Below are 144179 nucleotides of genomic sequence, written 5' to 3'. Positions count from 1 at the left end.
AATATAAATGTTGCTGAAATACAGGATTTCCGATAGGAAGAAATGTCCCTAGACCAAATGTGCTTCGCTTTTCGATCCACATTAAACCCAGTATATAGGTATCCAGGGTACTTCTATTGGCAACAGGACTTAGGAAGCTGTTGACCCACTGCCCACTTTGTCTTTGAGGTGATTAAGACCTGGCAATGGTCTAATTAAAAGCCATAGTTTGAACTCCTCAGAGTGTGTTTGTAAAGAAAATCCCTGCTCTGATTAGATGTAACATCCACAGTGAATATCTATGAGAGGGGACTATGTATCCTGATGGAGGCATCTTATCAGTATGCAAATTGAACAGCTCACTTTGCTCATTACATTAAATGAGCCGCGACTGAATGAGTTTGTCTCAATTATCAATTTCAAAGTTGTGCTGGGCGCTCGTATCACAGAGTGGTATTTTAGTTTCATATTAGAGTCTGGGTATACGATTTAAGGCTAAGTAGGGCTTGTCACACTTTAAATTTTGGAAGCCTGGGGTACAGACCACACACACACACGCACACACACACACACACACACACACACACACTCACACACACACACACACACAGACACACACCGTAGACTATATATTGGCCACCCTGTGGGGTGTCAGCTAGAAAAGATGACTTAGCCAGGAAATTATATCATTAAAGACTTAAGCAAAGAAATGTACGAGGACACAAAAGGCCAACCTTCACGTTGCTCGGTGTGCTGCTGTATAATCTGTTGGTGGGGGGTATGAATAAGCTCACTGCAAGGACAGCAAAGGTGTTGGGAAAGGGTAACTGTGACAAGGACCAATGCACTAATGTATCATTAGAATGTCGTGCTATTTTCTTCTCTATTTCATTTGATTACATTGGAAAGTGAAAAACTATTCTATATTCCACTATGTACTAAACAAAATATTCAAAAATAATTATATTTCTAAACATATTGTAGTCATTTGTCTAAATTATTAGACTTTACTGTGTTTAATGGTACGCGATTTTAAAGAACAAACAGAACAGTGGCGAGGTGTTCAGTTTAGTGTATGTAACATATATGGTACTCCAGCTTCTTTGGGAATGTGCTAATTACATGTCATTTGGGGCATGATGCACAGTTTCTTATTGACCAACTGACATTTTGCATCCATACTACTGATCACATCCTCATTAAATTACAGTTTCCTTCATATAAACAAGTCAAATTCATGTCATTGACATTTAAAATACCTTTTTTTTAGATAGCTGGCCAAAAGCGTGCTATGAAAATATTTTAAATACAGAAAAAACAATACAAACAGGTTAAAAAACAATGCTCACTTGCTAAACACCAGCATGTATAATATTCAGTCAATATGACCAAGCCTATTTCTACAAGTTTGCCAGCATGTTGCCATATTGAAAGGGCTGCGACATATGGAGAGATGGAGGGACAGCTATAGGGCGAGGAAGCTGGTAGCTTAGGAGGACTCGCATGGGACCAGAACATGGATTCAGGTTCCTGTTGAGAGCTTGGGATCAATACCTTTCTGCACTTTGTCAGAATGATTCTCTGAAAAATGTTATGTTAATCTCATGGAAAAGAAACAATGGACTGCTCCCATTAGTGGACGAGGGAGGCTGGGTCTGTGTCACTAAACACTGACACCAGAACAGTATGCAGTTTTGCATGTATTAAGTTTGTATGAGCAATACGGTCATACAGCACTCACCTCTTTTACACTGTCGTTGACAACATATTTAATTCATGCTTAATCAAACATCAATCATGAATTGTTTTTGCGTCTTGAATAATTCTGCAATGAATTTCAAGCAAATCTCATGGACCTTTTTTTAAATCTCTTCAGGAAAAGCTTCTGTTTCATAGTTCTTGCGTCAATACTGCCCCCATGTGATATGAAGCTGAATGTTACCCAGGTTACCACCTTGCTTACTGGAGTCATGCCATGCTCACTTTATGATTACTGCATTCACAAACACATCAGCACCAATCAGACAACAATCCAAAGCCACAGCAATGGAACTTTAACGATTCAAAATTAATTTAGTAATTTATTATAGCCTTTATTCTAGCCTGATTGAAAATGTTGAAAAGCCCTTTTTCCTTGTCTTTATCAGAGACCTCTTTATGAACCTCACAGACACAGTTTTGGGGGCTTTCCCGGAGCAGAGTGAGAGACAGCTGAATGCATCCCAAAAACTCAGTTGCGTCGTATTTAAGTTGATGTCTGTCTTTCTCCTTGGGTGATGTGACAGGCAGGTCTGGTGCACCATATGAAATATGAAACAGGATGGGGACACCGTTGACAGCCATGTCACAAAGCATCAGTGAGGATGACAGGACCCAAGACCCTGGTCTGCTACACTGACATCTCGGCGGCTAATCGGAAGGTACAGGCCCTCACAGCAGCCGGACCAAAAGATGGAGAGAAGGTCAATAATTTAACAGTCGCAATATGTTGAGCCTAGTCCAACGTTAAGGTCTCCTTCCATCCTTCTCCGGCATTCTCTGTCACTTTGACATTCACGCTCGCACATCTTTGCGAGCAAAGATTCATCACCTGCCGTGCAATTAAACTAAAGAGCAATTCACAGCTTTAGAGGAAGCGTATGAGACAGCAGCGAAGGGAATGCAGGTGTGTTCTTCTTCAGACTATTTTCCTTTCCTCGCCTCGTCTTACCCTTTCTATGAGGCATTAAAGAATGTACCACCTTTACTTTGCTCATGGGTCACGTTGGCATGACAATCCAGAATAGCTGAATATCCCGGCAGGCATCACCTTTGCTGTCTCTCCACTGGTGGCTGGCACTCCAGTGTCACTGCTGACAACGGGGACTCAGCAGGTGGGCTGGGGATGTAGAGACAGGGAGAAAGCGAGGGCGATGGTGGGGAGACGGGCAGATAGAGGCAGGAAGTTAGGATGGAGAGTTTGCTTAAGGCCCCCCTGGGCCCTAACACTGCCTTAATGATGGATGCCCTCAGGTAAAACCGCAAAAGGCTGCTGAGTGATGGCAAAGAGTCATCCCAGTGGAGGAGAAGTACACAATGCAGGAGGAACATTCACAGGCATCACAGGTCTTGTTCAGGTCACTGATTGATTAATAGCTTTTAAAAAACCTGATTATTCAATAATTTAGCCATTTCTTTGTCATCATAGCCTATATCAATGGACAGTTTACTAGCCACACCCCACAAGTAGCGGTTTTCCAATCATAACTTGAAGCGGTGGTGTATGTGGCTCTGACTTTTAAGCTTTTACAAAACCAAAACCATGAGAAAATATAAGGAATAGGTACATCAGTGTGTATGTACTCTGGTGTAAGCTGTGCAACGACAAAGAACATGTCATTTGCAAACTACATTACATTTGTGGAGAAACATTAAAGTCTCTTTGAAACAGCTCCTCAATACAAACAAATTCACATTCGCATTACATGAGCTTTAGTTTATTGAATCTGCTAGCGACAGTTGTCTTTTCAACTGACGAAATCCGTAGTTGCTGGCTAGAAATGAGGAGCTGCTTTTGTTTACTTGCTTGTGAAATCAAGTCCCACAGTTTCTAGAAATTTGTTTTTCATAAATACACTACATGTAGTGTAATTATTTTCTCATTGACCAGCTCCTGTCTCCTGTCTGATCCTCATGCCTTGCTGTCTGCTTCTGGTCTGGCCAGCTCGCCAGTCCAGCCTGACGCTGACAATAACGCTGCTTTAACGCTCTTTATCCAACCCTCGGTTTTTCTCTATGTCTTTCTCGCTTCTCACTCTCCGCCGGTTGAAGACATGGTGACGGCCAGCGAGCTGGTTCTGTACTGTGAGTCCTCACAGAGACAGCAATAGTACTCTGCACCACACACTCCGGAACATTAGGTATGCACCGAGTCAAGCGTATCCCGCCATGTGCATATTTATGTATACAATATCAGACAACAGGCCGAGGTAGGAAAGGTAGTTAGGGTACTGTTAACTAAACAGGCAGGGCTTAGCAAACAGTTTATGTGACAATTCACTGTCAGTCTGACTGTTCTGGTAATTATCAGGGTTTATGCTGTATCATATTTTTTTACGTGTCCTTCCGTGTTCAACGTTTTCGACAGGATTTTAGATGGTTAAAAGATGGCAGCATAACAGTTGTCCATGGAAGGGCTTCAAGATACTGAAGTTTGAGAGACGCAACTTTTGAACAGTGATTGTTAAACCGAATCATCAGAAAGTTCTCTGTGCCTGATCTGAGCAGACATGCAGATGGACAGATTTCCTGCATATGGGTGATTCATCTATTTTGCCCTTTTAATTTGACAAATGAGGTCAGTGATAATGTTGCTAATACAATTGTTGATTGCACAACAAGCCCTTTAAATTTAATCAAGTTTTTATTTTTAAGCTTTCTTTGTGTGAATTTGCATCGATGGCAGCTGTTTTTTCCCCACTTAGGAGGCAGTGACGAGTCATCACCACATACGGGGTTGTCACGTACACACCCCGATAGAAAAGTAAACTACAAAAACATAGTTTTCCACCCAAGTGATGCTGCAGTCAGTTTAAAGAGAAACTTTAATGCAGCACATTTTTCGTAAACAAGACTCTGTCTAAACCTAGTATACGGCTGGACCGTGTTTATGATCAATGTGCTATATTGAGGCCATATTATGACAGAAACACAGCTGCAGTATTTAATGTTCACCTGCAACTTACTGCAGTGGTACCAGTAATTTGTCTTAAATTACACTGAAGTGGAATATCATATGACATGGTAAAGATATATCTTAATCAAATAATTGAGAACTGCTTCGATTTAATAAATTCGACAATATCATAATGCTGTTTTCAATTATAAATGGTTTGGGATTAGTCTATCAATGTCCTATTTCCAATGCACAGCAGTGTAAGGTTATTTGTGCTACTTTGTTTACCAGACCAGACCTAGCACCCCATGATGACATTTATGAACAGACAAGACAACTTTATTGGGTGTTTATTCATGGACAAACTGAAACATACTCTATGCATTTACTAATTTAAAGTGTACATTTTAATTTCTTCTCTGCTTTGAAAGCCTACAGCTGTCTGCGCGGAGGTCATCCACGATCACTCTGCCTCGACCACACACTGTGCTTCTATCATAACATATGCAGACTGTGTCAACACTCTACGCAAATAGGATTGAAACACATGTACAGGAAAATAAAAATGTATACAGAAAAACGTTACAAATTACAATACTCTAGAGCACCACCTAAATTTATTGAGAAAGTGAATCAGTACTAGCTGAAAAACTGTCATGCTTATCGTAAATTGAGGCTTATAAGGCGCACCCTATTATTAGCCCCATCTGCTAAAAACAAAACAAAAGTTGTATTTGATCTTAAACAAGCCGCGGTGGTTTATAAGCCGCTACTGCTACGCTGCTGCCACTGAGTCGCCAGCTCATGCTAGATAGCTCACGAGTACTAGATATTAGCACATTAGCTAACACTTTCTAGCTAGCACTCGCTAGCTAACGCTTGCCAGCTAGCATGTCTCTGCAACTGCTGCTTAATTTAGAATCAGAGGAATCCACAAATTAGCCGCACCAATTTTTAAGCCGGACTTGTCAAAGTTGAGGAAAAAAGTAAGGGCTTATAACTCACATTTCTCGCTATTTATTTTTGTATGGCACCTGCTTTGCTGTGATCAAGACCAAACTTTAGACTTGAAATGCAGTTTTTTTTTCTATGCATCAGCAAGATTGTCATGAACTAAAAATCAATGCCAAAAGATAAGCGTTACATTCTAATCTGATTTTAACATTGTACATGATTGTTTTTACAGCTTGGAGTTTGCGTGAATAGCAACAAAGGGGTCCTCATCTCTGTTGCTGATCTTGAAGTGGGCGCGTCCATCACCTCCAACTTGGATCTTCTTCCCTGTGCACCCGCTTCCCTTTTTCTCACCAGAAATGACATCACAGTAGGTGCCACCGGGCATGCCTGTGTTCAGGGTCACATCCAGGTTCCTGAAGGTGAAGACAAGGTACATTTTGTTTTTTAAAACCATCACAATGAAACTGAGAGGATCTTCCCACATTAATTAGCTGTGTTTTCTATTCAAACAGGATGCAAACAGGAAGTGGAAGCCAATAGGACATGACTTAGGAAGAGAGGCAGTTTTATATGATGGGAAATCAAAACAAGTTGGGTTATATTATTTGTTGGAGGGTTTTTTTTTCACCTAAAAGCGTGTAGTTGGTTGGCCATTATTGTCATTGAGTAGTGCAAGCGTTAGGATTTTACAGGTAACAGTACATTAAAAGACAATTTCAATGACTGTTGTTACTGATGTTTGATTGTTCATGAGAGTAATAATTCATTTTATATCATCCAATCGTACACATTTTTTTGGCTACAACTGATTCTGATTCTGAAATGGGGAATTAGTATTTGGTCAGTGCTATTTAAGAGTGCTTAGCAAATAATTCTTACCAGTCATCATTGTTGAAGACGATGAAACCACGATCACCACGTCCAAAGGCAACTTGGTTGCTCTGGTTGTCCCACCAGTTGGAATGAGGCTGTCCATTAACCACATTGCGGAAAATAACCATGTTCCTAAAGAAGCGATATGGATAAATCCAATCATAACATATAACGTACATAGTTCCATATGACCAAGCAGAAGTGACTTGTGTTCTGTGTATTCAACAGTTCCCTGTCTAGCTTTCTAAATACTCACTTGATCTGGCGCCATCTGTGCTCACACACCCATCCATCACCACAAGTCTGGTCAGGGTTGATGGGTACAGACTTTGTGGATCCATCACCATGGCTGGGAGGGCCCATCCAGTCATTCTGATCCTATAGAAGAAAGACAGATCAATGAGTTTCACAAAACATATCTACACTATGTATCACATGTAATCATTATTCCTAGACCCTTCTAATCTACCTTTCCATTGACAATGTGGCGGTTCCAGCGGAAGCTAGACATCACCCTGGTTACACCGTAAGGGTGGGCCAGCATGTAGCTGACGGCCATCTTGTGGAGCTTGGAGTCCCAGAAGGTAACGATGGCCGCACCACCAGCACCGTGGCCTCTCTGGTTGTCGTGGTTGTCAACGAAGACGAGAGCATTGCCGTTGGGCATGAAACCCCACCCCTCTCCCCAGTTCCTGCACTCAAGAATACAATGATACTAATGAGGCGTTCACTTTTAAATTACCCACGTTTGGACAAAATATATAACATATTGAATTCCCAAAACTCTAAGATGTACCAGTTCTAAGAATGAAACATTGATTGGTCTCTTAAAATACAATTATTAAGTAAGAAAACTTGTCCAATCCACAAATGTGTAGCTGTTTTATGGTTAATTACATATAATATTTCACTCTGATAAGTGGTTGAGGCAGACCAACAGTGACAAACATACTTGGTGTAAGACAGCTTTTCGCCATTCCACTTTCTGAAGACAGTTCCCAGTTTGGCACCATATTTGAACTCCGTCACTCTTCCCAGATGGAAGTACTCTCTAGACGTGATGGGTTCACCTCCCAAATCAATAACCTATAAGGAAATTAAATAATTATCCACATCGTCCAGACTATTCAAGATAGATGTGGTCAAGATGAACTGCATCAGTGATTTGTGGATTGACAAAATGTAATTCAACAATGTTTTGGGACTCAGCAGTAACAAGAAACATTTTTCTGCTGTTAATGTTTTTGTAGTTAGTGAAGACAGAGCACACTTATTTGTTCAGATCACAGGCTGTAGCACATTCTGCTTTATCCTTTTATACTATTACCTGTATTTATGCAGGGGCTTGTCAGCTAGTTATGTATTCTTGGATATGAACATCTGCTCCCAGTGTGCATGTGTTTTTGTTTGTCATCTTGACTTCTGCGCTTATTTTTCCATGGCTCTGTTGACTGCTGGTTTGCACTACCAGTCATACTTTTTGGTCATGGGGGGGGCAGGGTGGGGGGCTCAAGTTATGTGGATTTCAGTAGTCAACTGTTTACTTTAATGCAAATAAGTGGTGCCATGTTTTCCAAGTTAACATACATCTATCCAGTCTTTGATTTTTTATATTTAGATCATAAAAGCATAAAACTATCAAAAATGGAGATGAGCTGAAGCCACTCAACATATTGATATCTGCATCTACAGTATATGTTCTTAATGCTACAGTAAAATGGAAGTTGATGGGGTTGATGGTCCATTTAACTTACCTCCTGGAAGATGAAGGGTCTGGAGCCACCAGAGAACCACTTTTTGTTGAGGTTGTGCAGACGACCGTAGACAGCAGACAGGTCCCCTGGCCACATGTGCTTGCAGGCATCCACTCTGAATCCAGCCACACCCATGTCAATCAGCTTGTTCAGGAAGTCAGCCACTTTGCTTCTGACGTAATCTTTCTCCAAGGCAAGGTCCAACAGACTAACCAGACGACAATCACGCACCTGTAGCAGCAAATAAGCATTTACATTGCAATTTATTTATTCTCTATTGTCGTTTTAAAACTTCTCCAAGTCCAAGAAGTCAATGTAGAGTTTTTCAACAGTATGGATCCTTTAATGGGGCGAAAAAGTGCTGTGAACTATAGCAAGCTGCCAATAAAGCTGTTACATTGTTTCTGAGTGTCACACATTACCTGATTGGCATCGCCATAGTTCTCAATATTGCCACTGCCAGTCCTGCATTTGTTGTCATTGAAGTCAGACTGGGAAAAGGGGACACTGGGGAATTCCTTCTTGCCAGCATTGAACCAGCTTCCACATGAAGAGTGGGTTCCCTCTCCAGCGCCAGAGCCACACATGTGGTTGATGACAGCGTCCACATAGATATTGACCTGGGGGTAGATGAAGATAGGATTGAAGGTGCAACTAAACATACCAATACCTCCCTTCTATCTCTTAACTTTCACTTCATCTCTTAATGCATTGAGTTCATTCTCACCGAACAAACATATATCAAAGCTGTGCTGTTCACTACTGGTTTGTTACAATGTTAGCAATCCAGCAACAAGCCTGACAGTATGTACGAATTAGCACTGGTTAAATGTCTACAATAAAGCGTGAAGACAGAGGCATTCATTTATTAGTGTTGCTCTTTGTTACAGAATGTTTTATATTCTAGAATTCCAGCTGCCTGTTGTTACTGAACAGTTTGATAATGCTGCATAAAGCATCTGTATCGGGTAAGAATTTGTTGTCTTGTACAAGGCTGTAGATTTACGAGGTGCTTTCAAACACACGAGAACATTGTTCCGAATGTCGTTCACTAAATCACTCTTTACCCCAACGTTGTTGCATCTGGTGATCATGTCTCTCAGCTCGTTCTCACTGCCTGATCTGGAGCACAGGTTGTAGCCGACTGGTTGGTATCTCTGCCACCAAGGCCTCCAGGGACTATTCAGCACAATGTGCTCATTTGGAGGGGAAATCTGAGCAACATGGAGAAAACACATGACCGTGATTATCGTCTTTACCACAGGAATTGTCTGCAGAGGAAAGATCACTATAAAGAGTCTTCTAGATATTGTACTATACAGTTATTAAAGAGCCCCAAAAACATTCTAACATCATCAGGGCTATTTTAGGCAGGGGTAATAAAAAACACGAAAGAGGTGCATAATCGAAAATAATGTTTTTTTTTAATTTTTCATAAATCTGTTTTTTGTGAGTCCTTCAACTTTATGGAAATGCAATACTAAATCACTGAATTACCTCTTTAGATTTAAATTAGAGAAGAGACAGCTTAGTTTTCATCTTGCCCACCAATGCTGATATTTTTTTTTTTCAAAAAAAGATTTTTGTAAAGGCAAGTAGAATATTTTCTTTGTAATTAACTTCGAATCACCTGTTACCTGTTGATTTTACTTACCTGATCCATTTGTAGTATACATTGATAATTTGTGTGTTGTTACAGCTTAAGGATTTAGAGTTTAGGACAAAATGAATAATATATATATGCTAACAGTGAGTTGTACTGCCCCGTATACCCATCTGTACACCAAATGTCTTCAATATCAAGCTTGACATCTTATTTCAAAATAGAAACAAAAGGGATTATCCTCCTTCTCTAGATTTAGAGGCTTTCCCGTGTTCAGTCATACATACCTGAACTCCACCAAAGCCATTAGGACCCAAGAAGCGCTCACACTCTTCAGCGATGTCTGCCCAGCGCCACTCAAACAGGTGCACGATGGCGGTCCTGCCATGCTTGATGTGAGGGTTGTGTTGGGTGAGGCAGAGCCCGAACAGAGCCACCAAAATGAACAACTTCATGCTGTCTCTTGATGAAAGCGAAAACCACACTCTCCCACCTGTTGCCACACTGTTAGTTTTGATTTATACTCATTTTGTCCTGTCCTGGACCAATGAGCGACTGCCAGATATCAGCGTGGATGTAAAACAGGTGCTTCTTTCTCAGGGCTTTCTATGTTGTTTTCAGAACTAGTAGAATGAATATACAGGATGGAAACTAAACCAAAAATATTTCCTCACCTTAAACATTATCATAAAAACATCTGTTTTTTTTTTAGTTTAATCTTGCACTGATTTAAACATGTACAAGTAGTGCAGGTTAGACGTATCGTGCTTCACTACTTTTTTTGCGCAGTTCAATAACCAGATGATGTTGCACAAGTTCAAACTTTCCCTGAGTTACACAACTTTGATTTAGAACACAAATCTATTTTGAGCAAAGCATTGTTTACATTTTAACCTCATCAAACATGAGACTGTCTATCTGTCCTTGACATGAACTAGGACATGAAGAACACATGTCCTTCTGTAACTTCACCGTTTTAGTATTCACTTTTTATCAAGGAAAACCAACACAGATATGCTACACATGTTTGCAAATGGTAGCAAGTCAAATATATTATGTAAATACACAACCAGCACTGACAAAACACAAGCATTTTCCGACAAGAGGGTTCACTTGTGGCCTTGGCCTAGTTATTGTATGTGGGGAAAGGGTCCTACTGCTCCTGAGCTCAGGAGGGATCTGAGCAGACATGCAGATGGACAGATTTCCTGCATATTGGTGATTCATCTATGTTGCCCTTTTAATTTGATAAATGAGGTCAGTGATAATGTTGCTAATACAATTGTTGACTGCACAACAAGCCTTTTAAATTTAATCAAGTTTTTATTTTTAAGCTTTCTTTGTGTGAATTTGCATCGATGGCAGCTGTTTTTTCTTCACTTAGGAGGCAGTGACGAGTCATCACCACATACGGGGTTGTCACGTACACACCCCAATAGAAAACTACAAAAACATAGTTTTCCACCCAAGTGATACTGCAGTCAGTTTAAAGATAAACTTTAATGCAGCACATTTTTCGTAAACAAGACTGTCTAAACCTAGTATATGGCTGGACCGTGTTTATGATCAATGTGCTATATTGAGGCCAAATTGTGACAGAAACACAGCTTCAGTATTTAATGTTCATCTGCAACTTACTGCAGTGGTGCCAGTAATTTGTCTTAAATTACACTGAAGTGGAATATCATATGACATGGTAAAGATATATCTTAATCAAATAATTGAGAACTGCTTCAATTTAATACATTCGACAATATAATAATTCTGTTTTCAATTATAAATGGTTTGGGATTAGTCTATCAATGTCCCATTTCCAATGCACAGTGTAAGATTTTGTGCTACTTTGTTTACCAGACCAGACTTGGCACCCCATAATGACATTTATGAACAGACAAGACAACTTTATTGGGTGTTTATTCATGGACAAACTGAAACATACTCTATGCATTTACTAATTTAAAATGTACATTTTAATTTCTTCTCTGCTTTGAAAGCCTACAGCTGTCTGCTCTGAGGTCATCCACGATCACTCTCTGCCTCGACCACACACTGTGCTTCTATAACATATGCATCCGACTGTCAATACCCTTTGCAAATAGATTGAAACATTTCAAAAGACATGTACAGGAAAATAAAAATCTACACAGACAATAGCAGTGTCAACACAAATTACAATACTCTAGAGCACCACCTAAATGTATTGAGAAAGTGAGTCAGATTATTGATTGTCAGGCAAAGACAGTACTGGCTGAAAAACTGTCATGCTTATCGTAAATTGAGGGTTATAAGGCGCACCCTATTATTAGCCCCATCTGCTAAAAACAAAACAAAAGTTGTATTTGATCTTAAACAAGCCGCTACTGCTACTACTGAGTCGCCAGGTCATGCTAAATAGCTCATGAGTACTAGATATTAGCTAACACTCACTAGCTAACGCTTGCCAGCTAGCATGTCTCTGCAACTGCTGCTTAATTTAGAATCTGAGAAATCCACAAATTAGCCGCACCGATTTTTAAGCCTCATGTGTCAAAGTGGTGGTGGAAAAAAAAACAAAAACAAAAAAAAAACTAACTGCTTATAACTCACATTTCACGCTTTTTATTTTCATATGGCACCTGCTTTGCTGTGATCAAGACAACTTTAGACTTGAAATGCAGGTTTTCTATCCATCAGTAAGATTGTCATGAACAAAAAACCAATGCCAAAAGATAAGAGTTATGTTTTTAATCTGATTTTAACATTGTACATGATTGTTTTTACAGCTTGGAGTCCGCGTGAATAGCAACAAAGGGGTCCTCATCTCCGTTGCTGATCTTGAAGTGGGCGCGTCCATCACCTCCAACATGGATCTGCGTCCCTGTGCACCCGCTTCCCTCTTTCTCACCAGAAATGACATCACAGTAAGTGCCACCGGGCATGCCAGTGTTCAGGGTCACATCCAGGTTCCTGAAGGTGAAGACAAGGTACATTTTGTTTTTTAAAACTATCACAATGAAACTGAGAGGATCTTCCCACATAATAAGCTGCGTTTTCTATTCAAACTGGATGCAAACAGGAAGTGGAAGCCAATAGGACATGACTTAGGAAGAGAGGCAGTTTTATATGATGGGAAATCAAAACAAGTTGGGTTGTATTATTTGTTGGAGGGTTTTTTTTTCACCTAAACGCTTGTAGTTGGTTGGCCATTATTGTCAATAAGTAGTGAAAGCGTTAGGATTTTACAGGTAACAGTACATTAAAAGACAATTTCAATGACTGTTGTTACTGATGGTTGATTGTTCATGAGAGTAATAATTCATTTTATATCATCCAATCATACACATTTGTTTGGCTACAACTGATTCTGAAGTGGGGAATTAATATTTGGTCAGTGCTATTTAAGAGTGCTTAGCAAATAATTCTTACCAGTCATCATTGTTGAAGACTATGAAACCACGATCACCACGTCCAAAGGCAACTTGGTTGCTCTGGTTGTCCCACCAGTTGGAATGAGGCTGTCCATTAACCACATTGCGGAAAATAACCATGTTCCTAAAGAAGCGATATGGATAAATCCAATCATAACATATAACGTACATAGTTCCATATGACCAAGCAGAAGTGACTTGTGTTCTGTGTATTCAACAGTTCCCTGTCTAGCTTTCTAAATACTCACTTGATCTGGCGCCATCTGTGCTCACACACCCATCCATCACCACAAGTCTGATCAGGGTTGATGGGTACAGACTTTGTGGATCCATTACCATGGCTGGGAGGGCCCATCCAGTCATTCTGATCCTATGGAAGAAAGACAGATCAATGAGTTTCACAAAACATATCTACACTATGTATCACATGTAATAATTATTCCTAGACCCTTCTAATCTACCTTTCCATTGACAATGTGGCGGTCCCAGCGGAAGCTAGACATCACCCTGGTTACACCGTAAGGGTGGGCCAGCATGTAGCCGACGGCCATCTTGTGGAGCTTGGAGTCCCAGAAGGTAACGATGGCCGCACCACCAGCACCGTGGCCTCTCTGGTTGTCGTGGTTGTCAACGAAGACGAGAGCATTGCCGTTGGGCATGAAACCCCACCCCTCTCCCCAGTTCCTGCACTCAAGAATACAATGATACTAATGAGGCGTTCACTTTTAAATTATCCACGTTTGGACAAAATATACAACATATTCAATTCCCAAAACTCCACGATGTACCAGTTCTAAGAATGAAACATTGATTGGTCTCTTGAAATACAATTATTAATACAAGAAAATTGGTCCAATCCATATGTGTAGCCGTTTCATGGTTAATTACATATAATATTTCACTCTGATAAGTGGTTGATGCAGACCAACAGTGACAAACATACTTTGTGTAAAACAGCTTCTCGCCATTCCACTTTCTGAAGACAGTTCCCAGTTTGGCACCATATTTGAACTCCGTCACTCTTCCCAGATGGAAGTACTCGCTAGACGCGATGGCCTCACCTCCCAAATCAATAACCTATAAGGAAATTAAATAATTATCCACATCGTCCAGACTATTCAAGATAGATGTGGTCAAGATGAACTGCATCAGTGATTTGTGGATTGACAAAATGTAATTCAACAATGTTTTGGGACTCAGCAGTAACAAGAAACATTTTTCTGCTGTTAATGTTTTTGTTGTTAGTGAAGACAGAGCACACTTATTTGTTCAGATCACAGGCTGTAGCACATTCTGCTTTATCCTTTTATACTATTACCTGTATTTATGCAGGTGCTTGTCAGCTAGTTATGTATTCTTGGATATGAACATCTGCTCCCAGTGTGCATGTGTTTTTGTTTGTCATCTTGACTTCTGCGCTTATTTTTCCATGACTGTTGACTGCTGGTTTGCACTACCAGTCATACTTTTTGGTCATGTAGGAGGCAAGTTATGTGGATTTCAGTAGTCAACTGTTTAATGCAAACAAGTTATACTGACAGCAATTTGTGTGTGCTGGTACCATGTTTTCCAAGTAAACATACATTTAGCCAGTCTTTGATTTTTATATTTAGATCATAAAAGCATAAAACTATCAAAAATGGAGATGAGCTGAAGCCACTCAACATATTGATATCTGCATCTACAGTATATGTTCTTAATGCTACAGTAAAATGGAAGTTGATGGTCCATTTAACTTACCTCCTGGAAGATGAAGGGTCTGGAGCCACCAGAGAACCACGTAGTGCTGAGGTTGTGCAGACGACCGTAGACAGCAGACAGGTCCCCTGGCCACATGTGCTTGCAGGCATCCACTCTGAAGCCAGCCACACCCATGTCAATCAGCTTGTTCAGGAAGTCAGCCACTTTGCTTCTGACGTAATCTTTCTCCAAGGCAAGGTCCAACAGACTAACCAGACGACAATCACGCACCTGTAGCAGCAAATAAGTGTTTCCATTGCAATTTATTTATTCTTTATTGTTTTAAAACTTCTCCAAGTCCAACAAGTCAAGGTAGAGTTTTTTAATAGTATGGATCCTTTAATGGGGCGAAAGAGTGCTGTGAACTATAGCAAGCTGCCAATAAAGCTGTTACATTGTTTCTGAGTGTCACACATTACCTGATTGGCATCGCTATAGTTCTCAATATTGCCACTGCCAGTCCTGCATTTGTTGTCATTGAAGTCAGACTGGGAAAAGGGGATACTGGGGAACTCCTTCTTGCCAGCATCAAACTGGCTTCCACATGAAGCGTTGTTTCCCTGTCCAAGGCCAGAGCCACACATGTGGTTGATGACAGCGTCCACATAGATATTGACCTGGGGTAGATGAAGATAGGATTGAAGGTGCAACTAAACATACCAATACCTCCCTTCTATCTCTTAACTTTCACTTCATCTCTTAAGGCATTGAGTTCATTCTCACCGAACAAACATATATCAAAGCTGCGCTGTTCACTACTGGTTTGTTACAATGTTAGCAATCCAGCAACAAGCCTGACAGTATGTACGAATTAGCACTTGTTAAATGTCTAAAATAAAGCGTGAAGACAGAGGCATTCATTTATTAGTGTTGCTCTTTGTTACAGAATGTTTTATATTCTAGATTTCCAGCTGCCTGTTGTTACTGAACAGTTTGATAATGCTGCATAAAGCATCTGGTAAGAATTTGTTTTCTTGTACAAGGCTGTAGATGTACGAGGTGCTTTCAAACACACGAGAACATTGTTCCGAATGTCGTTCACTAAATCACTCTTTACCCCAACGTTGTTGCATCTGGTGATCATGTCTCTCAGCTCGTTCTCACTGCCTGATCTGGAGCACAGGTTGTAGCCGACTGGTTGGTATCTCTGCCACCAAGGCCTCCAGGGACTATTCAGCACAATGTGCTCATTTGGAGGGGAAATCTGAGCAACATGGAGAAAACACATGACTGTGATTATCGTCTTTACCACAGGAATTGTCTGCAGAGGAAAGATCACTATAAAGAGTCTTCTAGATATTGTACTATACAGTTATTAAAGAGCCCCAAAAACATTCTAACATCATCAGGGCTATTTTAGGCAGGGGTAATAAAAACACGAAAGAGGTGCATAATCGAAAATAAGGTTTTTTTAATTTTTCATAAATCTGTTTCTTGTGAGTCCTTCAACTTTATGGAAATGCAATACTAAATCACTGAATTACCTCTTTAGATTTAAATTAGAGAAGAGACAGCTTAGTTTTCATCTTGCCCACCGATGGATTTTAGTTTTGAAATTGGAAAACCAACAACGGGAAATGAGCCCTTCCCCGAGTTCTGTTTAGAAATCGGAAAACAAAAAAATGGAAAATGACCCATTTTCCGTTTTGAGAATCGAAAACGGAAAATGAAAAACGACCCTTCATCTGTTCTTTGATGTGCTTAAACATTGACATAGAGAATTAAAATACTGCGTAATTTCTCGTAGGTCTTTGTGTTGTGACCCGAAAGCTATCAGTAGTTGGTGGTGTCTTTAATTTAGAGTCAGACATCCATGAGACGTACATCAACATAACAGCATTGCACGAATATGCAGGTTTTATTTCAGAACACTGAATGAATGGCATGTCTTGTGGAGATATCACCACTGCATTATGTACCCAGTTTGGGACGACACCTGGTTGCAGGTGGTGTGCTGCAACCTTGTCCCATACAAGTTATGTTCCCCCAGAACTAACAGGCATCTTCAATTACGTTGACTATAAACATATTTTCTCCCTGATTACGTCTGTGTTTGACATACGTTGATTATATATCAGCCCTCTGCTGACATGAATGCGACTGTCAAGCTCGTGTGAGCAACTTCCGGGTCACAACACAAAAACCTACGCGAAATTGAGAAAGAAGATTTCCACGTAGTATTTTAATTATCGATGTACATGTGTAAGCACATCAAAAAAAAAACATTTAAAAAAAAATAATCAGATAACGGGTCGGGTCGTTTTCTATTATCAAAACAAACTGGGTAATTTTCCGTTTTCCTATTTCTAAATGGAAATCGGGAAACTAGCCGTTTCCTGATTTTGGTTCTCATTTCCAAACGAAAATCCGTTGGCCGCAAAATACACGGACCAGTCAGACATACCTGAACTCCACCAACGCCATTAGGACCCAAGAAGCGCTCACACTCTTCAGCGATGTCTGCCCAGCGCCACTCAAACAGGTGCACGATGGCGGTCCTGCCATGCTTGATGTGAGGGTTGTGTTGGGCGAGGCAGAGCCCGAACAGAGCCACCAGAATGACCAACTTCATGCTTTCTCTCGATGAAAGCGAAAACCACACTGGCCTGTTGCCACACTCGCCTGTTGCCACACTGTTAGTATTGATTTATACTCATTTTGTCCTGTCCTGGACCAATGAGCGACTGCCAAAAATCAGCGTGGATGTAAAACAGGTGCTTCTTTTTCAGGGCTTTCTATGTTGTTTTCAGAACAAGTAGAATGAATATACAGGATGGAAACTAAACCAAAAATCTTTTCTCACTTTAAACATGATCATAAAAACATCTCAGGTTGCAAACCCATTTTTATTTCAGCTTAAACTTTTCAGTGGTCATGTAAAAAAAAAAACGGTGTCATTGCTTAATCTATTTAGTTGTTTGCACTAATCAGCTGCGAAAATTGAATGCACTGATCATGTTCAGCTGAGATAACTTGGTACGTTACGTTTCTGTAAGGGAGGGGAGGGGCCGTGAGATTAGTGCCGTGTGCACTGTGCAGCGCTGCGGCCAGCTGCAGGCAGCGCTTTGACGAGCCGACAAGAGTCCGCTCGTCCTGCCGTGTCCGACTGCTAACTTGACTGTGAGGAGCTGCAGGATTCCGAAAACAACTTTAACGCTACACCATGTGGGACGGTGAGTGTGTCAGTCTCACCATATTAACTTAAATGTTAGATGTCATTCTGGGAGCATTTATTTCAACAAGTAATTTTAGCTAGTCAGGCTAAACGCTATCACGCCAAGCTACCATTAGCTAATTTTCTGTCGGCTCAATTTATAACATAAATAAGTGTGTTGGCACCTTTTGTGTTTTAAGCTAGAGGTTAGCTAGTAATGTGAGTGTTTGGTTGGGATGTATTGCATTTATAGCAGTAATTTAGCTAGCTTGTCAAGGCACACGGTACTTAAATGGTTATTAGCAGAGTCTGGTTAACGTTTTGCAGTAGTTAATGGAAAGTACCTCCTGAGAGGGTAAAGTATTTACTCTGGTGGCTAAGGAACAAGTTGTATTTAGTCTGGAAATGTAATACTGGAGCATTTGCTGTACTTTACAGGTTTCTTGTCATTCTGGCTGTGTAACTTGTGTTTTCTTTTTACCCCAAAAGATGACATAGCCAACTGTTGCTGAGGACGTTTCCTATAACCCTTGGGGACAATACCACAGACAAGCTAGCCTTTGTAAGTAACTCTTATAATATCATAATTTAGAACTGTCACCATTATTTGAAATTTGTCACCATAGTTTTATAGAAAAATTAACCTTCCCTCAGGGGTCTGATTCTCCTGTAAGTAGACTACATTGGTTAACATGATTGCTAATTATTTGATGAGAAATGTAATTGTGTGTTTTTTTTATTTTAATGATTTGTAAAGGACTCAGACAACGAGGACTCATTGAAATTGGGATCCTCCTTGTTCAGAAAGGTGCTGTCCGCTCAGCTTCCCTCCATCTCAGTCCAGTGTCGTTGAAATCATGGTTGTGATGGACAACATTCAAGACCTGCTACAAGCCATGTGCCTTCTGCTTGGACTTGCATACGCACTTCATCTGAACTACCCATAGTCTGTGAAGCTCACATTACAGTTCATCCAGCAGGTACTTCTCAGGTTGGGCCACAGGGAACTAAAACCAAGGTTACAAACCTTGAAGAACCGGCTTGCAATGTAAATGTACGTCAGGTACAGTACATGCTGCAGTGGCACATGGTTTTAATCCCCTTTTCCCAACAAAAACTTCATAGTTAAAATAATGTTTAATGACTGGTACTTATTTTAATTTGTTATGCAGATTTGTGTTTTGTTTCTATATGTTTAACCCAGTTCCTTCCTGTGTCCAGTCATGTTGAAATTGAGAATGTAAATACCTGCCTGTATGTGAATAGTCATTAACAAGACAGTTACTGTGTAACGCTGCATTCCTTCTCAACAAGTTAATGGTTTTTGTATTACTTCAGTAAAACATGTAAACCGTTACAATGCAATGTTTTGAAAAAATAAATCTCATTGGAACATTTATTCGGGCTAAGAGTATGGGGAACACTCGTCATATCCTTACACCACTTTATTTGAGATAAATATATTAATACATCTTCCATCTCTGCCTTTCTACTGTACCAACAGCACTTCACAGTGCCATGTACCACTGTGAATACTCATTGGTCCTTACTGCTGCATTTATGCTACACTGAAGCAATCTTCATACTATAGGCTTTGCATATTGAGTGCTGAATTTCAAACAGAGTTGAATAAACTGTGTCCACATAATTGAGCATCCAAAAGAATGTTATTGTCTACACATATCTACATGTGTTCATGCATAACCCATATATTGCCAAACACAAAATATTTTCTAATTTGGTGTAATACTTATAATGGTCATTTGCAGATTTTATCACCTTCAAATATGCAGGCCTAGTTAATACGTATACAGTTATTGGGTTTCAATAAGGTCAGAAGAAAAATTGTAAGGCATTTATTAGTAATTTGACAAACTGTATTAGGGTATATTAGCTTATGATAATCCAGTCATGTTAACTGTCCTGAAATACTTGCACAATCCACTAATTGACATTTTAATAGCTATAACACTGGCAGCCTGTTATAAATGCTGCAGTATTGCTGACATATTTTTAGGCCAACCCTAGAGATTGGCATCGCACTGGATCCCTCAACAAAAGGCTGAAGTGATATTTCTCCATTGAGGTTTGAATAATTGCAGAAAATAAGCTCTGTGGCAAATCCAATATTTTTTTTCATCAAGATAATTTTCACAATCAACACCACTGTTGTGAATGCAATCAAAAAGTAAAGAGCCAACGTTCAGCTATAAAATGATTACATCACGGTTAATGAGTGTGAGTATCGACCCACACAATGATGCTGTTGTCTTATATTTTGCAGAACAAAACATTTAAATGTCTTAAGCTTGTGTTCACCACAGACCTTAAAGCCCATTAAAAAAAAACATTGAATTCGAGACAAGGGACGCTGAGGTGAATAATGACTAACTCATTTGTGGGTTTTAGGACTCATTTCAGCAAAAGAAATCTTTAATGGTTATCATGGGATGTTGTTTAATATTAAAATAGCTCTCTCAATGGTTCTTGAGAGAACCGGCTTATATTTTCAAACACCATACATATTGTATATCATTTTGTGTTAATCCCACAACATCTTCCCCTTGGGTAAAAACAATTAAAAATAGCGTATACTGGTATGTAGACATCAATTGTTTATGGTTTAAAATGTATTCATCAACTATTGATACATCGTAGAAATCATAAACTAAAAGTTATGTATACAATATCTGCTGTATTGCATCCCACATTGTTTTTAACCACCCAAAAATGTATGAGCCTATGTCACTGCGGGTGCATTGCATCAAAAGGCCAGCGAATGCCATACTGACTATGTTTGTGTGTGTTGAAGCTTTTGTTAATAAAGCCTGGTGGGCCTCCTCATGCCTCATCCCGCCTGCTTACTATCTGACCCGGCTCCTGCTCCTCCCACACCCCCCTGCAGAGAGTGTGTCAAGCGGACATCTGACCTGCCTTACTGGGTTTCGTTTTGGGTCATTCCTCCCAGTGAGTCTGCAGGTCACAAGCATGTAATAGTGAAGGGGCCTCAACACGCTTGTAGTGGAAACACTCACTAATAACTCATCTCAGTGTAGACTGTTAGTGTAGACACGTGAGGACTAAAGGTATAAAGATCTCATTTTAAAGTGCAGGTTTTTTCCTTAGGTTGTGCTGCCATGTTCACAGGATTGTGCAAACTTTTAAAATGTAATTATTATCTGAGAAGTCAAAGTTAAATCCACATACCGGTAGCTGGATTAAAAGTTCTCCATACAATATTCAGAGCATTAATACAGCATCAAATCAACATTTGCTGCGTAAAGATACAATGCTAAGTGTTGTCTACCTGATCAGAGAAGGACATTTATTTCCCGAGCTTCTGCTTGCTTTGTTGACATAGCCAGGCTGCATGTTGGTGCATGTGAGCGCGCCCCATTGGCTGGCTCATGGTCATCGCTCTGCTCTGCGCTCTAAAGGAGGTCACAGCTGATACGGCCTCATAATCAGATTTCTGTGTGTTTAGGTGAAACTGAGTTCTTTTCAAAACAGGCCTAGACTTTTTCTTTTTTTTTTAACTTGGCACAACCTTGACATGCTTACGAGGTGATATGTGGAGCAGTGGCCTGTTTACATCTCGCGGTTACAGAACTATATTATCATACATGTGTTTTTGGTCACAATGTACTTCTGCAGGACACATCTGGCTCTTTAGCTACTAAATGCTCCACCAAGTAAAAAGCTGCCCGCTGTGGCAGATAACGGCACTACGAGAGCAATGAGAGTGAACCAAAGCAGTAAAGTTGAAGGCGGGACTGAAAAACAATGGACTGAAACTCTACAAAGTTCTGTAAAGCCAAAGGGCGCTACAGAATCAGGTGATCATCAGTGTTCATCACTACTCTGTGTGTTCATCGCTACAAGCAATTTGTTACAGACTTACTTATGACTTACTGGAATGAGGTTTTTAACCTGATGACACATCACACTCTGTGGGAGGAGTTGTCAGAGAGAGTTAGGTCCCAAACTCACTCACATTTTCCCATGGGCCCCAAAAATTCCACTCAGACCAAAGTCCTTTCCTGTATGGACAACATAGGACATACCTCCAGAGGCGATGAAGGCTTTTGGGGACAAAGCTTTCTTTCACAGCTCGAGCTTTGAGACCAGGTGAAGGGAGAGAAGCCGGTCATTTGATTCCCGCCCCTGCTTCTGTGATGGGAAAATGGAAGAGTCATAGCGAAGGGGGGAGGCCAGAGGGTTGACTGGAGACAGGGTGAAGAGAAAGTGAGGAGGAAAGAGAGAGAGATAAAAGGAAAAGGGAAGGAATGGGGGGTTAGCGGGTTAAGAGAGAAGGAATGAGAAAGAATGAGAGGTGCATGTGGGGTGTTAGTGGAAGACAAATGAGGAACAATAAGAGAGGGAAAGAGGGAGAAGGGGAGGTGCTGCGGTATAGTTCAGAGCAAATGAGGAAAAACACAGAGGGAGCGAGTGGAAAAAGATAAAGGCGAGTTTAAACCATTAAGGGAAAAAAGCTAGTTGGGGTAAAGATAAGAAGCTGTGCCCCGTCTTTTTATACCTCGGATCGCTCGAACAGATGGCTCAAGCAAACAGATAGCACACAGCATGCTGGATAAAAGAGTTAAAATGGTCCTACTAGGGTAAATGATTTCACAAGCACAGAGCCACCAGGGTTATTCAACACATGACTCATCAATCACTTGTTTTGGAATCCAATAAATTGGAAAAAGAGGTGCCGAATGAAAGCTCAAACCACATTTATTGTCTGATAAATGTCTGATCTAAAGCATTTGTCGTCTCACTGGGTGCTACAAAAATATACTGCCCTTGACTCTGCATGGCTTTTTAATGATCCCCGTAATGCTCTGAATTGTACGACACAAGTGTTTCTTGCCCCGACGAGAAGTGTGTCACCACATTTATCCCGCTATACGATTTGAAAATATTTTAATAAATGATTCTCATTTTGGGAACTTTTCAGGTTTCCTCAGTTAAACCAGACATTCCAGGGAGGAGAAAAGTCCTATAAAGTGAAATCCACACGCTTTTTCAAAGGAAAGTTTCAGCCCAGTATCCTCCTTTTTTTTTTGCTTTGATATGTTGTGCAGATGTTGGGAAAAGCTTTCCATCTCACTGCAAAGAATAACAGCAGCAGCGGAAGTCCCCCAGGAAAGGTTCACGCTCTGAAACTTGCTAATGCGCGCACACACACACACACACACACACACACACACACACACACACACACACACAAACTCACGCACACACACACACGTATGGGGCTGTGTGTTTGGAGAATCCGACCCTTTCTCACCATCTCTCACACTCGTGCTCCCCTTCCAGTCAGAGAAGACACTCCAGGAGGTAGAGGCAAATGCTTCTAACATGAGACATTGAAGAAAAACACGTAGACAGTATTCCAGCCCTTATCATTTACAGCGTTTCTCAAATGATTCATGTCAGTGAGCACTTTAAACAGTAGTCTGGAATAATCTGGAACGTCATCATGAATGCATTTTTTTTTTTTTCAATTATTTCACACGTTGAAACCGTTTCCTTCGTTAAAATGTTTTTTAAGAGTGAGAAAAGTGGCAAAATCTTTCAGTGAAGAGGCTGGACTCTACACATGTTTGGCATTTCTATGTGATTACTTCCACCTGAAATAACTTTCTACTCTTTTTTTTTTTTTTTACCAATTGGGGGCAGTGGATACAAGCTGTAGAAATTGTATCGTTGGTTTTTAGAGCTTTTCGCTGGGAACAGCTTCCTGCTGCAGCTGAGGCTGAAGACAGCGGTGGTAGTGAACCCGAACACTAAAGTTGCAGGTGGTAAAACCCTAAAGCAATGTAGCTAAACAACACTAAAACCCTCTTGGTGGATATTATATATGGGTTCAAGTGAAGCCAATTGGAAGTGCTTTAAACTTTCATTATATTTAATGGCCAGAAGGGGGCGACTCTGGTTGAAAAAATAAGTCTGAGAGTACTTGAGGAAGTTTGAGGAAATTAATCTACTTCTCTCTTGATTTATTATCTCAGTGAACATTCTAAACACACGTTTATGTTCTCAATTACTGGTTTGATGTTCATTTAGTCAATTATGGTTTAATTTCGAGTAAAATAAACAAAAGCAGGATATGCTTCAGACGCTACGTCTGTGGCGTCCGGTCTGTGTGTTGTCGGTGTTTTCTGAAAGTGACTTAATCTGCAATCATTATATATTGTACATAGCACCAACCAAAACCAAGATAGTGATGACTCAAATGCCAAACTCTTAGCTTGATTGATTGTATTCTCTCAGGGTTCGTATTGACCGTCCAGAAAAGAGTTGAACAGAAACGGAGACTTTTAATTTTAAATAACAATATATACATTTTATACTACAACCTTACACAGTACTTACTAAACATCCAGGTATTTAAATACCACATCCATTCTGTTTCAATTTCAAAGCCCAAGTCCAGATCACCCTGAGGATGACACCATTATTATCATCAAAATGATACTAAAGGCGCTGTCTCAAAGTTTCAGAAACATAAGGTCAAGTCAGATAATGCATGTTCAAATCCAGCCCATGCCATGACGTTACATATACTTACTTTCTCTTCACTGCCAAATATGGCCACAAACTTTAAAATAGACATGATGATGATATTAAACAGCTATTCACAAAAAGCCACATTTCTCCACGACTAGTGCTACGCATGTCCATGCTTTCGAGCGGATTGCAATAGAACTTAATAGAAGGAATGCCATCGTGCTGCTGGTGGCTGGAAAGTTCACCATAAAATTACAGATGGAGTCAATTTTATGATCCCCTTTCACAGTAGTCAGCGGGAAAGGAGAGCTTTGCTTTCATGGTTAGAAGCTGAGCAACAGATTTACAGTGAGGAAAGTTCCCCGAGCTCCCCTGTACTGACTGCTATTGAAATGTTTGTCCTCCTTAGACATTTGTTACCTTTCATGCTACAATAACAGAGAATTGCAGGGTGCAGAGTTTCTGCTGCAAGCCCTTTGGGAACCAGTGAATCCACCTTTGTTTCGTTTTCTGTGATTTCCTTCAATAAGTATTTCACGATCTTCCTCAGAAATGCAATCACCCGGAAAGAAGTTATAATGAAACTACGTGTAAAAGTGGGAAGCTCGGTACCAATCCCATGTATCTGCGAGATAAATCACGTGCGCTAAAGATCTGTAAATCTTGAGAGAGCAGCAGTAATCCCTTTCACTCTCTCCCACACCTGACTGACTGTCAGCCTTTTCCATTATATCACTGCTGGCTTTGAGATATAGAGAGCTTCCTTTGCTTTGCAGTGCTCTGCTCCTCCAGAGCGAGAAGGGAGAAAGATGAGAGGCGGCGTGGTGAGGGGGGGTAGAGCAGTCAAGAATCCTTCAAATAACACAATACCACAGTTGCTTTTATGGCGTCCTGCCCCAAATCATTGGCCAGGACGGCCCAAACATGTCTTCCATTATCACTCCGGTCTCATTCAGCTAGTTATCTCTCGTTTGTTTTGGATTGGTCATTTCAACAGACACCATGGTTCATCAAAGTGAGTGTGAGGCACTACTGCTGTAAGAGTGTCAACTGTTTTGGTGAATGGAAGCATACGGGGTTTAACTGATGAACCAGATGAGGAAGATCATTTCCAAACTGCAGCAATGTGCGGGGCAGATGTATGTCTGTGGCACAGGAGGTAGCATTACAGCACTGGAATCATCTCTTTAAACACTCCTATGCTCTCCCGCGGGAAAAAATAGCAACACGTCTTTAAAGGCAAGAAGGCAGCTCTGTAGGTCTGCAGGGTTATACTTACAGAGGAATAATCACAGGTTGTACAGTTGGCACGGAGAGGGCAGAGGATGGCTTTAAACCTTGACTTGATCTCACACTAATGATCTTTAGTATAAACGTGGCGAGCAACCCGCCGTTTGTTCTCTGCTGACTTTATTTGTTTTCAGTCGTAAACTGTCTAGCTCAAGGTTGCTGATCTGTCCAAGTTCCTGTCTTCAACTGGCTACTTCTCCTGACCCGCTGTGCCAAAACAGTAGTCAAGAACTATCTCTGTGCGAGGCACTGGCACAGACACACGCACACGGGTAGACACACACACACACACACACACACATATGTGCGCAGTGCACTGGGCGCAGATGGGTCAATAGATAGTTATTCTCCTTTTTGACAGAATGAATCAATCTTGTCATGCTGTTATACATGTATTTATGGGATTGTAAAGTGTAAAAAAAAAACAAAATATGGTGGATTAGAATTTGTAGTTTTCATTATTTCGAATCGGGTTAAACTAATGAATTCCAACAACAGAAATCGTAGATTATTGTACCTCCTTTCAGCCCGTGTCTTAGTCACAAAAACTCAGCACACAACTTTAAAAGAATGTTTGCAATCCGTTATTCACGCAGAACACCACAGGAAGCTTTCCAATGTGTAGATACTTGCAACTCCTAATTAATGGTCTATGTGCAGGATCTTGTGTGCTATTAATCATTCATACATTGTGTTTCCTTCAGTCACGTGTGCTCCAAACACATGGCATCCTAGCTAAGAAACAATGGCCTCTTTCTCAGAGGGAGAAATGGAGAGAGACGGAGGGAGAAAAACAGGCTGAAGGACAGACAAGAGAAAGGGGGGGAGTTAGAAAGTACATCTCTTTTCCATATTGTATAACATTTAACCCAATTTTTCATGAGAAAGAAAAGTATGCCTGCAAGTAAGGTACTAAAAATATCATCAAACATCATATTTGATCATTTCTTGTCTGTATTTTCCTCAATCTATCCATGCTATTTCTTAACACCTTTGCTCTGCTTTATTTTCGACATGGATTTGTATATTTCTATGATACAAAAACACACCACCACAGCAAAGTTGGCCAGAGCATTTAGGTATGAGAATGAATGTAGACATAGAGGCCCTGAAGAATATCCAGGAAGTTAATTTTGGAGGACTTCCATGAGGCATTCTAGAAAAATCCCCTTCAGCCAAATCAAATTAAGACCAACAAAGTTGTGATAGTTTGCAGTAGAATGAGATTCACCCTGTCCAAGCTGTCCCTGGATGTCTATTTTCTGTCCATTATCTGCTCATCCCAACACACACTGCAGTCGCAGAGGACCTTTACACGCCATTAACGCCATCCTTTGGGCCTGTGGGTGTCATTCTAGGTTTCCAACACTAGGGGTCTCTCTAAGGACTTGCAAACCACTGCAAACGAACCCACAATTAGAAAACCCCTTTGGTTCCAAATTAAGCTCACCTCATTAAGCAGGGGGAGGGCCAGTGAGTAAGTAGGTGTAGGTGTGCCCGGTGACTCCATGAGTGCAGCCTGGAAGTGGGCAGCAAGTTTATGAACTCTTAATTATAGCTGGAGGAGAGGAGAGAGGCTTGAGGTTTCTCTTTCTCTCTCACACTTTCAATGTCAGTATGAATTCCAGTTTTCTTTGTTGGCATGAAATTGAAAATACGCTGGTAAAGCACATAGTCAAGAAGATTATTAAGTACCATTTTGAACTACTTTCATTTGGTGCCGCTTGCACTCTATTACATTTCAGGGAAATATTGACAGATATATATGTACAAATTATATGTACTTGTGCAATGCTCATTTATATTTTATGCTACTTTATACTTAGTTTTTCTTACTGTACTACATTTGTCTGACAGTTTTAGTTAATTTTCAGATTACAGTTTGTCCTTGTGTTCTCGTCAAGTGAAAACCATGTATCTCAGAATGTGTTTATGATGAACTAAAAGACGGTGTTTTCCTTTTTGTGCTCAGAAAACCATCCGAAGAATTAACGACGTAAAAACTCACAAAGCTGAAAACAGGGAGTTTCTTTAGCTCATAAAACATCGACTTTTTAGAGATACGGGGTTCTCTCAGAACACTGCCACTTTTAAAGTCATTCTGCTGAGGCACCATTTCAACATTTTAGTGCGTAACATAGGCTAACTAGCATTAAGCTTAAACAGCTGAGGCTGACCTGATATTGGCGCTTGATGAGAAGTCAAAGGTATTACTATTTACTCTGAGAGGGAAATGAATGTCTGTCAAATGTCACATCATTCTTTATAATATTTGTCACTCTAAAGCACATCAACCTCATGGTGGTGCCAGAGGAAAACTCAGGGTGCCACCAAGTCATATAGGATACATTTAGACGTCTATAATATAATATCTTGAACAGGCCACATTTGGCCTTTGTATTTTTACTGTTCATACTTTGAGTCCTTGTTGCTGGTAGTCCTTTTACTTCAGTAGTTGTTTTAAATTAAGGACTTCCTCAAGTAAAAGATCAAAATAGTTTTTCCAGAGCAGTCTTTAAAGCAGAGAATAGACCGTGCTGGCCATATAACCTCTTCAACACTCCCAGTGGGTCAAGCCAAAACACAAAATACCATTACAGAAGCATTTTTTTTCAATATTTACAATTGAGGTTGTTTTCAGGTATGTGTTGCACCAAACTTTAAAGACTCTATATCACAAATCAGAATTCAAATTTTCTGAACTTTTGTGCGGCCTGAAGTGCTGAATGATGCAATAAAAGTGGCCTGTCAGTCAGTTGTTTTTGCTTCTTTATTGAGTGTAATCGGGCTTCGGCCAAACGTCTGGAGCCAAACCTAAGTCCAGACCGTTATTAAGTATGTGTAGCTAATATCTGGAGCTTGTTTGACAAATCCACCCAGTATTGGGAAATGTGCGTAACAGCGGTGTCTGTAACATAGCTGCTGTTAGGCATTGATGTGACATCATGTCTTCAATTACACTGATGATCATGGCTTAACGGGGACACATTTGTCAAAGGAATAAGAGCATTCGATGAAGCCTTTGACTTATTTTTCTCCCTGAAAGATAGATCAGATGGTTTCCCCAGAAGGGATAATATACATATTACTTTACATATATATCACTTGTGCCTCTGTCTAATTCCTCTCAAACTTTAAGAAAACCTTCAATCTCACATCTTATTTTAGGCTTCTCTCCTAACTGAACTCTTGTCACTTTTCTAAGAGACTGAACAATGTGGCCACATTTCTCACCCACTTACACCTAAACAGGAACTTTCAAAGTACAGCCTTTAACTTTGCGTGTCTGTGTGTGTTGTGCGCGCACATCTCCATCCATGAGTGTATTTGTGCATGGGTGTGCGTTTGCCTCACAGTTTATGCGTATATGTGATTTTCTATGTTATATTTGTTGCAAGGTATCAATTTGGTGAGCAGGGCTTGACTTGATGGCCAGTAATAAACTTCTATTCCAGTGCTGCCTGTGCAGCGGCCTTCACCACAGGCAACTATGTGGCTGCCCGCCCGTGCCACCACAAGAGGAGCCATACATTTGAGACTTCTATGAGTCACCGTTTACTACAGCGCTCACACACTGAAGTGGTGCATCAAGTTGTGAGGCTTCAAAGTAGCTTTGAGTTTCAGAAGAAATTAGTTTTAAATCTAATTTTATAATATAATATTGCTGAATGATGACATGTCGGACCATCTTGGGATTCACTAAGCACACGCTCGTGTACACTGTGGTATCTTATAAACCACTGTTTCACAAACTTTGCTGCTGGGAGCCCACTTTTAAAAACTAATAAGCCATCTGGACCCAATTCACCATAGTCCTTATCTTTATAGGATTAGAAGAGCAATTGTGTATTGATTTTGTATTGCTCGCTGTTTTACAGCTGTTGAATACTTTATGACTTGTGGGTGAATATTTAAACCTTCAGTAATACAGTTTAATAGAAATTAACATCTATTAATGAATATGAATCCTTACCGTAAAAGTCGGGTTACAAACTGTTACTACCTTCAATTGGTGTTCACGCTAGCACCCTACTGTAGCTAGCTAGCGCTTTCGCTAGTTCCCTGCTAGTTCACCGCTAGCTCCCCGACAACCACCGTAGGTAGTGGGACCAACCCTGGCTCGACGCCCGACTCGGGTAAAAGGAGCAGCAGCAGCAGCAGCGGAGAGCTAGCAGCAGCACTAGCTTGCTACAGCGCGGACACCCACTGAAGGTAGGAGCAGCTTGTAACCTGACTTTTACGGTAATTCATAAATACCAACAGGAACAATTTAATATGAAATGATATTATAGTATGAATTAATTTGTGTAATGAGTTTGCTTGTACTAGCCTAAACTTGCCTTGCACTGCCACAATCATTGAAAGTTAATATTCACCCAAAAAGGGTTTAGGTCAGTTTACACAAAAGGTTACGCTCCACCTCCTTGGAATAAAATATAACCTTCTTTCCTACTCAGATGGAACATCTTCATTATTACAGATGTATCACGTAGCTGTATTGGGGGATTTTTTTAATTCATGGCACTAAAACTAAAACTTGCTAGTTAGAAATACAAAAAACTGGTCCAATAACCCTTAATTCACCCTGTATCTAATTTATTCATTAAGTAGTGTTGTTGTTTCTTCATGTCCCTCCCAATACATGATCATGATACATGAGTACTGTATTCTTAGTCCCCCACAAATCTTCGATGAGAACAGTCATAACTTCTATCGGCATGGATTAATTCCCAGCATTTTTGTAAAGCCGTGTATAGCTGACAGGAAAAATGTAATATGTCGGAAAAAATGCTACCTGATTCATGGTGAAAGCAAAGCTGTCTTTGGAAACAATGACACTCCTATTGGGAGGAATATTTCCACATGTGAGAATGTGTTCTCACTCTGTTTAAATGATTCCAGACATGCTGCTCTCCCTATCAGCTTTACGCATGTGCACGTGGGCAACAAGCAGGCACGATGAGGCCTATAAGCTCAAAAATGCACACATGCTTACACCCCCCCACCTTCTGCAGCTTCCACACATCACACACTTACTACTTGGATATCTTTGCAGTTGGGACTCCACCGAGCTGCACCATGAGGTTTTGCCAGAGCACCACTTGACAGTAACTTGTTATGGCATTATGCATCTGAGACCAAACAAATTACTGGAAATGTAAATCTAGCTGCTCTGCTGACTCTTTCTCGGAGTCTTACCTAAAAGAAGGACATTCACTGGAAAAGGCAATAGATCAACGTCACTCAAACATTTTCAAAATGGTCTTTTATGTTATTGCAGGTCCACCCAGCAGAGTCCTTTCTTTACAGCCAGAAATTGGCATTCTTTGACAGCCAGATGTTGTACCTAGAAAAAAGACTTAAGTGGTGCCAACGCCTCTTATTGAGAGCAGAATTTAAAGAGTTCCACTAGCTGAAGTGTATTAAAATACAGTTATGAATAGGCCGACAACTCTGCTGTTCCCCTTTGCTCTACCAGAGCTTGTGTCATTTTAGTCTTTAGTTTCATTGTTTTTGTTCCATCCCAGCAACCTTTCTCAGCCAAAAAAAAAAGCTTTGTTAACTGTACACTATCTGGCCGTCACGAACCAGTGACAAGCTTGTGAACACAGTCGGCCATGAAGGAGGAATAAAGCCAGACGTTTCCCTCAGGACTTGGTGGAGCTCACCTTTTCAAACCAGGAGAGGAAAAGAGTCACGACGAAGAAACTGCCTGAGGGGAAACTGGGTGAAAGGGCAGGTTTCACTCGTGTTTGTCAAAACAATAAGAAATTTGGTATTGTAGTTTGATCCAACACGGTCAGAAGTTGGAGGAGAATCAGTATCCTTTGGTAGATGTGACACACGGTGCATGAAGGCAATTCCAGGTAAACTACTTCAAAACCTTAGTTAAAGATTGCGTCAAAAGTGTTCCATACACTTCCTGGCCATAACCTTTTTTTAGATTCACCACGGCTTAAAGTTTTTGAGGAAACCATTATCATCACTTAGAAAACTAAAATATGTTTTTTCTAACCACAGAACCTGCCTGAGAAAACACGTTCTCAGTATCTCAGTAATACAGTGATAGTTGTCTATACATCCATTGCTCCATTGCAAACAGAAACCCAATAATAGCTAGTTTGGCATGCTTTTAGCAGAAACAATATCTCAAACATATAAACAAAAACGGGGCTCACATTGAAATCACAGTATACTGTTGACTCAGTATACTTTTTTATTTACATCCTCAAAGACCCCAAATGATGTTCGAAAAACCTAGAGCATCATTATTCCCCATTCACAAAAGCATATTAATATTACGAGCTACAAATCCATAAATAAGAATTCTAAGTATTAAAAGAACTTAAGGAAGAGGGAATCTTTGACGACATTGGACGGTAAAAACATAATGAAAATAAATACTAATGTTGGCCTGTATCTGGATGTGTAAACAGACAATTGTTTGCTCGGCCCACGCCGTATCGGCTTTACAGATGATATGTCAGTGTTTTGTCCACTGCTTGATTCGGCGCCTCAAAGTTAGCTAAAAATCAGTCTTTGTGTTCTAGACCGAGTTGACGAATCAAGTATTGTTGTTGTTAAAGATATTTTGTTACCATTTAATAAGGTTCAGCAACTTTGAATATGTTAAAGAAAAACTCATATGGTTCCTTCAACCCCCATTCTTCCACACCAATGATTGCTTTTGATTGGCTCGTTGCAGAGTCTTGTGGAGGGACGCACAGGCACCGTGGAAACGAGGCTCCATCCAGCTGCTGGTTACTGGAAGCCAAACCACGATGTTGGAAAACACCCAATCTATACACTGTGGGAGGTGATGAACATGGAAAATAGCGAGCTGCTGCTACCGCTTTTACCTTTTCCGCTGTAACTGTTAGTTAAAATTCTGGTAACAATCAAGATGGAGGAAATACATAAAAACTCCTGGCCACAGATATGACTCAGTCCAATGTAGGCTATCTCATCTTTGACCAAGATTTAACGGTACTTTACTCAAGCAAAGCATTGTAACAGTGCCATCAATGACAGATATAGTCAGGGCCTCATTGCAAGTGGAACAAAATTTCCCATTCATATTTTCAGTGTTGGGGGTAATATGAGTGCAGTACTCGTATAATTTACTTCATCTGTTTTTCCATATCTCCACTGCAGCCGCAGTTGTGTCTTTTTGTCTTCCTTGGGAGCGTGCACAAGCGTAATCAAGGAATTATCGTTTTTTATTTTAGCCACATTTTTTGCTTTGAGGTATGGAAATATGATGACGTAGTCTGTTGGACACAAATCTTGTTGTGTTGAACAAAGCAGAATATTTTTGCCTTGACTTAATTTCACCATTATATTTGTTCATCTTTATTAGACATATCCATGTATAACACTCAACATATAAATAAGCAAAGATTAAATAAACAAAAATCAACTGCAAGCAGCAACAGGAAGATTTGGGGAGCGTCTTTTAGCTAGGAATGTTAAAGTATTATTTTAGCAATTTGATCCTTTATCTGCAACATGTTCTTTGCACAGTTAATGATGGACAACAGTTAAAAGATGTGACTAAGCAGAAAAACATGTATTGAAGTGTGTTAAATTTGACAGGAAGAGTCTTGATTTAAATTCTTTAAATGGGTGCTTAAAGGTTTTTATTTAAATTTAGCATACTGTATTTTCAAAATGTTGAGAGTTACCTGGCAAAAATAGCATCACTTACAAACATATAAGTCCCTCAATGTGCAGATATAAAGTGTGATTACAATGATAATCATGCAGTATATTAGGTAAATGAACAAAGCTCCAGTAAAAGTCTACGGCCATGCTAGCAGCTTTGTGAGGCTGTAAAACGGTGCTTAGAACTAAATGCTTATGCCGGTATGCAAACCTCCTTACAATGACAATGCTAACATACGGTTGTTTCAAAGGTTCAATGTTTTCCATCTTTTTCATGTAAGCATGTGGAAATAAAAGTGTATTAGTTCTAAACGTAAAGAATTATATTTTTTTCAGGTACTTGGTCATAAACCAAAGTAATGGAGGAATTGAAATGTTGACTCAAGGTAGCTAAGTGGTGCTTGATGGAAACTTCCAAAGTCATTGCAATTATTCCTGTGTGGAATATTAATCTGTATCTGAAATCCCCCCAATTGTTGTTGAGTTATTTCTGTCTAGACCAAAGTGGTGGACCGGCCCACAGGCAAAGTGACATTGCCAAGTCAGTTTGTCAGTGCCAGCAGGACCTGTAAAAACAGTAAAAACATTATTACAACACAGAGCGCCTTATTAATCATCTCTCAATTGCTTGTATTATAGTTTCAGTCAGAGTCCCCTTTCTCTTGGGTAAACCATTGATGATTTGCAGTATCATACCAATTGCTTGATTTATAGTCCACATTGTGCCAGTTTCGCTGACAATTCAGATGTTAATTTATTAGTTGAAGCTGTTTTTGTATTGTTAGTTGAATTCACTTACGTCATACTTTCCACTTATTAAATAACATAATAAAAAACATGGCTATTCATTCATGAGAATAATAAGCCAATTAGGTTTCAGGCTAAAAAGATACCTAGAACTCACATTATTCCTAGATTGTGTCCAAAACTAGCTTCAAAGACTGCTAAAAAACAACTAATCAACTGAATACGAAAATACAGCTTAGCACATTATTGGATTTAGTAAACGTACTTTTGTGTATTTGTTTGAAACTGTTATCGTAAAAAGGTTGATGGCAGGTCGGAAGAGGAGTCTCCCCAGTGGCTGCTTTTATGACTGGAAACCCCGCCTGCATGCCTACTCATTAAGATGTCAAAAGGAATATACCTGTTGCAGTAAAAACGTAGGCAGCAGGCATTTGCTTCGTCACTAAACTGTGAGCAATGGCTTTTAACTCCAGCATAAACTCCCACTCCTGTTTGAGTATTTGGACAGCCCTTAAAACATAGTAGAAATAATTACCCTCTGCCTGATTGTCAAAACATTCCCACCAACCTTGAGCAACATTACAGGACACTTTCTATTTTATTTGTTACAAGTTTATCTTTAAAGTTCCCTGTGGAGTTTCTGATTACCGGTATTGCTACACTGTAACAAGCCCGCTCAAGTAAAGCTACCGTGTAACGCTACGTGATTTTAAGAGGGAAATAGTGGGACACTTTCCTGCACTAGTAAACTAACATTAGTGTTGCTAATATTACTGAATTATAGTATTTGCTCATTAAATTTAAATTAAATTAATTATACTTCATACAGTTGATGAATGGCATGCGTTTAGTGTAACTTGTAAATAAATTAGAATTGTTTATTTGACACCGTAGCCTTGTATGTGTGTGTGTGCGCAAGTTAGCCAAGGCTCGCTCTGTTTGGAGAAGTTTTGACTCTTCTGTCTTGCTAGCTACCGTGCGGTACCATGTGACACAGGCAACATGACAAAGTATCACTGAAGGTGAACCAGAACATTGTGTGTGAACCAACAAGCCACAACAGGTCAGCAGCACAACATCATGTGTTTTTTTCTGAGCTAATGCTCCATGGCAGGGCAGACTCCAACAGCTGGTATAACGTAGGATACATTGTTGGTAGCTTTACCCTCCTGTTGTGTTTGGGTCTAATCTGACCAATTTACAACTTTAATCATTCAAGAATATTGTGTTTTAAAACGGATTATGATATCCTTAACACTAGGCAATTGAACATATACAATTGTTGAATTGTTGATCACCTCTCTCTCTCTCTCTCTCTCTCTCTCTCTCTCTCTCTCTGTCTCTCTCTCTTTATCCCTCACACACACACGCATGCACGCACGCACGCACACACACGCACACACACACACACACACACACACACACACACACACACAGGAGAGGATTTCAGTTCAATACAGTAATAATAAAGTCAGTCATGGACATTTTATTGTACCACAGTGGTGCAGTGGCTAGCAGTTGTACCTCACAGCAACGGTTCAATCCCAGATCCCGGGCGGTCCTTCAATATGGACTTTGCATGTTCTCCCTGTGGCAGCTTGGGTTCCCTTCGGGTTCTCCAGCTTCCTCCCTCAGTCCAAAGATATGCAACTTAGATTAATTGGAGACTCTAAAAATGGCCGGAGGTGTGAGCATGAATGGTTGTCTGCCTCTGCATGGGATGAACTGGACCTGTTCAGGATGACTCCTGCCTTGGCCCAATGTCAGCTGGGATCGGCTCCAGCGCCCCCCCCCCCCCCCCCCACGACCCTAAATAGGATAAGCGGTTTGGAGAATGGAATGGAATGGATTTGGCATTGAATGCTTAAGCTGCATATTAGCTGAAGCTGAACTTCAGAGAGCATTTTCCACAAAATAAGGACTTTGAAAATTGTCCCCCAACTCTTCACTGGAGTCAGGTGAGGAAGGGATCGCTTATATGAAAGTTTGAAGAGATAAGTTATCTTTAGCTTGCTATATGTCCAACTATCTATGCTAAGAGACCAAAGAGAACCTTTATACCGTTTGTCGATAAAGCATAGTAGTTATTTTGATTGACTAAAATAAATCCACATTCATGCAGATTTTAGTAACACTAGACGTTAGTGAGCTACATTCACAAGTGGTGATTTAACAGATTCTTTTGGATTTACAGTTTACCACCTCAAAGTTTGCCTAATTCCCAGAACCATCGCCCTCTAAAGATTGATCTTCATCTGCACACTCAAAAAAGAGAGAATAGTCTCATTCAAAACAATTGCTATTGTATAAAATTTCAGAGTGAAACTACATTCTTTTTGTGCAGAGCATCAAAGATGACACAGAAAATGATGCTTTACCGCAACAAACAAGAGTAATGAGGAACATTCATGGCCTGTAAAAACAGCAAATACCAAAGTTCTCTAAATCCAATGAGGTTCATGAGTTCAAGGATCTTCAGAGAATAAGCCATGTGTCCTCACCTGCCAAGTTCTCAGCTTTGTCTTTGTCTTTTGCTTTTTCCCCCCATCTTCGCAATATATTTCCTGTATCTTTTAGACCTTATCTCACTTATTTGTTGTCCTAGATTAAAGACCCAAAGTCAGTAACTAAACTGGGTTATTTGACATCCTTAATTCCCCCCTCTCCTTCCCCAAGTATGATAACAGGACATGGCTAAGCGATAGGTTTTGTCTGGGCCTAGCTGTGTTTGTAAGCGTCCATAGTGAATCCCTCGCCTCCATCAGTTTTTACTGCTGACGGCTGAAGACAGGGCTCAAGGAGACTTTGGCTCATGAAATATGAGATGCTTGGGGCATGTTTAGATTATCACAGACCTCTCCACTTAACTCTGTATAACACTCACTCAGTTTTCTGCTGAAAGGAGAGGCATTCATCACACTGACTTGACAAGAAACATGAAAATAGGATGATCTCTCTTCATCTATGTCCCTCCTCTAGTACACTTGAAGGTTGATCGCTGTGATATCTGATATCTACTTGTTGAACTATACAGACCTACCTCTATTTTAGCAAATTGCACATTCATCATGCAGTTTTGTTCCTGTCATATAGATTATTCTATATACATTTAAATTTTTACTTTCAGTTTAATTGCTTATATATTTACAATGTAAGCTCCTGCAGTGTTTAGGAGCCAACAACAATCTAGTGTAGAATCTCTCAATTTGGTATTTGTGATTTGCTTTTGTGGCGTGGAGTGGCATGGATCTAGTGATGTCAGTCATCAATTTTGAGCTCAACTGAAATGTCTTTAGTAAAATGTCTCAACAATTATTGGATGAAATCTGCAACTGGCATTTATGTCTCCATCAGAATGTGTTCTAGTCAGCCTCAGATGTACCTTTGTTTAGTGCTAATTAGCAGGTGTTGAAAACCCTAAGCTAAGATAGTGAACATGGGAAACATTATACCTGCTAAAAATGTGTACGTTAGCATTGTAAGCAACATATCAGGCTGATGTTAGCTACATTTTCTAGACAGCTGTGCTGTGTTGAAGCACACCCTAATACATTTACTAGGATGGCTGAAAACTCTTCAGCTGCTTTTCCAATTCGCAAACCATTTCTTTTGACTTTTAATAAGTACTGCAGCTGCCCTCACAAAGTATGCGCTACTTTGCGCAGTAAGCTTACAATTGGGGCAGACTACTTTGACATATCATTGCGCATTGGACTTTGATCCTTTTGCTCTTATATCTGTTTCAGAAGGAGGCACAACATTTCAATGAGCTGTCAACAGGCTGTCATCTGTCTGTGCTATGTAGTCGATGAGACTTATCTTCTACTGTGCAGGGGATTATGGGTCCGAATAGTCAGGAAAACATGCTAGCCGGATGCAGTAAAACATCCTGGTATTTTTGGCGCAGGCTACAGTATTTGACATATATGTGTTGGGACATACTATAAGTTTTTCAGGCTTACTAATATTCTGGTACTATGGGTATTGGACCACACCTTTTAGTTTTGTTATTCTTTTTTGAGTGTTAAAGACTCATACCATGTCCAGTAGTTTGTATTTATTTGAATTTAAAATTACACTGTAAGAGTCCGTGTTTACTGTAATAGAAAGACTTTAAAGTGTTTAAAAGAGTCCTGTATTGGAGAGTGGAATAATGTCTGATGTCATGTAGCTATTGGGCTGATTGTTTCATGAATTTGCTTATTCTGCAACATGGTTGGATCGACACAGGTGCCAACATGGCTGTCTCCTCTGATGTTGTGTCGGCTGTTTCTTTTCACCTCTGTGTGTCATGTCAGTGAGTAGAACAGCAAGAGATGACTTTGTAAGTTAAGACCGCGTGACCTTAAAACATTTGAAAGTGAAAGCACACCTTCCCACACAAACCCCTACTAACTGAGGCTGTCTGGGTACCACATGCACCTACAACAAGCATGCCCAGACAAACATACATTCCACTCAGTGGTTATGCGGTCTGCAGTGTCTAGTATGCATCCCCCTTTACCCCCACGTCGAACACTGCCTTCTAGCTTTCTAATTCATAGTAACGAGGAGCTCTTGAGGTTACATGGACTTGTGATCTGGTAGAGGACGTTTGAGATCAGAGGATTTGGTTTAACTTTGTTCTTGCTGCAGCTGTTTAGGCACATTGATGAAGGGAATCACTCACTTTGAGGCAGGGGTTGAGGTGCTCACTGGTACTCAGGTAGAGAGAACCTTGCTGACTGCCAAGTGGAAGAAAATGAAATGAGTGGTCATTGAGATGTACATTGAATATAAAAGTCTTTCCTGTACAGATTTTTGTAAGTTTCCTGTACAAATAGCTAAAAAAGGGATTAAAAGAAGATGTATTAATATTGTAGGAGTTCAATCGTGGAACAACGCTAACATGAATGTAAAAATGAATGGTTTTCAAAAGAATTGTTTGTAAAACTATTTTGATGGTAAAAAGCGTGAATGAAATGTATGTATACAATATATGTTTTTTTCTTTTTGAATCATCTGATTGAATTGATAATAATTTAGGGTAGGAATATATCAGCATTATTCTACCTATCCCTTTTCAGTCGTTCTTTTTTGTATATTAGTTTGAAGCTTTATTGTATTGTATGTAATGATTGACTGAATAAAACACATACGAGTACTACACTACATGTTGTTTCATAAACATCACAAATAACAATAATGTATATATATACAGACTATGTCCGTCGTGCATTTGAGGTAACTTTTAGTCCTAAACTCCTGAACTCAAGTGACCGTACATCTGCAGAGAGGTGTGTCAGTCTACGAGCAGCGAGAATACTTTTATTCTGAAACATGAAAGTACTCAAATTAAAAGCTGCCTCCAAAAGAAGAACGCAGCCACTGGGCAACATTTTCAAGACATTTTTGTTTTTATAGCTGCTCTGGGCTGAACCATACAGAGAGAGTAGAGACTTATTATAGAATAATTATACAATGTCATCTCTGAACACATTGGCAGTAAATGCATCAGTTGTAATCATATGCTTCTAACTACAAAGAAGGCAGCTCTAAAGTCAAGTCTTCTTGAAAATTGTACACTGTCCCAGGAGATGATAATCTATAAGGAGCTGCTAGATGCTTGTTGGCCGTCCAAGTCCTGTTTGAAAGCAAAACTGAACTTTATGTTTGGTTGTTCAGATCTCCTCTCTGCCAATGCAGGCAGGCTCGTCAAATGTAACCAAACATGTTGGGCGACAGTCCCGGTAAGGAACATGAACAAGACGTTCTGACCATTTCTGCCAAAACATGTTGAACCAAATGACAAAAAAAGGGCCAACCACCTGACAGAAAAGCAATAAGCAGACGCAGGATGTATTGATGGAAGGTTGTATTCTGTTTTATGATGAGCAAGCACAAGGTCATAAAAATGCAAATACAGCAGTTCAGACAGTCCAACATCACACAATTAGCTACAGAGCTCATTCCATTCCATCTAACATTTTGAACAGCGACCCCATTTAGTTCGCCGTTTCTCTGCTAGCAAAGCTTTAGTCTTGATCAACACTAGCAGTCAATTCTCAAACCATTGATGTTGTACATTTTTGTCTTTAATCACATATTTGTATTGTTATCACTACTCAGGTGCAGAGAGCGCTGTCAGCTATGAAGATGAAAGTTACATCCTCAGTTAGATGAAAGTTGGTGTCAAAGGAACCAAACTCAGTAGCTGCCTCCAACGTGCTCATGAGCAAAGTGCTGTACAGTGTCCAACAGTAGAAAACTGTGTTTGAACAAAGTTGGGACGAATGTGTTTTGAATTTTGATTATGCTCAGCAAATTAAGAAAAACAAATGTTTCAAATGTCCATGGCCTTAATACATCAGACCACAAGTCAGGCACACCCTGGAGTCTGAAATAAATCAAAACCACACTAACACGCACAGCAGCATTTCACCTCATCTTAAAAGGAAGTGCAGACATATCCTTTATTCTGCTTGTTTTAAATACTTACAGTAATCACAATGCATTGTCAAACTATATTTGCCACTCCAACACAATGCTATGTACCTCAGCATACTACATATCTGCTAAGCCCATATATGGTTCTAATTTCTACCTTGTGATAAAGTAAGCAAACACAGACTCTACGAAATGTGGTTTGTGTTCAGTGACAACGGCTGTCATTGCACTGTTAAATCTGTCTTTCATCAGTACATAAGGAACACCAAATCAGGAAGTGGACTCTATGGCTACCACCTGTGCTTCCATTCTTCGTTCCTGCCATCTCATTAATTATTTTCAGGCCTCGGCAGCCCCGCTGTCCCAAAAGGAAGAAGAAAAAAAATAATAAAGGCTCCTCAAGGAAACTCCTAGTCTGGAAACACTTATGTTTGTACATTGAGACTTTCACTATAGCCATTGGCCCATGTAGATGCGTTTCACAGCACCATCCCACCAATTTATTTGCATTTTGTGTAGTACATCTACTGCTTAACTTTTTTCCATACCCATTATTATAAGCTTATTTATTGATGGGAAAGTTGGGCCACAATTCTTTATTTTTTTCATTACATTTTCATTTAGATCTTTGTAAAAGATTGTAAAAGAAACATGCGCTGAAGCACTTATAGGAGAGTATGTATCTAAGATGCTGCACTGTGTCCTGTAATTAGGCTCCGCTGGGATGCTGCTCCGCTTGATGCTGGAGCACAGGGGGCGGGTCCGGAGACGACTGTCCCGACTGGTGATTTGATGAAAGGAGGATTTTCCAGTGTCAGTATCCTGCAGTCGGTTCAGGTTCAGTGTTGCGGCGGTTGTCCAGCCTCCTCTCAGGGAACCGAGTGGGTTTGCGTTTTTTTTTTTTTTTCTCCATGAAAGCCCTTTAGCATCAGTCTAAGAGCTGGGCTTAAGGTGGAGCGGATCTGAAGGGCCCAATCTGGCAGTGAGAGACACCATTAGACTCGCACACATGGCACTCTAGTATAACAACACTTTTGTGGATTGTGGAAAGGACCGAATTTGATCAAAAGTCGCCCGTTTTCTGTACTTCTGCGGGCTTTCATCATGGAGATGCAAAGGTGGACCACCAGGTGGAAAACGAAAGGATGGCTATGGGATTCAACACTAGTCGCTGCGGTCACATTACTTTTAATTCTACAAGCTGCCAATGTCAGAGCAGGTAAGAGGCTGCTTGTTACACCACGTCACAGTCACATTGCCAACTCCAGGGCATCCCGGACAGCTGGAGGGCGTCCAATCGGCTGGCGGCCAGCCCATAGGTGATAGTGGGCTTACGGAGCAGCAAGCGATCCGCCATCGACTTTAATTTAGTAGACTGCCAATCTGCCAGGAAAGTCCGATTTACTGAGTTTATAAACCTTCACAGCTGCACAAAAGCCGTTTCCACCGTACGCAACATATTTGATCATACATGAGTGTGTGTTTTTATATTAGAGTAACTTTATCTCATGATGATGACGGGATTTCGTTGTTTGTTTTTGAGCCCTTGTCACACGACACCTGCGTCCACGTTTCCAGAAACTTTATTAAAAGGGGACCGCTGTATCACCGCAGTTGTCTCGATGCTTTGTGGTGGCTTTAAAGGTATATGAAGCGTAAAGTTGAACTGTACCGGCCACCGACATGGTTTCTATGTGTCCAGATTTTTGTTGCGGTGTTTGTGATGTAGGGTTTATTCTTGGCACAAGCCGACGGAGCTGCTGCTCCCTCGTAGTTCCCTCTGAGTATTTTAGTAATCTTAGTCTGCCATCCAGGTGTGGTCAGGGAGGAGAGGCTGATACTCTGGTGGTAGTAACAAGTCTACCTAAAATTGCAAGTGAGCAATTGTCCTGCTTATTAGAGAAGATACTAGAATGTATGTGCTGCTGTATAATTTCGAAAGATATGTCAAAGAAAGAAACAATATTTGTGTCGTTGTGTTCCTCTTTACCACTTGGCAGTACTACTAGAGACCCTTCAGGTTTTACGCAAGACTTTTACGCACGGTGGTTGGTGTTGTAACTAGTACCCCACATATATGGATTACAAGTTTCCAACATATCAGTGAAGTAAGAGCTTAATCCTTTAATCAAATTCATAAAAGTCATACAATTGGCACATGATGTTGTTTATCTTGTCTAATGAGGTGTCAGCTACCATTTTGAGTGTATTGTTGCATTGTGCAATTTTAAACAGAAAAAAGGTTTTGTGAGGAATATTTAAAAAGTGTATATTATACACTGGGCCCAACACTGGAATGCTGGAAGTGAAATTCAGATTCTGGCCTGAAGGATCACCATCTTTCCACATTATCTGGGCTCCCACTAAATCCAAGAAGGGGCGTTAATGGAAACAAGAAAAAAAATCTGGAGAATTTTCTTTGCTTTAAAAACACATATGTGGGCCACATTAACTTATTTCATATTCCCTTTGTCTGTAAAGCCTGAGAGACATTCATATTGTTGCTTAGCTAGCCAGGAGACATTTATCTGTCAAATTGGATTCATGTCGCTTTGTGGTTTTGACATCAGGTAACTGATTATAAAACCTTTCAAAGTCATAATAGTGGCAGAATAGTTGTTTACAAAGTTAATATTTAAATTGAATTACAAAAAGAGGCTTTTTCAGAATGGTTAGTGAAATGTGTAATGTATTGCATCCTGTCTAATCATTTCCTGTCTTAAGTCCCACCCTGTTTTGAACCATTGTTTTGGCTGTACAATTGCTTATTAAACATAAACATTCAGTCAGCAGAGGGCGCCCCCAAAATGAAAAGATCATGCAAGGAAACACCACGGCGGCATTGCTTGCCCATTGCCCATCTTCCTCCACTCTGACTGATATTTAAACTAACCATAATTGCATGATGTGCTAGCAAACATTTACAGGCTTTCCAATACACTTTAATTGCTGCCTATTGCTGCCAACTCTCAGTAGAACCCAGTGACACAAAAAAGACAGACAAGACATCCCAAGATGCTTCTGCACAACCGCAGAGACACTAAGTCAGAATGTCACGGATCGAGAAGTTAATACCGAGTCTAACCCTAAAACATAACACTGTATGGCTCCGATGAGTACGGGTAATGACTATACAGCTGAAATTGTATTTTTAATGTGTGAGGATCTGCTGGCGAAATCGCTTTAATGATTTTAACAGGTTTCAACATGCATCTCTGCTTTGTCATGTTAGTAGCTTGTTAACATGGCAGATAGTACAGCACAAGCCCCTGACAGCAGACAGGAAGATGTGTCATTAAAAATCTGAGACTGATGATTACCCCTCAGACAAGACTGTGGCTAGTCTGAAGCTGCTTTAGTACCTTTAGCATGAGAGAACCGTCTTCTTTCTCTTGTGGTTTTCATCCTTATCATTAGAATATGGTTGATTCCTTCTTAAGGGTTTGTGCCTTTTCTCAGGATGTCATGAGTGTATTGCATTCTGGCTCCTATAAAGCTCAAAAGCCTTTAAAAAGCTATGCTTATTCATTTGAGGTCTTTAATGGTTTGGGGCTATAGCCTGTTTTTCAGGACTTCTGTGAAGCAACGGTTGTGGAAGGAGAGTGGATGAAGAGTCAGGGATGCGGGATAGTGTGTGTGCGTGTGTGTGTGTGTGTGTGTGTGTGTGTGTGGGGGGGGGGGGGGGGGGTTCCTGGCCAATTCAGCACATCTGGAATATATGAGGCCTTGAGGTATGCAGTAATGCAGAAAGGCATTCTGAAACTCACAAAGAGACCTTTAGTCCAAGCTTTCTTTTTTTTTTTTTTGAAGAACCAGTAGCTCTGTACTTGGGACAATATTCAGAAGAGCCACAGACTATTTTCTTTTTCATGAGGCATTTGGTGTGAGGTTTTCGACTTGGCGTTTGGTACCCATATTTTATTCTGTCTGTGTCCAAGTCAGAAGTCAGCCTGGTATTATTCTTAGGACAAAACGAGCCCTGTGTCTTTTAACTTGCTCTGTGTGCAGTGTCAGTCATAGAGCCTGTTTATCTCCATCTCTTTCAGTTGATACTGCTTTGCTTAATTTTGCACTAGTACAGCTTTATTTAACAATTTAAATTCATGATCTGTGGCATCAGATAATCTAAACCCATATCAGCAAAAATAACTCCAGTCATCACTTAATTAAAAACAGATCTGGGCAACTTCAAATGAGCCAAAACTCAAGACACCATCGCTCAGCATATGCTCGAATCAAGCGAGATGGATTCACCACTCCAGCTGTTATTTTTATGGTCACAGGAGAAGTTGCTACAGGGATGGAGCCTTCTCCATTTAGTCTCATGTATGTTTTAGTTGGGGGGTGTTGGGAGTGGTGCTGGTACCATAATGGGTTCAACATGTGCGCTTATAGCTCCACCCATCTCAGACCCCCTCCACTGAAAGTGAACAGGAACTGCATAATCAGCACTTCCTGGCTTCACGTGCCACAAAAACGGAAAATGTAATTAAGCGTACATTTATATAATAAAATTCCTTTGGCTTTTACTATAGATAGATGTTAAAATATATAATTCAGAGGCCCTAATCGGTGGTCAAACTTGAAGAGTTTGGAGTCTACCTTTTGCATGAAAAGAAAGAACATATGGTTTTTCAATTGATTAGCCTGTCTTTGGTAATCTATGTCACATTCTTTTTGTTTCATCCAGTTTTAAGGCGGATGAGGAGATTTCCTCCAATGTGACTTTCAGTCTTTTGTCTGATCCCTTTAAATTATTTTCCCACCGATTGCTCAAGCCAATATCAAACACATGAATCTGGCATTTTTTTTTTCCAAGGAAGGGAGATTTCCCATTAAGCCCTTATCTGCCATTCCTTAAAGGCCTTATCTTTCCGGAGAGATTTTGGGCTGACTATTCAGACATTGTTTATCATTGCAGGGTCTTTTTAAGACGACACATCCTGCCTCTTGACTCACTTAAAACAACATGACTGTGTTGTTTTTTTCTGCTGTGTCTTTTGTAAAGTTTGGAGGTTTGTTCCTCTGTTACTGTATCTTGTAATATTCCCATTTTTGTTTGGTAAAAACAAAAAAATTCAGGCGGTTTGTGGATTACACTTTTCATTTCGTCCAGTACAAAGTTATGTATTGTGCAATACTATCAATATTGCTTACTATCGCAATAATCTATTAAGCAAATGTGTAACAGTATGTTTGCGACTAACATTAATACATACAAATTAAAAAATCTGCTGTTTTCAAACAATTTTACATGTCCTTTAACTTGCCTCGGATCCCTGTGAGTGTCAAACAACCTCATTCTCCGTTCCTGTACTGACTGACAGCATCTCTGAGCATTTGCTGCAGAGAAAGAGTAGCACTGACATGCTATAATTGACGACGACCAAGTTGTATGTTATGCTCACGTCATATTTTTGGAGTTAGTTTGAATGCAATTCGTTCGCTGACTTATTAATGTGTGATGTACGTATTAGATTGAGGTGCTATACAGCCAGTTGTATTTTCAGCTCTATTTTCATCTTTTCGTATAAAAAGAGCATTGCAATATATTGCGATATGTATCGTATCGCAATATATCATGAAATCTTATATTGTGACATGTGTGTTGTGATACATATTGCATTGTGAGTTGCTTGCCAATAGACAGCCTTAATTCAAAGTGAGATTGCGTTCATGGTTACTAATGTTATAAACATTTACATACATATTTCTATGTCATTAGACTGTCAGTCATTTGTCTTCATGTCTCTTCTCTGCAAGTATTGTGACACTACAGTTTAACATTTTCCATTATCTTCTAGTTGTGGCCCGAGTGGCTGGTGATCAGCAAAAGTTAGACATCGGCTTGCATGGAAAATGTGGGTTTAAAAGACACTTGAGCTAGAACGACAATTGGCTAAGCCGATATATCGATCAGTAAAATTCCCGTACCGAAATGACAAACTATTGTTTGAGGTGTTGTAGAGGCTTAATGTCTGCAGTTTGTCCACCCGACAGCACTGACACGTATATTTGTAAGCTGTAATATGTCCAGCTCTGTTTGCATATTGGTCACATCACCAAAACAAAAAAGTGAGAAATGAATCAAGTAATAACTTACTGTTAGATCAACAATGTCAACTAAAACAAGCCAGATTAAAACACGTTGATAATGAAACCCTTGAAATAACAGCTTCCTCTTTCTGTATATTTTTTAAGACACTTAACCTCAGTTGTGCGTCAAGACTCCTATTTATACCCTAGCCTTGAAAAATACCTTATTAGGCATGGCTCGAGGGACGGGAGAAACAAATATTTACAGATGGGACAGAAAGAGACACAGAGCAACAAGTTCGACAATTACTGAGTAACAGTGTTTATGACTGCACTGCACAGTAGTCTAACCCCTGAGCACCAGGTACATTGATAGAAAACTGTTTAGTAGTGTTGAGAAGCTCGTAAAGCGGCCCCCCTCTGCGCTCTCCTTATTCCAAGGACCCAGTGATCAGCAGCAACGAGTTGCATCATTCCATAGTTAGTTGGCTGTGGGAGTAACAGTAGTGGATGGAGAGGGTGTGTGTGTGTGTGTGTGTGTGTGTGTACTGCTCCTGGCCAACAAGCAAGGGATGTAACGGATGTAAATGTTGATGTTTCATCCAAATACCAGCTCCCATTAGATTTGTTTTGCTGATTCGCTGTGTACGCTTATAATGCGTTCTAGCAGATGTCTATTAAATTAAAATTGTTTAATTGCTATTGTTGCAGTATATGTAGAGAGTGAGCATTTAGCACTCAGTTAAATGTTCATTGTTTGTGCACACGACGCCCTCCGCCTGAATTTCCAGCTGACTGAAAAAGCATCGCATGTACAAGCGGATTCATGTTTAGGAAAGTAATCATTTTCAATCTAAACAACTTCACATGGATACATCATTATATCACACTGTTTAAACAATGTATACTTGCATACATGCAAAAATACAAAGCGGGGATAGGGAACACATGCATTCCCACAAATAGCGTATTGCTATGCAAATGTTGTGAAATGTTTGCTGACAATGTACCATCGGGTAATGTAATCAATTCTTTGTTCTGCCTCCTCAGTTGATCAAGTAGATGTACTGAAGGCTCTCGACTTCCAAAGCTCTCCCGAAGGAGTACGGAAAACGACAGGCTTCTGCACAGTCCGGAGAGGATCCAAACCCGACATCGCTTACAGGGTGGGAAAACAAGCTCAGATCAGCGCTCCAACCAAACAGCTCTTCCCAGGTAACCTCACTCTTTACCTCCCTCTGATTATGTGCGTTTACACTGATGCTCTAAGCAATCCACTTTGCTTGGTGGTTCCGGACAGTAGAGAATGAATCTCCCAAAAAGTAGAACTCCATAATTGGTTAAGATGTAAAGTGTAAGCAGAATTTGAGGATCTTAAGGATAACTTACTCACGTTTCAGGGTTGAGCAAAATACACATCACAACCATATATTTTCTGATATATGAGTTTCTGCATAATACCTTGCAAAAGCAGCTTTGACACAGGGACACTTGCACAATCTCAGTGTAAAACAATCTATCCAGATTTTTAACATGGACTAATTATGCAGCTATGCTATATAATTACAGTTCACTCGGTTAACTATCTTAGTTTAGCATTTTAGTGCGAAGCGAAACCAAACACAAAGTACCACTGAGGATGATGAGAAGTTTTACTGGACTTGTAATCCTGTTAAGTGTTAGACAAATTGATATTTTGAGCGGCGTAGATATATCAATCGAGACGGAAGTCGGGGAAGAAAACAAACAACACTGCCGTCCCTCGAGCTATAAATGTTACGCCTACTCATACAAATAATTGTTTTGGAGGAAAGTGAAACAGATGCTTTTGTTTACTGTCTTAAACCACTTAATGGCAACAGAGAAACATTTTCAACATATTCCAATTGTCCAATAAAATAGCAAATAATTATTTAAAGAGTGAAATGAAACCCAACACCTGTCCTCTAACATGCAGTGCAGACTTTGAGCAATACTTTTATGGAAGATGAGTTGAATGCGTTGATGTTTGAGGGCTCAGCACATGGTGCATAAAATGTCATGTCAACATATGGTTCAGGTATGAGGAGCAACAGCAGATTTTTGTTGTTGAATATTTTGGGGAACCAAAACCTACAATGTATTACAGCAACTCAATGAGAGAAACATTTTTGATGATGTTTTGTCGACTCATCTTGTCGATAAAGTATCTGTCCTGCACTTTGGTAGCTGGCAGACTTCAGCAGGCTGTGTTTGGCTGATTTATGGAAATCTAGCTGGGTTTTCATACTCGGTGTGTATTGCCTGACTCAAAGTCTGCTGCCCAGCTGTTTGTGAGCAATAAAGCCATACTTATTTTATTTGGAAGGAGTCCACTCATATAAAAAAAAAGCCATTTGATTGTGTAACCATTGGTTTGCTACTTTCTTACACTCATTCCTCCTAATAATGTAATCTGAAAATGCAATAATGCACTCTATAGGGCAATACTTGTCATTACTGATAACTGTAGAACACCAATCAGCTAATGCCAGACGTAAATAAGCTATTTGTCAATTTCTAATCCTCCCAGTTGCAGTTGATATGTGAAATGTGCTGCATTTAAGCATAAAAACACAATATAATACAACAATAAAATTCACAGCCAAAGCCTGCTGATTATTTATTTAAGACTGGGGAAAGTGTAAAAAAAAAAAAGTCCCACTTGCTTACTTCGTCAAAACTAACTTGGGTAGAAGGTGTTGTTGAATAAATTCTCTCAATTTGTGCAGTATGTGTTGTGCTTTTAATAATAGAAATTTGAAAACTATAATTAATCTAGAAAGGTGAGACGTTGGAAATGTTATAATAATTGTTTTGGACAATGGTTTTAAAAAATATGGCACTTGTTTGGGTGTTTACTACTCTCGTAAAATTATGGTGGCTACATCGGCACTCTTGAGTCCTTTTATGGGATGCCATGGTCTCTTTTAGCTTCCTTAATAAACACTGCTCAAGGTCCAGTTGTCTAGACATTGGGGTGTAATGGGAGGAGAGAAAGTAAGAAAGCTAATAAACAATTGCCTTTGTAATAACATATGTAGAAGCAAGATGTGTAAATGACAGTAAATGTAGTGTGAAATGGAGTCTGGATTCCATTTATTTGTACTTTGCTTTGTATTCATTGTACACTGAAGAAGAGTGCTATCATCTTCCCATCTCACATCATCAAAAAGATGCATTGTACCCTAAGTGATAAAATCAGTGTTTTTCAAACTGGAAGAAGGAATGGAGGCAGTAAACCTTTTTGGCAACAATCTTAGAAATTATTGTAATAAAAATGTGCAGTTACCCGTATTTTGTTAGTAAGTATCCGTTGGTCTTTAACATACCTAACTACATGCCTGCTGCTTGTTCAACCTTCAGGAGGAGTTTTCCCTGAAGATTTCTCCATCCTGTTTACCATCAAGCCAAAGGCTGGCCTTCAGTCCTTCCTGCTGTCTGTGTACAACCAGCAAGGCATCCAGCAGCTGGGTGTGGAGGTGGGCCGTGCCCCGGTCTTTCTGTATGAGGACCAGCATGGCAAGCCTGCCCCGGAGGAGTACCCCCTCTTCCGCTCCATCAACCTTGCTGACGGCAAGTAAGTGACTGACTGCTTCTCATGGGGGCTTGAACATGTTGCGTCAGATGTGGGGTCCCCTGTATCTTTTGTGTCCCATTTTCAATTGTTGATGTAAAACATTAAGTTGTTGTGAAGCTCGTGTGAGCAGGACAATTTGATGATCATCTTTAGCACCTTATCAATATTTACAGGTTATATTGCATGCTAAATAAAAGTAATCAGCTAAAAAAAAATTTTCAGGCTCTCAGAACATAGTTAACTCGTCTTGTCTGCTTAACAGTTTTTTTTATTCATGGTAAATAAAAAGTCTGGATTTATGGTCATCATACTTTTGTTTAGTCTTTAATGCCATATGGAACAAGTCAGACAGTAATGTCAGAACAAATGGCTTGCAGCAATTTGATGACATGCTTTTCTTTTCCAGATTAGTTGCAGACTTTGTATACGCAGTAATAGGCATGATCTTCATAAATTGCAGAGCTGCCAAATGACGCGGATACAAATCAATGTTAAAGTTGTTATTAATCATTTGCACAAATACTAACAAGGGATTCCGTGCGTGGCTTATTGTCTGATTCTATTGAGAAAAAAAACATTGCAGTGTAAATAAACAAAGTAATTTACAATTTTTCTATAAGACATATAGGTATGTAGCTTGCTGTAGTGTGAAGTTTGTTTTTTTTTTCCTTTTTATACTAACAAAGCTTAAGTTAATTGGGGTTTGAAAGGCTTTTTGGATTCTCTTTGACTTACTGTGTTACCATGTCCAAATGTATTTCCCTGCATACTAAAAGGAAACTGTAAACATTCAAAGGAATAGGTGAACATGTTAGAAAACAGAAGAAGCAGTTGGAAGCAGTGGAAAACTGCTAACACAGCTAAGTCTAAAAAAGAGGAAAAAATTATAGTTTTTAACATGTGCTTTATTGTGTTAGTTTCAGAATTTTAGAGCCATTCGTGTGCAGATTGCGTCACTTGGATGGAGTTTGGCTAGCTGTTTTCAGTTGCTTCCAGTCTTTATGTCAGACAAAGCTAAGCTAATGTGGCTAAAATTAATAGCACACAAATATCAAGAGTTGTATGGATCTTTTCATCTAACTCTCTGAAAAAATGTGCTCCCTGAATGTCACATTTGGGAGCATTCAAGAAGTATTTCTGACCTACCTTCTCCCCTGCTGCACAGATGGCATCGTGTAGCTATCAGCGTGGAAAAGAAAAGTGTCACCATCATTGTGGACTGTAAGAAGAAGGTGACCAGGCCCCTCGGCAGAAGCGACCAGGCCGCTATCAACACAGAAGGCATTACTGTCTTTGGCACCAGAATTCTGGATGAAGAAGTCTTTGAGGTAAGACGGCCATATTGAATCCCTATTCACCCAGATTAAGCTAGCTGTGTTGTGACTATGGTGTGAATGTGTTTAAATTAATGGTTTAACATTTTGGCAAATGCACTTATTTGCTTTTTTGACAAGAGTTATGTGAGAAGATAGACGCCACGCTCACATTTGTGTTTTATGTATCAAGCATGAGCCAGGAGACGCTTGGTTTGGGTTAGCATAATGACTGGAATGTAGCAATGAAGAAATTTCCCATCAAACTTGAACCTGTCATTTTTACATTGCTGTTTGTGCATAGATTAAACATAACAGATGCAACGTGATAATTAATGGGTTTGCAGGAATATTTTTTACTTTGAGTCATGTCACCTCAGTCTTTATGCTAACCCAAGATAATCGCTTCTTGCACCATTTACATACGTAATGCACACACATGAGAGAAGTAAAAATCTACTCATTTAAATGTCTGTAAGAAAGTATATAAGTGTACTTCCCATATTTCTTTAATGCCTCCCTTCGTTGTATCAGTGCACAGGTCTTAAGAACGATTGATGTAGATTGCTATATTATCTTTATTATTTTCTTGCGTAGTTCTTGCTGTCTTGGAAAGATAGTATAACACGATTCATCAATAGTCTGCTTCAATATGTCTCCATCCTCTCTACAGGAGTGTCTTTCGGGAATATAATGCAGTTAGTCACCACTAGATTGAAGTGATTATGTTTTGAGGGAGTTTGGAAAGCTGAAAAAGTGCCAAGATATAATTGAAAGCATATTGGGAATCTAACTCTCAATGAATCTCATTTACCATTGTGAAAAGGGACTATCGAGTGTCTTCTACTTTAAGTACAACACTTTAAGGCCAGATAATTTTATGTGTCTTTCATTTACTTGTTCATTCAGTAAATGATGAATTTGATTGGCCAGAACAACAATATTGGCTTTGTATACTTGGCAAGAGTTATGGTGGCCAATGTCTGTGGAAAGGCTACTTGCACACTGTTGTTCAAAGGCCTTTTTTTCTCTCAACGCTAGTTTGGATTAGTTTAAATAGTCTATGTCATATATGATAGTATGTTCTTTGAACTGCATGTATTTTGTCACTAGATGTGAGAGGATTTTATTTTATTCCCTCAATAACTGTTCCTACCAGGGCGCACCCTTAGAATTAGTGTTTGGTTACTGAGGTGGCGATTGTGAAAATGAAGTCTCGCTACCAGGTTTAGCACAGGTAGTTGGAAGTTGAGTGGAAAATGTGAGCTGAATGCTACCTCTGAACACAATAGCCTCTCTTTGATGTCTGCATGTGGAATGCTTTCTAAGTAGAACAGCTTGCAAAATGTTTGCCTCCAGGTCAAACAGGACTTTCCACAGAGGAGCCACTGATTCCACCCTTTTTCAGTAATAGGGTTTTGGCAAGCATTCACATTATAGGTTAAACGTACAGACACGTTTCGGCCATGATACGAGGTATGGCCTAACATATTTGTACAATTGACATTATTAAATCTATAATGAACACAACCATAGTAAATTGTAACATAAGAGAGCCAGAAAGCCAAAGTGAATAGTGTTGTGGTTGTAATTAAGGTAATTGAGAGTTAGGTGGAGTGGGTAAAAGTAGCCTAGTACTTTCACCAAGCCTTTTATATTTTTAATGGTGATTTAAGACCAGACATTTGACTTTTGTGAAGTGCTCTTTGTTTGCACATTTATATGAAACTAAATGGTCTTGAATCACATTTTTTCACTTTTAAACAACCTGGAGAAGAAGAAATTCTTATTGTTGTTCCAAGGGTTTAATTTCTTTTGCGTGTTCCAAGGTGTTTTTAATCAGTGTATCACACAATAGCTATGTTGTGATGTCCCAGCTCGAAATGCAGCCATATCTTAAATAGTCATCATTTCCACCTCAAGTTTGATAACCTTAGATTGGTTGATTGCGAACTGATTACTTGTAGACACACTGCACAGATAATAGCAAAAATGTGTACTGGCATGGATTTTCTTCTATAGATAAAAGCAGGTTTGTAAAGTAGATGTAATCCATGTGTTTGAGTCAGATTTGTTCCCTGGGATTATACTTTGGCGTCCTTTCTACAGCTGGTATAGTACACTCATAATACCTTGGAGGCTATGGAAACTTTTGGATTACTGCTAGCTGCAATATCAACTATAGATAAATAGAATGTGAAGATGTAAAACGTCCCTGCAATCAGCATCCAGTTATTCCAAGGTCAAATCTTACAGATACATGCAAAATTATGTCTATAGAGCATTATTATTATATATCTTAGATATATAATTCTTGGAATTCCTATCCAACTACGTTGCCGAGATGTTGGGTAATGCAGTTCTGCTGTATAATGTCTACAAGCAGTATATGCAAATAGTAAGGGCGTCATCCATTCATGGGGTGCCCCAAATGAGAAAAGATTTTTTTTAATAACACTATTTTAATGCAGTTTTTCTTAAATATTACAAAAAAAACCCACAGTAAAAAAAAAACTACAAAGTGTAACATCAGTTACTCCCACCCAGAATGCATTAGGGAAAGTTGGAAACACTGTTCAGGTATTTGAAATTAAGCAATGCTGATCACACTTTATTTTGTCATAGGTTATTCCCCAAAGACATAAAGCTAAACATTTCCATGTAAGTAATTGAACACATTGATGGGTGGTGGAATTGGCTACGATTCAAAGGGGCGCCAGCTAAAATTTTGCCTTGGGCATCAATTTTCTCTGATAACGAGATACAACATGTTAGTAATAGTGGAAATGGCTTTCATGATCTCTTGACATGTCTTGACATACCGAGGTCTATACCTAAATGGGTAAAACAAAAGTTAAACATTTGCTGCAGCTTCTCTTCCAACTCTTAGACTGAAGAATTGTGGATTCATAGTTATGAAAAAATGGATTAAAAATGTTTGCGTTTAGCATATGAAACCTGAGCTTCCCAACTTTGGAGTGATTCTTCCGTTTAATTACAGAGGTTGGCTGGGAGCTTTCCCAGTAAAACTGCTTCGAACTGTGAGCACATGGCTACCTTACTGCAGTAGATTGCATAAGCAGGTGTCAAAGTTGGAAGCGCAGGGGGAGAGTGAAAGCTTGAGGAAAATATGATCAGTGTGTGCTTGGACTTGGCTCAGATTGCACAGCTGTTGAAAAGATATTCTTACTGACCAGGTCTCCAAATGTTTTTTTTTCCCCCTTCTTCTGCCTTTCACTCTTTTTAAATAAAAACCACACGGTATTTGACTAAGCTCTCATTTTTATGTAAATCCACTCTTAGACTTTAAAGGATAGGGCGAGATATTTTATTTGTGTGCCTTCTGTCAGTGTGTGTTTATGCGTGCTTTGTTTAATACGTGCATAAAAACGTGTGTGTGTGCATCTGTGAGGAGGCAAACATAGTTTGTTTATGTGTCTGTCATGACTGGAAATTGTTCCAAAATGCTGTCCCTCAAGCAGGACAGTCTTTGGCAATGGAATCTAACAAGGCTCTGATGCGCTGCAAACCTTCAAGTGAATCATTGTTTATGGTTGACTTGGCAGGAGGAGAAATGGTCTGACTCTTTTCATCTGCCTCTGTCACTTGTCACCCTCCAGTACTTGTCACAAAATGTTTTGGTTAGGGTTGTGTCATCGAATACAGTAATTGTTTCATATTTGTATGAGTGTCACTGTTACTTAGAGGTTAGTCGGTCGCTGATATGTGTTTAGATGAAGAAACAGAAGTCTACAAAGTGTCTTTGTCAAAGTGTACCTTTATCTGATCTCAAAGTCCCTTGTTTTGAACCCTCACTAAATGGTCCCAGAACAGCCAGGAAGTAGTGGAGCCAAGGTGCTTCTTGAAAACATTTGCTGATGGAAAAGAGCACAGAGAGAGAGAGAGAGAGAGAGAGAGAGAGAGAGAGAGAGAGAGAGAGAGAGAGAGAGAGAGAGAGAGAGAGAGATTGAGAGAAAAGTGAAGAAAAGGCAGGCAGACAAGCAAGCAGATGGTTCAAACAGTTCAACAGCTTCGTGAGCTACTGGCAGACGAAATGTTTAATATTTGAAGGGTGCAGGACATTTGTATGCCTCCACTGCTTGAAAAGAAACTTTATCCTTGGGCTGACCACAAAGGCTGCATTTGATAAAATGCTGGGAAGGATTAGGAGAGTATTATCCATTTTTCCTCTTCTCTGTTCCTTGGTTAATTGTTGTCCTTGTACAGTGTTGAAATTCCATCTGTCTATTTGTTCTTTCGAGATCTGCTCCCCTCCCATAGCCTGGAAAAGCAGGCTTTTTAGATAAAGTAATGAAAATACAGAAGTAAGTTAAGGCTACAAAAGATACTGCAAGTTTGCACGATATGCATTTTAAAAACAGAAACATCTGCAAAAGACTGTTTACTACAGGATCGGTATTCTGCATGGCCTGTGAGCTGGTGGTGATGGTTCAATGTGACAGGCAGGTTACAGTGCATCAAGGTTTTTTGGATAACTAATATGTAATAATACACCTGTAATGGCATCCTAAGGGTCTAACAACGTTGCAGTCGTGAGGACTATCCGTTCCTTCATTCATGTTGAGAGCCCATACAGTAACCTTTTAAGCTAAAAAATTGGTGCCATGTAAGGGTGCTGTCTCTTAAAGGCATTAATATCCCTCTGCTGTTACTTGCAGGCAAATTGACTGTTGCACCTGGACACAGACAACAATCTTTCAACCACCTAATTAAGTACTTATGTGTTGTTTTGTAGGCGTCAGTGGAAACTACGGGTTATTTTTTTTAATAGTGTAGAGTAGGGTTGCAGAAGAGCTGAATTAAACAGTCACAGTAGAATTAAATTAACCTTTCACTATGTTTATAGTTGTTTTTTTTTTTATTTTGTGGTATTTTCTTGCAAATTATTACACTCAAAATACGAGTGTAGGGAGGGAGAGAGGGCGCCTAGAACCATAACTGTACAAAAGCGTATGGGAACAATTATACTATACACTATGTGTGTGGGGCGTTGGGGGAAGAAGACAAAGGGTAGAAAGAAATGGAAACAATTTAAGAGGCGCTGGAATATTTCCTCTATATTGTCATGTGTTTATTTAAATATTATATCAAAATTTTAAATTTCAATAGCTGTTTATGGTTGTAGGTTTTACCAGCATCAGCCATAAGGTCGGTATCCCATTGACACGCTAATGTTAATAAAGTTTTTCATACAAGTATGGTCTCAATTTGATGGAGTCAAATACAAACTACATTTTTGTTTATGCCTTCAAATTCGTCCCAACAAATGCAAGATGGGAAAACCCCTGTGCCTCCTGTCATCTCAGATCCGGCGCCAGCGGGAGCTATCTGCATCTAATCAAAGTTGTGTCTTGATTGCTGAGGTTGGTCATGTGATTTATGCTCATGGATGAGACCAGACGTAAACTACTCACTAGTAATTGCAATTATCTATCAGCTGGTGCTTTTCTTGAACTTACTTATGTTCCTGGTGGGTGTCGGCTGTGTGTTGGGAGGGATACTCTTCATGGCCAAGTTCACCTGCTCCAGGGAGGAATCAAGTGTGGCCTATACGCGCTTTTACATTTCTTCGCTTCACATCAGATGTGAAATGTGTATGCTTGTGTAAAATCCCAGTTACTCTGATGCCTGTGGGTGAAATTTAGATGGAGGATACCGGGGGATTGAATAATGATTCAAGTCTCTTCTCTTGACTTTCATCTTCGCGTGGTCTCCCCGTGGCAGCATCCACAGACATGCAGCTTAGGTGAATTGGACTCTAAATTGGCCGTAGGTGTGAATGGTTGTCTGTCTCTCTGCCCTGCAATAGACTGGCGACCTGTCCAGGGTGTACCAGTCCAGGGTGAACCCTGCCTTCGCCCCAATGTCAGCTGGGATCAGCTCTTAAATAGGAGAAGCGGTTTGGATAATGGAATGGCGTGTTGCATTTACACCCAGATTGTACGCAGACCCATTAATAGATTGACTGTAGTGTAGCCTAGACTGATGATTTATTCGATGGTGTCTGTGCCAGCTCTGAGCTCCGAGCCAGGGCATTGCTGTAGATCATTCTTGGAATTCTTAGAAGGAACCTCAACAGACGCTTCAGAAGTGTGCAAGACAATCTAGACAGTAACATCAACATAAGCACCAAAATGCAGACAAAGGAGACACAGAGAGTAAAAGGAGAGAGGGGGAAGTGTGAGGGAGAAGCCAGTCGTGGAGTATGAGAGCGATTGAAACACTTTTGAAGTGTGTGTGTGGTCTCTTGACAAGCTCTGCATGACGTTTTAGGCTTTTCTGCAGATTTCCACCACATGTTTGTTTTCCTGTTGTAGTTCATGTCATGTACCTGTGTTTTCTTAGTAAATATACATGAAACAAAGCAATAAGTAAGACCGAACGGACATGAAACGCTGCACACAGACAGACATAGACAGGAGGATCGCAGTGTGTCGATGTCTTTAGCTTTCCTCTCTGACTCTGACTTTGTTTCCATTTGTGTTGAAATATAACACGACATGCAGTGTGTAGTGGCTGAATGACGGCCATACATTTGTGATATTCTGCTTTTCACTGGAGTTTAAGTTGTAGAGGTTCAAAAGGTGCAGTCTGAACTATTGTGAGCGGGTTATGTCCCCTCCCCCCTTTTTTAAATACATAGAGCACAAATTCTTCTTTTAGCAGAAATGCCCTGCTCCACACTCAGTTGCACACAATCACACCTGGAAGCTGCCGAGTACAACCTCAGTTTAATCTGCCACATTTGGGCATTGCATTCTTTGCTCTTTGGTAACACATATTGGCGTTCGGCCACTGCTGCCCACATTTATTCTAAGATGCTGTGGATGTGGAGTGGAAAGGACCATTTAAATTCAATGTATAGTACTTCTCTGTTTGCTTTTAGAATATTTGAAGAAAAAAAAATTACAATTTCTTTTGTCACAGTTCTTCTGGATAACTTCCAAGCTACAAATCTGATACAGACAAGGGTTAAAATGTTGATATCTTGTGTGTGACTGATTAAAACAAGTATGCCATTTTATGTCTTTGTTTTAATATTTTCTTTCCTAATGTGAGTAAAAACATTTTAAAATCCTGTAAACTGTACACATTATATGCCCTTAATTACCTGTATTATGTCTTTTCTCATAATGAATGATAACCAAACATAAGCATTAATGTCACAACAAGTGTCAACAGTCGGCATCAGTCAATGTGTAGAATTAAATATCTTCTGTTTGTTGTTTGTGTTGTTCGATACCTTGTTTGGGATTTACTGATCATGTATGATGCAAGCATGGGGCGGTGAATATCTAATGTGTTCCAGAGGTCTAAGTTTGTACAGATGTATCCTTCTGTAATGTAATGCAATCTGCATGCACAGGCTTCCTCTTTAGGGGCCACCATGACTGTGTCCTTCTTTCACCTTTACACGGTGCATTGATTCTTTCCCCTGCTGTTTGGGTCCTCTTTGTTACTTATTCCGGTTGGATTCTGAAAGAGGTCAACTTAGTTGCCCATATGGTTGACGGGTATAGATAAAATTCTCCACATCCGTGGCATAGCAGTTCCTGGTTTCAGAAATTCCTTACAAGACGGTCATGGAAAAAGAGCCTTTGGCTGATGGAAAGATATCTAATTTCCTTTTCCAAAAGCTCATGAAAAACAGACAGCCTCAGATAAGTAGACCTTAGTTATTTATCTGCTGTGTGAGGGGACTTGCCGTCCCTATTGGCTGAGTGGGGGGACTGTACAATAGTTCTTTTCTAAATGCTTACAGACTCCCTTTAAAGCCTTGATTTTTTTTCCATAAAGTAATATGTAATTAATAGTCAAGCCACCACTTCTTTTGGTATTGCACAACATTTGCTTTGTTGTTTTATTGTCACATTTTATACTCACCACATTAGTGCAAAGCTGACGCAATCAAGCGAGGAGGAATAGGTGTCTACTTTATGGGTATTAACATTTGTGTTTTATTTGTGTCATGAGTTATTTCGAGGTGTTGGGGCCTAAGAAAGTCACGCTACATTTCTGCAGATTTAATGTTAACTGCCTAGCAGTTGGAGCAATTCCAAGGCTTGGATGGGCAGTTGAATCGGCGCAAAAGATTTACAACAAGAGATTAACAATGTCAGAAAACATCTTGTATTTTATCAAATGATGAAAAGCCAAACCCCTTTTAAAAATGCATGTAGAGCAGTAAATTACAATCTTGACGTAGCGACTCCAATCATACCACAGAATTTAAAATCCTGTTACGTAGCTGTGCCTCTAGTGTGACACTCAAGACTACCATTCATAAAAAACAGTGTCCATCCATTCACTTTTGGATTCTGGATGAAGTTTGGCTGAAATACACTCAGAAACTACTGTACTTATTTTTTTTTCTCCTAATTACAATGACAACTCTTTCCGTATTGGCTACAGCTCGTTTTCATGCGTCTCACTGGCTTCTACTCAATAGCAACAGGCCTCAGGCTCCTCTGTATTGCAGTATTTATTTGGTGCCATTTGCCAAACCACACTGGAAACTTAACACAATTTATGGGCATAACATAAACCTATAGTAGAAAGTTTCAAAACACTGAGGATAAAAGAAAACTCTGACACGGGAATTTACACTTGGGCCTGTGACATTTGTTGACATAGCTTCAGTTGCTGAAATGCTTCTTTTCTTCGTCTCTTCCAGGGTGACATCCAGCAGCTGCTGATAGTGGCAGACCCCAAAGCAGCCCATGATTACTGTGAACACTACAGCCCCGACTGTGAAACCCCCAACCACCACGACACCCCCCAGGCTCAACAAGCTGAGGACGAGGTCAGTATCTGGAGAGGAGGGATGGGGGGAGGAGTCGTTGGCCGGAGGGAGGGAAGAGGCAAAAGAGAGGAGGGAGGGAGCGAGGAAAGGCAGGAGGGAATCCCAGAGGGATAAAATATGGGAGCGAGTTAGGACGATAACAGGAGTTGGAAAGAGGCCTCCCACTTTGGTGTTATTAGTACAAGTTGAAGTAAGAGAATTAACAAGGAAGCTTAATGCTTTGAATTGAAGTTCAATTTGAAAGTTCGGATGACTTAAAGTGAAAGACAAATTATGATTCTCTTCACTGTGTGTGTGAGGAAATACAAACTAGAATGTTATTGCAACTGCACAATTTTCTTCTTTTCAAAAGAGAATAGAACTGTCATTCGACACATTCGTGGAAGCAAAGTCTTTGCTTTAAGTCTGCAGGTCGCTGTTTCCCATGGCAACGGTTCACTGACAATTAAGGGTCGTTGTTGCTAGGAGATGTGCTGTCAACTTTGGTGGCGAGCTACTGACTGCCCCCCCCCCCCCCCCACACACACACACACACAGCAACAGGAACAGAAGGAAATATTCAGGATTGGGTTGTAATTTGAGATACTCCACAACACAAGTCCCCAATACTAGATCATATGTAGGATGAGTCAAACCAGTGCATTCTTTCAGCAAATTATGAATTATTATATCAATGTGACAAACATCGAGCTCATCTTCTACAGTTAAAATGTTATTTCTACTGGCCCTAAAATGTGTCGCCTTATCAGACAAATCTCTTAATTAAAACATATTGCTTTGTGTCACGGCCTCCTCTTTCTTTTTCTTTTTCATCTTCAGTTTTTGTTATTCTGCTGGTTCAAACCTTTTTGTCGGCTGACATTTTCCTTTAGTATTCCACTAAATAACTGATGAGCTCACACTGGAAACTTTTCCTTTTTCCCTGCCACGAAGTCTGAGCCCACTTTGGAGTGGCCCCGTGATTTATATCACTAACGAGTTCTGCAGGCTCTGCCCAGACTCCCAGGGAAATTTAAGCTTTTCCTTCCCCAGCTCGACTCCCCAGTACCTGGAAAAATAGACTTTAGAATCCCTGGTTCTAAAAAATCAGGAACCAGTTCATGGTTTGAAAATATTGGCTGTACAGTGGGTACCGTGTCTCGGAAAATATAGCCTTCATCATCAAGTCACTCTTCAACGCCAGGACAAATTCAATTCTAAATAGACAGCAGGGAGCAGTTTTGTGTTATGTTTTTCCTACATTCCTGACCGAAAAACTGAAAAACTGAATCACTGAAAAATATTTCACCGGGAGGACAAATCACTGAACTCCCAACTCATCAGTTTTTAAAATTTTGTTGATGTCGTAACTTTATGAATCATCCCTCAATATTGCTTAAACCAAACCTCTACAATTGGACCACAGCACAGAGCAATAGCGTTGACCTTAGCCTCTGAAGGCGCTGCTTGACCTGAGGCAAACCGCCTTTGCAGTCGTCAGCCACATGTCTGCAGCTGGTTTGAAAGAGGAAGAGGGAGTGATGCAAAAAAAAAAAAGAGGAAGGGGGAGATTCTTTTTATGAGCCCACTTCAGCATTTACGCCTTTCATCCAAGGCTGTGGTGAAGGCCTGAAGCTTCGCCAAGCACTTCGACATCATAAATCTTTTAAAATCCTTCATTCGTTCTCTATATTTCTCTGTGTTTCTCCCTGACCCTCGCCGTCAGTTTAGTTGGTCTGGCCAAGACTTTTCTCTTGTGTGACCTCTCTCTCTCTCTCCCTCTCTCTCTCCCTCTTTCTCTCTCTCTCTCTCTCTCTCTCTCTCTCTCTCTCTCCCTCTCTCTCTCTTTTTCTCTCTCTCTGGGCTGCTGACTGGAAGCCAGACCAACATTGCAGCAGGCCGTGGATCTTGTATTATCTTTATGAGTTCAGCAGCCGCACAGGGACTAATATTTATCCCTGTGCTGATAGAGCAGCGTCTGGGCTGTTAACTTTTTTCTGCCTCTGCTCCTGCCTCTCTCTTTTTTACATCGACTGTTAGCTTATATATCTAAGCTAACTGTCTCCTGGATCCATTTTCATACTTAACGGCCAGATATGAGAATGCACCAATCTGTTACTCTGACCTTTGTGAAGAAAGGGAATAAGGTTATTTCTCTAAATGTTGAACTAATATGTTGAACTGGATTTTAAAGTAAGCCACTTAAGCTGAAAGTCAAATTTAAATATGGAATGCTTTGGAGAACCCCAAAAATATATTCAGAACACATGTTGTTGTCACAGAGGCTGGTTCAGCGGTGGTTTTACGCCCTGCGACTGCATTCTGTACGTTCCCCATAATTCACCTACATGTGGTGAGTCAGGACAGCTCACGGTTTCTGTTTTAAAAGGCCCATTAATGAAACCGCAGGGCCATTGTTGGCATACAGAATGAAGCGGTAGAGGCAGATGGGTTTTTGCTGGCATCACATTAACCTTCTAACATCCTGTTGGAAGCGTGCAAGAATCTTAATTGCTGTTTGCTTGGTTACAGACATGAACCTTTCAATCGCGTCATGTGAACCCGTGGCGTTAGGAGGGAAATGAAAGCAAGGATTGCCGCTGTCATCCATATGCAAAATATAGGATGGATGTGATAATAACTTTATTACATTTGAACATGTTATTTCCTAAATTACGTGACAAAAAAAAAAAAGATTTAAAAAAAATTAGACATTGTGCTGCCTTATTTACATGATTAACCTAATTCATTTATTTTGCCCGCCCCATTTTCCTTACAGTACACTAACTATGAATATGGTGAGTTCTATGACTACAATGAAGAAGCGGTCGCCACTGATGCTCCCCCAACTGAAGGACCCAAGACGGAGGTAACACTTAGTGTGCGGCTTCATCAGCATGTCTTGATACTTGCAAGTTTTCTTTAATTATTAAACTTTTTTTTTAAAATTACTTGTCACTAAATATATTCCACACCTTTCAGATATAGCACAACTAGTGTTACACTTGTTCTGCTGCCCAAATGCATTGAGGATAATCACCCTTAATTTAATATTTTGGGTTATGTAGACAGCATAAATATGTGGATTAACAAGGTCTTGAATATGCCCTGAAATTGACTTTACCCAACTCAGATATGTTGTGCATTTTTCTGTGTGACGTTCGTGCCTGACTTCAGACAAATGTGGGCGGAGATTACTACCCGGGTGAGTATGACTACACCACAGTGGACGGAAGTCAGCCTGAAACCCCAACGGATACCACAAGTCAAGGCCAGGTATTTTTTCACAATCTCATTTTGCTATTAAAATGTAGACATTTTTGTATTCTTGACATTTGTGAAATCACAGTGGAAAGTGTTCCGTGCGTCATTAACTTTTATCATCCATCAGTCCAATTACAATTCACATTCTCAATTACATAATTACAGGTTTAAAATAACATTTCAATAAAACTACTTTAGTATCACAAACAACAAAGTATACTTTTTATTATCGTCTCTGGAGTTTGAAACCAACAAGTCCTTGCTGTCATCAAACTGCTCACGCTACTCCTTGATTCCATGAGAAACCGCCTCAAACAGAGTCTGGATTCAAGCCGAAACAGGAAAACGTTGTCATGTAATGAACCGTGACCAATGGAAAATCAGTAGACAGACGCATCCCCTCTATTTTCGCTATATCCGGAATTTGCCAGATCTTGTTTTAATTTGTGCAAAACCATCAAATAAAACACAACATAATGAGGAACATTTGGGGGTCAAAGTAAAACAATACGACTGTGTGCTCCGCCAGCCAAATGTGTGCCAATTGCATTGTGATGCACCTTGAGGTGGATACGCAGCTCCAGTCAGCTTGAGAATGCGTTAATTTGAACTGGCAGGGCAGAGGGCGAACCACAGAAACTAAACGTATGCTTCCCCACGTTGGAACACTGAGGACTGTGACGCACTGGACAACTCTTAATCCGTGTCATATTGTCTATAGACAAAACACAATACACAGCATACTATTGTTGGATGATTTTAATGTAAGTATTGTGTTGTCGGTGGATGGCTGAAGCCCCTAACCTGACACCTGCATATGCATTTGTGCCTTCTTCTAGGGATTTTTGTATTGCGTGTCTCTGTATTAGTGCTCAAGTCTCACATAGATCTAGCCAAAGATTGTGTTTCGTAAGATGCCCAGTGTTTTAATTCACTTTTTTGATAATGATATACAAGAAATGCACTGTGAAATGAACCAAATCAGAGGTTTTTTTTCGAGTGATTGTAGTTTACAATACAGGTAATTGGACTGGTGAATCAAAAGTTGTGTGTCTGTGAATCCCAAAAACCTTAGAACATTGAAGCACTTTTAAAAATGTATGAACCGCTCATGATTAAGAAAGGTTGGACTCTGATAGGATTCCATGAAGTGAGTTTTGGCAATGTCCTCAAAGGCTAGTTGTTTTACAGCAATTAAAAAGCAACGACAAAAAGATGCTTACAAAATCAAATTTGTATGAAATGAAACATTTTCTCTTTTTGTATTGATACTCATTTTACTTTTTGAAAACACCAAAGTGGAAATAATTTGCAAAAATCTCACATTCTATTTAGAACCAATTGTTAACATCAAATATGAATATATAGAGTTTCAAATATTTTGAGTTTTGGATGCATTATAAACATGGATGTGTGCACAACTAAGTTGAAAATTCTTTTGAGGAGTTTACTTAGTTGGTACTCAATAATTTCAGTGAAGTAAAGTGCTAATTACTAATGCTTTGACTATTAATCATGTTATAATGAATATGTGAATCATTAAAGCTGTTCAAGGGGTTTATTTCACTAACCAAACCTCCATGTTCTCATCAACCCCTCCCCCTTTTTGTGATGCCTTGATTGATCCCAGAACTATGACGGGGAAATTGTGGATGATTACATCACCGGTGTGGAACAGGTCGGGGCGGATCCCACTACTGCTGTGGAAACCGCTGCCCCAGTGGACCCCCAGGAGAAGGTGGACCCTGCCACTGACGTGTATGAGTTTAAGGAATACGACCTGAAGGAATATGACCACAAAGAGATTGTAGAGAAGCCATACGAATATGGTGATTATGGCGATTATGGCCCCACTGATGCCAAGCCTACATCTGAGGACGAGTTTGGTCCGGGTGTTCCAGCGGAGACGGACATCAGAGAGAGCAACGTAAGTGTTTGAGCAGTAAGGAGTGATTTTGGAATGGTGCGACGGGGGAAAGACAGAGGTGGTGTTCAGGAATGTGCAAAGATTGAGAAGCATTTGTTTTGACTGGGTGTTTGCGGTGCCCTTTTTGATTGTTGTTTCGAATGGTATCGGGTTATAACTTGGAGCATTCCGCATGCACGTGCACCACACAAATACACCATCAAGCACAAACACACACCGTGTCTATCTAAGTCTCCCACAGATAAACAGATGTCGACCCAGCTGTCAGCACAGACACACCCTCCATAACCTTTGGCATCCGTGACCTTTTGGTGTTTATCAAAGACATGCTATTCCCTGGTAATCACACCAATGATCTGCTGGGATTGCCCAATGACAAACTAAGTCTTTGCACATGTTTATTCATTAAATTCAAGTGGATCAGTATTCAACGCCACACTGAAATCTTTGCTGAGCTAGTATAATGGCTTGATTCCAGCCCCCTTCCTTCTCTCGAGATCCACATTCTCAGAGGCAGGAAGTGACATGGTCCCTGTCTGTATGTTGGCTTGAGATCAGTCTGCCTTGGGTTAATCTGAACCGCTCTATTAGTGCCTTCCACTCTCAGGACAGGAAAGTCCATGACTTTCTCCAAAAAGAGTTTGTTTCTCTCTTCTGACCAACTGTGCAATCTAGTGGGTTTTTTGACACACTGCTGTAGGTGGTTTGAGAATTCTTCTCATGTGAAGTCATTGTATGGATAGGCTCAGGTATCAACCTCTGCGTTTGTGCACAGTTGGGGTCTTTTTTGCAGTCCCTGGCTTTTCTTTCAAGAAGCTCAATAAATAGGAGTCAGACCAAAGTCTAAATTATAGCTTCTTGATAAAATAATTATTGGGATGTATTTTTTCAACCAGTGGAAGAAAAAAGGAGGAAAAAAAGCATTTTGCCTTGAGAACTACCCAAATTATATGAAGCATGCAGAATACTAGTCAGCATTTAATGAGCTTTTCTTAGCAGTTTTGTTGGTATTTTAAGTAAATTCTATAAAAGAGGAGACATCCAACAGGGCAGGGCATCTGCTGGTGCCGCAGAATTTCTATTTTCAGCTTTCATATCATTGGTGCTCTACCATTACATGTGAATGTGTGGCCTGTTACCTTGTATAAAGCTCACCTGGTCCGTCTCATGTCTGTAGGTGGGTGGAGGTCAAAGTTACCTCGGAGAAAAAGGAGAGAAGGGTGAACCTGCCGTCATTGAACCTGTAAGTATAACTTAATTTTAAATCTGATACTAAAACTCACTTTTATGTCCCACACTAATTAGCTAACACGCAAATGTTGAAAGTCACTCTCAGAAATGAAAAGGGTAAATGTGTGAGAACAAAAGTTCCGGCTTTAAAAATAATAGAATTTTGTCCGGCCTGCGTTAAATATAAAATGTTAACTTTGCTAAATAGCAAAGCGCCAAACTGTTATTTAATCTTATATATATATATATATATATATATATATATATATATATATATATATATATATATATATATGAACAGGTAATTTGTTAGCCTATGTCCACCTAGCTAATAGCTATCTAGCTAGCAGAGTTTCGTAAATTGTCCGTAAAAGTCCTGAATCTTGATTTTCTGCATATTTTCTGGGGAATATATCTCTTATATATCTGGTTTACGTCCACATACATTTGATTCTTTATGTTTTGTTTCAAGGCAGTTTCAAGATTATTTTCCAAAAGCACTTAAAACCAAGACTTTTCTTCTGATGAGATTTAACACATCTCTGGTCAGTCACAGACCAAAAACAACCGCTTTCCGTGCCTTCTTTATAGGACCATCCTATACAATTTACCACGATAGGCTAAACATTGACTAAAATAGCAGCTGCAGTTAACATCTCTCCTCCCCTGCCATCTGTACCACCACAGGCTTCCAACTAAATCTTTGACCACGCACACTATAGAATAGATAGCTTCAAATAGCTAAAGTATTGCTAACGTCTTGAGCTTGCAGCTCAAAGTAAACTCCTCAACCTCAAACCCAAAGCACCCTCTGGCTCTAATTTCCACCCCCCATTCTCCATTGCCTGTGGATTTATAGGCTGCCCAATAATGCTACTGTATCCACTTTTTCCTTTTTCAGGGGATGCTTATAGAAGGACCCCAAGGAGCCCCCGGCCAAGCAGTGAGTATCACGTTATCCCACTCTGCTGTCTGACTTCCACAGATGGAGAACAGCTAAACAGGGAAAAAATGTCTTTATGGAAAGAGCATCAGCCCTGATCGCCAGTGAAGCTTGAGTTGAGAGAGACAGTCAAAATGTGAATTTGTGCATGAATGTGTGTACTCGTGTGTCTCTATGTGAGTGAGTACAAGAGAGAGAGAGAGAGAGAGAGAGAAGGGGGGTTTGGAACTATTTTATTTCTTAGGCTTATTCCTTTCTGAACCAATGTCTGCCTCTGTCTTTGTTGGCCTATGCATAAGAAGTACTGGATAGACCGACTGTGGTGGGAATGCTGGTGAGCAGCAGTTTGGGATATAATGTGCTTTGGTGAATGTGGTTCTGTGTGTGTGTCTCAGGGTCTTCCTGGTACCCCAGGATTGCAGGGTCCTCCAGGTCCCGTAGGAGATCACGGTGAGAGGGTGAGTAGCGACTGGCCCTTACAGCTGATTACTGATGTTTCGGAGAAGGTCCGTCACCCATTCTCTACACGTCATGAACCTTTACATTTAGCTAAACATTTCTTTCTAAAAAAAAAGAAACTGGAATAACAACTTTAACCATAGCCATCCATCTTCCTTGTGGATATGTATACGTCCCTTCATTTCTCATCTTTTTTTATTGGGAAGCTGTGAAGTAAAGTCTCCATGCCATGGGATGAACAATCGGACACAGTTTACTGCAGCAGTAGTGGGGATCAGCAAGGATTAGTGCAGGAAAATTAGATGCTGATAAACTGTCAATATACCAGCAAAGAAAAGGAAGAAACAGCTGTGTCTGTATGCCGCTGGACTTGTGAAAACCTCAAGAACTGTGCTATGAATTGTGTCGAAGCTTCAAGGTTCACAGCATCGTGGGATTCCACTTATTTGTTTGATTGATTGGATGACACAGAATATACGCCTGTCCCCTCCACAAGGCTGGATCTCAGCTTGTTTTTCACAAAATGTGATAATTGGCCCACACCCCTCTTTCATCGCTCATCGCTTAGCAAGTCTATTCTGTCTCTGGAGGTTAACCCTTTAATTGCTCCCAAAAAAATAATATCCCAAGACGCCTCCTCCAGTATGAGCAGCAGACATTGCCTGTACAAAAGGCTTATTGTTCCACAGGGTCAAAGTGATCAGAAAGTATTTTGTTGGTCCAAAAGTCTCTCCCCCTCCCTTCATTTCCTCCCATGAGAAACAGTCTTGCTGACATGGGCATTAAAAGTGACTCGTTTCTGTAGTCTTGTGGTTTTCCGTTGCGCAGTATCCGCCTGGAATCAACTTTTCGTCGACAAATTTTCTCATGATCACCTTCTCCCTCCTTTCCACCCAAACCCCACTTTCCCAGCCGCGTGGGGCCAGCATTAACACTAGCTGCTATGCTTACTATAACAGCAATGGATGGAGAGTATTTACCACCTCAGGGAAAAAGGCAGATGGGAACACATGGCATCAATTTGAAAAGTCTGAGATTGCTGCACTTGACAAGACTGCTAAATAGATCGTGGTCTCTCTTGAAAAATTGGGTCCTGCTTAGCCGTGATCCTTAAAATGAGTTTTTTCTCTTTATTAAATCAACTGCTCTCCAGTATAATTTAACTGTTTATTCGTACTGTAATTATTTAGGATGAGCAACTTTCAAACAATTATTTTGCTTTTATAAGAGATTGCCATAACATTTGGTACAGACTTTCTTGTGCCACGACTACGTTGGTGACCTCCAGACTTTTCCTCTAGCGCCAAAGATGCTATTTCAACTGTCCCAATTGAGATTGTCTTAAGCCTTAGCCTACACTTTTCATTTCTAAAGTTTTAAGTTGTTTACATGCGATGAGCATTATAGCCCCACAGGGCCATGGCTGCGGATTTCTAGCCTTGTTTTAAAGTCGGTGTTCCCCTGCAGACTATATCCCCAGACCAGCTTAAGGAAAACACATTCTTTTAATTTACCCGTGATTGAATCCCCTGTCTTACTCCTCTCGGTAGGATTAGTGAATTATCCATTTGGAATAAACAACAATGCAGCAAAGTACCTTCCCATTGAAACTACTGTTGTAGATAAAGAAGGGATGTGCTGTGAACAGATTAGTTATTCAGTCTCTGCACAATTACTGTGTTTTTTTGAGTATTGATATTTTTTTCTTATTTTCAATTGGCAAGCACCTTCAGGGGATTATAAATAGCAAAATAATCATCTTATCCTATTGCAAAATACATGGCTTACTTATTACCACAGCTAATTAATTGTTCCGAGCAACGTTACTCACCGGTATGTAAGTCAACAAAACAATAGTTGATATTTTAAATTACAACAATACATTTAAATAGCCTTTTTTCATTTAATGAAGATTCCATATACTTTGGTTTGGGTATTGACTTCAATTGCATTACACATTTACAATGAGACACAATATCCTAAAGCTCTCTCCCTCCTCCGTGTCTCCAGGGTCCTCGAGGGCGTTCTGGTATTCCTGGTTCCGACGGTATCCCCGGGCCTCCAGGTACCATTCTGATGCTTCCAGTAAGTCCTGCCATTTTTCACATGCCCACTGGGCTTTCTGTCTTAATACTCTCAAATACTATACACCCTTCATCTTCACCAGCCCGTGAACACACTTCATTTAGTTAGTTTACCTCATAGCATCACCAGTAGGCCAAAGGATTGCAACCTTATTTTCTTTGGGTTACAAATCACTTAGCTTGTAAATGTCAGCTAGTGCAATGGAGTGGAACCAGTGACTGAGCCTTTGAAAGGCCTGGCGACACATTTTTGTGTGTGTGAGGGTGAGCTGCCTGTGCTTGTATGCCAGCATATGTAAGTGTGTGTGGTTGGGCGGGTGGGGCCTGGTGACAGCTTTACAGCCTAGTTTAACAAAAAAAAATGATTTAATTTGAACACATACTTAAGATGGGAGACCATTAGAAGGCTCCCTTTGTTAAAAGAGACATGTCAGATTGTTTTTAACTGTGTTTCTTTTTTTTTGTGGTTGACAGTTCCGTGCTGGCGGTGAGTCACACAAGGGACCTGTGGTCTCAGCCCAGGAAGCTCAGGCGAACGCCATCCTTTCTCAGGCTCGGGTAAGTAAGAGATCAGTGCGTCCTTCTCAATTTAGAGGTAACTCTACGTTGACTGTCTGCGCCTCAATGTACTCTCATTAGCTGCCATTTAACTTCATTCTATTGAAATACTGTGTTCCAAATTATTATTTTTTAAACTTCAGAAAGGTTCAAACTTAAAGAAACATTTCAAACGGCCCACAAAGTGTCTTAAATATTGAAAGAAGTCACACATCCTGTACATTGTTTCATTTTCAAAATATGAACCTGTGTCGGATCATGTAGTACATAAAGCCACACCAGATGTTCACACTCCCCGAGGGGTCCTGGTAAACATAGCACTGTTGAAAAACAGCCTGCATTATGTGGCTGTAAGCAAGGTGTGATCTATAGAACACATGGAGATCATTAAATGTTGTACAAGTACTGAATATTCACACATTCTAAACATTCTATGAAGTGGGAGAGCTGCCAAAACTGGTGAAACAGTATTTAGTAAAACACTTGTCGCCTTTCTATATGTGCCTTTTATACCAGACAGGAACAAGAAAAAACATGGCATGAGTTAGTTAGTTCTTCAAAATGTAAAGAGATGTGAAGAAACAAATTGTTGAACTTGTTGAATTCTCCTTCACCTCCTTCCAAGGAAAATGATACCTTAAACCTGCCACAATGTAAACATGATAACTAATATCTGTGAGTTAACCTCTGGTGTAGAGTAAGGAATTAATCGCTTTCCTTCAAATTAGCTAATTCAGTAATCAGGCTGCAAATTAATATCAGACAACGTAATTGGCAGTTCAAGACTGTGGTCAACCATGAACAGGAAAAAGTAAAGTTTGCATATGCTCTACAGCAGCTATATTGGCATTGTATTAGTGTTTTATTTTCTTTATTCTTTATGGCTTTTTGTGTAAAGCCCGATCAGTTGAATGAATTTTTGAACATTTTGAGATTAAAACATAAAGATAGCAGCAATTTATTTTCAGAGGCTTTTGTCTATTCAAAGTTTCTCCATCAGGCTAAAACCAGACCAAGTGCCTTTGTAAACGATTGGTCACAGCGTATGCCACATGACCACAAAGTTTTTGCTTAGATTGCAGCCTTGGGACCTTTGTTCAATGTCATTTACTCCTCTCCCCATTTCCAGTCGTTGTCTCTATACTGTCAAATAAAGGCAAAATGCCCCCAAAATACTTTAAAACAAGAAGACTAAGAGCAGATGTTCAGGATGCTAATAATCTGACTGCAAAGAGAACCTTACAATATGTGGACATGACTGCACTTCTAATGCAAAACAAACCTCACTCCTTTTGGTAGAATATTGCTTTTTGATACATTCATTTGGCGTAGACAGGTATAAATACAAGTGTGTCGACATTGTTAGTCGAGCCGTGGATTATGAGTTGTTTCTGTCTGATCCACAGCTGGCACAGAAAGGTCCTCCAGGGCCGGCGGGCATGACAGGAAGATCTGGTCCTGTGGTGAGTGTTGACTTTTGAAAACTGTGAACATGCAAACACATGCACGCTATTGATCTACATACGTTCCATTGGCTTCACAGTTGATGAGTAACACATTAGGTGATAAGCTCTTCTTCCTGTCGAGGGTTCGTCGCAATACTCATTTCCTAACATGCGCTCCTTTATGCACAAACACATACTTATTCACATGCCACTCTCTTCGCTATCTGTCTGTGAGCAGCTCTGATTTATTCCATCAACATCTGATATCTAGCTTGAAATATTAAACATTTTGCTTCTACTGGATCATCTATTAAGCATTTCATGAAAACGGACAATAGCCAAAGCCTTTCTTTTGTTTTGGTTGTGTCTTCCACGCGACCAGTTCTTTTATGTCTTCCTCAAGCAACACATTTAATACCAGAGGGATGTTGTTCACATGCAAAGATGCTTTCTTTCTGTTGTACGTCCACATTCCAAGTTTAAAATTTGCATTTGGTTCGAGTTCAATGACGAGATGAATATTTGGCTGCAGTGCAGACATGTTTATTTATTACATTTGTGTGTCTCTGTTATCCATTTTGAATAGGGAGGTCCTGGTTCTGCTGGACTTAAAGGTGACAGCGGCGACTCCGGGCCACAGGTGAGATGAGTATCTTTCTTTCAGTACAAAGGTCTTATTATCGTTTTGTTTAACTCATTGTTTTGTACAGTAAGTTAATTTGTAAGCGTGTATTCACCTACATACTTGTCAATATTGTAGTTTTTTGCATTTATTGTAACATAAATACAGTTTTAAATGTTAATGTTGGATTTAAAACATTCATATGCTTACCACATAGGGACCAAGAGGTCTTCAGGGTTCAAGTGGTCCCCCAGGGAAAGCAGGAAAGAGGGTAAGTTCTTACAAACCAGCATGTTCTTTTTCTTTTTTTCTTCCTCTCCTCTCGAGCAACACTGTGTTGCAACTGAATATTGAGTTTAAATTGCCAAATTTTTAATATTTCAAGCCATCAAGAGTGCAAAGGTCCGTGCTGCAGTGCCCAAGGGGAAGAGCCTGTCAATTTCCAAACATGGCCTTATTTCAAATAAGTCAGCTGCACTCAATAATTGTCTCTGCATGTCATGTAAATTCATAAAGCCATGTTTATTTAACTATAAACTCGTATGAAGCTATGATGGCATTTCCCCAGTCTGTTCCTCAGAACCATTAAAGATAATTAGATATTCTCTAATGGGATTTCTATGTGACCTGACTTGATATTTGTATGTCCTCCAGGGTCGTAATGGAGCCGATGGTGCTCGAGGAATGCCAGGAGAGGGCGGGTCCAAGGTAAAGTGCACACAAGGTTATCCTATATTTCAGTGAGTGTCTGTTGGATGCCTTTTGAAAAGTGATTGATGAAGCTAACAATGTGTTACTGTGCTGTTTTAGGGTGACAGAGGTTTTGACGGCCTTCCTGGTCTTCCAGGAGAAAAAGGGCATAGAGTAAGTATGAGGAGAGAGAATTTATGGTTTGATGAATGAAGGTCAGAGGACAAACCACAGTAAAGACTTCTATCTGTCTCCAAAAATAAGATCCTGCAGTCTCTTATTTCGCGACCCCAAAACAGTCAGCATTGAACACAGTCATTGCTGCTCTGTAACCTGTCCTTACAGAGGAATCAGGGCTGATTGGTAGCTCAAAGGCCACACCTTCCCTCCATCTCATGTACACCCCAGTGTTGACAGATATGCATTTTTAACCAGTGAAACGCATTTGGGCTTTTGACCCACTGATGAGAGGTGGGACCAACTCCAGAACCACTTGGGGTGCATTTAACTAGGCCTGGAGTCGAATGAGGAGTTCTGAGTTTGGTGTTTGTGGAATTTGGATCTGCATAGAGACACTAAAGAGAGAGGACAGAGATCACAGAGGGGTATTTCTAGACAGGCTTTTATGCCTTATCCTATACTGAGTAATTACAGGGCGACCAGAGGTGGTCCAGTCCTTATAGCGTACTATGAAGAGTGGAAACCATATAGCTGTATGCCAATTGTGGTGTACTGTAGATCATAAGCAGTTGTGTTGCCTTTTTTTTTTTGCTCTTGTTTTAACATCTCTTCTCTACGTTTTCAGTAGAAATTAGGATTTTTTTTTTCTCTCTCTTAGCTACAGGGATCCAGCTTGTGGACTCTCTTGTTACCGCCCGCTCTTAGTTGATATTCCTTTTCTCTCCAGGGAGAATACGGTTCCTCAGGTCCTCCAGGATCTCCAGGAGAGGATGGCCCAAGAGTAAGTAGTACATCAATCACCACACAACATACACTTGTTCTTAAAAGTACTCTGCATTCCTTCGTAACACACTCTTTTTCTCTCTGTCCAAAGGGTGAAGATGGCCAGGTTGGACAGAGAGGTGTGGCTGGAGAGAGTGTAAGTGTTGTTACTATCTCATGACACGTTTAGACTGGATTGTTAAACTCAAGCATAGTTCATCAGGACAGAGAAGATAATATGATGAATATAGAGGCCTTTGCTACTACAGGTCTCCTCATTCCTTCTTCGACATTAATTTAGGTAATTACTAAAACATAAAGCCTCACCCTCCTCTCCTCTTGCAAATGTAATGACATTCCTGTCTGCAAAGGGGCAATTTTGTTTGTAATCTCTGGCTCTGGGTAACAGATCAGAAAATAGAAGGAGAAAATGAGTTGTTCTGTCATTATGAGAAACTGACACATTCTGTCTGGTTCAGTTCAAATGGGCCGTTTGTTGAGTTGCATTAGTAACAGTTGAATGAGAAATGGCTGCTCCCTTTCATACACGAACCACCCGAGTTGTCCTTTTAAAGAAATAGTTGCAATGCAGTCACAACACACATGTTGTCAATGTGGCGGAAAAGAGCACAGTAAGATGCAATATATTGCATCTTACTGTATATTATTTTCTTTTCTTTCTTTCTTTCTTTAAAATTCATTATCTGATTTAATTGATAACCATTTAGGATAAGAAACTTTCCTGTTCACACCTCCAAATATACATGCAATTATCAAATATGACCACAAGGAGGCAGTATTATACACACGTCACACAGTCCAACCAGTTTTAAGGATTTCAGATGTTCAGTATAATATGCAAGTTTTTATCGCCTGCCTATTTCTAAGTACAACACATAGTTCCAGACAAATTAACACAAGTATCTACGTGTTAAATTATTAACAAACCTGGGGTTTCTTTTTCCGATGTACAGGGTCCTCGAGGTTTGCTTGGCCCCAGAGGGTCTCAGGGTCCTGGAGGACAGCGAGTAAGTGCATCTCCTACATCACTTAATTCTCTTACTGCTCATCATTTGTTTTCTAGGTCAACTTTCATTGCCTAATGTCCGATCTCTTTAGGGTCTTCCTGGACTTGATGGGCAAGCTGGTCCCAAAGGAAACCTGGTGAGAATTTTCTAACTTTTACCTGTGAGAGTTTCAAATCTGGTTGTTAGGAAGGGACGTTTCCTACTCACATTTATAAAGACCACCTGAGCAACACGTATGCAATTTGGTTTGCTTGTGGCCAGTTGTAGGTCAGAGTTGTAGGTCAGAGACCTTTCACTCCCGTGTCGGAGTGGTCATTGGTCATTTCCTGATTAAAGATATTATAATATTATAATTTTGATCAATGAACTAAACAGTCTGCTGACTTGATAGGCTGTGATAATGAGCCGCTAAGCTCAAGGGATGAAACAGAAAAGCTTGTCTGTGTCTGGTCCCATCATGCATTCAGCTTCTCTGAGGCTCTCAGTGGGATGGGAACACATCATTGGTCAATACAGCTGGATGAGCCCACACGTTCTCTGTGGTCACTGAGCTGAAAAAATAAGCAGCTGTTAAGGGGACACAAAAAAACAATGGGAAGATGGTGTGCTTTTAATTATGGCCTCTAAAGTTAGTATTGATCTGGATACATTTCCAAAACAAATTATAGCACAACACCTGAAAGTATCCACAGCAGAACCACCATTATGATGCTCTCCCCATCCTCTAAGATGTGGCTGTTTTAAGACATCCTCTACAAGTAAAGAACTCACACGTTTGTACTCAATACATCTGAATCTTAGACAAAAGCCCAGCGTTGCATTTTGCACTCAAAGACCCTAAACTTCTTATGAATCCAGCTTTTGTATTAAGTGTTTGTATTAACAGCTGGAGTAGACTGATTCACAAAGTCTTGTCTGTTTTTGTATATTTTTGGTTTGACACACCAATTCTCAGCAGGCAAACCAAACAACCTACCATCCCTGTGTGTTTCATTAGCCTCGATCCATAGCCAGATGGTTCTGTGGCCCCGCGGTGTGTATTTAGAGACAGCTGTAGTTCAAAGCCAGACTCAGATTCTGACCAGCCACCTGATTTCAGGACTGGCTCTGATAAAGACGAAACATAACTTTGGATAAGGCTGGAGAAGAGGCTACAGCCAGTGTATCATCTGTCTTCTCGCCATTTGCACCTTTTTGTTTCACATTCTTGAAATAGATTTGATAAAAACAATTCAAATATGTATCCAAGCAAGGTCAACCAAAGCTTTCACCTCAACCCAGTACTGCATTTTCTTGATGTGGTAAAACTACAAAAGACACATAGCGCCCGATGACTTTAGGTTTTGCCCCTCATTGCTTTGTCTTTGACTGTATTTATATACATTTTCTGAAATTATTAGCAGTATTGTTTTCCATAGTTGTGAAGATTAAAATAGTTGTGAAAATTTAAAGCATACACTTGCAGCGAATGGAAATATGAATGACTTCCGCTCTTTTGCGTTTAATGCACAGGGTCCACAAGGAGAGCCGGGGCCTTCGGGGCAACAGGGAATGACTGGTCCACATGTAAGTCTCCTTCCTCTCTGTATCTCTTTTTTTTCCAGTCTAGTCTGATTACTTCATCTCTCCTGTGCTTTACCCTATGTCTCCTCTATTGCTCAATTTCTCGATTCCCGTTTTCTTCATCTGTCTTCTTCCCTGTGCTCTCTGCCTGAGTCTGCGCTTGTCATGCTCCATCCCCACTGTTATCCATTGTGCAACGGGGAGTGCTCTGAACTTAGATGATCACTTCCCATCCTGTTTTGTTCATCAAATGTTCTAGGATATAATTTTCTTTGGGTCTACTTCTCTTCTGCTTTCTCTTTTTCCTTCATTCCTCAAGCTGCATTCCACAAAAATGACAAAAAAACGTCACTAATGTTTCCTAGCATTGATTTCTGCAGCCTTGAAGAAGATAAACATCCTTTCTGTCCGGCTAAGCTCATCTTAGATAACATATTGTATCAATTTGATAGCGGTGAACCCATCTTTAATACAAAACAGTGGATCCAATATCGTAGCCAGCGCTAAATGACCACTGCCAGGTAAGGTTTTTTAGTCGTGCTGACGGTCACAGCCAGGACAGGATGGCGTCACTCCTCTGGAAAGTATTAGTAGGGCCCTATCCTGATGGTCACACAGGTTGAATAAATAACCTTCTTTTAGTAAAACCTGGCTAGCGGCAGAATAACGCCTTTCAGGGAAAGCATTGGCCTTTAGAAATATAACACAGCTCACTTATTTGAACTGCTAATAACTTTTGCATGACATTTTAATTTACTGCTCTTTAAGGTGTGTAAACCTAGATGTTTTTCCGACTGTTCTAATAGCAGACCTATCTCGATCTTTCAGGGTCTTATTGGACCTCAAGGCCCGATCGGGCCACCTGGTGAAAAGGTAAGTGAACACCCCTCCCTTCAGTCCGCCCACCACAACTCCCCGATAAGTGAATGTTTCAGTCACAGCCTCATAAGTGATTCTGCAGATACACTGCTGTGTGGGCGACTGGCCTTTGATGCCTTCTCTGAATGCCATAACACAGATGGACACACACACAATATACATATAACCATTGGACGCCTGCATAAGCACTTAGTAACTCAAAGTATTATTGTTATTTGTGGTTTTGAGTATATTTAATGAGATTTCAAGCAGTATTATGAAGCCAGTCTTCATAATACTGTCAGAGATAGTGAGGCGTGCTCTCAACTTTCTATTTATTGCTTTCTTTTTATAGGGACCTCAAGGAAAACAAGGTCTGGCCGGCCTTACTGGTGCTGATGGCCCTCCTGTAAGAGACACACCTGACTCCTCTTTCCTTTTTACATCATTCAATCAGAATAACAACCGACAAAATGATCAACTGACAAATTCAATCTCTTGGACTTCTTTTGTAGGGTCACCCAGGAAAAGAAGGTCCTGCAGGCGAGAAAGGAACAGTTGTAAGTATAATGTAGTTATATATACAGGAAAGTATGTCATTACAGTTGTTCTCAAGGATTCATCAAATGTGTCGCTGCACAGGGAAAAGCAGCCTGAAAATAGTCACAGATGAAATAAGATAATCCTATATAAATCCAGCAGTGGGGACACTTAAAATCTAGCATATGTTTAGCCACCATAGTGTTCTAGTACAGTGAGGTTTAATATAGCCATACAATTCAGATTATATCTGGGAATATACTTCAGAAATAGAATACAATAAAATTGGCTATTCTTACTTTTATGGGATTGTCTAATCTTTTGAGTTTATGTGATTGTCTTTATGTTTTATATGATAAACACCAAATAAAAGGGCAATTTAAATTAAACTATGACATGTATTCCATCTCTTGTACAGGGCCAGTATTGGGAAAGATTGAGAAAATAAATTAGGTAATTTTAAGACATGGGGATCATAAAGTTATTCTAACAATATATATATATATATATATATATGAGAAAACACCATAAACTCAAGACATTTTTCCAAAACAACTCTGCTGCATTGAAGTTCAATCCATTTCTACAGAGACAGCTGGACTTGAGTTGTTCATACTATGTATTTATAAAAGTCTGGTAGTTTATCTATTATTGCCTCTTATATGAATATAAAATGCAACCTACTGAATTAGACCAAGTCAGTCAATGAAAAAAACTGATCAATACCATAATATGATACTTAGTTAATTTTAGGTTTTAAAATTGACTAATGTTAGATCCAAGTAATTAATTTTCTTATTTTAATTCTTGATGGTTCACCAATAGAAATACAGTATATTTAGTGAATCTATTAGGGCAGACACACATTACAGGACAGTTTGATGTGCACTAATGAAATTTTACATCACAACTCACAAGACACTCTTTGCATCTTTTAGGGTTTTCCTGGTCCAATGGGGTCCATCGGCTACCCTGGTCCTCGCGGTGTGAAAGTAAGCTCTCCTAGTTATGCCTTAATATTTTTAAATAACAATTTCCATTTCCCCTGAATTTTATCCTAACTCTATTGTCCTCGCTCCCCAGGGTGCTGAGGGAATCAGAGGCCTTAAAGGTGGCAAAGGAGAAAAGGTAAACACCCCTCCACTGTTGTCTTGGTCCTCAACATGATTGACAGATGTCAAAAATGGACCCACAGTTGCAATTCCCTTTTTTTATTTTTTTAAATAAGGCTTCTTTGCAATCCAGCAAGTGGAAAAAAAGACTATTAAGGGCTCATCAAGCTTTTAGTTAAGTCCTCATGCCACTGAGCTGAAATGGAGTGTGGCACATTAAACTCAAATGAAGCCGTTTCACTGGAGATTGAGCTGTTGCTTTTGTTTTCTTGGGTCGCTGCGGTTAAACATGGTCTGTTTCTACCTCAGTGTATTATGTAGATTTTCCACTCTATTGTTAGGAAATTGAAACCTTTCAGAGATTACTTAAGAACACTCAACATGGAAAAAGCTCCTCTACTCTGATACTCTTCTACTACTTATGTCTTAAATAAAAGCAATGGCACAAGTATTCTACCAATCCCAAATCACACATAAGGCTATATGCTTTTCATGTTTTATTACGCTACCATTTATAATGAGTGTTTTCGTGGATAAATATGTCAGAAAATTGTCAACAGTAACTGTAGCTGTTGTGAACCGATGATCGCAATGACTTGGAATAGATGGAAAACGGCATTCTGAATTTTAACCAGCAGATGTCAGTAGAATAACAGAGAGAAAGCAAGACGGTGGCTTCAAAACAACTTTTGTGAATGCTTCATTTAAGTGACCACTAGGTGTCAGTATTAAACCACCCGTAGTCACCTTTATACTTTTACCAATAATACTATAAATCTGCCATGATGCACTCACAATAATTGCATCACTTAAGTGGTACACTAGTATTATTTTGTCTTGTTTTCTATTTAAAGTATTTTCCGTGTGAACAATGCAACTAGACTGTATCAGTTCTGCCTCTGTGAAAAAACTCGGCTCTGATCCGCTTTTTATCTCTTTCATCTTCAGGGAGAGGATGGATTCCCTGGCTTCAAAGGTGACATGGGTCTCAAGGGTGACAAGGTGAATCATCATCCCCGAAGAGAATACTGATGTTTCCAGCTGCAGAGACTGATAGTGTTCATAAAGATAGTAACACTTTGTATTTGTTTTCTTTGCATCAAGGGTGAGAATGGTGTTTTCGGACCCAGAGGAGAGGACGGCCCCGAGGGCCCCAAAGGCAAATCAGGACCCAACGGGGAAATTGGTCCTTTGGGATCAGCTGGAGAGAAGGTAAATAATCAATACCTTGAAAAGTTTAATTGTAACATTTTTATTTATTTATTGAATTGGTTTAATTGCATACAAATGGAATTAAAATGCTTAACAGAGTGATAAAAAGTTACACGTGTACATCCTCATAAATCCTCATATATGAAATCGATATATTCCAGGAATACAAAGTTGGTGTCAGAGCGGTTATGAGTCAAAAATGAGACTGCTCTGACATTTACAGCAGCTTAATACAGATGTATTTAATGAACTGAAAAAAGCAGTCCGAAGAGAGTGGTGTACTATAGTTTTGTAGCAGTACTGATCATATCGAAGTTTAGAGTTCCTCCTGCTCCCTTCAGCTCTACAACAGTCAGATTTAATTGGCTTATGTTGCCAGCATTTCTCATGGCGCTTTGATCTTGCTATATTTTGCTTCATAGTGCTGCAGTATTTACAGAATTCAAAGATAAATACTAGTTTATAATTGCTTGAGAGTTCTGATGAATTAATTGTTTTCTAATACAACGGACTTAGACATGCTTTGTGATCTACATTGCATCATTAAAATAGTAATGATCTCAGACAGGAGCAATTGTGATTAAAGCAACCATGTATAATATGCTTGAACCAGTCATCCTTCTAGACTTTAGATCCCCATTAGCCACAAAGTGATACTTCTATATCAATAATGCTGGAACTCACAATGCAACAATATAGTAAAAGTAGGTATAAGCGGCATTAGAGTCGTAAGTATTGGATTCATAATACAAAATAAAACTAAAAATGCTTGTAAAAAGCACATGGTATAGTTACATCAGATTCCGGGTACCTCTTACATGAAGTACATTTCTATTTGGGTGAAAAGAATAAAAACCTCTGCACGGATGATTCCATGTTACTAAACATGGTATTTAATAGTCCCCACAATAAAAGTACAACTTTTGGGTACACGTTTGTTTCTTTTCGCAGTCTCTCAATATCTCTAGTGACACAATGAGAATTCATCATCTTTGCTTTGTTTTACTTTTTTACCTTTTTAGGGAAAACTTGGAGTCCCCGGATTGCCTGGGTACCCTGGTCGACAAGGCTCCAAGGTGCGTGATGAGAGTAATAATGCACTTTACAATGCAGAGGAATTCTTCCTGTGTGTCCCTCCACTCCACAATGGGAGGTCAGAGGTCAGGGCTGGCTGACGTGTTTAGTCTTTTAGTCAAGGGCAAGTCAAAAGAGGAGCAGTTTGCCAACTTAGTAATGTAAACATTTGAAGAAGAACACATGGAAATCAAGCATGTAAAGTAAGAGTGTATATCTCAACTAAAAGAACACAAAATGTAGATTAAATTTGATCAGTTAACAAAAGGAATCTGAGGCCAGTCGGGTTTCAAGTCTAGATTTGAAGCTTAGAGCAGTTAGTGCACTTTCAATACAATCAGGAAATTGCTTCCAAAGCTGCTTCAGGAAATACTCTGCCCCCTTTTCATGATTTACAGTCAATTCTGTAACTCCAGGACTTGCATATCGGCGTAATGTGGCCGGTTCTCTTGGTATTTGTAAGAACTCTCGCAGCTGCATTTTGTGCAAGCTGAAACATATTGATGGCGGTTTTAGTAAGCTCTGTGAAAAACCGTTCACCAGTACCAAGCTGTCAGTGCTGACAACAGCAGAGATGACCCTGTGTGAAGCTACTATGCCTGTGTGGGCACATAATGTGAATGGGTGCATGTGTATACATATGTGAACGTTTACTGTACATGTGTATTGATTCTCCCAGTGACTGCATCACCCTCTACGATGTCTGTCTGAGCAGCATCCACTCATATCTAAACTTGTTCCCATGTGCCTTTCTAAAGACTTGCTGACTAAGCTTGACTCACACAAACACAAACACAAGCAGACACTTACTGTAGTCTCGCCACGACTCTTATAGGAAGCCTAAGTGGCATGGTCACCTGCTGGAGTCATCAGCTGTCCTCCCTGCTTAAACTCTTGCAGGCATTATCTAACAGTCTGGCATTCCTTGCACTGTAGCGCTGACCACTGTGCCACTGCTCCACTATCAAGATGTGCTGCTGCAGCTGCTTGCTCTCTGCTGTTGTCAGCACTGACAGCTTGGCACCGATATGATGGGTCAGATACACCTACTCTCTCAACATCCTGTCTGTTAATGTCAGCGGGATCTGAGCTGAGCGTGGCGCACAAATGAAAAAGAGACCTGGACAAATTACACAAAGTGGGAGAGACACGGAGAAAATGAGAATTACTAGCCCAGTAAACAGTTTTCTTTCCAGTAATTTGCAAGTTCTTTAATGGATATTGTATATAATAATGGCAAAGCACCAAGGATAATCCTTTGTTTGTATTCATGCATGGTTTTAAACAAAGGCTGCCCACTAAGTTTCCCAGTGGAGCCCAGGATCAAATGTTCTTTTGAGACTTTTATGCTTCAAAAAGGGTTTCTGGACAGAAAATGAAGGCATCCTGCCATTCGCATGGTATAAACAATGCTATTGTTTCCTCTCTATAGCCCTCAGTTGAAGAGTTTTATCCTTCCAGAGAAGCATTGAAGATTGTGGCAGCCACTCTAACTTAAGTCTAAAGCTTCCTTTACGAACTTCAAATGAGGATGCTTTTATGAATACAATCCTTTATCATTTTATAGATACTTTTCTTTATATTTGAAAGCAACTGACCTTACCAATACATAATGACTTCTTGGAACGTTTTCCTTAAATTGATTGATTGAATCTAAGAGATCAAGTGCTGTTTGCTTGCTTGAGAAATACCATTCCCAATGCACCGTATCATCAATGTGATACAAATGTCCCATCGTCCTCAAGAGTAAGTTCAGGGTCACAGTCTGTTTGCAGCCTTTATCCCCCTCGATCAGCCTGTGCACGAAACCCTCCACTGGCTGTGTTTTTGGTGGCTACACCCCATCACTCTCTGTTAACAGCTTTCCCCCACCGTTAATTCTGGATGCCATTTGCAATAGCTTCAGTGGACTGTCTTATCTCTGTGGCGCAAGTCAGGCTTGTCCAGCACCAGCTCTCCTTTCAGTTTACCATAACTGCACCTCTGTGAAAAACAAATTAAGCAGCATAGATCCCCCTTCTTGCTGTCTCCACAATGTTGGGCTGTTTACCTCTTGCAATTCTGCCCACGCTGCCTTGGTGTAGTGCCCTTGCTTATGCTGAACAATATTATGCCTCATATACATATGCATGTGAACAGTAATGAGCACTATAGATGTGCATTGCATCAAAGTATGTTTTAAACCCCAAACACCCATGCATGCTTTTGACCTTGTAGTAGCTGCTGAAATTAAGTTTTTTTTTGTAACTAAATTGGTTGAATTCACATTTTTGCCCCCTAATGCTGCATAAAGCGCGGCTGTATTGGTAAGCTGCTTGGTCCTCCTTTTATTCATCGCACAGTGATTGCCCTCCTAGTATTTGTTTGACTGGAACCATCGCTGCTATCAGAGGGCACAGCCTGTGAAAGTCCAATAACTAAATTGCTGATGGGTATCAAGGGGGATCTGCTATTTCCCATTCCTTTGTCTTTATTTGCTTTCACGCCTTTTTATCTTCCTATTTTGCTTCGCTCACAACCAAACAGGACAGAAAGTGTCAAAAGTGGCGAGGAGGAGACTTTTCTCTTTGGATTCCTCTTGAGTATTAGAATAAGGTCCTCATTTATCTATGGTAACTCACAGCCTATAAACCGTGGTCTTATGATAGAAATCTGCTGAATTGTGTGGCGGTACTTATTTTAGGACCTCTCAGTTTCTCTATTAATTAGCATAGTCAGTAAAGCATGAAGGACTAGGTTCTCTTCAGCCTCTGTCACATTTTTACTTTACACAGACTATGCTATCACCTATTTTATACCCTACAACTATCTAATATAATTCCTCTCTCTGTTACTTCTTTCTTGCCTTTTTCTGTGCTTGTCTTGCAGGGCTCCAACGGCTTCAATGGATTCCCCGGGGCAAATGGCGAGAAGGGAGCAAGGGTGAGCCACAGAATTCATCATTCTCTCTCCTGAAAACATGTATACTTTTTTTTCTGTGTCGCAGATGCATTGAGAGAAGATGGGTTAGAACACTGAAACAGGGCATGGTCAATGTGTCTTTGACCCCAAGTTACTAAGAATAACAGTTTTACAGTTACTAAGAATCACATTGTAACAGTGATGTTGCTGGTTTATGTCTGACTAAGAAAGGCACCAAATTATAAAATTATAAGATATTGTGTCATTCATCTGAATTACAAAATGACTTGTTTGCATGTATTGTACTGTATTTACACAAAATCCATATCATGTCCAGTCAGTTTTTAATTATGTAGCCCAAAACTATGAATCCCTATTTTGGCTCAAGGGCCACAACAGTCTGCACAGCAGACAACAACCTATATCCTTTCAACAGAAATGAAAAACTCCCCCAAAAGGCCTTTAACGATTAATAAAAAGAGCAACATGATCCCTCTTACAGGACGGACAGACAACTGATAGATGGTTGTACAATGATAGTACAATAGTTTGAGAATCAAGTCTCAGTGTCAATGAGTTTGTTAATAATATTCTAACAGGTCTGTCTGTATTTAGAACGTGTATTTCACTGTTTTTATACCCCAACTATGGAACAACTACACCACAAAATATGTAAACAGCCAAACCAAAGGGTGTCTCCACCCGAACATGTGATTTTGAACATTTTATTCTAAAAGCACTGGCATTATTATGCAGCTCTTTTAGGAGATTTGGGAATTTGGCTACAGGCATTTGTTTCTTCCTATTCAGCCACCAGAGTATTAGTAAAGTCATTGATTGATATTAGACAATAAGGCCAGACCTTCTAGTTTGTCCTAAAGATGAGGGGCGTCCACATACCTCTGGCCTTGTGTGATCAGGATTTAGCCCTGGAAGGAGGACAGGACACTGTATTCAGCTGTGTAAGCGTAGAGCGGTTGAAAACCGTCACAGTTGAAGGGATGAGATGGCGAGTTGCAGAATGGGTTATTATTGAAGAGACAAGCTTCTGTCTGCTCCCAGACAGACAATGAGGCGCAGACACCAATGGCCCCGCCGTGCTAAAACTGACAGGTAGTTCAAGCTGTCAGGAGCCTGTGGGTAACCACTTACCTCGGCAATGTGATTATTTTTTTTTTCCCAAAGATGCTCAGATGTTTCTATTGGATCTCTCTCTCCAATATCCTCAGTATTCATGTCTGTCGGATATTTGAGTGTATTTGTCGATGCTTTTGTTAAACTTTAAAAAAAGAGAGAGATCAAAAAGCACTTATATTATATATTACTGGTACAAGAAAGGATTTAGTCTTTAATCCAAGCTTTTGTTTTTCTTTCCCAGGGACTTGCCGGCAAAGCAGGCCCTAGAGGGCAACGTGGTCCAACGGTAGGCAATTCATCTGTCTGCCAAGTTGGCTCGAGCCGGGCACATAAATGATTTATTGTGTTCAAATGAAAATACCTTCCTTTAGTGTAGTTGTGTATGGGCTTTATTTTGCTGTCTTTCAAAGGGGAAATGCACTGGGTGAGGAATTGTAGAGATTGGAAGTGCACAATGATATACCGTTAATACCATTCCTTTCTGTATTTTGGTATTCATCAGTTTTTTTTAGCTGTTCTAATCGTGAGAAAATGATGAAAATGCCTTTCCCCCCTTATGATTACCCTATTTTTTGTATGTAGGGTCCACGTGGTGGCCGTGGCGCTAGAGGACCAACAGGAAAGCCAGGCGCAAAGGTGAGAGCCGCGACCACGTTAGCGTCACAATGGTGCGGCCAGTGATAATAAATGTGTTGCATGTTTCAAACTGTAGAGAGAAAGAACAAGAATGTGAACACCGTGAACAAATGCAGAACATAACTTTTACCTGCAATAGAAACATACGATAATGGCAATAAACAGGTGCATTTGCTCACATGCACGTTCATTCACCAACTCGGGTAGAAACGTAAATGTGCATGAGCAAACGGGCTCGCTATGCAGCCTCAGTGTCAATGCTTTGCATGATTTGATTCCCCGCACTTCATTCTTTGACGACGTTTCTCTTTGCCTTCTCTTTCTCCTCAGGGAACCTCCGGCAATGATGGACCAGGGGGTCCACCAGGAGAGAGGGTTAGTATGAGATCTGTTTTTAATCAGTGCCTGAAGTTTTGCGAACTTTGATTAAAAAAAGTACACCAGGTGCTACGCGCTTTGATCTTAACTCAAAGTGAAATAATTCAAGTTAAAAAATAAAGTTTATTTGTCAAATCAAATGAAACAGATGTGTCTGTGTGCTCTACAGTAGCTGATTACCAACTTAAAATGATAAGTGCGTAATGTGTAATTCCCTTAAGAGACCCAATTAGTGTATGTGTACTTCGCTCTCCATCAAGCTGAAACAATGGCATAATAGTATAAACATTCATAATAAAAAGATTAATGAATTATTTCCCATGGTAATATAGCAGGACTTGGCAGACAGAGATCTATTAAAGTAATAGGAGCCATTTAAAGTGGAGTTGTGTGTGATTCATTCTGTTCTCTACTCACTCGATTCACTTTCTTTTCATCCAAGGGACCTCAAGGGCCTCAGGGACCCGTCGGTTTCCCCGGACCTAAGGGACCCAATGTAAGTAGCCGCTGTCAAAGTGTCTCTGAGTTTGCAACAACAAGTCCACGTTGACACTTTTCACATTAGCTTTTCAAATATTAATCCCTTCTTCCGACCTGATGTCACCATTTCTTTTTGAACTATCTACCTGTTCACCCTCCAGGGTCCACCAGGAAAAGATGGGCTGCCCGGTCATCCTGGACAGAGAGGAGAGACGGTGAGTGGGTGGTTTGGACCATGAATGCTTTGAGCTGTGCCATTTGACCCTGAACATCATGCATCAGCGCCCACACACTCCCAACTCGGTCTTTCACTGCCTCAGATTGGTTGTACAAAAAATAGAGCAAGGAGGAAGATAACTGAGCCGGCATACAGATGCTGTTGTTTGGGTGGAAGATACAGCTGAGCTTGTTTCAGGACATCTTAACAACAGTTAATGGTCAATTCTTTCAGCAAAAAGCACTTGATCACTGATCATATAGCAATATTCTATCTAATTAGTTTTAAAAGCCATGTAAGTAAACATAGGATGTGTTTTATGCAACATTATCTTTCATTATTTGTCCTAAACGTACTGCATTCTGAGAAGAAACAATTCACACATTGTGTTGTACATGTACTGTATTTCAATGACAGAGGCCGCATTTCCCAGATTCGTTAAGAAGCTCTTAGGCGCTGAGAGCTTCTTAGAAGCGCTCTTAAGAGCGCTGTGAAAGAAGGATGTGTTTCCCAGAGTCGTTCTTAGCTTAAGAGGTCTTTCACTAAGAAGGAAATGTAAGATCAGCCTGACCTACTCTTAACAGCAGAAGGCAGTTAAGAACGTGTCTGGGAAACACCCCTATCTTAGTGCTCCTTCTTAGCCGAACCCTTCTTAAGAGCCTTCGTAAGCCCTTAAGAACGATCGAATCTGGGAAACGTGGCCAATGGCAGTTAAGTTGGACTGAATTTAAGTTAACTAAGCTAAGTAATGTAGACTTGTTGACCGCTAACTTTTCCACCCCAAAAAAGACCAAAAATATATTTTATTTCACTCATCCCTAAAATAAATATTAGTCATTAGGGTGAGCGTTTACTTGATTGTTCACGAAGTAAATATTTACAGTGTAATTTTCTTTATTCTACAACAGTGATGTACTTTATATTAGTCTTCATCCCTTTAATCCCAAACATTTGAAAGGAAAATATTGTACGTTTTACTAAACTACAATTATTTGAGTGCTTTAGTCTTTATTAGTTAATTTGCATTCATGCATTGCTCAAGATTATTTTTTTTCAATCTAGCTCCACTTTGACCCTTCACGATGAAATGCTGCTTGTACATGAACTTATCAGTAATGATATGTAATATACATACATAATAATGCACTGTGGTAGGGGCCACCATTTGCATAATAAGTGTTGTATTTTTACCAGATACTTTTGCAGGATTGTATTGGAGTATTTTTGTATTATGGTATTGTTGCTTCTACTTAAAGGAAATGAGTACTTCTTCCACCACTGGAAGTAAAATACATGAGACAAGGGAAACAGCTTTTTAGATGTGAACTGATCTTTCTTGCTTTAACAAGTCATTCTTACAGTTTTTTGATTAGGAGACCAAATGAGATATTATAATAAGATAGTTTCACACCATCCATTCAGAACAATGCAGATTGCTTAGCATAGCAAAAATGACTGCTATGTTTTACAAGATATGATCAGAATTAGTTTAACTTCCACTGTCACATAGCGCATACAGACTTTCTGTCTGGCTCAGACACGTGACATCCCTTTGCAGCACAAAGCAGACACGCTCTATAACCCTGCAAGTAGACAGCTAACGTTGTCTCTGTTTTCCCCTTCAGGGCTTCCAAGGAAAGACTGGACCTCCAGGACCTGGAGGGGTGGTTGGACCACAGGTATACAGCACAGTACTCCACTACAGTTCCACCTCTCTCACTTATTCTTTTGCTTGTTCTTCGAGAATTATGAAAGACTGAAATGTTTGGAAGCATTACATGTGCTCTGCCACTCCTGTGTCAATATCATATCTCCTTCAGGATGCAGGTAAAGACACATCTGTATAACACGTTGACCTTAACACCTCTCTCTGTTGTCCCTCACAGGGCCCAACGGGAGAGACGGGACCCAGCGGAGAGCGAGGACACCCAGGCTCTCCGGGGCCACCTGGTGAGCAAGGTCTTCCTGGAGCTGCTGGGAAAGAGGGTGGAAAGGTAAATTAATGATGGGTTCTGAATGCTACAAAAGCAAAGTGCAACAGTCATAAGGACATGTATTGTGCCAAGTGTTGTTAATGGTCTGCTGTGGACATTAATTCCTTTATTTTTCTTCTTTGAGGTTATTTGTCATATAGTTGTTATTTCCTCGTTATTCTTACACTTCAACTATCCTTGGTATTTTAATATAACTGCTTTATTCTAATACTAGTTATGGGAAACCAATCTACTTTAAGTTTGGGCCAAATTTGTGCAAATTATCTTATCATTAAAAGTGTGTAATGGATGAAGAGACATATGGGTATTGAGATGTAATTCTGGTCATTTTAACAACTCATATCAGAATATGAACTTCTTTTAAAAACAACTTTTCTTTTTAAGATTGTTGTCGTTCGAATATTAATGCATTATTTCTGTTGATAATGAATGGGTTCAAAAGATTAACAATCCCCTTTATGGTTGTTTGTGGTTTGTCTTTTCTTCATCCTTCACTTCTTAATCACTTGCTGTTCCCACATAATAACGTGTAATTTCAACTTTTATCAAACAGATCAATCACTTTAATTGTTTTTCCAAGCATTTCTGCTGCCACTCTCACAGATTCAGCTCTGCTCATTATTTTCACCTAAAGCGACTTTGCTAAATAATGACCTAACAGAAAATATAAATAATAAAGTGTGTGCTATTTTTTTCCCTCCTTCTGTAGGGTGATCCAGGTTCCCAGGGTCCCGGTGGCAAGGCAGGACCTGCTGGCTTGAGGGGCTTCCAAGGCACTAGAGGTCTTCCAGGGGCCATGGTAACAAACAGACGCACCCATTAACACACTCATGCAAACATACACATGCATGTCATCCCATTCGGAGCGCACACACCCCGTTAAATCTAGCTCAAAACCCCAATTATGAGGCTAACTACCTGCTGTTAAACCAAATGTCAAGCTTGGCAGTCAAACTGATGGCGAGGTGCAGAACTGGCTTATATAAGAGAGGACTGAGCCAGATATATTGACAATTTTTATCATCCTCAATCTCAACAAGGTTGAAGTAGGATGTAGTTTGTTGTAAATGCGGCTTCCTCAGAGCCTTTCAACCAGTAAAATGTCTGTGATCTGCTGTTGTCTGTGCATTTCAGAGGCATTTACTTCCACATTTAAAGCTGCATCCTGATCCTTTTCTTTAAGGAATTCTTGTCTTGCGTTCGATCGAAGAATGAGTCAAAGCCCTCTGATTCTGGTTCACACCTACGACTTTGAGAGTATAGCATATGAACCCTATAGCCTGCTGATCAACCTCGAATTAATTCCCCAAAGAAGTGGGTCTGGGTGAGAAAAAGTTCAAGGTGAGGCTGATGGCTGTTAGAGGCTGACTGAGGATCAGCTTGAGGGACTGAGGCTGGAGCTCATTTCAAGGCTGACCATTAAGAGACTATACGACAACAGAGCGCAGACTTATTACCAGCGTTATGTTTGTGCCATGTGTGCAGAAGGATTGCCCTCTCTTCATGAAGGCAGCACACACACACAAAGTCTATCCGAGCAAATAGAGCCTTCGACTCTTTCTCAAAGTCCAGAAACACACAGGCCTAAACATACATAAACCTGTGCCGCGACGTTTGAAGTTAATCAATTTTTTGTTTGCTGAGAGATTGGAGATGCAAAACGCACACAATGTGCAAGCTCAAGCACACGTTTATACTGCTCCAAAAAAAAGAAGAAATCAGATTAATGCACACATGCACACACATATACACACTCTTCATTCCATCACTCACTCTTGAGGAAAGGCACAGTAGCAATATATGAGCCAATAAATAACTTTTTTTGTGTGTGGCAAAGAAAGATCCTTCCAGTCTTCCAGTGCGGCTTGCTGCAATGTGCAACCCGGGGAGGTAGAGACTGAGAGCCTGCTTGGCAGCGTCTGCTCCCCCTTGGCTCTGTCGGAGCCGGTGAATTAGTTATTATAATGAAAGTCTTTACTGCCTCTGGTGAATCGTGTTTTCCATATGCAATCTCAGCCTCCTGGTGCTATTAGTCAGCAGCACAGGCATTGCCATTCAAGGCTCGGGATACTGAGGAGATGACAGGGGTCCAGAGATAGAGGGCCTGGACTTGAACTTTATGGCCCACCGGAGGCTTAAGAACTTTCTCTTCCCCTTTTCATTTCCTTTGAAGCTCATTTGAGGACTTGTTTTGCATAGATTAATTAATATGCCCACAGATCAGGATATATTGTAATTTATTTAGTAATATTCTTTTTTTTCTCTGCTGCAGTCTACACATCTTGTTATATTATTAGGATTTTGGTGACACAAAATTGTTGAAATTCTATTATTTATTTTCAGAGTTTGGTGAATCAGAATAAATCCAACGCTTAAAAGCTTGATTCGCCCAATTTTGGCTCAACTGATCATTTAATGACCTGCTGCCTCAGTAGATTGGGAGCTGATCCCTGAACAGGGATTTGTGATCGTAAAGTCAAAGAATGCATAAAGTTTGCCTTTTGCTTTTACTTACATCAAATCTGGAAGGCAAACTGTTAGAAAACTTTGCTCAAAGCAATAAACTTTCACCACCTTTGATGATATCCTCTGGTAATGATAACATCATCAACTAAGAGTTGCTCCTATAATTTCTGTAACGACTTAAAGATGTCCTTCCTTTTTGTTCCTAAATATAGGCCACAAATTGCTAGTTCCTGTGTGCCTTTCTGGAGCGTAGCCCTCCACACACACACATGCACATACATATGGACACATATCTTCATGCGTGCGCACACACACACACACAAACACACACACACACACACACAAACACACACACACACACACACACGCACACACACACACATATCTAAAGGCCTGTTTGACAGCTGTGATCACTGCTCTATGAATGGCATTGATCTAACCCTCTCCTGTCCTCTGCTTTCAGGGTCCAGCTGGCTTAAAGGGAGGAGAAGGGCCTCAGGGTCCCCCCGGCCCATTCGTAAGTAGCCCGTCACTATGGTTACCTCATCTCTCCTGCCACGGAGATTACAGTCAAAAGTGACTTGTGCTTTTGGAGAATGGAGTTGCACACGCTGTGCACAGCTCCGCGCTCCAGTCATCGCTATGTGAGCCGCTGTGTAGAGGGTGGTAGAGAAGGGCAAGGTGGTCAAAAGGAAAGCAATACCACAAAGGTTAAAGTCATGTTGTTCAAAATTAATGTTCAGTATGATGTTAAATGTCAAACTTTTTGAATTTGTTTTCTTTGTATAGTTAGTACAAAAAAATCAATAGTACTATTATTTGTGAATCCCCTCTCATACTGATGTATATTGTGCTTTATTGTTATTATGCACAGAAGCATGTCAGCAGTTCAAAATTAGAGGGCTATAAATGTCTATCTTATGGTTTGATAAAAACAATGTTCTGATTCATTTCTAGTGTTTTAAGAACAGCTAAGAAATATTCTTATAGGTATAAAAATTAACAAGAGTTTTCAACAACATCCCCTTGAAGCATTGCCTAATCATTGCTCAGCTGCCCAATTTAACAACTCCAGTAGTTTCATACCAGCCACTTCATTGGTCTTAGATGTTGTCCTCTCGCACTCAGTTGTTACGGAGAACGTGTCTTGTTTTTTTTTTATTGTCATATGACTATCACGTTGAGAGAAACTTTTCACTCGGTTTGATCAAACTCAATACATTCAGGGTGGGTTTTTTCCGTGATTCATGGGTACTTGTGTCGCTTCATCACTGATGTACCTTTAATAACCTCTGAGTTGCTGTAGCTGCATCCATACACTGCGCTGTTGCTGTAGTGTAGGACTGTGAAAAGGAGCAGGAGTGGCACTGCACCCCGTAAATAAGGAGGGCACTCTTTTTCCTGCCTTTGTCTCTCAGCAGTTGGGGATACATGTAATGAAAAGCCTCGTGAGCTCCGGTGGTGAATCTGAACAAAAAGCTGACTGACAGGCAGCTTTGAACTGTCTGACATTTTGTTCAAGCGTTAAACGCAGGCTCTCGGTAATTGCCCCTGCTCACCAGCGACAGAGCACCACCAGATTAGATGACAGCGGATATGCAGAGCACGGATGAAAAGAGGATGAAAGCGAAGAAGATGAGCGTTCTCTGAATGAGTGAAACCATTCCGACTGCGAAATAGATAGCTTTCTTAAATTGGCTTGAAAATGAGCCGTTGGATGACAACATGTGATAGACTGTTTTGATCGTGTTTGACAAAAAAAAACTCCTTGAAAAGGAGGCCGTTGTGCGATGCCCACGCACACAAGAGATCTGATATTTTCCTCCATCGATTTCCTGCCAGAGATTGAGCTGCTGTTGTGCTGCGGGAAAGTGTGTTAGTGCTGTGTGTTGCTATTTCACAGTCCTTTTAGAGGGTCGTGTGTGTGTGTGTGTGTGTGTGTGTGTGTGTGTGTATGAATACAACAAGTTGAGTCACAAAACACAAAGTTTTTCTGTTTCAGTTTTGATTTTAAGCCAGAGAATCACAAGTGTGGGAGAAAAACATGTTTTGAAATGAGCCGACGAAAGAAAGAGAGAATGCTAAGTTGTATGAGTCAAAGAAATTTGTGTAAGCGACTGTATGTGTGTCCTGGTGGGCAGGTTGGCAGGCTGGGGGTGACAGTTTGGTGCTGTGTGTGTGTGTCACCGACAATGTCTGTCAAGAAATGGGCCAGGCATACGAGTGCCAGGTGGCAGCTCCCATCAGCAGCTGAATCACCGTGTTTGTGTGTGTGTGTGTGTGTGTGTGTGTGTGTGTGTGTGCGCATGCATTGGGGTGAATCTGGGTAAATCTTTGGCTTGAACACGTGCAAGTTGTATTTGAAAACAACCAGAGATCTTACCTAAGAAGCCGTAATAAACTGCTGATCAAAGGTGTCGTCACAATTTATGTGATTTGGGTCACCTAGTGATGAGCACCCACCTTAGCACAGTAAAATAACACAAGCGGATGTGGGAAAGAATGAAAGACCTTAAGGAGAGCAGCTGAATCCTATTAGTTAGATAAGATTTTGTTCATCAGCATAGGTCTCGTGCTTGTGAAGCTTTGAGGCCAGCTGAATACCTTCATTTAAATGATCTATGATTGTTACATTATTACTATTGCTTCTCAAAAGTGATTAAATAACAATGTTCCATTGGTCCTATTCTAATGTGTGCAGATTGCAAAAGAAGACCGACAAAAACAATCAGGCGGATTCATTCAACCGTGTTAAGGACATTTCACATTATAGTGGCTCTAGTCTGTGGAAAAGGTCTTGAAAAGGTTTTCATGCTTTAACACTTGTCGTGACATTCAGCTGTTTCATCATGTTTCCGCTGGATATGGACTTCTCTAGTTAACTGCCACATGATGCAGCAGTGACTGACGGGTCGTTGTTATTTGGTGACAGGGTTCTCCTGGAGAGAGAGGCGCTGCTGGCCCCGGAGGTCCCATTGGTCTGACGGGTCGCAACGGCCCCCAAGGACCACCTGGCCCTGCTGGAGAAAAAGGAGGCCCTGTGAGTATTTCTATCCAACCTATCGCTCAGTCAAGCAACATTTCAGTCTGAGGAACAATTTGGGGGTTTTGACTGACGATAATGTGACACTTCCGTGATGTTTTTAGGGGGAGAAAGGTCCCGTGGGTCCTGCTGGCCGCGATGGCATTCAAGGTCCTGTTGGCCTTCCTGGTCCCGCCGGTCCTCAGGGTCCCCCCGGAGAGGACGGTGACAAGGTGGAGTAAAAGTGTTCTACTGCCGTCATCCTTGATGTAAACACTTCACTGTCTATAGCCAGCAAGTCCTTTCTAATGAGATCTGAACAATGGAGTTCAATGAGAATAATACAATGATAACATCAAGGATGCAACACATATCTGCTGTAGGAATCTTCTCAATGTGTCTAGAATTATGAAGATGTCATATAAGGGTAGTTTTTGGTACGTTTCGACTTCTGTGTCTACCACAAATGTCGTAATATACAGTGAGTGCACATATATAGAAAACACATATAGTGCATGTAAACAAAACTAGTACACTCTGGATGCACTACAACATTTATGAACACAATCAAACAAATATGTGTACATACCCAGTTTACCCAACACCCACACTGGACCACAGACCTCTATCGTTGCATTTGTAACCATCGGGCTTCTCTGATCCCAGTCACGTCCTCCATCACACCATTTTGTCAATCATAGTGCCAATGGGGTGAGACAGGGAGCCAATCAATTAATTGCAAACACTCGCTAAAGGTCTTTGTGGGCCAATCAAATTAGAATCTCCTGAGAAATATTTACTAGAGGTGACACTTTGAGAGTTTGGACTTTAACTAAACATAAGAGGCAACAGCCTTTTAAGATGGATGAGAGAGATGTGAGCTCTGCTGTTTGTTTTGCACCTCAGGGAGAAGTTGGTGGACCTGGACAGAAGGGAAGCAAAGGAGACAGCGGTGAACTTGTGAGTCTTTCATTTTCTCTCTATTACTTCTCCTTAATTTCTTTGTTTGAAATGCAATGATTTGTGAATGATAATCCATGCTAATTGAACAAAGAACAGTACTTTTAGTTACTGACTTTTCTCAGGTTACTTTACAATGACAGACATCATCTGAGGTTATCTTGCCAATCTTGAGCAGATACAATATTATTTGTGTTGCTGCTATGTGTAACCAATAAACAACTCTTCATTGCTCTTTCTGTTTTTAGGGTCCACCAGGCCCAAGCGGTCTTCAGGGTGTGGTCGGAGCTCCTGGTCCAGCTGTAAGTATGGCTTCCTCCAGCCATCTAATGTCAACTTGCCCCCCATGACATCAAATCTTAAAATTTTTGGGAAATTGTTCTAATTCCTTTGCTTCCAAAATTGCAGATAATGAAGTGTTGGGTTTTGACTAAACAATGTTAATAGTTAGTTCCAACAAGAATAATTAGTATTCTATGCGGGTTTTTATTTTGACTTTTCACCATTTCTGACAGAATGTGTGATTATCAACTAAATGTGCTTTAATAATAACAAGTACATCGGAGAAGTAAACACTTGGCTCTAAAGGAAGACTTTACCCACAAAACGACCATGTGTGTGTCACCTAAAAACCTGTTTCAGACCCCATTTATTTAAGAATTCCCACCCTTTTATTATTTTAATGTTTTAATTACAATGACGACTGCGTAGATCTTTAACATCACAGTTGTTAACAGCTTGTCCCTCAGACCATTTGAGCATCCAATCATCAATTTTGCAGCAGTTTCAAATTTGGAATATTTGTTTTGCTTTTCTCCGTATTATCTTATGTGTAACCCAGTTTTAGCTGAGAATGCTGCCTTGGATGCTGCAGAACAACCTCTACTTATCTATCTCATTAACACAACAAGAAAAAGTCCTGTTTCTACAATAGCTGATAGCCTGAGGGCAACTGAGATTTCATTGCTATAAATTATCAGGCCTTAACAACCATTCTAGCAGAAATTCAGCATCTGCAGGGCTCTGTGGGGGCTCGAGTAGACCGGGTGAGACGGATTGCCGCAAGCAGGTAGTGCACCCAAGCTGAATAACAAATTATTTAACAGTTGTTTATCCTGGTGAGTCAGTCTGCTCATGTGTATTCATGCCTTCATAACTAAGACCTGACTCGTGCTGTGTAATTTCACCATCAAAAGCCCTCCTTTTATTATTGCAAGTCCTGATGCTGTTATCAATGCTGATTACACTATCTATCCCACCTCTCAATCCTGGAAAAATGTTGACGTTTGCAGGGAAAATGAATGATCCAATTTTCTTTTCAGCAAAGACTGAACGAGCTGCACAACAGCTCATTCACCGTATTGTCTTTAAGATACAACTGAGGTAGTAGTTGGAATGAGAGACTATGAATCTTCATCAGGATGCGGTAAACATCCATTTCTATAAATCAATTGTGCTTTTTTATTCAATCTAATAAAAAGACATGAATGTGGAAGAACATTTTTTTAAATGTCCCTTGGCAGTGGAAAAACACAGTTGTGTGATGAAAACCTTTGTTTCTAACATAACACAAGGCAAACAAAAACCCTTAAATAGCCATTTAGATGCACTTCAGGTGAGTCATACATTACACCTGATGCCTCAGCATGTGTGTGATGCCTTCTGGCCTAAGTATCTCTTATACCCACAGGTATCGCATTCAATTACAGCTACACTTCACCTTTTAGTAAGACCCATTTAAAAATTACAACATAGTCCAGAAAATGAAACATTTACAGTTTTAGTACAAGTTATTATACATTGATATATGATGATTAAAACCCCAAAGAAAGCAGTTTTCTAATTAGAATTTCTGTGTGTGTTGAATGCACATCATTTTGTGGTTGCTACTCTTACAGCTGTAAATCAAAAAAAGGGAGCCAGTTTTTCAGAATATAATTGGTCAGTCCTGGAGACGATACTCTTCCTTCTCATTAGATTAAGTAGGAGCAAGATACGCAAACCAAACTTTGCATTTCGGTCATGAAAACAGCTTGGGGCTTTCTGCAATGTTGTTTTGGCAGTTCCATCCAATTCCATCAATCAAAGAGCTCCACTGCTTCAACAAAAAATAGTGGCAAAAGTTGCTATAATGAATGACAAATTATTCAGCATTTAAGTTCAGACACTCTACATGAACACTCATTTCTGATTCTGATCTCCCTGAGGAGCTGTCGGGGCAGTCAGATTTCTGATATTCATTTTGGTTGAAGTCTCTCTAAACTTTAGTCCACCTTGTCTCCGACTCTTCAGTTCAAAGCCGTACCTGCGCTACCTGTAATCACCTCACATTTCCTTCTAAACCGCTCTGCATTCAGTACCAGTGCCTGAGGCTGTCTACATGTCCCAGAGCTCAGCAAGAGCTCCACAAGCACTTTAAAGTGCTGACATGCGTTTGAACTGAAAACTCCCAGTTTGTCAGCACTTCGCTCCTTCCCTGTAGTCTCCCCTTCCTCTCCTCTGTTGCCATATGCACCTCTGACTTCCCAGATGAAGTCAGCATCTTTCACATACACTGTTTACCGCAACCCTATGGCTATAGTTTCCTTAATTAAGCATTCATTGCTGAAGACTTTTGGTAATCTGGCTAAATAACATGTGACTGCAAATGCCTGGCAATGTGTGGGTCCTGAGTGCCCTGGCCTGTCCAAGGGTGCATGCTGGGAAAGGTTTTACCCCCTCATGACCCTAAGCAAAACTATGTGGGTGTAGAGAATTGACGGATGGGTGAAATTGCCATAAATGACCTCCAGAAAAAGGCATTAAGGTACACTGTCTGTCCTAATCTGTGTGTGAATACGGGCATCGACCCACCCTCTCCAACGTGAGCTTGGCTATACTCCATAACCTTGAAAGGGATTAAGAGGGCAAAGAAATCCCAGAAGAGAAATTCCACTTAGATACCAGTATTTGTGGACTTACATTTGCCAAAGCTTTGGCTAATGGACGATCAGAATAAAGATGTTTAGATTTAATGAGCTATGACCTCCCACAGGGCACTGATGGTGAGTCCGGTCCGAGAGGACAGCAGGGTATGTTTGGCCAGAAAGGAGACGAGGGAGCCAGAGGATTCCCCGGTCTACCAGGACCCCTTGGTCTGCAGGTAAGTCTCCATCTTTTAGCGACACACACACACACACGCACACACACGCACACACACACACACACACACACACGTTGATTGCCTAGCACACTGCTTTCCCTCTTTGAGAGCCAAAGAGACTAGAATGAGTCCCTCCACAGCCCTTAAACCGACAACATTTCACCTCCCCTTACATCCTTTACGTTACATCAAAACAGAGCATAATTTATTAATGCAGCCTCGGCTCCTAATAACACTGCATTGCTCCTGGGCAAACAATGCTTCCTACCCTCAAGGATGCTCAAAATCCATCACCACAGCTAACATTTGGCATTTGGCATTTTGCCGCTCCATTAATGGTGGAGACTGCCGTTGGTTTTCCACTCAGGCTGCATCACATCATCATGCAGTAAACCACTTCCGTGCAGTGCTCCCAGTCCTCTGTGGTAGCCTGCATTCAATCAGATAGTGTAATCAATGTATAGTATAACTTAATTTATCTTTTGAAAATGTCTCATAATAGATGGCGACAATACTTATGGTATGCAATGTTTCGTTCTGAGAGGGTTTAGAGAAAAGAAACAGCAACTCTGAAGCACGTTGGCAATCACGATGCTTTGTAAACTTGGATGGACACATTTGCTTTGTCAAGTATCAAACCTGTGTCTCTCCACCATTACACCCTGCCTACACAAACACAAACTGTGCATAATAAATGCTTTGCAGAGGACTGATATTTTAGGCCTTTTATCAATAAATAAGCCGCAGTTATATGTTCCACTTCAACAAACATTGATCTGTGGCGATTTATCTTATTTTTTTATGGTAGGAGTTCATTGATTTGTCCAAAGTGTTTTTCTTGGAATAGAGTATCAGCAGCCATTTTTGGTATTACAATTATCATACCGGTAGGTAACTTCTGAGAGAAGAAATATCACATTCTTAGTTGTAAAAAGTAAAAACAATAACAAATACAATGCACCCATCCTCAACTCAATAGAGCCCCAGGTTTTTAGCAAATAAACCTAACTTAGTGTGTGTTATAACTGCTATCTAATGTTAGCTAATGTCAGAAAACTTTAAGATATTACTTTGTAACTGACATTGCAGAGTCATTTCACTGACTTCACACACTTTTCTTGTTGTGCAAGATAATTGTGAAGACAAGCCAGCTAGAATATAGTGTAACTATCAATTGTCATTAAGCAAAAGTTACATACTGTGAGCTCCAGTTCCCATACTGCCACACTATTGCCAACAATACGAGGATGTCCTACTGCATCTAGGCACATTTTGCCTGCACGCTTATCTGGCTATTCCGACCCTCACATATATCTGCTATGAATATTTGATCAAGAAGGTCAAAGTTCAAGGTACAATGTTATGATGAAGTAGTATGTTCCAATTGAATACATACTGCATGTTAAAGTGCGTACTTTGTAAGATCAGCTGTAGTATGCGCTGCTGTCAAAGTATAAAGAAAAAGTATGTGATTTGGAACACAAGTAATAGTCTCACTTTAGAAAAATAACTAAACATTATACAGTATATTCATAAAGATGTAATATTGAGATGAAGACAAAGTTTGACGTGACTACTGCTCCACTCCACTTGGCTCTGTTCAGCTTCCTTTTCATCAAAACTGCAATAGAAGGGAAAAAAGAGCAACAGTGCAAAGCATTGGCTCATTTAAACCAATGAGCTGAAGTTAAATAAACTTACATCGGTGGCGATGAATATAGAAACGGCACATTTTTGAATATCTAGAAGTCAATTATCCAAGGACTTGTGGAAAATGAAATTAGAGTGAAGCCCTGCTGGTCAATAGGGCCAGATAGCGCTGTTAGTAAGTGCAATTGGCTTCTAATTGGGCATAATGCACTCCATCTCCACTCTTTTAATTATGTTTGGCTAAGCTGCCCTTCAATAGATGGCAGCAGCCACTGCGAGCTCAGCTCTTCAATTCAATTATCTGTAGCATTAATGATTTTTGACTATGGGGAATGAATGGCTTTGCTTTGAAAGGCTTCCATCATTTAGGGCTGTTTGCCGTTATAATAATGGAGGAGAATTTTTCAGATTAAGAGGTTAAAATGTGGATGAAGAAGAGAGTTATTATCAGATTTAATTACTCTCGCGTCTCCTTATGGGTCAGGGCTAGGGAATGCCAAACCCTAAGGAGACATTTATTTTTTGTTTGCTCTGATATATGAGCAAAGAGTAGTTGTGTGCAGAGTTACGTGTGTGTGTGTGTGTGTTTGTGTGTGTTAATTGTACTCACACTACACCTCTTCTTTCTGGCTTGCTAATCCATTAGTACATGTATTTCATAAAGGAGCGTCACAAGTTGAGCATTGATCAAGAGCTCATCACATCCAAACATAATGCATGAAATAGTTTGCTACTTTATTTTTCCATTCTTATTACCCTGCTTTATGACTTTGACTAAAGTCCCAGTCAGAATCAGTTATAGATTACCTTCCGCTGCCATTCCAGAGGTACGTTAAATCATACTAAATGGGCTGAAACTACACATATGTGATCTTGATGATCGATATCAATGTCATTTCAGTTTCACGGTAACTTATCATAACCGCAGCTTTCCACCCACCTATTGATTATGCATGCTCCATCATTGCACCTTACCTAACACAACACATAATAACTACAATTATGCAGATAAACAATAAGCTACAAATGAGAGCTCCTTCCCAAGTTGTTTTCAAACCGTTTTAGTCAAATGTGATTTAATCCCCAAACTGGATAATACATACCACCTGCAGCACCCTCTTTGTTTCCACTTTCCAGCGGACATAGATGGATGGAGCTCCCACCCTGCAATTTACACAGGCTGATTATCCCCAAGCCTCCCACACCCTTTAATTACAATAGGTGTCGTTTTTGACTAATTGTGTGTTTACACTCAGGGGTTCTACTGCTTGTATTAATGCATTTTCCATCACATTCCATCCTAAAGCGCACTATTAAATACACATCATCTGTTAGTCCCTGTTAATGAACAGCAAAAAAAAAAAAAATATGTTGCTGCCTCACATGACACTTTTCTTTGTTCTGAAGAATATGTCTCTTCTTTGCAGGGATTGCCCGGCCCTCCTGGTGAGAAGGGGGAGAATGGAGACGTTGGAGCAATGGTGGGTGCAGCTCTGTCTGTGACTGTTCTCTGTTGCAACGTTTCACATTGTACTGACGTAGAACCCGGAGAGGTGGGAACATTGTGCTGCTTGTTCTGAAGTTTGGGCTCGTGGCTGAGTTTGCAACTCCTCGAGCCACTTGGCCGATAGAAACATCTACTGGTGGAAGCTTTGCATGCTCTAATCCATGCAGTATGTTTTGTTTTTTTTCTATCTACCGGTATTCATTTTTATTTTAGTACAGATAGACTACAATAAAGATAGTCTGAAAACAGCACTAAAAGGTAGTGAGTTAAATTAAAAAAACAAGTATGCTGTACATATTTGGTTCAGGGGATGCATATTTCCCACATGTTTAGTTATTATGCAATAATATATTATAAATCCAGCATAGAATGTTTCTATGTTAGTGTTTTACACAAATGTCTTGTACACAAGTAATTGGCAAATTATATCCAATTCTGATTCAGGTTCTCATACCCAATTAAAAAAACAACACCCACGTATACTGAAGCACCAAGAGATTGGTCCTTTTTAACGTGTAATGTTGCGCACTAAGCTCGCCTTCTACAACATAAACAAATCAATTATTTCAATACTAATATATTGCACATAACTTCTATTTTTGCTGACAGGGCCCACCTGGTCCTCCTGGCCCCAGAGGTCCTCAGGGTTCAAGCGGAGCCAGCGTAAGTTTGATTGTTTTTTTTTTATTAAAAGGCATCAGTTATTCTTATAATTAAAAAACAAATGTTGTTTAAAAAACGCACACATTTCTGTTGTAAGTATCCATATTATGATTTATCTACAGGGTCCTCAAGGTCCTTCTGGTGGTATTGGTGCAATGGGTGGTGTTGGTGAGAAGGTAAGAGCAACAGATTGTTAACTCACTAACAACTCCCAAAAGTACATTCCTTTCATTTGATTGAGTTTGTCTTCTCTTAAAATAAGTGAACTGTCTCTTTGTGCTCCTGAAGCAAACAGCCATTTTACTTCAAAGTGTGTGTGTTTGACATTAAAGTAGAAGATACAAAGTAAAAGTTAGCCAGCTGATGACACTATCTGGTGTGATAATCCACATTTTCACTGTAATGTTATAATAGGGAGAAAACGGTGAAGCTGGCAACCCAGGACCATCTGGAGAACCTGGTATCGGAGTAAGTACAGTATAATGCTGAAATACTCATGATGTATTTTTAGAGAGAAATATGATTTTTTATTTTCAAAAAAATAAAAGATGACTAATAGTTCATACATGTGAAAGCAGCACTCATAATGCACGACAAGTAGCACCACAATCAATACAGCAGTTGGACCGAGTGCACTATCCATCACTTAAAGTGTGTAAGTGTAACTTTTAAACTATCTGTCTGTGAACACAATAACTGTAATGAAAGATTATTACGTTACATCTATTATTTGACTTTTTCGATCTAGAGGCTGTTCTACCTCCAAGTATCTTAATCCATATTGATGCAGGCTGACGTGTAGCAAATATTTATTACTGCCAGATTTAAACACCTCCATTGTTGGCATTGTCACCAATCTAACCTCGTGTTCAGGGATTTTATCAGAGGCCAAAGTCAGAATACGCCAGGTGTTATTTTGTTTGACAAAAGCATCACAATTCATAATAAGGGTTTGGTGTTTCATGTCACCAAAATGAGTGCTGGATGACAGGTTGTCCACGTTCTCATATTGCATTCAACATTCATTTACACGGACATCTCCTGCATCAATCCGCATGCTTTGCACCACATCAATTTTGTAATGCAGCATCCTGTTTTTGCCTGCAAAGGTATCTCTGCGTTTGATCCAGGCTAAGCACTGATTGTAGACCAGAGATGCCTCACTTTAGTTATAGGTATGCGCCAATCACGATCCCTGAGTCTCAGTCCATCAAGTTGTATTGATGTATCCGCCTGCTGCCGCGTATCTGTTTACGGTGACAGATCGAGCCAGTGTTACATTTCACATCGAGGTCAATTTCAAAGGTGCCACGCTGGCATCGACTTGAGAAGCTCTTTGCTCTAATGGGCCAACTAACGATTGTTGGTTTGTAATTGTGCTCCAATTGCAGCTAACACTTAAAGACACTGCTATAACTAGAGCAAAACAAAAGATGATACGGCTATTTAGCTTTTGAACTATTTGGTTTCTTTTTTTTTCTTCAGCTTAACGAACAATCCTTTCAGTTCTTTGTTTTAATGCCAGATGAAGTGACAGATTTAATAACACATATGTTCCGTGTCTTAAGATGTGTGAATAGCCCTTAGGTGGTATTCATGGTAACAAGTATGTGATGCATTTTTTCCTCAGGGATCCAGAGGAGAGACTGGAGAGAAGGGAGAAACTGGCCCACCTGGAGCTGCTGGACCCGCCGGCGCCCGCGGACCCCCTGGAGATGACGGTCCCAAGGGAAACCCTGTATGTGACCTCTGCTGTCACAAGCGCAGCCATGATTGATGCGCTATTAAAGCTGTCAGCTGTAGAATCACTGTCATATTAGTCAGTCAAGCTGTCTGATGTCGGATACTTGACATTGCCTCAACAACTTGTCTGAGTCAAGCTCAGTGTTCTCAGTGTCTCGATCTGTCTGCAGGGTCCTGTTGGCTTCCCAGGAGACCATGGCCCCCCTGGAGAGCCTGGTGCTGCTGTAAGTGCTGCATTTATCATTCAATCTTATATTTATTATATTGCGCCATTTAGTGAGTAGCAATTGTTAAGCACAAGTTATTTTATGTTTAACCCTCTGTAGGTCACTCGTTGAAATACTATGAAATTCAAAATGTCAACCCCAGAGCGCTATTGGAGGACATAATAATACTCCTTTACTGTTGTGACATTTAAAAAAAATACATATATATATATTTTTTGGTAGAAAATGAACATCCACCAAATTAACATATATGGTCCAGAAAAAAGAGAAAGTTTACTGCGCTCCAGCTCCTTCTTATTGGTCAAATTCCACAAAGGTGGGCGGTGTGACATAGAGTGATCTTTGCCGATTGGCTGGGTGAAGACTATGTGTTTCATGGATTTACTGAGCCACGGGAAAGACGTCATATGTACAGGGTGCGGAAGTGACCATATATGGTTACTTGAACCATTTAATGTGACATTCTTGATTTTTCCATTTTGTAAACGATGCTTTTGTTATGTCAATGTCTTGATTGTGCCATTTATGTCGACCCAGCTCTGATGTGAAACAGCGTTCAGCCCATACGGTTCTGATTAATGTCGTTATTTGTCTGTTTTGTTTTAGGGTCTTGACGGTTTATCGGGTGACAAAGGAGACGATGGAGACGCTGGGCAACCTGTAAGTCTTACCTGATCTGAAATTGTGAAAACTTGCTAAGTAAAATTATTTAATATGTAAAGTCTCCCGAGATTGCAGAGGAGGTTTAAATGACAGCATTTTGAGCATCTAGAAATTTAATTATGGGTTTTCTTAAACATTCAAAATCTAGAAAAGCTAGCAGCAGCATTTAACATCATGTTGCAGTTTGTTTATTTTTGTGTTGGAATACACTTTATCACGCTTATAGTGAGGCATATGTAGCAATAATATGGCAAAACGTGTGTGATTTTCAATTTTTTGAAGATCATTTTTTTTCTAAGTTTTAGATATTTCTTTATGAAGCAAAACTCTTCAGTCTTTGTGAAGTGTATTCAAATGTTATATCTACTCTACGTTAGGGCCCTCCAGGTCCATCTGGTGAGGCTGGAGTACCAGGACCTCCAGGCAAAAGGGTGAGTACATTTTCAAAATGATGCACGAGAGAAGACTTCTGCTCCACTCTTGAGATGTTCTCTATTTTTAGAATTGACAATGCTCTTACAGGCTTGTTTTTACTCACAGTAGGGTGATAAACATTAATGACGTCATTATATTGTACGTTTGGATTTTAAGTTTTAGTTTGATAGGTTAATTACGCCCATTGGCTTTGCTCATGAGAGCGTCTGGAATAGCCAGTAATTGACGACAGAAATTCTATTAAGAGAATATTGATGTATTGTGAGTTTGACTTGCAGTAATGTGAAAGCAGTAAGACGCCCGCTGCTAACGTAATGTCGTAAAGTCGCTGCTGCCACTTTAATTGCTGGCTCTCTATGCCCATTCTGCCACATGAGCTAACATTATTTAATTTTTAATTTACAATTCAATATATTTACTGTAATAATGTTTTGCAATTAACAATAACACATGCCATTTATGTAATGTATGAAAGGCTGACACAATATGGGCACAAGAGAATATAAACTTTGATTTTCAAGTAAATTCATTTGGTTTGTTGTACTTAAGCAGAGATGATGCTCAGTACAGGTGTCCTCCAGAGCAATCGTATCAACCAGCTGCCATTTCATTGTACGCAATAAGCATTGATGGAAAATAACTGTATTTGTCAAACACTGTGCATCTTTGAGCTAACTGAGTATTTTAATTTTATTTAATTGAATGCCACTTTGTACTACACTACATTGCAGAGGGAAATATGCTATGTTTTACCCCATAAAAGTATTTGACGGCTATAAGTTGTTACTTGTTTAGATTAAGATGCTACAGTAAGAACACGCTATAAACTTATATAACACACTGTAGATTAAAACAGGGATTCACAACCTTTTGAGTCTTTGGTCAATTTCAACAATTGTTAGCTGTCAAAGAAATATGTAAAATAACAGTTTGAGGTCCAAATTGGTACATTTAGCTAATATTTCCCAAAAAGCAAAAATTAAAGATATGTCGAGAAAATGTCTTGGGAACAGTTTTTTTCCGCTGTAATAATTGCCCAACCTCTTAGATTTGTGTTGGGACATACTTGATCAGGCCCGCTGTTAACAACCACTGGACTAGACTACCTATTGTACAACTAGATCAAACTAGCTCAATGATGACCAACTACAACAAGGAAACTCTACTTATGCAATGATGCATCAGATTTAACAATGATGTGATATTACAAATCTGCCACAGGGTCATTTTGCTGGAGAAGAAGTACTTTTACTTTGAAGTGCATTGTGCTGATAATACTTTTGTACTTTTGCTTAAGTGGGATTTTACATGCTTTTACTTCAGTCAAGGATGTGAGTACTTCTTCAACTCCAGTAAACAAGAGGATGAGTCATGTTTGTGAGATGTTTGGAGATTTCAAAATATATTTGAAATATTGCCTGTTGTGCCTAAAACACATTGATTTCTCAATCTGTTCACAACCTTGTAGTAAGATACTGTACAGTACTGCAGAGAAGTACAGTGACATTATTTGTCATTAAATGTCGAAAAAATATAAGCATTAGCCGCATTAGTTTGCTTGTTTTCATGCAATTCTGTGGCTAGAATACAAATGCAGCCATGGACTGTTCATCGTACATATTAAAAACGTTGCTACGATCAGCACATTTTAGACCTCCAATTTGTATTCCAAGAGATACTATCCAGGTGGCAGAGGCGACAGAACATATTAATGGACTTTGCAATTAGATTTTTCATCCTTCACCAAAGTAATTCAGGGTTACTCTCTTTCCCAATATCTCTTCGAAATTGACTCAAGTTCGGTGTTCATTGATGCATGTGGCTGCTTGACTACATTAGCACACATGCACGCCCGGGCGCACACACACGCACACATATGCACTTTCCCTAATGCACAGTTGCCAGGGCTCATAACCTACATTGAAGACCAGCGGCTTTTGTTTGGTCTATTTGATTATGGTTTCTAATGGCAAACGACAGCCCCGTTACAAGGTTTTGACCACAGGCTGTTTGGTGAAAATACTGATGTGCTTTTAGCCCAGTATGTTTGCAATGTAGGGCAATTTGCTCGTACGGATGTTGCCTGGTCCTGCATAACCCTCTCTCTTTAAAAAGATTCAAGGTCAGAGCGTGCATCAGCTGAACAATTAGTATGTACATGAAACAACTGCCTCTCAGTCAAATGTTGGAACATTTCCTTTTTCGAGGATAATTATTTATTGTGTTAATGTGAAGGGTGCCTATGTTTTTATCTAACTATAATTGCAATTTATTGTTGTTTTCCTCAGGGTCCTCTTGGATCAGCAGGTCCAGAAGGCAGACAAGGAGAAAAGGGATCAAAGGTAAGAGTTCAACCATCTTGACTTTTACAAATCACTACAATCAACTGTTTAAGTTGTACATGTAGGGATCAGGGTTAGATCAATGATGGAGGGAAATAAATACCTTACTGTGAATCTTATACTGCAAGCAACGGAATAAATAAATCCAAATTAAAGTCATTGCTACTGAATATTTAACATGAATTTGCTTTGAAAACCATCCATCTCAAACTAAGTACGTATGTGATTTATTTTAACTTTCACAAATGTAAGTGTACAACATTTAGCATAGCTATATTGAATTTGGTCAAAGTCAACTGGTCAACTGACTTATTTGTATTTACAATTTAAAATGAATACCTTATTGTGACATTTTACCACTAATACATACTTCAAGGGACACTGTGGAGTGTTCTTGTAAACAAGCAACCACAGCCACGTTTATTGTCTTACTCACCAAAATGCAGCATGTGTATCCATAAGGTTCAACATTTGAAGTACTTTGAAGTATTTTAAAGTATTTTAACCAGCGGTCTTTATATGCATGTTCACCAGCTTGCAGTGTATTGTGTGTCCTCCTGGGCGAGAGCAACAATGGGGGCCCATTCATAAAAAACTACAACCAGCTCTTGAGTGATGCCCAATAGATGATTATGAAAGACATAGTAACAACATGTACAACCTTTCCTAAAATACCCTGCGTATGTGTACATGTATGTGTGTTCACATCAGATCCTGTAGAGTTGTAGAAACGTAAGAATTTGTCTCACCAAAGAAGTAGTGAGTTTTCTTGAGGGTAATAGCTTTGTTAAAATCAATAACGTTGTGTTTTCTCGTGTTTGCTTTGTGGAAGAGCATCAAATACAAAATGTCTTTGTACACCTTAAAGACATTGTTTGTCTGTGAATCAGTTGGTTCAAAGAAAAGCACTGACAGAAAGCCTGATGAATGTCAGACGTAGCTTTGCGCAATCTTTTTGTTCTTTGTCGTCATCCATCCCTCTTGCACACACACACACACACACACACACACACACACACACACACACACACACACGTATACAACGTACACTTTCTGTCCACATCCAGTTACAGGATTAAAGTTAATTTGATGGAGACAAGACATGGACTGAGTGGTGATCCGAGAGTTTCAAATCCAGGCCTAATTGCTTGTCAGAGCAATGTAATCCCTTCCTCCTCTCACCACAGTCAATATGACATCTCTGGAACTTCAATGCATAAAAAGTCTCTTTTCCTGCTCAGGAACAACAGACGAGATCTGGTAACATTTGATCTGTTGGGATGTTTCAAATCCTCCAATCCTTCCAATCCGAGTGGAAGGAAAACATTGCAAAATATTGAACAATGTGGCTTCTGTTTGCAGGCCTGCTTTGATTGTTAAGTTGGGTAAAGTTCTTGTTGTCATCAGAGAAGACCTTACACACATCAGAGAAACAAAGCAAAGTGTTTCAGTGCTTTTTGTTTGTGTCTTTAGCACAAAAGGACATACTCTTTGTGTTTTGAAAATGCATTCAACATGTTTGTTACTCACAACTGGAACCACAGCATACCTTTCAGTGCCCAGACTCATTATTTTGTGTTGGTGTTGTGTGATGTTTTACAGGGAGAAACTGGTGCCGAGGGGACTGTTGGGAAAACCGGACCTGTGGGACCTCAAGGGCCTGCTGGAAAGGCTGGTCCTGAAGGACTGCGTGGAATTCCTGGTCCTGTTGTGAGTACATTTTGCCAAAGTCCCGCAACTTTTTTTGTATGCCACAGGTTTCACATCGTAACCTGTTTGCAATGACACATAGATTGTATTGAATGAATGTGTATGGAGAATATTACGTGGTTAAATATGTATGTTAGTATCATGGATGTGCTTCTATAATAATAATGCTTCTTCTACAGTTTAGTATCTTCTAAATCTAGTATTTAGTATGTTATTCATTTGTCTTTATTTTCAGGGTGAACAAGGACTGCCTGGTGCTTCTGGTCAAGACGGCCCTCCTGGACCTTTGGTAAGACATGTTCTCCCACCTGCTCACTCTTTGGGACAACGGTCATATGTTGCTATTTAGCCCTTAAAAGGATCATCTGGTGAATTATTTCTAATTGTTTAACGGTACAATACACCACATCATGATGTTATAACATTATACTCACTATTGTAGAGCTGAAGCGTTTTATTAATCACTCTATTCTGTTAATTGTAATAATTGAATGAGTCAGCTGAATAGCTTCAGACTCGTTGATTGTTGGTTAGACGAGGCATTACAGTTGATGTGAACTATTATCTAGCATTTATGAACAAAATGAAATAGTAGTAGTATTGTGGAACTAATCTTTAGTTGCTCTCCGAAAGTGTTGCAGTGCCTCTGCAGGATGAATGGAGAGGCAATGCAGAGATCTGTGATGGCTGTCTCTGTAAAATGATGTGTATTCGTTTCACTGCTAGTTATGCTTCACAAAATGACTCTTTCCCTCCCCAGGGCCCCACTGGACTTCCTGGTATGAAAGGTGACTCTGGAGGGAAGGGAGAGAAGGTAAGATATTATTCCGATGCTAATCTCAAATTGCTTTATTGTGTATTTCTCATACCTGCTTATGCACCTTATCTACCTTATCTGCAAAGTAAGCAAACGGCCGGGCCCATTTCCTCTATCTCTTAGTGTCCCCTGTAAGGATAAAGACAGCTTATGCTCTGTGCTTTCACACAGTGATTTAATGCAGTGAATGAATATGTATATGTTCAATAATATTATCGCTGTAATGGTCGTTGGTTAAATGCCAGCATGCAGTCGTCGGATGCAGAAGACCATAACTCTGCCTGGCAGCAGGTGCCGAGACAGACCACCATTGTTAAATATGACAACCACTATAAACACACTAATTGTTTATAGCCAGGAATAAGAGTAAAACTGTGGTCATCTGGCCAGACATTACGCGTGAACTAAAAGTTGCATTTTATCTTTGCTTCGAAAAAACTGCTTTCATTTTCTGCAGATGATGAATGACCAGAAATGAAACTTTAACATGTATCCATAATGTACGTATAAGTAGGTGACAGACAAATACACATGTGAAAATACAACAGGGAACCAAAACATGCAATGTCTGTATGTTAAACAATCGCACAGTAGGTGAAGAGTGGAAATATAAATATTAAATGGCTAATGTTCAAGTTGTATTATACATGATGCAATCAGTTCAAATATTGTTTTGGTTCTCCAAACTTATTTCTAAGCCTTTGTCCTCCTTCTTTGTTCTTAATTTCCGTCTCTGCAGGGTCATCCGGGTCTTATCGGTCTGATTGGACCGCCTGGTGAGTCTGGAGAGAAGGGAGACCGAGGATTGCCTGGACTTCAGGGTACTGCCGGTGGCAAGGGTGATGCTGTAAGTGTCAGGCGGAGTATGCTTCATTAAAATATATTCATGGTCTCCACTGGAAAGTGAATCTTACAAAGTCATAGCGCTACATAAATGTATTCTTGAAAATGTGGCTTTCTGAGACTTCCAGGTTATATTCCCACAATACCAATATATAGTGAAAGCGATCAAGAACAAAAAACAATGCATTATTGTTTATGTTTAAAGACATTGCACTGTAATTAGGGCTGGGTGTTTGCACAAATACGTTCATCAAGTATCATATTAAACCAGATATCTCTAATGTGATCTATTATCTGTCACAAGGGTATTGTGGGTTCCTACGGTCCTCTCGGCCCTCCTGGTCCTCCTGGTATTTCTGTAAGTTACTTATTTTTTCTTTGATTAAAATATTTTTACATTATGGCTGTTGCTCATCTCTTAATATTTTATTTTCCAACAGGGCCCTCAAGGACAGAAAGGCTCAAAGGGATCAGATGTAAGTTGTTTTTTCATTTCTTCGCCTGTTGTGTGTTTTACGAGAATGTTTTTTTTTCTACATTATGACCATGATTTTTGTCTTCTGTCAGGGTTCAACCGGTCAGAAGGGAGACACTGGACTGATTGGACCACCTGGACAACCTGTAAGTTGCCCAGTTTATTGTCTTTAGATAGATCCAACCAAGCATTCATAGTATGCACATTATACTCCTAAAAGGCTCTAAATGTGTAACATGATTGAACAATGCAGTCACAATTAGTTACATCAATGGCCTTGGGAGAATTAGAGGGCATTTCTTTCACTATTTTTGACTAACCAAGGAATCATGAAAGTAACTGATTAAACAGTCAATGTTTAAGTTGACAAAGACTGCGCACGCTTTGGAACCCAGCGCCTGACATACTTTGTAGATTATTTGCAATAACAGGCTTGACCTTCCCCTTCTGTGTTTCAGGGTCCACCCGGTGATGTCATCCAGCCGCTGCCCATCCAGCAGTCCAGAAAGACCAGGCGGCACGCCGAGATGCAGGGAGACGAGGCGATGGCAGACTACAGCGTAGATGGCGTCGGTATGGAGGGAATGGAGGATGTCTTCGGATCCCTCAACAACCTCAAACAGGACATTGAGCGCATGAAGTTCCCCATGGGCACCCAAGACAATCCTGCCAGGACCTGCAACGACCTGCACCTCAGCCAGCCGGACTATGCAGATGGTAGAGACAGCTGTTAAATTGCTGTTACATTGGTATCAGCCATGAGACAAACTTCATCAGTAGTAGAACTTTGTCTGCAGTGGAAACAAATTACCATCCAGTACACTGACACAACTCGTATTATATGCTCTACTTCAACAGTTAGAGTTTGATTTAGTTTAATTCATTTATAATGTTTTCACTTGAATCTCTTTAAACACCCTCTTACTGTGCAGCTGCGAGGAAGTGGAGGAAGTGGAGTTGATCAAACTGTTTGTCGTACTCCTTTTGTCACCTTTATTAGCTGCAAGTGATTTTGAAATTATTTTGAGTCCTGGGTGTCACCTCTCAGAGTAATTAACTCTCAAGGTTGTTGAGGATATATGAATGGAAGACTGCAGACAATACTCAGGGTTGAAAACAACGATTCTATTTTGGATTTTTTTAAAAGCAATGAATTGAATATTATAATGAATTTGTGAGCATAAAATTAAAGATAAGACAGCAACAGACAAATCTCTTTGTGTATATTTTTTATATTATAAACATAAAAAATGAAGAAATTGTAAAGTGTTAGGTCACTATTAGGGAAACTACATTTGATTCAAAATATTAATGCTGAAATAATACAGGTTTTTACATTTTCTTATAGTAAATAATTTCATTATGGTATTTGCTGGATTGAATCCAGAAATTGGCATACTATTTATTCATGTATGATTAACCAAAATATACATATATATACATCTCGGTTCTGTCTCTCTCTCAGGTGAATACTGGATTGATCCAAACCAGGGCTGCATCGGAGACTCCATTAAAGTGTTCTGCAACTTCACAGCAGGCGGAGAAACGTGCATACACCCAGATAAGAAATCCACAGGAGTAAGTAACGGACAAACGTTAACGACTGTTAAAGAGTCACGGCGCGCTGAGTAAAAACAACATGTCAGAGCTATTTGCAGCGACTGCAAAAGTAAAATATTTTGAAGTTCTCTGACTGTCGTTTAACTTTTTCTTTTACTAAAGGTTAGAATATCCAACTGGCCCAAAGAGTCTCCAGGTTCATGGTTCAGTGAATTCAAACGTGGCAAAATTGTGAGTCACCCCACATGACTTTGAAATACCTTCTTTTATTTTCTATTACCTCCATGCAGATGTTTGCAATGTTACTTCATTCTCACTTTGTCTAAATTACTGTAACTCTTCCTGCCCTTCTCTCTTCTTTCCTGCCACACATCTCCCTCCCTTACCTTTCTCCTCATATTTACCTCCTCTCCTACCTCTCTTTACCTTTCCTGTCCCTTCTCTCTGTCCCCAGTTGAGCTATGTTGACATGGCAGAAAACACCATCAACACAGTGCAGATGACCTTCCTGAAGCTGCTGAGCTCCTCGGCACGACAGAACTTCACCTACATCTGTCATCAGTCTGCGGCCTGGTACGACGCCAAGGCGGACAACTATGACAAGGCAGTGCGCTTCCTGGGCTCCAACGATGAGGAGATGTCCTACGACAATAATCCCTTCATCAGGCCTCTGATGGACGGCTGCTCGGTAAAAACGCACAATCTAACTTTCAGTTTGAGAAAAACTTTTTTTCCTGAATTCCACGAAATCCCACATATCCTCACAAACAGACTGACTGTCATACAACAATGTTTGTACAGTGGAGTCTGATATTGGTTAAGAAAAAACATGTAATTCTTTGTACAATTTTCAATTATGTCATTGGACTTTACCAGGACTTTTTCACTTATTATATTAAGACTTTCTTCTTCTCTTGTCACACTCTACTATGTCTTTTAATGACTAATTCCTTTTTCATTTCAGAAGCTTATTATAAAAACTGTTGTTGGTTAATTGTCTGTAAAATCAATATCATCTCATCAGAAATTCCTCCTTTTTCTGTACGTTCTCTTTCAATGTGATTATGGCCCCCTTGTTTGCCAAATCTGAAAACAAACTCTTTTTTTCTTCGAAGGATTATCATACAAGTCCCCTTTAAAGATTGTGAGTCATACTGCGCCACCTTACTAAATGTGTGTGTCCTTTGTGTTCCCAGCTGAAGCAGGGCTATTCAAAGACGGTGATGGAGATCAACACTCCCCGCATCGACCAGTTGCCAATTATTGACGTCATGCTGAATGACTTTGGGGAATCCAACCAGAGGTTTGGCTTTGAGGTCGGCCCTGTCTGTTTCCTAGGCTAGACACACACTTACTCCCCGCTGAAGGACAGGGTCAGAGGGTAAATATTAACACCCACGTGCGGAGAGCCAACATCCTAACTTCTCTCCCTGCGAAGCCAAAAACCTGTGTTTTCTTTTGTTGCCGAGAAGATCCACTCAAGCCCGGAGAAGAAGAGTGCCTTTAGGCCCTGTCATGAAGTCGCTGACCAGGGGAAACTACTCCTCGCCCTTGTAGGGCCAGAATCACATGACTTTAACTTACATGCAGTAATGGGAGTGACATCAGGAAAAGGACATTTGATGCCGTGGCGGACAGCTGCGCACTTTCAGCAACAAAGAGAGGATCCACTAAACCCCAAGCCCCATCCTCCCTCGTCCTTCGCCTCCCTCTCTGGATGCTCCAGGTGCTGCTCTGAATTCAACCACAGAGGTGCTTTTGTGCAGAATCGCAAAACACTCAAGGTGCTACAAAAAGTGCTTTTTGATAAAACTGTAATTATTATTATTATTGTGTATAATATTGTTCCTTTCCGAATCCACTCTAAAAACTTGCATGTGCCCCAGCTCTTAGAGTTTAAATAAATATTTGGTAAACTATATAGAAATGAATCCAATGAATATTTTGGATGTGTGTGTTGAAAACTAATTTGCCAAGAAATATGTCTTTTGGAAACATTCCAATTTGTAAGTAAAACATAATCCCTGTGTAAATAATATGACTTTCATTTGATTTTTATCAGAGATATCCTAACTGGAACATAACATTTAAAATTAAAAGCATTTTGGGGTTTTTTTTTCATGACATTCCAGTTTGTAGGTCCATCAGGATATTAAGCCATAATAAAATAAGATACTAATATAAATATTGTAGAGGCTTATTCCTTAAAAAAATCACTATTTTGTTATATTGCACCTCAGCTTCTATTTAAAAAAGGTGGACATATTTGGCTTGTCTTCAACTGAGCTTCTATCTTGATAACACAATCAAGTTTGAACATTGTTTGTAGTGGCTAACTTACAAAGAAAATATTTGTTTTCTTTTTTGGAGGTTCAACTGTTTGTTTGTTTTTAAAACTACCCCCCAAAAAAGTCCTGTCGATTTTTCTTATTTGTAAAATTGAACAAAGTGTTTTCATGTGCCTTGAATTGTTCATTAAAAATATTAAAACTGGATTCTGAAAAATGTCGGGTTGAATGTCTGTATTGGTGCTCTTTTGTGATTCTGGCCTGCCTTCAACATATCACCTTCCTTCCCCGTGATAATTTAAGATTAGCTCAAGTGTTTGGGTTCATGTGCTGTGATCTCTTCCACTTTCTTTCTCTGACTCAGATTTTACTTTGATTAAAATCTGTTTGCATCTCCACCTCTTCAGCTGAAAGCTCTATTAGCATAGACTTCAGAGCCGCTTTCAAACCTGTGTAATTACATGTTTACAAACTATGTACAATGGAAATAAATATTTGGTGCTTGGCCAAATGCACACTGCAATTGTTTGCATTCACTGACGGATTATCCGATATTTATGTTTCATCAAATTGAGTAGATAAGAACACTTCATGAAGACTGGATGGTGACGCAGAGCGTGCTGAGTTCTTTGTGCAAACACTAGATGATGAAAACACTCCACAGGCGGAAAAGGCTTCCAAATGGCACCGCTGGCTTTGTGAGGAAAAAGCACATGACAGACAAAAAAAATGTTGTAAAATAAAAAAAAGAAGTTTCAGCCCCGTTATCTATATACATTGTTGATATTTGGTAAGGGGTTTTGAGTTAAAACATTTTTAAAAAGCTACCTTTGAGTATGATAAACACTGTTAGCATCGAAGCACAACATCAACTTTTCTGAGATTAAATGAACTTACTGTCCTGGCAGAGGGTTCAGTTCACTTCCACGTACAGACGCACAGGAGAGACGTGAGAGCGCTTGATTCATATTCTTTCAGGTGAGAGAGAAACTTGTACCTGTCAAACATCTGGATTGAGGCCAACATATTGAACTCTGACAGGAATCTGACTTTCTATGACATCATGACTTTTTTATTGACGTTTCTTAAAAATGTTTGATAGCTTGTATCATAAATATTTAATTGACATACTATACGATTACTTTATACTTTAATGCTATATATATATATATATATATATATATATATATATATATATATATATATATATATATATATGTATATATATATATATATATATATATATATATATATATATATATATATATATATATATATATATATATGTATGTGTGTGTGTGTATTTAAAGACTTCTTACAACTATTTTCATGAAATCTTTTGACAAACTATGCCTTTTCAATACCATTTTATGACTGGTTGTTCATCAGGAATGATGGCTCAGCCATCATCCTCCCATCACTTCCATTTTATCCAGAGGACAACCCAACACACTGCTGACCTTAAAATGTCTTTAGATATCATACGAATATGGAAAGACAATCTGCAACTGTTTAGCAGACGTGGATACTTTAGGATTTTAAGAAAAATCTGAAACAAACATGATTTTTGAAATGATTTTCATAAAAGTCACCTATACATATGATGTGAACAATACTGCAACACCTTACTGAATAACTCTGTCCACAGCTGAAGCGCGGCTATTCCAGCACAGTGATGGATAATACTAATGAGGTAGTAATGTAAATATTGTAAGAAAGGGACTATTTTTTGCTTCATTCAACCAGATGATATATTGTGCCTCAATTTCTTTAACTGTCTTTATATCTAACACAATCCCGAGTGAACAATATTTGTAGTGGCTAATTTAACAAAGAAAATGTTTAACATGCAATAAAGTTTGTTTAACATGTTTTTAATTGATAAAAAAAGAAGTCATAATTATTTGTAACAACGAACTAAGTGTTTGTATGTGTATATTTATCTTAAATTCTTCATTCAAAAAAATAAAACTGGATTCTGGGAAAAAATATCTTTTTGTGATTCGGCGCTGCCTGATAATTTAAAATTAATAGGATTAGTGGCTCAAAGTGTTCATGCGATTTATTCTGCTGAGCTCAGTTGCTGTGAGCTCTGCTACTTCATTTCTCTGACTCTTTAAACAAGATTAGCTCAGATCTGATCTCCACCTTTTACTTAAAGCTGTAGACTTCAGAGACACGTTCACATCTGTGTAATTACAGTTTGTTGACTGTATATGTTGCAATCTTTTGCATTCACTTACAGACGATCCCATACATATTTATACCAAATTGAGTCCGTAGAACTGCTGTATTAAGACAAAATGCAGGCGGATTAGTCGTCCTAAATGCACCACCGGCTGTCGACGTCATGCAAAAGATCTTCACAGTTTAGTAAAAAGAGGCCAGTTATCATACATTGATATTCCATCAGTGGTTTCACAGAGATGTACCTGTGAGTGAGAGACCAAAAACAACCACCAAAACATTTACTTTTGTGATGTATATCAAACAACAATAGATGTGTTACGTGACATTTTAATACCTATTCTTCACATTGAAATATGTTGCTGCATCACATGTCATACCAACATAATCATATGTTGATTTAACTATGGCCTGTGCTGTATGCAAATTGATCGCAATTATCTTTTCTCTCATTTTGGCAGTTGAGAGTATGAAATAACAAATTGGATTCATGAGGGAAATGGGATAGGTTTGACAAAAAGATGATTTTCTGTCAAAACCAGTAACAACTAAAATATCTAGTTTATTTCTTAGGTGTGTCTATTTCATTTGTTTTAAAAAGTTTTACAAGGTGAATCTAAAAATCTGTAAATTAAAGTTTGCATTTTGGTCAACACTAACTTTTGACACAACTAGGACCTCTGACTATGACCTCTGAATACCTCTGATGCTAAAAAGGCTTGTGCTAAAGCTCAAACACCTTTTAAATGTCTATGACCATTATTGTTTTAACAATGTCCGAGACACTCCTCTAGAAATCTCATAACTACTCTCAACAACTCCATAAACATGGCGTGGCAGGCTTTAGCAATAAAGTGTCATTACAGTGTCGAACGTTACAAAATACTGTTGCTGCCGGCCGTGAAATATTTATGACCCCTCGGTTAATGTGCAGTTGTCAGAACAGGTATTACGACTACGTCATAAGCATGCAACACATTTAAATTGTCTTCATTCAGTATTACTCCATGGATTATTAGACTTTAGATCAAATCAGTACAGCGTAACAAAGACTACATTGTGCTCTCAACATTACTGTTGGACGCATTGACGGACGCAGAATCAAACTGATTAGAGGATGTTTGCAGTGGCAAGTTGCTGCTCGCTTACTCAAACAGATCCACTCCAAACTCGTGCCTAAACCAAGCCAGTCACGGCCGATCTGCTAGGACACCCAGTTTAGTCAACATGCCGAAACTACTCAGAATTCCAGAGTTGTCGTGGTTTGGAGTCACATCTGATGGGTTCGTTTTTTTAAAAAAAAGGGGAAGGACGAGTGGAACTGTTAAAGCTTTATTCCACTATTCACATTCTCTCTACTCGGTATCACATGTCATGGAGGGCTGAGCTCGACCGCAGAATCAAGCCGAAGGACAAGAAAGCACCCTGAGAAGTTGCATCTTTGTCTGAGGACTAACACGGAGAGACAGACAATCACATCTAAAGCAACGGACAAGGCAGAGTTTCTGTTTCATCTTAGTTAAATGGAAAGAAAGACCAAAAGAAGCCCACAAAACAAAAACAACAATCAAATGAAAGTCTGAGCCGCCACGGCGCGGCTATTCTGTCATTGTTCTACGGCGTCCCTAAAAAAAAGAAAAAGAAATCTATGCATTCTTGTGCAATCTTGATATACCTATTTGTCATTATCTTCACATGAATGCATTGCATGATGAAGAGCTTCTTAATCACTTATTGGAATGGCAATACATTATAGAATATTGTTCTTATTTACAAGAACATCAACAAAAAAAAAACCCTGCCTGTGGGTTTTAAATACCTGGACGGACGGGGCCAACGTCTCGGAAGCCAACTGGTCAAGCTGCTCATGAGCAAAGCCTTTTCCCTTCAACGACTTCAGCAGAAGAGCTTAGTGAGAAAAAACTGTTGTACTTGAGAGACACCGAGTGAAAGAGTACGCAACTGACGCAAACAAACGAAAAGAGCAAATGCACGTTTTCTTGGATAAAAGGAAATGAATTGTTTAAAATTGACTTGTTGATTTGCGAGGAAGGCCAGAGAAGCCTGTAGTGTCTCGTTTTATAATTGCTCGTTATTTATTGAATTATTTCAGACAATAAATTTGCTTGATTTACGCAAATCTTTCAGTGGTCTCTTGTTGATTTTCTTTTCCTCTTCGGTGAATACATCCTGTAACAATCTGGAGAGTGTATTTAAACTGTAAAAGATACCTCTGGCTCATGGTGTGTCATCACTAATTTGAACTGGATTGAGACACAAAGCGAGCAGCAGCTCCTGCTCTTGCTGGAAAGACTCTCATCGAGAATGCAAGCCATGTCTTGTGAAAAAAACAACCTTTGTTCAAGTGCACCAAAAAAACTTCGGTCTCCTCCTGTCAGACACTTCTAGAGTTCAAGTATTTCCTGTTCAAACAGTTTCACTGGGAAACACTCCAACAGCACTATGAGTCACTGCCCAAGCCATCACCTCATCCCAACCTGCTGCTGGTTGCTGTTGGGAGAGTGCCCGGAGACCCCCTCACTCCTCAGGTCTACGGTTTATACTCTGTGTACTCACTTTAGCCTTGCCTGGCGTGCCCAGAGAAGGCTAAAATGTCTGGAATCCAATGTGTGCCCCTAACCTGACAGAGCTTCGCATCCTCCTGTCTCATGTGCTGCCTTTCAACTGTCTCAACAAAGACAAGATGCACAATGTGGCTATTTCCTTAGAAAAGGGGGAAACATTGATTGGCGAACCAAAGTGAAAAGGCTCCTAATCAGGGAGAAGGTGACTCCTGCTGTCAAGGACAAGCTCTTGCTGCAGCCCGTGAGCGCATCCTCGCAGGGGAAGTTATGAATGGCAACCAAAGTTTCGCCACGGATCGAGCTCAAGTCACGAGCTCTTTATGTGAAGAAGGTTCCGGGCATAGATTAGAGTCACGATTCAATTCAATTCAGTTTATTTTGCATAGCCCAAAATCACAAATACAAGATGTTTCGACCTCAGTATAATTAAAGCCATTTCTTCAAACGCTGCAGAAAACATTCTGGAACTACTGTGGGCGAACTGGTATGAAGAAATAATTCAAGTCAAAGAAAAGAAGCCTGGAGCATTTCTTTACAAGCACGTTTCAGGCTTACTACAAAAAACTGAAAATGTCTGAAGTTTTATGTTTCTGTAGTATTGCCAGCAGTCTGTTATCTGAACTGAAGTACACGTTGAGCTCCAAAGCTGAATAAACATCTGTGTATTGCCCCTCCACAAACTGATCAATATTTGCATGCATAATGAGCACTCCACACATTATTTAATACCTTGTCGCAATTATTTTAGGCGGTGAAAATATTGTGCCATACAAGTGTGACTAATGGCTTTGGCCAGAGAGGAACAATATAACAGCACTCCGCCACAGAAACCTTTGTCTTTTTTGTTTCAGTAATATGACAGGCTTTAGATTCCTGTATGAAAATGAGGTCTGAGTAATCAGGAGTGTAAATGGTTGCTTCTTTGAAAATACAAAAAGGATATTGTTTGCAGTGGTTGCAGCCTTGGAAACTGTCATATAAAAAACTCAGAAACACTGTCTTACTCTATCTATCTACAGACCTTAAACAGGTCTTTGGATGGCCAGATTAGGACAGCTCATTTTCTGCCAGGGAAAACAAACTACCAATATTAGAAATAAAGTTTAAAAAAAAAACGTTTGATATTACAAAAAATGAATACATAATGAGATCACAAATTGCTTCAAGATTTTACCTGTTTTTGATATTTCATTGACTTATTTCTACCAGCCATTGCATGACTGCTTCAATCAGCCTGCTGCTTGAAATGAAATCCTTCCCCCAAAGACAAAGAAGGGGCTGTGATTGGCCAGACTCTGATTAACGCACAGCAGTCAGCCAATCAGAGCTCCAGCTGTGGTTTGGGCTCAACTTCAATTGATTTTGACATCGTAAATAAAAATGAACCTCAAATATTATGTCTATTTTTTTAGTTATATGTTTTTCCATGTGATCATTTTGGCGTAAATAGGCTACCAAACTCGAAAGTACATTTAGCATTTTGTTGCGGTCATATTATCTCTATGCTCTCTCTCTCTCTCTCTCTCTCTCTCTCTCTCTCTCTCTCTCTCTCTCTCTCTCTCTCTCTCTCTCTCTCTCTCTCTCTCTCTCTCTCTCTCTCTCTCTCTCTCTCTCTCTCTCTCTCGTGCAGTCTTGCACAAAAACGCAGCAGCATCTCTGATCTCGCGTGTCTCTGCTATTTACTGAATACTGCCAGCTGCAACTTTTGTCACCACACAGCTGGCGGTGGTTCCTCCTCTAGACGAGGCGCGCGCGCGCGCAAAGCACGCGCACACGCGCACGCTGGATTCATTCAAAGTCAAGAGCAGCTGGATGATGTCACATCCGTGAAGAAGGGTGCCGGTGCAACCGAAACGCAGCTGGGATTTTCGCTGCATGCGTGCCCACAAACTTTTTTTTCACTTTCTTGCAGTGCCGCGGTTTCTCCCCGCTGCCCCACATGGCACGCGTGACGGGGACGAGTGCTTGGATGCGCCCCCCTCCTCTCCAGGAAGCCCTGTTTTGTACCAGCGCGTAGTGGACGACGTGGCGCGAGCCCCCCCCCAAAAAAAACCTGCGCGCAAAACTGTTGTACCCGTCGCGGAGGAGGTGAGGAGCGAAACACTGAAGCATCCGACAGAATGTGGTCGCTGTCCGTGGTGCTGAACCCGCTGCTGTTTCTGCTGCTGATCGGATACTGCCCTTCAGTGGTGAGTCTCCTGCCTTCACATTTCTCTCCAAAAAAAAAGCAACTTTAACACGAGCTAATGACATGTACACTGCGTGTTTAAAAGTTCCCTTGAATAATTAGGGTGGAGCATTTCATTGCTCAATGCTTGGTGAATAACCAACAAGAGAGAAAATGAGTCCCGTGGCGTGTTTGCATGTTTGGCTGATTCTTTGCTGTAGTCGTTGTTGCCTGTGTGGACTCCGGCATTGGCAGTAATTAATAAGAACATGCCAGAGATGTTTGGAGGAGAGAAAAAACATCAGAAAGATCAAAATAAAGTGGTGGGAGAGCAAGAGGCAGACTCACAGCACTGATGTGTATTGCCTACATCAACCAAATAGCATTGCTATTGATCCTGGAGTACTGCCAGGCTTATAACTCACATTTAAGGGAGAGTTAAATCACCGTAAACGTAAATAAATAAATCAAACATCTGCTGCTGTGAATTAAGTTCCCTCTCGGAGAGAGGAAGCCACACTAAACATCTTGATACAGGAATATTCTTACTTTTACTGATATGTTGTTGTGTTGCGTTACGTCATGCATTTTGTAGTGCTACCTTACTCTCTTTTTTTTTTCTTTCTCAAATGCGATGCTTGACAGGGAAATGTATCCTGCGCTTCACCAAATGGAAATGCATTTGGGCGCATCGTAACAAATTGGGAAGAGCAGCTTGTAGATCACCAAGCCATTTGGACGCGAACAATGGTCCATTAGGCTCATCCCACCATGCAGAATGCAACTCCTGTGCCAGAGTCTTGATTGCAAAGCAGTGTCCTCACATCCTACATCACCTTGTCATGATTGGAAGTGGTGTGCAGAATTAATGCTACTCGCAGACAGGAAATGTTTACAGGTGGAGAGATCTGTCAAACAAACAAAGAGAACCAGCTGCCTGAATGAGACACAACTCTTTGTGCAGAGTTGTAGAGCGCATCTGGCTTGGCTGAGCTACAAATTCATTTTAAAATGAGGAAATGTGAGAATGAGAATGGGAGGAGGATGGGGGGCGGGGGGGGTGCGTCACTCAAGAGACGGTGGAGAAAAAAGACCGTTTTAACATTGTAGTGAAACTGGCTTCTTTCTAGGAGCCTTTCTAAAGAAAGTAAGGAAAAGAAGAGCTGAGGGTGTTTTTTTTTTCTTCCTCTTTTATTCCATCCAGCTGTTATGCTGTGAGCGAGGCAGATTGCAGCTCCAGTCATGGTGCACCAAGCCGTCCAGCATCTCTCTCTCTCACTGCTGCAACGTACCACACCTGACCTCCAGATATCTCAATGCAATATCACTGTTGTTGAGCATGAGTTCAGAGGTGGCACATAATGTCAAAAAATAACATTGTACTGGTGAGGCCATGACATTCTACCTCCATGCCTCTTATCTCACAATCATATAAGGAGCAATTTAGCATCAGGGCATGAGTAGAATCAGCTTTAATTCCAAGACCATGAGCTTTACCAGCAGCCAATAGCAAGGGGTGCACAGATTGTGTCTGTAGTGATACTACCTGAAACAATTTTCTTACAATGTGATAGCGCTAAGAGAGCTCTCAGGAGATCGATAGTGCGGAAGGTATTTTATGTATTATTATGTTTTACTTGTTTAAACCTAAATTAGATATTAGATATGAATAACGTAAATCACCTATATGCTTGGCTTGATCAGTCATTTCGTGATCAAAACACAGGACTTTTCTAACCCTGTACTACAGTAGAACTGCAAAGTGATCGAGATGACTCAAAGTCTGAGCTTTTTCCTTTGTCTGACATCCTTGTCTGCTCAGAGGGGCCATATTCTTTCATGGCTGAGACCAAACTCTCTTTAAACCACTCCGGCTGACAGGTAAGGATGAATGGGAGAAGAAAAAGGACGTCTGCTCTCTGAAAACAGGGCACTTCTCTTCTACATCCACAAGTTTCAAACGCTTGCTGAGGCCAAAGATCATGTTTCACATGTTATCCTCCTGCCAGACTGAGTTTTAGAAAGCAGAAGAAAATCAAAATAACGATTGTTCGTCTGCCAAAGACTCTTGTAGTGCGCGCAAATTTACCATCCGCAGTCAAAGGGTGCCAGTAGTTGTCTGGATGCTTTGTTAATTTCCCATGCTGACAATAAACAGCAGTATTGTTCAAATACTACTGATGCTGTTTGTGTGTTTGATAGCCAGCAGTTCAGGACACTCGTTTGTATTGTGTACACATCAGTTGATGGTGATGCTGCGTCGGCTGATGATGCATAACTTTGTTTTTTAAGCGTCTTACTCTCGTGCTTTGGAATATATCGAATGTAATGAAGATATCTAAGTCTCCCAGCGGGACTTTCATTGAAGGCCTAGTGAGGAGGAACAGAGGAATTTACGCACTTGGGTTATTCATCAAGGCCAGGAAACACTATTTATTGTTGAAGAGAAAACTCCACTGGCGACCATATACTGTGGAGGGATGTATTAAATAAAAGCATTCCTGCAAAGCCCAGTCAATGAAATTGGTGTCTGTTAAAGCTTTGTGGGCGTAAAGCAGAAGAATGGATCACCCATAATGCTATGATAGCGTCAGGGGTTAAGTCATCTGCCTGTAGATGTGTGTGTGCTGTGCATTTACAACTCTACCTGTGCTTCTGCATGCAGACCATCAGGCCAAAAGAGGGCTGGCAGGTGTACAGCTCAGCTCAAGATGCAGATGGGCGTTGTATCTGCACAGTGGTGGCACCTGAACAGAATCTGTGCTCCAGAGATGCCAAAGGCAGACAGCTCCGCCAGCTCCTGGAGAAGGTTTGTGCACATGGCCACACACACACACACACACATGTGCTGCTTCTGCGACGATGCACACTCTTTAAACACACACACATATTTACTGTAAGCAAACAGCACACCTTAATTCATCTGACGCATCACATGGATTTCTATCTTTATGTATGCTTCTTTATTGCACTAATCCTCAGAGAGATTGCACCAGCCAGGTCCATAACCCTATTTTCCACTTTTTTACATATTTTACATGGAAGACATCCGCTGAATGGCTGCTCTCCATCCCGCATAAACAGATCTGCGGTGTTTCGCTAACATCCATCAACGGCTTTTGGTTGATTATTATCAGGCTTTAAGCTTTTGATTAGGATCATTATTTCTGTCAGAAAGTGGACTCATCAGAAAATCCGCCTTTCAAAAGAGTTCATATAGTTCTTTACTGCACAATTTCCTTTTTAAAAGTATGAATTTTGAATTAATCACACAAAGGCAGCTGGGATTAATCAACGCTGTGAATTGAATACAAACATGACTTTTAATTCCAAATGAAATGTTTGTTTTTTTAAAAAAATGCTTCATTTACAAACACACAAATTGCATTTTCCTCAATCACTGTGACTTAGAAGGAAACATTGGTCTAGCCTACATTTTAATGTTGTAAGCCAAAGGGTGTTTTTTGTCATTCAGTGAGGCCTTTGATACTAATGTACTAAGCTGCCTCAGGGCTTCAGTGAGGCCATTTCAGGATCCTTCCACCAGAGCCAGAAAAGTATGCAGAACACAATGTATGAGAGTAGTGCCACTTTGCTAGCGATGCGCTCCAGTAGTGTTGGTTGGTTAAAATTAGAGCCAAAGAGAAAAGAGAAACAGGCCCACATTTATTCTTGTTCACATGCCCCAAAAACCAACTGAGCTTTTGTCAAACTGGAGAGACACTATAATGTTTCTCTGTCAAATCTCTGCTCTAAAAATGTGTTACCGTACCCACTTAAAAAACAGCCAATTGTAACTGATGTGTGCAATATATGTTTAAAACAGAAGAGAAAACCGAGCCAGAAGGTTCCAATGTAACAGTTACGTGTCCATGTGAAAATGCACTCAGTTTACACATGGATGGTTTAAAGACAATCCCGTTGGAGGTTAAAATGTTGATTTGTTCCTCTGGAAGTTCGAGCACAGCATTGCAGGCTTCTGAACAGCTGAACATGGAGGACATTTTAATCTTGCAGTGGAGGGAAAAATCAATGCTGCACTGTTTCATTCTTTTCAAAAGGTGCAGAACATGTCGCAGTCAATTGAGGTTCTGAACCTGCGGACGCAGAGGGACTTTCAGTACATCATGAGGATGGAGAGCCAGATCAAAGGACTGCGGTCAAAGTTTCGACAGATCGAATCGGACAGGAAGACCCTCGTCAACAAAAACTTTCAGGTATGTTTTTGTTTAAGGCTTAACTTGGTGAGAAACATCACAGCAGAGGCTGTGGAAGGATCTCTTCTGTATATATACACCTCAGAAGCATCTAAATAGATTAACTTTAAATCCTGACTGGATCAATACATGCCCGGCAAGGGACAAAATGCTCTTAAAAGTTAGACAGGCTGGAAAGAAAGCATCCAGGATGGATTCTTAAAACTCTTTAGTCAGTAATAGTGACACGATCCTGATGGTTACATTTTATTTGAAATGATTTGAAAAACATGTAGGCAATGTACTTTTTGCAGTATAATATTTTTGTTTTTTCACAGAAAAAAATTACCTTTTAAGTTGACAGTGTATAATTGACCCCGACATTACATAACATTAATAATCATGGTACTTACTATAATGATTATTATCATCCATCAGTGAATTCAGCCCCTTTTCTCCTGATACAGACAATCTTTCCAGCAATTATTACAAAATTGTCTTCTCTGAAACGAGGTTTTCCTTAATAATTGCTCAGTAAGAAGACTCTGCATTTCATGCAACACAGAGGATGTACCCACGACGATAAGAAGATGGAGTAAAAGATCATCCTACCAAATCAATTTCTCAATAATATGTCCATCTTTAGATATTGAGTCTCACTATCATAATTATAGAAACAACTGAAAACAACCGAAACAAAGCAAGGAGAAATTATGTTTCAATTTCCCTCAATGAGATGTATCGTAAGAAACAAAATTAACAGTCTTTCGGGATCGAAAGATTTGCAGAGACATGCAGGTACTTTGCAGTGGCGTATTCTTGCTGTTTTCTAGGAGCTAAAGGGAAAGATGGAGTCCCTGCAACCGCTGATACCCGTCCTGGAGCAGTACAAGACAGATGCCAAGCTCATCACCCAGTTCAAAGAGGAGATCAGGAACCTGTCTGCCGTGCTGATGGGCATCCAGGAGGAAATGGGAGCGTACGACTACGAGGAGCTGCAACAGAGGGTCCTAAACCTGGAAAATCGGCTCCGCAACTGCATGAGCAAACTTAGTAAGTCCATCGCAGAACGAGCTGATTCGGGCATGGTGACTGAGTCCAGATTATTTGATGGCACAGGTACCATAAGCACATTTTCTTGCATCAATCATCAGATTGGCATTTTAGATAAAGAGCAGGGGACAGTAGAACCGCTACTGGAGGCAGAAATCCTCAAAGAACAAGTTCCCCAGCGACATGTAAAAGATGGTAGCGTCAGGAAGCTAAGGCGGCTAAATACAACTAGTGCAATCGAGGCTGCAGTGCAAAATACTGATTGGGAAGTAAATGTCTTTTTTTTATTTTTAATCCTTCTGATTCCTTCTTTGTTTGAAGTTTTTGAAGCTGCAGTTGCTTTACTCGTGGATGAGTAGCTCAGCTATACTCAACCAGTGGGCTTCAAAGCTGTCCACAAAAGTAATGCCAATTGGTTAGATTAAATTGAAGAAAAAAAAAAAAGAATTATTTGGTAAATTACAAATCCAGGATTTAAATGTGCTCCAGAAGTTACATAAATATAAAAATGTCACGTTCAAATCTTTAACGTCACTTCGCCAATCATGACATCATCAGGTACACACGTGTTTTCCACTGTTAGCTATGTTACATTCTGTCGGGTGCAGGGACACAATATGGATTGGATTTTGAAACGAAAAAGTGTCGGAGGGTGCAAACCACCAATGTGAGCGGTGAGTAAATATGACCCTGAACACATACATTGAATTGACAAAAGCAGGCCGTGATGCCGAGCCTAACACAGATATTCAATTATGAAAACGTATAATTAATTGTGTGGGTAAAAAACAACAGTAGCACCAACGCAACCGTTTGTCTCACGTACACCAAATGCACCGCATGACGGGAGTCAAACAACGTGACTTCCATTAATTACAAATGTCATTTAACGTAACAATTTACTTGGAATCCCCACTGGCAGCGGCGCGCTAACCTTTCATGACAGACAGCAGACATTCACTGAACAAATATAGTTTTCAAATCAACAGTGTTTGCAAGCCCATGCATTGATGAATTGATTGGACATTGATTGAAAGAGAGACACTCTATCCTTGCATACAGTGTGACGTTATGTCATGTAAACTACCAGGCATGAGCTGTGCGTAACCCAGATAGGTGAGCAGAACATATTCTGACATTTCTACTTTTTAAAATAGAAAACACACATTTTTTTATTGTGCGATTTACTGGAAAGTACATACAATAGTCAACAGCAAATGTTGTGCTCCCTGTCGACCTCGCTCCAGCCAGCTGCCACATTATTTAGGCTTGTGTGGTGAAGGAGGCGGTATCATATGAGTGCTTCTCAAATGGGGGTAAAAATGAGCGTCCATTCAAAAAAACTTAAAAAATTTGTATTTAATAAATATTCAATTAAACATAAGTATACATTCATAAACTGAATTGGTGATATAAATCACTCGCTGATGGCACAGCGCTGTGTATCTTTTCAACTAAAAATGTTTGAGAGCCGCTGGTATAGGTGACTCCTCGCTTTAGCTGTTATTGGCCTATGGCAGCGCTTTCAGATCAAGCAACAGTAGAAATAGAAATAGAAACAGGACGTCTGACCAAAAGCTACGATCAAAACCGCACGTCGCCCAGAAAGCTGTCAGGACATGACGATGCCATGGACTCTCTAATGCACACAAAAAACACATACTTGAATTGTTGGAACCTTTAAGTTTGAAATAAATGAATATTCAAATGTTTCCTTTGGCCATGTTTGACAGCCCAGAAGCACAGTGTGTGCTCATTTAATTCTGCCTTCAGACCAGCTTTGCCTGTGATAACGGTTTGCACAACTAAACTCCAATTTGCCAACTGCCATGTTTTCAACACTGACGGAGGCTGTCAAAGTGTCAACGTGAATAGCTAACGTGTGAATGCTAATGATATGTGGCTGGAAATCTGCCTGAGCTCGAGATGATTACTTCAGCATTCATAGTGTTAGAAGCTTTCATCGATAGTACAATAAAAGTGTCTGGAAATAGGAATTAAAATGTTTAAGTATGTGGGATAAATGGTCACCGAGTAAAATGTTGTAGTTGCTTTGTGGCAGCTTCTCGGGTTATCCTCTTTGTTTCTAACAGCAGAGTCCAGATGCTGAACACGCAACAGTCCAGAACTTTGTTGTTTATCCGTTAGCCACACATTGTATTTATTCCAGTACTACCATGATGCCATTGGCTGTAGTCTTATCTTGTGGAGCCGTAGCAGTTTGTGTTGTGTGATGTGTCTGCAGCATGTGGCAAGCTGATGAAGATCACCGGGCCGCTGACTGTGAAAACTTCAGGGACCAGGTTTGGAGCCTGGATGACCGACCCACAGGCGACTCCCAAAAACAACAGGGTGAGCCGAGTTAATGTCCTTCACTGTATGTTGCGAGCCTTTGAAGCACACACAGGATTTAATAATCTATATACAGCTGCTTCCCCCCTGTTGTTCACTCGGGAGAGCCGTTGTTGCAATATCGAACTGCTGGCATCAAACATAAATGTTGATGTCCCTCCCTGGACATTCTGGGCATCCTTTTAAATTAAAACCATGTTTCACCCACTTCATTCCCGATATGCATTTCGGCACAGGGTCTCCATTAGCATGTTCAACAGAAGAAGTAAACGCACAGCCTTTGCATACTTTGTCAATTATCCACTGAGCACTAGACATATTAATGGCCAGCTTTTGAAGGATGCTACAAATTAAACCTCTCAAATCTTCATTTGCATGCACTATTCTGAGATTATAAATCCAAAAAGCCGCGGCTAGCTAAAATTGCGCTCCATTGGTTCCAATTTGACCTTATCAATATACATTTAAATCATTTAACTTCTGGCCTCCAGTGAGTCTTTTTATTTCCGCCTTTATGGAGCGCCTGTATTCTGTCATCCTCTATTTAGAGAAAGCTCCACCTCGTACACGTTTTTATGGACATCTATAGATAACATTTTGTTTTGCAGCTGGTTATTATATTCACAGGGACGTTGCCTGTACTTCTTTTTCCTCAGGTCTGGTACATGGACAGCTACACCAACAACAAGATAGTGAAAGAGTATAAATCCATCGCTGATTTTGTGGCAGGAGTCGAGTCGAGAACCTACAACCTGCCTTTCAAATGGGCTGGAACCGACCACGTGGTGTACAACGGCTCTCTGTACTACAACAAGATGCAGAGCAACATCATCGTGAGGTACAGCTTCGAGACGGGCCGCGTGGTCATCCAGAGGGCTCTGGAGTCGGCGGGCTTCCATAACGTGTACCCCTACACGTGGGGAGGCTTCTCTGACATCGACCTGATGGCGGACGAGCTGGGCCTGTGGGCCGTGTACGCCACCAACCAAAACGCCGGGAACATCGTGATCAGCCAGCTGAACCCGGACACGCTCCAGATCCTCAACACATGGAACACAGAATACTCAAAGAGGAATGCCGGCGAGTCTTTTATGATCTGTGGGACGCTCTACATCACCAACTCCCACCTGACCGGTGCTAAGGTGTACTATGCCTACTCCACTAAAACCTCCACATACGAGTATACAGACATTCCCTTTCACAACCAGTACTTCCACTTGTCGATGTTGGACTACAATGCCAGGGATCGCGCACTCTACGGCTGGAACAATGGCCACCAGGTCCTTTTTAATGTCACACTTTTCCACATCATCAAAACTGAGGACGACTCTTAAGCCGCGAAAATAGGAGATCGTGGAAACAATAGATGGTTGCATTTGAATGTTCGAATTAATGTATTTATTTATATATTTATTTCTTTATGTAATGTCCCCGATTAGTTTTGGGCATTTTATACAATTTATTTACATCCTACAATTTGCTACTTTCATACGATGAGTTCACTAATTATGATCTTCCCCATGTGGAAACACAGCCGTTTCTATGAGCAAACTTTATTCAGTAGAATGCATCTCCGCCAGGTGCGTCTGTGACAATGTTGTATTGTGTGTTTGCATGAACATGAAACTCACAATTGGTTTCCCCCTGTCTACACAGCAAACACACGATGTCCTGAGACCCACTGCGTTCAAACTCAAAAACAAGCATCAGCTCAAATTCATCGCGCAAGACAATCAATTCTCATAATAGAATCTCGGCCAAAAACAAAATGTGTCCTCTCAAGCCGTCTGCCCACTGAGCAGCAGCCGAGTTGCAGCGAGGTACAGTCGAGAGTGTGGTCCTGCTATTAACCGTTCGTCCATCGCATTAAGTGTGAACACACCACTAACTGGCGTCCCCTCTCCGTGGGCACAGAACAACGGATGAGGGCGGGGTCGCAGATCCACACAGCTTTGTTCTCACGAGTAGCCGCTAACAGCTGGGGGCCGGCTACGTGTAGCCAGTGAGTCAGCCGGCAGTCAGTGACGGTTTAACACAATGAATAAAAAGTGTTTTTGCAAAGTATGAGTCACTGTCACCATTAGGTTCTTGAGCATGCGGCCATAACTGGGCCCCTCACAATATTATGCAGCACCAAAATGCAAGATTAGCAGTGGACAGACACAGAGGTGCACACGCACACACACAACGACTGACTCACATGAGGTATTAATGCACACACACACACATACTACTGATTGCACGATCCTCCTGGCGGAGATAATGAATGGCCGCACAAAATGAAAAGACATTTAAAAGTCCATTCTGAAACATTGTGCAGGTACCATATTTTCAATGTAATAATGCCACTTTCCTTCTGCAACTTTTAGAAACGCTGAACATGCTGTAATTTCTACAATTCCCTTTTGTTTCTCCGAAATGAAAGCGTCATATTCATAATGGTTTCCGTCCATTAGATGAATTCACTACAGTAATTGTTCCTTTTCTTTTCCTGCCATTTATTCATCATCATTTGCTAATTTCATCCTGCCTTTCACTTCCTCCATTTAGCTTTGAATGAATCATTCTGCTTTTCCTTTCAAAACATGTCGCACCTTGTACAAGACAATGAGAAATGTGGTGAACCATAATGCACCTGTATAGTTAACGTACTTGGCTTTCTTGTATCTATGAAGATTTTCAGTCATCCGGGTCAGAGGACGTCTTGAGGTACTACGTCAAAGTATTTCAAATGGCAAAACTGGTTGCCCTTTACTTAGTACATTGAGAAATTAGCTTTTTTGTAACTTCAGCAACAGCTTGTATGCCTTATTCAGTGCAGTACGTTCTGTAAACCTACGGATGACAGCTCTGGTGCATGAATGTTGGCTCTCCTAAAAGCATTTACTGTACTGTAACTGTAGACTTGTGTATTTTGTATCAGCACAACATCCCATTCTCCTTTTCTCTAGCTGTATTAATGGTCCATTTATACAAGCAGCAGTAGATCACTTTAATACGCATTCGTTTATGTAAATAAGAAGTTATACATAACCAAAATAAATAATATTGTTTTCATTAAGGTAGTGTTCTGCGTATTTGTGTTGAGTGAATTTGTTCAAGAGACCCGAAAGGAACCACTGAGATGCCTGAACATGAAGTCAGGCTGCACCATGATTTCTACTGACGTCACTTTAAATTATAGACCTGACAGTAACAATGCTCTTCTGCCAAAAATGGTATTTCATTGTCTTTTGAAAAGGACAAAGTGGTTGAGGTTATTTCTCATTTCCTGCACTAGCTTTCTTATTTTACGTCGCTGTAACTCTTAGTCAGAGCTTTAATTAAATTAAGATATCTTGTTCGACTTTCAGTCGACGGAGGAATTAGTCCGATCTTTTACTTTATGTAAATAAGCAATACCTTAATGGACAAATACTGTTCGCGATAAAAAATACTGCATTTAAAATGTACATTCAAATTACAAAATGATTAGCTTAAGTAAAATAAATCATGAGGCAGAACTACCTATACATGTATAAATCACTTCACACTAAATCACTTACATTTTGCAGGTGGAAAAGGTTTGTATAGAATGAAATATGTGTCCATGTGCACAGAACAAAGTATTTAGAGCACCGCTACTGGTGCCTGACCTCTAAACTCCCCGACTGAAAAATTTAAACAAGAAAAAGAACCGTTTTCCACTTGATTCTATAAATGCTCACGTCAAATCAAACAAGTTCTTGTGCTGTACAGACAAGTGAAATTTGGCCATATCTCGTTCTGTCTGTTCTAAAATAAACATGAGAATAATGATGACGAGATAAGAAGATACGATCTAGAGACCAATATTGTGGTGAATATTGAGATTCACAACTCTAAGAATAGAAGTTAATTATGAGACAAAAAGCAACTATCCATCATCCAAATTTGATGCAAGCATGTTGTAAGCTTGATGAAGGCGGCAGATCGTTTTACAGTGTAAAACATTTGCAAATGAGCGGAGTAGATTCTGTAAAGGTATGTATTTAGCTTAAATCAGATTTGTCATGCATGTTTGCAAGGTATACCGTATGTTAAGAGTATTTCAAAGTGTTTCTACCTCAAGGGAAGCTTTGAATTATAGCTTTTGTGACTTAACATGTGTAAATATGTAAATGTTTCACCTACACTTATGGTATAAACTCGATCTTGAAGTCTGTACTTTAAACAGATGCCTTTGGACGTTATAGGGAACTTAACTGTTCACTATAACTGTGAGGTTATGTTTAGTTCATTGTAGTTACCTTAACACTGAGTAGGGATTTAGTTATCGATGTATTGTTAATATATATTTGGTTATCCGTGTAGCATATAGCTATAGAAATATGTGCGCACATACAGAACACAGAAATATGCACAGATTCACACACTTATATGGACACACAGCTCCATCTCCGGCAGGCTCGGTGCTGTCCTCCAGGTCAGATCAATGCAGGTCAGTCCGACAGGAAGCATCTTAAAAGGTCAGAGAAGCAGCCACAGGAACTCCAGTCCTTTGGGAACACGGTATGGATCTCCTGACATGTTGATCCCTGGAGTGCACCAGTGTCAACGCCCTCCCCATGTATGAACTCATGCACAACTTACAACACTGAGAGGCATTTGGATTCTGTATTTGAATCATTCTAACTTCAAGTCTGCTGCAGCATCCTAGCTGTGCAGTAAGATGGCAGGTTTCACGAAAAGAAACTCTAGACAAGAAATGCATCAACTATACTGTACAAACTAACAGCACTACCACCCATGAACAGCTCCTTCTGGTATGAATAGACCATGATCTGAATATATTTTAGGTGACGTGTATTCCTTTATGCCAAGTCATGAAACAAAGTGAAGCAAGTGTTTCAACTTGTTTTGTATTTATAACTTCTTTTATTGAGCGCATCGTGATGAAACGTGGGATTTACAATATAGATTTTGCCCTCAACAGTAGAACAAACTGCAACTCAGAGTAGACCAGTGGCCAATGTCAATTGTCTTTTTCCCCCATTTCCCAGTCAGCTGAATTGGGAGGGCAGGTCGTTGGTGGGGCCGGCGAGCAACAACCAAGAACAAAAAATAAAATTCAGCACGCTGCTTTTAAAAAAATGCTTTGTATGAAGAAGGTCTTATCCCCAATCATCCGATGAGTATCTACTGGGAACCCTTATGTGTCGTTGTTATAGTATAATACCCTAAAGTCTGAAAACCAACATATGCATGGCTGTCAGTTTCAGGATGTATGCTCAGCACAAGTGGAAATGGGAGATATCCTTTTTGCGGATAGTATATTTCTGATCATCATGCGATGCCACACATCATTCTGACAGCTATGAGCTAAAACTCACTCAAATATCCCTTCATCCCTGTGTGTTGGAATAGGATTTAAACATTCCTTGCTCTACTTACACAAACACCAAACACAGCCAGGAAATGCAGAAAAAGGGGAATAGAGCAGGCGAACAGATGTATCAGCATTAAGATGGCGTTATGTTAACAAAAGTATGGGGAACAAAGACAAACTAATGAAATGTCGTCCTTGAGAAATTGTATTTTTCAAAAGCAGTTTTTCAGTTCTTGTGTTCATTTCCAATCAAACTGAATGAAGAAGTTGTTTTCAAACATCAATTCAGTTTTAATCATGGCAGATGTTTGATTTGAGTCATTATACTCAACAGCTATTGGTGGCGAGGACAAGTTAGAATTTAAATTTGAAGGACTGGAACAAGACAAAGTTTAGCGTCCATCAAAGGCCACTCACTGGAGACAATATTATTAAATAAACTGTGAACTGAATACAATTTAAAAAAAGAACTATAAGAGCCAGAATAAGATGTGACCTGGGTGGAGCTATAAACTTAAAATCCATCATAATTTGTTTTCATATGATTATATAAATGGCCCATTCTAAGCACAATGATTCTCATTCTTCAGTGATTATACTCTAAAGGAAACATACTTCATATAATCAATATATTCCCCCCTGAATGTAATACACTCACCCTTTAATTGAGCATAGAGTTTGGCTCTGTGTCAGGTTGTGTCGAGTTTATTTATTTAGCCCTACATCACTAATTTCCATGAATTGATTTGGGGTTATAGTTGTTTCACGGAGACTTTCACAAAAGCCACAATGTTTTTTGTTTTAAAAATATTCATTTCAAACCATGTCTCAGGCGATCTTGTTTACAATTCACACTCTGTCCTTAACTTTGAATTGTATGCCCTTAATCCCTATAAACTGTTGATCAGACTTAATCGTACTCTGGACTTTTTCAAACAAGCCTGTCAACAACCTCTAGAAACAGTGATTTAAAATGGCAACGCTTTGTCTGCTTCTTCTTTTGTCACTGCAGGCCAATCAGCTTTCATGACAAGATTAAAAGGGTAAAAATATATATATATATTTGTATTATAACAGCTGGAGACAGTTCTATCAGATAAAAATGCACTTTAATGTATGGTTTGGAACGGTGGATATCAAATCACTAGCCTGCCTCGAAAGTTTGAGATATACACCAATAGAATAGACATGTCTTGAACAAAAAGCAGACAAATAGAAAAGGCCTCACTTTCTCATCACTTTCCCTCGCGCACAACACGACTAACATTCCTACAGAAATACTCAAACTTGACCAACACGTCCTGTACTCGTGAGCAGCATAAATGTCACATCGCCCTCAAACTGTTGCGGATTATCAAAGCTACTGTCAGGTCCGGTCTGACGGTCCACCAAACCAAACCACTGAACCCAGAGGCCAAAGTTATCGTCTTAGATATGCCATGGTGGGGTAGTGAAAATATGAACTTCATCTGAATTCATCAGGTTTTGCGTCAGAAACGCTATCATTGATAGATAGAGATAGACGGAGGCGGAAGCGATAGAGAGAAATATTTCTGTCCTTCCGCACCACTTGTGTTCATTCTGAATGTCACTTGTTCCCGAGTTTGCATTTCTGCATTTGGCTGCACTCCTCTGCACTCATCCCTTATCTGTGTGCACAGCAGCTAAGGGTTTGTCTCCTTTGAATGAATGGGCTCAATAAACCTGTCACAGCCCAGACTTGTTGACTATGTATTGACTCGGGTTACAGTGATCCATCCTTTTTATTAGCTCCAATATGGCTACAGATTTACAACGTGATGTTCTCCCCACACATGACAATACCATTAAAACACAAAGTCGCTTAATATACTTCATTTGTTCTGCTCCGTTGTTGTTGTTGTTGTTGTTGTTGTTGTTGTTGTTGTTGTTGTTGTTGTTGCTGCTCTCAGTACTTTGAATTGATGAATACAACAGTACCCTGTTGTATTATTTTCAAACAGAGTCACTTGCAGGGTTGTCGTGTAATCATCGGCAACGCAACTACTGATACTTGAGACCAGTGTAATGTGCAGAGGTTTATTTAAATAAGGTATCCATGCAAAAGATTATGAAACAATATTGTCACTCTCAAATGGATTTGCCTGTCTGTTATAGAAGATAGATTAATACACAGATTCCTTATGGCCAGACGATAGTACTGTGAATACACAGCCCGTTGCAGACTGATCAGTTATAAACTCGTCTTCCTCAGTGTGACCTCACTAGAATGTATAAAACAGAACAACACTCAAAATGATTACATGTACTTTGCTTGTCGTACATTATGTTTATGCCACATACTTCTACTCCACTGGTAGGCCACAAAGTACTTTTTAGGACTGGTTTCCAGTTTTAAGACGTTTACATGAAAAACATACAAGACCATAAACAATATGATGCTTTGTTATAAATTAAACTACTATCCTGGACAACGTACACAAGTAGAGTTGAAATGACTATTAGTTGATTGACAGAAAATGAATGCCAACTATCTTGATAATGATTTCATTTTTTATGGTCAAGGACAAATATTTCGTTCCCGCTACTCACATTTCAGGATTTACTACTTTTCTTAGTGCTTATTTTATTATATTTAGTTTATTTTGTGATCATTTAGAGTTTGGGACTGCAGTGAAAGTGTCACTGCTTTCTCAAATATCTTATTGACTGGCCATTTTCAGTTTGGTTATATTGTTGTATTAAAGTAACGTCAGTACTTTTGCTTCAGTGAGAACACCACTACGCATCACAACATGTTTGTTGTTGTACAGTCGAGTCGACCACCCTCTGCTCCAAGTCAGAAACTACTATTATGTTCATACAAAAGAGAGATAACTAAAGCAAGGAACAGATCAACTCTTATATCTCTTGAACCTAAGTGAAGTGTGGCATACCCCACATGCTATATTTACTGTAAATTGCTCAAGGACACAAAAGCGATATGTGTGCAAGAGAGTCTATTTGTCATAAATAAACTTAATGTTAACCTTAATGTTGAATCGGCACACAGATTAACAAGAAAAAAGCACAAATGGAACATGGTATCAAAAAGGTTGGCGATCCCTGGCCGAAAATATAAATTGTAATTCTTGTCACCTATCAGGTCAACTTTCAGCCTTTTTCAGTCATTTTGGTTAAAATGAGGTTGATAAATGATAAAGAGGTTGCGGTCGACAGGTCCTGGGAGGGCCATTAAGGAGGTTAGCTCCCACAGCTGTCGGGACAGATGCACCGAGATCATTGACTGACAGCTGAACATGTCGAAGCATAAACAAACAGGCCCCTCTTACAGATTAACTTTCTACTGCTCAAGCCTCAGAGATTGATCTGTTCCAAGGACTGGCGAGGCCACGGTGTGGGTGTGTTGGGTGTTGGAAGAAATTAGATGAAGGAAAGAGCTCCCAGGGTTGAGAGAGAAAGAGCACAATAAAACAAATATGGCACTATTATTAAATCACTTTGTCAGGGATGTGCTTAGAGAGCGAGAGAGAGCGAGAGAGAGAGAGAGAGAGAGAGAGAGAGAGAGAGAGAGAGAGAGAGAGAGAGAGAGAGAGAGAGAGAGAGAGAGAGAGAAAAAATACAAATATCTTATTGTTTAAAAGGTCAGTATAGTTTATTTCATTCAGAAGTCTCACACAAGAGAATATACTGAGGTACCCTCCAGGAACAAGATTTATTTTTGTTTCATAGTTATATCACTTTAGATTTGCATGTGAACAGCAGATAGTGGAGGTGTTGGTGGCATTTCTTATGTAAATACAGTTTTAAAGTTTTATAGTGAAATCTTAACTTTTTTGTATTGTAATTGTCTTTAATCATTGCTGTTTGAGTTTTGTTAAACACGTGTTAAAGACATATTTCAACATGTTCTTATTCACTTTCTAACATCTCACCTGGCTCCTGGCAAAGTTCATCAGGCCGCCTACCAACACCTCCAAAACTCAATAATTAACATGATGGTGAATGGATATTAACATGATGGTGAATGGACTGTACTTGCACAGCGTTTTGTCTTCCGACCCCTAGAAGCACTTTAACACTATGTGTCATCATTCACACCCATATTCATACACTGATGGCAGGGGCCTTCATCTTTCATGCCCATTCTTACACAGCGGGTACAGCATGCGGGAGCAATTTGTCCCAAGGACACATCAACACGGATGCGTAGAGCTGGGGATCGAACCACCGAACCTCTGATTAAAGGTTGACCCTGATCTTCCACTGAGCCACACTCGACCTTAAGCGTCTTAGTTGTCTAATTCCGACAAACAGAATTGTAAAAGCTACAATTTGTAGTTTTAAGGGATATTTTAGTTTTTTGGACACAACCAGCTGTTCCAACTACTTCCCTGGCTCAAGCTTTATAGGATACTTCATGTAAAGATATGAGAGTAGTTTTTAACGTCGCAGGGGTCCAGTAGATTGTACTATTTGAAGACTGAGAATGGCCCTGTCTAGAGCCAGTGAACCGAAACACAATTATTCCTTTTTTTCAGCTGATTATACCATAAAGAAAACAGAGTAAGTAATACTATATTATATTGCTTCCAAATGATCCACCAAAATTCTACGCACTGTAACTTCAAAAATAAAGCCTGCTATCCAAAATGTGGAACTATCCATTTAGCAGAGTCAACATTACAAGTTTTCTCTTCAAGCATACCATTTTTTTTTCCCATCACAACCTTGCTGGCATTGTTAATTCAACCAGGAAAATAGCACTTTGTATTAGTCGGGGGAGCAGTAGAAGTTGACAGTGACCTGTAATAAACTGCAGGCAGTCAACCACATTGTGTTCGACATTAAGGGCTCGCCGTGTGGATGGCAGCACCTTCATTACCCTCAGCTACTGCAGCAGGTTAGCAGGGACACGTTTGCTGTCAGCTCGCTCTGCATTAGGACAGATTGAAGCAGGCTGGAGATGTGTGGATCAGCTGTTTATCAAATCTGTCACTCGGCAACTATCCTCTATTTAGTCTGACTGTTTTTGTCACGGGAGGCTCGAAGAGTGAGGACTCAAAATGCAGATGTGTGGTGCAAAAAACATGATATTTATTCTTAAAAAAGCAGGACTCATAAAAAACACAAGCAGGATTATGGTGGAAGGGAAACAAAAGCAGCAACAGGAACACACAAACAACACAGTACAACACGACCAGGGAACAGAAGACACACAGGGCTTAAGTACAAGAAGTGGGTGATTGGACACAGGAGGAAACAATGAGGGACCAGGACAGACGATCAACAGACGATCAACGGAGCAGGAAGTGCAGGGAACACTGAGAACACAATAGAACACACAGGAACCCAGAAAAACCCAAAGCGTGACAGATTTTGTCTCAAAAAGTGTTGGGAATCCACTCATGTGACTTAGTGGATGTGTGTGTGTGTGTGTTCATGGTGCTTTTATAAGTGCACATTTTCTTGTTTCGACTTTCTCGTTTCTGGTGGTCTAAAATGAAATCAATTAGACGTTCATAAGATATGCATTCACCGGGAAAATTATTCAATTATATTCTGCAAATGAGGTGTGACTGACCTTTAAAAGGGAACTAATCACAGTTTCCACAATTGCCTTCACGGTTCAGCTAATCTATTTTTCATTTCCTGATATATCAAATGGGGCTTACAATATTAGAACATTTCATACAGTGTCAGGTAACAACACAATCTCGAAGACTGACCTAATTACTGTACCATAATCTAAAAACGGGACAGATATGCATGTCAGGTATAGCTAATCTCATCAACTAACCATCAGTGTCTTGATTTGCTTGATGGGTAATATCTTGTAGAAGATAATGTAACAGCTGCATTTCAATCAGAAGAGCCAAGTCAGATGGAGTAACCCATATTTTTGTATTCTTAACAGATGACATGTGATGATAAAGTCTTGACGGTTTTGCGCTTTGACTCTACAGGGAGATTTGTAATGGAGGGCTTCTGCCCTGAGCAGCAGCCAGATACATCCCTCCACGGAGTCCAGCGCCGCGTTGGCTGATGAGGCTGAGAGGGTGATGAAGCTGATGAATCGGATGAAGGTGATTAATCTGTGAAGAGCTGGCAATGATGGGGAGGTGGAGGGGCGCTTAACAGCAGCGCGAACGCACTGAAGGTAGAGAGATAATCAGATGTAAAAAGAGACGGCAGAGAGATGTCAGGCTGACAATGTGCTATTGGAGAGAAGAATGTCCTGATTGGCAGCCAAACGATGACGGACAAAAAAAATGAAGACTAAGCATGCGTGGGAGGAGTGAAAGGCAGATGTTTAGGAAGTAAACAACATGTAAAGTTTAGTCTTCCTGATTTGATTTCTTGCCGTTCACTGATTGATGAATATGGAGCCATTCACAGATGGAGCAGTCATCACAAACTGATGCAACACTGCTGAAACACTCAACACTATTTTTCAAATTCTACTGGAGAGCCCAAAGTTTCCAAAAATAATAAAATATGCCGTGATGGGGGAACCTGTATAAAAGTATTCACCAGGAGGAGTTGGATCAAGCCGATACAGACTGTATAATATAGTTCTCGGGAGATAAAATATGTGAGATGTAACCAAAGACTTTTAAAATAGATATATATAAATGTTTTTCCAATAAATCTGACTGGATCGTCCACATTGACTAAAACTTGTATTATATACATACAGGTTCTTTGATTTATCACGTTCTGTAATGCCAGGGCTGGACCCAAATACAGATAAGGAAGAGAAGGCAGCATGCAGGCACACTACAATGATTTAATGACAAGAAAAGCTTGCAGTCCAAAAATGCACTAGACTAGAACCAGAATATCAAAACACTCGGAGAAAATCTATCACAAGGGAAGAAAACGCAGGAAACACCACTAATAATGAGCGACAATAACACAGAAGAAACACAGACTAAAAACACAAGGAGAGTGAGGTCATTAGAAACAAGAGGAACATCAGATAATCCCAAAGATGGGAAAACACAAATGCAAGAAATTCAACAACTTGGGAGTGAACTTACAAAATAAAACAGGAAACAAACTAAACTAAATGAATAACACGTGGCAAAGAGCAACACAACAGAAAACACACAACCCAGAAAACCAAATCTCTAGAACGGATCAAATGAAAACAGAGAGACAGAAAAAATAAAAGATGATCATAGTATTTGCAAAAGTCCGACTGTTACAACTTACAGTAAAATACAACAATCAAGCTGGCACAGGTTTCCATGACAATCGTCTGCACAGCTGTTCTTTATTTCTCTGACGTGTATGAGACCAAAACAACCCTTTGCCTGTCACCCATTTTTCATAATCATGATCAATAGGCCAAGAATAGCAGTTGAAGGTGAGCCATGTCGATCAATCTTTCTCAATCATCTTTTCCTCCATTACCCCTGGGGGTCGATAGCACAGCCTTTAGACTTTAGAGGCAACAAAGTTATCCTCACTTCCCCCCTGGGAGTAACAGCATGGAGCGGAGGTGCTGCGAGGAAGCTAATGAATGTATTTGTCATATCTCTAATGGCTCACTATATCACCACAGCACCTTGGCTTGGAATTTATGGCAATCATGACTGCGGAAAAGTTAATGCATTCAGTTTCTTTTCTTTCTTTTTTTTTCTGATGAGACAGCTTCCAAGAACATTGAATGGAAGGAAGTTTGGGGTTTTTTTTCGGAGCCAAACTTGTGAAAACCTTGACAATGTGCCACGGTAAATGATAGCCTAAAAACACAGAGCTAGGAAGTTGGAATTCACACCGGCAAGTGTGCGAGAACGGCAAAGTAATGATAAGTCAACTGTGCTATTGATTAGAAGTGGCTTATTTTAGTCCCCGAGGCCCACGCGAGCCCACACACTCAGACCAACAATACCAGCCGATACTCTCAAGTTATGCTGAGATGTCGTTACTGATTACAACTCCGGAAAGTTTTTGATTTTATTTCACACATCTAAACCAGCAGC

The 144179-nt window shown here is 40.1% G+C and overlaps 4 protein-coding genes and 1 long non-coding RNA gene across 6 annotated transcripts; 3 read left to right on the top strand and 2 right to left on the bottom strand.

Moving 5' to 3' along the window:
• Nucleotides 1–5813: 5813 nt before the first annotated feature.
• On the bottom strand, nucleotides 5814–10275 carry LOC137779058 (alpha-amylase-like). Its single transcript, XM_068566525.1, has 9 exons — nucleotides 10108–10275; nucleotides 9285–9431; nucleotides 8640–8837; nucleotides 8218–8448; nucleotides 7416–7549; nucleotides 6933–7155; nucleotides 6720–6841; nucleotides 6470–6595; nucleotides 5814–6003 (listed from the first exon to the last, which is right to left on the bottom strand). Exons 1-9 carry the CDS (start codon nucleotides 10273–10275, stop codon nucleotides 5814–5816), a joined length of 1539 nt encoding a protein of 512 aa, XP_068422626.1.
• Nucleotides 10276–12576: 2301 nt separating this feature from the next.
• Nucleotides 12577–17539, bottom strand: LOC137778915 (alpha-amylase-like). Its single transcript, XM_068566283.1, has 9 exons — nucleotides 17372–17539; nucleotides 16025–16171; nucleotides 15387–15584; nucleotides 14968–15198; nucleotides 14171–14304; nucleotides 13689–13911; nucleotides 13476–13597; nucleotides 13226–13351; nucleotides 12577–12766 (listed from the first exon to the last, which is right to left on the bottom strand). Exons 1-9 carry the CDS (start codon nucleotides 17537–17539, stop codon nucleotides 12577–12579), a joined length of 1539 nt encoding a protein of 512 aa, XP_068422384.1.
• Nucleotides 17540–18036: 497 nt separating this feature from the next.
• LOC137782311 (uncharacterized) lies at nucleotides 18037–19520 on the top strand. The gene is made up of 3 exons (XR_011077257.1): nucleotides 18037–18140; nucleotides 18611–18683; nucleotides 18879–19520. It is a non-coding gene; the product is annotated as an uncharacterized lncRNA (long non-coding RNA).
• A 22177-nt stretch (nucleotides 19521–41697) lies between these two features.
• On the top strand, nucleotides 41698–116832 carry LOC137782202 (collagen alpha-1(XI) chain-like). Of its 2 annotated transcripts, XM_068571384.1 has the most exons (68): nucleotides 41698–41984; nucleotides 47852–48016; nucleotides 50186–50399; nucleotides 51565–51727; nucleotides 60408–60536; nucleotides 63295–63384; nucleotides 63693–63791; nucleotides 65410–65706; nucleotides 66884–66949; nucleotides 67838–67879; nucleotides 68275–68337; nucleotides 70349–70423; nucleotides 70897–70980; nucleotides 72387–72443; nucleotides 73012–73065; nucleotides 73265–73318; nucleotides 73702–73755; nucleotides 73858–73911; nucleotides 74645–74698; nucleotides 74792–74836; nucleotides 75654–75707; nucleotides 75799–75843; nucleotides 77220–77273; nucleotides 78099–78143; nucleotides 78484–78537; nucleotides 78644–78688; nucleotides 79607–79660; nucleotides 79752–79796; nucleotides 80729–80782; nucleotides 80885–80992; nucleotides 82015–82068; nucleotides 84935–84988; nucleotides 86346–86390; nucleotides 86687–86740; nucleotides 87071–87115; nucleotides 87561–87614; nucleotides 87760–87813; nucleotides 89441–89494; nucleotides 89702–89809; nucleotides 90519–90608; nucleotides 92739–92792; nucleotides 95208–95315; nucleotides 95423–95530; nucleotides 96204–96257; nucleotides 96506–96559; nucleotides 99292–99399; nucleotides 102477–102530; nucleotides 103166–103219; nucleotides 103342–103395; nucleotides 103634–103687; nucleotides 104850–104957; nucleotides 105133–105186; nucleotides 105796–105849; nucleotides 106230–106283; nucleotides 108576–108629; nucleotides 110232–110339; nucleotides 110575–110628; nucleotides 111100–111153; nucleotides 111896–112003; nucleotides 112304–112357; nucleotides 112440–112475; nucleotides 112567–112620; nucleotides 112933–113191; nucleotides 113940–114052; nucleotides 114197–114265; nucleotides 114489–114722; nucleotides 115231–115415; nucleotides 115507–116832. In XM_068571384.1, exons 1-67 carry the CDS (start codon nucleotides 41870–41872, stop codon nucleotides 115375–115377), a joined length of 5460 nt encoding a protein of 1819 aa, XP_068427485.1. In that variant the 5' UTR covers nucleotides 41698–41869; the 3' UTR covers nucleotides 115378–115415; nucleotides 115507–116832. The 2 variants fall into 2 exon arrangements, with proteins under 2 accessions (XP_068427485.1, XP_068427484.1); XM_068571383.1 differs by having other exon boundaries at nucleotides 115231–116832.
• A 6099-nt stretch (nucleotides 116833–122931) lies between these two features.
• Nucleotides 122932–133864, top strand: LOC137782327 (noelin-3-like). The gene is made up of 6 exons (XM_068571564.1): nucleotides 122932–123283; nucleotides 125927–126070; nucleotides 127323–127478; nucleotides 128291–128510; nucleotides 130756–130862; nucleotides 131519–133864. Exons 1-6 carry the CDS (start codon nucleotides 123215–123217, stop codon nucleotides 132194–132196), a joined length of 1374 nt encoding a protein of 457 aa, XP_068427665.1. The 5' UTR covers nucleotides 122932–123214; the 3' UTR covers nucleotides 132197–133864.
• Nucleotides 133865–144179: the final 10315 nt, after the last annotated feature.

Source organism: Clinocottus analis, unplaced genomic scaffold (genome assembly GCF_023055335.1).
Source record: "Clinocottus analis isolate CAN_PGR_092001 unplaced genomic scaffold, fCliAna1.0.p SCAF_11, whole genome shotgun sequence".
NCBI classification, from domain to species: domain Eukaryota; kingdom Metazoa; phylum Chordata; class Actinopteri; order Perciformes; family Cottidae; genus Clinocottus; species Clinocottus analis.
The sequence above is the reverse complement of the archived record's forward strand: the minus strand, read 5'-3'. Positions and strand labels throughout refer to the sequence as shown.

What these genes read in the sequence shown, in the direction of transcription:
- LOC137779058 (XM_068566525.1), bottom strand. Translation starts at nt 10,275, where the DNA reads ATGAAGTTGTTCATTTTGGTGGCTCTGTTCGGGCTCTGCCTCACCCAA. An exon ending in GACCCTTCATCTTCCAGGAG is followed by an intron (nt 7,550 to 8,217) that starts GTAAGTTAAATG and finishes ATTTCCTTATAG; the next exon opens with GTTATTGATTTGGGAGGTGA. An exon ending in GCCACATTGTCAATGGAAAG is followed by an intron (nt 6,842 to 6,932) that starts GTAGATTAGAAG and finishes TTTCTTCTATAG; the next exon opens with GATCAGAATGACTGGATGGG.
- LOC137778915 (XM_068566283.1), bottom strand. Translation starts at nt 17,539, where the DNA reads ATGAAGTTGGTCATTCTGGTGGCTCTGTTCGGGCTCTGCCTCGCCCAA. An exon ending in GACCCTTCATCTTCCAGGAG is followed by an intron (nt 14,305 to 14,967) that starts GTAAGTTAAATG and finishes ATTTCCTTATAG; the next exon opens with GTTATTGATTTGGGAGGTGA. An exon ending in GCCACATTGTCAATGGAAAG is followed by an intron (nt 13,598 to 13,688) that starts GTAGATTAGAAG and finishes TTTCTTCCATAG; the next exon opens with GATCAGAATGACTGGATGGG.
- LOC137782202 (XM_068571384.1), top strand. Translation starts at nt 41,870, where the DNA reads ATGGAGATGCAAAGGTGGACCACCAGGTGGAAAACGAAAGGATGGCTA. An exon ending in AGGGTCCCCCCGGCCCATTC is followed by an intron (nt 92,793 to 95,207) that starts GTAAGTAGCCCG and finishes ATTTGGTGACAG; the next exon opens with GGTTCTCCTGGAGAGAGAGG. An exon ending in TGGGTGGTGTTGGTGAGAAG is followed by an intron (nt 103,396 to 103,633) that starts GTAAGAGCAACA and finishes ATGTTATAATAG; the next exon opens with GGAGAAAACGGTGAAGCTGG.
- LOC137782327 (XM_068571564.1), top strand. Translation starts at nt 123,215, where the DNA reads ATGTGGTCGCTGTCCGTGGTGCTGAACCCGCTGCTGTTTCTGCTGCTG. An exon ending in TCCGCCAGCTCCTGGAGAAG is followed by an intron (nt 126,071 to 127,322) that starts GTTTGTGCACAT and finishes TCTTTTCAAAAG; the next exon opens with GTGCAGAACATGTCGCAGTC. An exon ending in TCGTCAACAAAAACTTTCAG is followed by an intron (nt 127,479 to 128,290) that starts GTATGTTTTTGT and finishes GCTGTTTTCTAG; the next exon opens with GAGCTAAAGGGAAAGATGGA.